Here is a 144,179-nt window from a genome sequence, read left to right on the forward strand (position 1 = left end):
TTATATTCATGTACAAGGCTGTCTTTCCATAAAGATAGTTCAAGATATCTGTGTTGTACATGGGTAAGAAAGGTTTTTATAGTTCAGGAGTAGAGGGTTTCAAAATGGGGGGGTTGGAAGGCAAATAGGTAGGGTTATAGAAACAGAACCTATAACAAGTTGGCCATAGCAACCTCTTAAAACAAAGATATGGTTGCAAGGTGATCATAACAAGGTAGTCATAACAATATGGTTACAACAAGGTAGTCATAACAATGGTCATAAGTCCAATTATACAGCTGCTAATTACCACCAAGATGTAAATGCCACCATTGCACCGTTGCAGGAGAGCCAGCTTGTTTGTCCTGGCTTCCCAGAACCAAAATAACCACACAGAAATTGTATTAATTAAATCATTGTTTGGCCCATTAGCTCTAGCTTCTTATTGGCTAACTCTTACATCTTAATTTAACCCATTTCTATTAATCTGTATATCACGACGAGGTGGTGCCTACCCACAAAGTTTCAGCATGTCTAGCTCTGATGGCGGCAGATCTATGGCATTCCTGGACTCTGCTTTCTTCCTCCCAGAATTTCGTTTAGTTTTCTCCACCTAGCTATGTTCCCCTACAGTTCTGCTATAGTCCCAAAGCAGTTCCTTTATTGACCAATGAAAACAACACATAGACAGAAGGACCTCCTACACCATTTTCCCTTTTCTGTTTAAACAAAAAGGAAGGCTTTAACTTTAACATAACTAAGGAAAACTGTAACTATAAATTTTTCAACTCCAGAAGGATATATTACCTAGATAAACAGGAAGTACATTGAAAGCAACTCTAGAATTGACAGAGACTTCAAGCTGCCTGGACAGTCACCCAAAGTTCTTCTGTACCATTGGGGCATCCATCTTCAGCCTACAGGCCCATAGTATTCAGCAGACTTTTCAATGAAGCAGGAAATTTCAAAGACAGTTCAGACACTTACTTCTGATTCCTGCAGAACGTCTCGCAGACTCCTTCATAAAGCAGGAACCCTGAAGGATCATCTTACCTTTAGGCAAGTTCAGCAGTTATTTCTCTGTGGATCCTACATGTCCAGTTCATCTAACAAACTCCATAAGGAGCCTCTTCAATGCCCATCTTCCTCTTGAAGTAGATTGGTGCTGCCAGGAGCATATGTGTCTCACTGTCATGAAAAGTCCTAAATTTTTTAAACATTTTTGATGCCATATTCTGAAGGTCTCTGAAATATTTGAAGAATACCTAACTAACTGAAATATATCTCTATATATCTAGAAAACTAACATGACTACAAACTTGACTATTACAGATGATTATCTATTCACCTATATTTTTAAATTATATATTACACTTTTCAATGAGCTACACAAACACAATACCTTAATCAAGGTCGGAAATACATATACATATAACAAAATTGACCTTAAATTCGTATCAATAAACCAAGATACATACCAATGCAAATTATCTATATTGCACCTTTAGGGATATCATAATGTGCTGGTCATTGTTAGCGTTCATAGGCATCGTAGCTGGGTATGACTATTGTTTTCTTTTTCCTCCTTATATAACACTTTCCTGTACTGTGAAAACTAATCTTCAAGGAACAGGCTGGCAAGTCAGATCCGACTCAGTTCCTCCAAGTCTTGCAACTGAAGTTCATAGTGTTCCATCAACAATCACTTTCAAATTCTGACAGTCTACAATTTACATGAACTTTGATGAACTTATGCTAAGTGAAATAGCTAATCATAAAAAGATAAATACTGTAAGATTTTACTTATAAGAGTATATAGTATAATTTATAGAAGCAGGCAGTAAAATGGAGGTTGCCAGTTTCTAAGGGGAGTAGCAATAAGGATCCAGCGTCTAGTGGGGCCAGTTTCCATTTAGAAAGACAAAATGTTCTGGAGGTGAAAGTGACATTAGCTGCAGCTAATGTCACTGAACTGTGTGGTTGAAATGATAGCTCAGATTAAATGTATTGACCCCGAAGTTAATAGGAAGGTTTAGAACGAGTCTGTCTCATGATTATGATCCCAGGCGCTTTCCAAGAGGAAGTTGAGACCATCCTCTCTTGCCAGCCTCCACTTTGAGCTGGCAATCAACTGGCCAGGAAGCACCTATGGCAGCCAGGAAGCAAAGGACCTACCTCTAGCAATTCTCCCCTACCTTAAATGCAGCTGCTTTTGTTGAAGAGTAAAGCACAGGAGAGGAGATAACATGCCCTTGTGCTCTCATTTGTCCCCAGGTGGCAGTGACAGAAGAGGAGACTCTTGCGGCTGAAGCTGCGGTGCTTGGGGCGGAGGAAGGAGTCTCCTAACTGGTGCCACATACATCAGGTCAAACCATTTCTTCATTTTTAGCCACACCAACCAAATCTTACTCCAAAGAAGGAGCCAGATGCAGATAGGACATTACAAATGACTAGCTCTGAAATTCTGACCTCCTGCCTGAGACCTCGGTCCCCATATCCTAGCATTAGGGATTTTTTCCTTCCCTTCCCACAGCCGTTAACACCCTGCCATAGCCAGCCAAATAAGGCCAGTGTGCCTTGCTCCAAAGATAAAAAATCTGCTCACTGAGAACTCCCATCCTCTGATTATCAGAGAAGGAGGAGCAAAAGGTATTCATCAACAACACCATGCAGTGTGTAAAATTAACCACGTACTTGATGGTATAAAATTGTTCAGTATCAGCCGGGTGGCTCATGCCTTTAATCCCAGCACTCGGTAGGCAGAGGCAGAGGCAGAGGCAGGCGGATCTCTGTGAGTTCGAGACCAGCCTGGTCTACAAGAGCTAATTCCAGGACAGGCTCCAAAGCTACAGAGAAACCCTGTCTCGAAAAACCAAAAAAAAAAAAAAAATTGTTCAGTATCTGTGCTGGCATCAGTGAACTTCCCTTAAAGGCCCACATGGTGATCACTGCAATTCTGTGGACTTCATGGTCTCTGCTACTCAACTCGTTCATATGCTGGTGACTGACTTCCAATAACATTTTATATATAAAACAAATAGAGGGCCGCATTTGACCAGTCATCTACATGATGCTAGATGCATCTATTTCTTATCACCCTTCACCAAGAATACAAGTGGCTCCGAAACTGGTTTCTCCAGGTGACAAACTCACCAGCTGTTTCAGGCACTCATCTTGTCCCTCGGCCTGCAGCTGTTCTATTCAGGACATCTGACATCCTGTGAATACAGTGGGGTTGTCACTGCGAAAGTGGAAACTCAGGGAGGCAGGAGATATTTTAGCAGTCATCATGAGTAAGTATGGAGTTCCAGTCAGCCAGAACTGAACTGGGAGTCTCTCTAATAGCCGATAGATTAGACTTGAGCATGTTGGAAGACACAGCACAGATCCCAGTGCTCCATCTCACAGTGCTGCAGAGGATTGATGCCTTAGGTTGGCTTTAATGATGTAACAGCTTGCGTATAAAGGAAGGGAAATATTCAAAAACAAATTCAGAACCTATAACGGAGGTGGTAGGGATTTCTTCTGACTTCTGGGACTCTGAGGGGTGTGTGTGTGTGTGTGTGTGTGTGTGTGTGTGCGCGCGCGTGCGCGCGCGCGCGCGCGCGCATGTACATTCCCTCTGGTCCATTGCATGGTGAGATGCCCTTCTCTTGTCTCCTGCAGATGGATGGTCTCTAGCCTGCTTCCAAACCCGCCCTCGGCTGAGTGCTGGGCAGCACTTCTACATGATCCTATGACGCTTGATATGGACGCAGTCCTGTCAGACTTTGTTCGGTCCACGGGGGCAGAACCTGGTCTGGCCAGAGACCTGCTGGAAGGTATGTGGACCTCATTGTTCCCAAAATACCCATTCAGGCTTGGACAGAAGATGAGGGGTCCTCACTGCCTGGCAATGGTGTCACCAAGACAGCATTTGGCCACTTTTGAAGTAAAACGGAGTGTTAATGTTGAGGATGGACTTCTTCTATTTGTCTTGTCATTATTTAGGATAGAACATGGGTCACCAACTGTAAATGCGCTCAGATGAGGAAGATGGCACGGGTGAATGCTTCCAGAGAGTGAGTCCAGCTGATCATTTTTTAAGGATAATATACTGCTACAATGAAGTGGAAATTTTAGAACATTCAAGAATGTACTTTCCGTGGAGATCTTCCCTTCATATCTTTGTCTTAACTGAGACACAAATATCTTAGGCCAAAGTTATCATTGAAGAAACCTTCTAATATAGCCAGGAAATCAAAATGCACCTTTGGGCTTTTCAGGTAGAACTCTTGAGACATGGAAAGCATGTGCCTGGTGTGTCTGGCCTATTTCTGGGGCTCTATTCAGCCATACTCATCCCAGACTGGAGTTAACCTTGGTGTTTCCTCCTGAGTGATGATGCTGATGAAGCAAGGAGAAGTGAAAAGCTGATCACTGCTGCTCAGACTTTTGGGAATGAGGAGGAACGGCTCGTGTTTCAGAACTGATGTGCCTCAGATCACTGTTTGTGGAGTTGGGAACTTTTGAGCATTACAAGCCACAGTGATTCTCAGGGTCAACTAGAGAAAACTGACTTACTAGGCATTTTCATAAGCAGGGGTAGTTCCTGAACGTTGGAAGCTCTTGTTGGGGGTGCCAAGGAAATCCTAGTGCATGGTCTGAACAGAAGATGGGAGCAGGGGAGCAGGGAAGGCTGTCATGGGTGAACTGGGGATGAGACTGGCGTGTGTGTGTGTGTGTGTGTGTGTGTGTGTGTGTGTGCATTTGTGAATTCTAATTATAGAAGAAGATGTCATAATATTTTTAGGGTTGGAGCATAGGAAGATGAGAAGTTTATACTCATGTATGAACCTCTCAATTTTTAAATGAAATCAAAACAAATGGAAACAGGGAACAGAGGGAGAAGAGAAAATATTTTTTCAAGAGGTATGTCTTGATTATATTGCCTGATTATATTGCCTCTGAATAGGGAGTTTTATTTCTTCTTTCCGAATCAGCTCACTATGACTTCCATAAAAGGTTGAATGGAGATATGTAAGGTGCCCCTAATTCAGGGAAGGTGGCCAGGCATTCACCCTTAAGCAGAGAATAGACTTCAGACTTTTGTATGTGCTCTTGGTCCAGCAGAGGACACACAGAATTTACAGAAAACTTTGTTCAGAATCGATGCTGGATTCTTTCCGATGGACTTTCTGTATCCATGAACAACATAGCAGTTTCTCCCCTTCACTGTTTGCCTTCGCGACTGCACCACCTGCCCTCTCGTGATACACAACCTTCCAGAAGTTACTCTGCCTGTTCTTCTGCAGCATGTCTCTCTCTTCTGCTTCTGGGACTTAGGTGATGTCCTGTTACAACCTTTGCTGCTGCCTGTGGGCTCCTCTGGTTCTGTTAATTGCCTTGCTCCAGCTTGTTTTCTGTACATTGTTTGAACTAAATCGCTGCTAATGCTATCTTTATATATTTAACAGTCCTTTCGTCCTTTGGTCAATTCCACACAGGTTGTAGTCATCTGAGAAGAGGAAGCCTCCTTAATAAATAGAGAGAGAGAGAGAGAGAGAGAGAGAGAGAGAGAGAGAGAATGTTGCCCTCAGATTGGCCTGTGGTGTGGAAGAGTCCAGACCACTGTGGGCAGTGCTGTCCCTGGGTAGGTAGTCCTGGTGCATATAAGAAAACAAGCTAAGCTGATGGAAACAGATGCAGACCCACAGCTAAACACTGGGCGGAGTTCAAGGAATCCTGCAAAAGAGGGGGAGAAAGGATTGTAGGAGCCAGAGGGGTCGAGGACACCACAAGAAAACCCACAGAATCATCTAACCTGGGCTCACAGGGGCTCACAGAGGCTGAGCTGACAACCAGGGAGCCTGAATGGAACTGCCCTAGGCACTCTGCATATTTGTTACAATCGCATACCTTGATCTTTTTGTGGGACTCCTAACAGAACAGTGGGAACAGGGGCTATCTCTGGCTTTTTTACTGGCTTTTGGACCCTACTCCTCATACCAGGTCCAGATTTAATACATGGGGAGGTGCTTAGTCTTACTACAACTTGAAATGCCTTGTTTTGTTGATATTCATAGGAGACTTGTTCTTTCCTAAACAGAGAGGGAGGAGGAGTGGATTGGGGATGGGAACAGAGGCAGGGTTGGGGAGAGGGACTCAAGAGGAGAGGAGGGAGGGCAAACTTCAGCAGGGATGTAAAATAACTAAACAAATTATTTTAAAAGAAGGGAGAAAAAGAAAGCTGAGCAAGTCATAAGGAGTAAGTCAGTAAGCAGCACTCCTCCATGGTCTCTGCTTGGGTTCCTGCCCTGACTTCCCTTGATGAACTGTTATGTGGAAGTCTATCACAAGCTGCCTTTCATCATGGTCTTTATCATGGGAAAGGAGGCTCTCCAAGCAGAGCTAGTGTTAATTCCTTGGTTTCCCTTTCCCTTGCTATGTAGAATGACTTGGGATTCGGGGCACAGAATAAGAAATTTGGGGGATAAAAAGGTGAGGTGTTTCCACATTTCTTAATACTGCAAAGACCTTTTCTGTGTCCAGAGGCAGAGGGCTTCCCAGCAAGGAATACTCATCTCTAGTTGAGACTGCACTGTGTTCTTATGAAGACCATTGAAGGAAAAGGACAAAGCTTCTGCCAGTTTTGTGGGAAATTGTAGTGTAGCCATCTCCTTCGTCTGCCTGGGCTCATTTGCTTTGACTTTTGGCTTTTTGTTTATATTTATTTAAAGACTGACAAATAAAGTTATATGTATTTATAATGTATAGCATAATGTTTGCAATACAAATAGGCATACATATATACACCATTCACACACACACACACACACACACAACGTGGCATCATGGCATGTCTAAATCTAAATCTGTACATCACTTATACAAGGATCATTTTGTGTTGATAACACTTAAGCATCCACTCAGCATTTTTTTACAGAATAAAATATGTCATCACTATCTCTACCCACTAAACTACACCGTGAATCTCCAAAATGTGGTCCCCTGCCTTACCATAACTGTGTCTTTTGCCCAGCACCTCCTCCCCAAAGATTTCATGAGCTTCCTTCTGATTGCCATATGACTACCCTTGTAAGTTCTACTTTTTTCCAGTTCTTTGAGTTTTTAGAGTCTCCTACAATGTTTTGATCATATTCACACACCCCTAGATCTTTCTAGACCCACCCTTACTTTATCAAATTAGTTTATCTTTTTAAAAGCAATTTAAGATGAACTCATGCAGTCCAAAATATTTTTGGATGTGTATCTTCCACTGGAGCATGGTCACCTTTGCAGGGACCACACTTCTAGAGAAAACTAACCCTTCATTTTCCAGCAGACAGTTTCCGGTCACTCTGTTTCTGTTGCTGTGAAGAGAGATCATGACCAAGACAGCTCTTATAAAGAAAAACATTTAATTGGTGCTGTCTTATAGTTCAGATGTTTAGTTCATTGTAATTATGGTGGATAGCATGGCAGCACACAGGCAAGCATGGTTCTGGAGAAGTAGCTTAGAGTTCTACATCTGTATCTTCAGGCAGCAGGAAGAGAAAGTCACTAGGCCTGCCTTGGACATTCGAACCCCTAAAGCTCACCCCCAGTGATACACTTCCTCCTTCAAGGCTACACCTACTCCAACAAGGTCACATGTCCTTATGCTTTCAAATAATGCCAGTCCCTATGAGCCTATGGGAACCATCTTCAAATCACCAGACTCTCCATGGCAAGGGGTAGGATTATGTGCCCAACTCCCCTCTCCATACTATGATTTGGTCTGACCAGGGTTTGCATGGGTTTTGTGAATGCTGTCACAACTGCTATGAGTTCATATGGGCAGCTGCCCTACTGGGTCCAGATGCTTCCACATAGTCATCCACTACCTCTGTTTTTTACACCCTTTCTGTGCCCTCTTCCACAGTGTTCCCTGAGCCTTGAGGGATTACATATAAATTCCATTCAAGGCTGGGCATTCTGCAATGTTATTTACACCTTGGCCAATTGTGGGTCTGTGGTAATCAGTATCTACTACAAATAAAAGCTTCTCAGATGATAGTTGAGAGGTGCCTTCTGAGAAGATGCCATTATATCTATGAATATAGTGATAAGTCATTAGGGATTGGTCTAATACTATGTCCACTTAGAGGCATATTAGTAGTAGGTTCTTTACTAGGGCCTATGAACTTGTCTAGCTTTGGGTTCTTAGCCCAGTAATGGTACCAAGTATGGGTTTCTTCTTGTAGAATAGAAATTAAATCTAAGCAGAAAGTGGATGTTTAGTCCTGTGATTTTTGTTCCACTCTTGCACCAGTGGGACTGTCTTGCCAAGCCAGTCATTGTAGTGTGTCACAGGGTTCACAGATAGGTGTGCCTGATGGCTATGTTTCTGTTCTGGTAGCATGTATAGCACGTTCCAGCACTAAGAAAGCTAGTCTGTATGGATGAAGCTTCCAGGTCCATACCAGCTTGATTTTTCTCACATTCTGTGACTTATTTGGTGTCATCAGAAATTGGGTTTTACTGTCAAGTTCTAGAGGGTAACCAAGAGCAATGGAATCAATGTTTGAGGGTCTGTGGTACCTCATTGTCAAATAACCCCAAAAGAAGAAACCTATTCCTGGCATTAAGCCTTTAATTTGTTAGTCTATGGTGCCTAGTAGGGACATTGTTGTTTGATATAGGGTAACTCCATTCTGTGTGTGTGTCTGTGTGTGTGTGTGCTTGTGTATTTTTGTCTATGTGTATTATTAGGAGCTTATATAATGTACATAATATGTGTTATATATATTTGCATTATTATATGTTATACATATATATGTTAGAAAGATTATACAATGGATTTTGGTATGTCTTTCAAAAATTCTTCAGTGTTATTTATTTCTCCCATACCCCTTCTCCTCCACTCTCCAGTTTAGTTCCTTCTATTCAGTTCTATTTTTATCCTTTATACCACTGAATTCTATCTTCCCTCCCTTGAATATCATTCCCCATGGTCACTAATTAATTTTCTTATCTCTATGGGTTTTCCAAATGAAACACACATGTATGAAGATTCAAAGCTAACATCCATAGATGAGCAAACATGCAGAATTTGTTTTCTGGGAGGTTACCTCACTTACGATTGGTTCCAGCCCTATTTACCTGCAAGTTTCATGATTTCAATAGCTGAATAATATTCCATTGTGTAACTATGCAGCATTTTTCTTATCCATTCATCGGTTGATAGACATCTAGGCTGTTTCCATTTCCAGGATATTTTGAGTAGATCAGTGATGAACATGGATGAGCCGCTATCTCTAGACTAGGATATGGAGTCTTTGGGTCCGGCTGAATTATATAGTAGGTCTACTTTTAACCTGATTGAAGTCCACACTGATTTCTATAGTCATTGCAATAGTTTTCATTCCCACCAGCAATGAGTAAATGCGTTCCCTTCCTACATATGTGCTAGCATTCATCATCATTTGTGGGATGGTAGTGGTGGTGTTAGCAATTCTGACTGGGGTAAGATGAAACCTCAAAGTAGTTTTATTTGCATTTTCCCAATGACTAAGGATGTTGAACATTGTTTCTCAGCTGTTTGTGTTCCATCTTTTGAGATTCCCATTTAGTTCTATGCCCCATTTTTTAATTGGGTTATTTCTAGGTGTAGTGTTTTTAGTTCTTTGTATATTCTAGATAGTAAACCTCTGTCAGATATACAGCTGGTAAAGAATTTTTTTCTTCAAGAGAAGAAAGCTGCCTCTTTACTTTAGCAATGGTGTCTGTGTCCTTTGGGAGTTGAGACTATTACTATTAAGAGCTATTGTTCAACAGTGTGTACTACTAATTCCTGTCATTTGATGGCTTTTGTAGAGTTTTATTAGGTCTCTCTTGATTCATTGTTCTGGACTTGATTTGTTCCTTGTCCATTCTTCTGTATGTTTAACATTCTCTTCAGACCTAAGTGTTCCTTCCAAAATCCTCCCTAAATACAGCTTAGCAATTATACATTCCTTAAATCTGGTTTTGTCCTTTCTTCTTTAATTCAGTTGTGCTAGACTGGTATCTGCGGTCTTTTATAATTTGTTGGACATTGGTCCAATTCTTTCTAGATTTTATGGGCTCTAATAAAAAGCCTGCCAAGATTCTAATGACCCTGTCATTGTATATGAGTTGGTCCTTCTTTCTTGTTGCTTTCAATATTTTTTGTCTATATGTTTAGTGTTTTGTTTATTATGTGACCTGTGGAGCTTCTTTCCTGGTTCCTGTCTTTTTGGTATGCCTCTTGGATCTTGATAATTATCTCTTTCCTTAGATTAGGGTAAGTTTTCTTCTGTGGTTGTTTGTTTGTTTGTTTGTTTGCTTGCTTGCTTGCTTGTTTGTTTGAGACAGGGTTTCTCTGTAGTTTTGGTGCCTGTCCTGGAACTAGCTCTTGTAGACCAGGCTGGCCTTGAACTCACAGAGATCTGCCTGGTTCTGCCTCCTGAGTGCTAGGATTAAAGGCATGTGCCAGCACCGTCCAGATCTTCTATGGCTTTTTAATTTCTTTTTAGTTAAAAATTATTATATAACATTGTGATCATTTTCTTTCCCTTCCTCCAATTCCTCCCAGATTTTCCCTCAACCTCCCACCCACACAACTTTTTCATGTCCCCTTTGAAAAAAAAATCTTAAAACACAGAAGCCAATAAGACAAAAATACAAAAACAAAATACAAACCCAATAAATAATAATAATGGTGTCCGATTTGTGTTGGCCAACTACTCCTGAACATGAGGCCTGCCCTATAGTATAGTTGATATATCCAGTGTCATTCCATTGGGGAAAAAAGAACAGAACTGGTTTTCCTTTTCCCAGCAGGTATCAATTGCAGTAAATAACTTCTTGGTTAGACTTTTGTGATCTCTTCCCCTTCTCAGTTCTGGGATTTCGTCTGGTTTGGAACTATGCAGGTCTTGTATGCTATCAAAGTGTCTGAATTCATGTGTGTGTGCCATTCCCATTGCATTTGGAAAATGCTGTTTCCTTGGAGTCATCCACTATCTCTGGCTCTTACGGGGTGTCTGCCTCCTCTTCCCCATAGACCCCTGAGCCTTGAGGAGAAGAGTTTGATGAAGGCATATGATTTAGGACTGAATGTTCCAGAGTCTCTCACTCTGTGCACCTTGTCTAGTTGTGTGTCTGTCTGTGTTAATTCCTGTTTACTGCAAAAAGAAGTTTCTCTGGTGAGGGTTGGGTGATTCACTGATCTTTCTATAGGTACAGCACTATGTCATTAGGAGTCATTTTTTTGCTATGTTCCTTGAGCAGAAAACTGGTATTATGTTTTCCTGTATAGCCCATGATATATCTAGTCTCAGGTTCTTGGCTATTTTAGCAGTGTCAGGTATGGGTTCCACCTCATGGGATGGGCCTTAAATACATTTTTAAAAGCCGGGTGGTGGTGGCGCACGCCTTTAATCCCAGCACTCGGGAGGCAGAGGCAGGTGGATCTCTGAGTTCGAGGCCAGCCTGGTCTACAAGAGCTAGCTCCAGGACAGGCTCTAGAAACTACAGGGAAACCCTGTCTCGAAAAACCAAAAAAAAAAAAATACATTTTTAAAGGAAAAAAATGATTGGTTACTTCCATAACGTTTGTACCACTATTGTACCAGTCTTTATTGCAGGTAGGTCAGTATTGTAGGTCTTAGGGTTTGTCTCTGGGCGATATTGCTGATTACTTTTGTCCTCCAATAGCATACAAATAAAGTGATTATATAATGGAGTAGCCAATACCCCAACTAGATGTCTTTTCCAACAAGTAAAACCTCTAGTACCAGAAATGGGTTAAAGTTTGTTGAGTCATTGGTCCCATCAACCTTTTCTCCCATAAGCTTTATGAGCTTTTGCCAAAGCAATTAGATATCTTCTGTAAGCTGTAAGACCCCATTGCTGAAAACACAGCTTACTTATGTTCAGTGGAACGTGGAGAAACCAAGTTGGTGCTCGGCTTGAAGCTTCATCCCTATTAGCTAGCATTCATGGTACTAGAAGTTACTTTTCTTTTCTTTTCTTTTTTGATTTTGTTGACAATATATTCTGTACCTTTGATTTGGGTCTTTTCTTTTTCTGTGCTTACTATTAGAAGGTTTGGTGTTTTTGTGGTGTCCCAGAGTTCCTTTCATGTTATGTTCATGAAGCTTTTTGGATTTGACATTTTCTTTGGCAGAGTGATCCAGTTCCTTTACCTTTTCCTCAAGATATGATATAATCTTTTCCATTTTATCCAGTCTGCTGTTGAAGCATTCCTCTGAACTTTTTGTTTGAATTCCTGAATTTTTTATTTCAAGTTTTGATTTTGACTTTTTTTCAGATATTCTATTTATTTAATTAAATTGTTTTCACACCTTGAATTGTTTAATTTTTTCATTCAACTGTTTGTGCCTTTGCATTCTGCAAAATTCCAGAATGCAGTATTCTATTCTGGCATTTCTTTATAGTCCCTTTAAGTTCTTTGATCATATTTATTATTGCTATTTCAAAATAATCTTCTTGTATGTCATCTGAGTCAATTTTCTCAGGTGATATTACTATGTGACTAAAATTTTTGTTTTGCTTATTCATATTTGGGATTTTTCAATGGGTCTTAAATATCTGAAATTAGGTAGTTAATGGTGTTTTTTTCGTAGAGAACTCTTGTCTCTCTTTTGTTGAGTGGGTATCAGATGTTCTCTTGTCTGTTATCCCAACTTGTCAGGTTGCCACATGAGGCTTAGGGTTCAGTCTTTGAAAAATTCTGTGTCAATGTTCAAATGAGGTTTCAGAAGTAGAGCCAGTTAAGTTTGAGCTGAGGTTTCTGAGCCCAGGAGCAGACTTTCTGTAGAGTTTGTGAATTCCCAGAGTCAGTCTTCAGGTATCTGAACACTTTTCCTCAGGTAATGGGCACTATCCAAATTGCCTATATGAATATGAGATTTTTTTTGACATAAAAGGCAAGTGTGGAACTCATGGTTCTCAGGTGTGTCACAGAGGTGGGTGGAGTTGCTGGGTTATACCCCAGGCTAGGGATGAGGGGAAGGATATTCCTCAAGTGGAAGTGGTTAGTGGCACAAGTGAGACCTCCCTACCAGAGGGATATATGTAGAGAGATACAGAAAGGCAAGAAGGACACAGGGTCATTAGGCAGTTTACAGAGATGGATGGAATTACTGGTTTGGGTCTAATGCCCCTCTCTGGAGAAGGTTCTTAGGTTGTGGAGGTAGGTATAGTTGGCATTGGGAATCTTGCATCTACCTAGAGAAAGGGCCAGGTGTGTGCAGTGAGAATGTGTGGGGTTGGTGGGGTAGCTGGAGTAGAGGAGTGTCCTGAGGGAAGCCTGGACTCCCCAGCTAGGGTTGTGGGTTAGAGAGGTCTGGCAGGTCTGGATGGGGTTAGTGACACAGGTTGGGCCTCCCTAATGGAGGGGTGTCTGCAGAAAATGGCACAGAAAGGAAGTGGAACATTTGGTCCTTACGTAGGTCATAAGGTTAGGCAGTTCAGCATTGTTTTAAACTAGAGCTGATAAGTAAGCTAATGAAGTATTTGTCTTTTTGTTCCTGCCCTATACCCCTACTATAATGTCTTCCATGTTCACCCATGCTGTCACAAAATACAGAATTTCATGTTTTATAGCCAAATAGTATTCCACATTTTCTCTATCTGCTAATCAATCAATGGCGGGTAATTAATTATATTGGTTCTAGTTCTTGCCTATTGTGAATAGTGCTACAGTGAATGTGGAGGTGCAGACAGCTCTTTGATATGTTGATTTTATTGCCTTTAAGTACAAACCCTGTGGTGGAATTGTTTTTAATTTGCTAAGAACCCTCCACGTTCTTCTCCATAGTGGCTATACTAATTTGCATTCCATTCCCCCAAAATACCATACTTTTTTTTAACTCACTTTCCTTTCTCTTAATAGCCATATAACGTAAGGAGGTGATAGCTCATTGGTCTTTGGCGGGGTCATTTCCTGAATCCTGAGGCATGCCCTGCACTGTGTAGTGTCCAGTTGCAGCCAACAGGGAAAAAAAATGTTTGCCGAAGTCACCCGGTCCCAGCTTCTTCTTCCTAAGTGAAGGGACTGCTGTTTTGTATGTAGAGGATTCTTAAGGTGTCAGGTTTGTTGGTGCTGTAAAGTTTTAAATGTTCTCATAGGCAGGCCTTGGGGACGTGTGTACTGGGAGGATGGAGATACTGCATCCTTCTAGGAATCCAGAAGGGGGCTAAAGGATCAGAAGATGGAGTGGTGTCCAAAACTGGACAGAAGAGACCTGGGACTTCTCATGCTATTTTAACTTTTATGAGCATAATTTATTTATGAGTATATTTTACTTGTTTATTTCAATATTAAAAGATTGAAAGGGGAAATCCTTCCATAAGAATCACAGTACAATGCAGGGAGAACAGGAAGAGTCTGATAATGATACGGACCCTAGCTACAAGACAGGATTGGGACAGCAAGGTAAAGAAATGGAGACAAGAAAGTGAACCAGGATCTGCCTCCAGATGGAACGTGTTCCTGCCTGCCACCTGTCTCCTTTCTGTCAGTTCTTTCACATTGCCAAGGACAGAGTCAGCACAAGAGACTTTCCCCCAAAGCTCTGCAACTCTGTGAAGTCCATTTTCTGCTGGTATGATAGGATACCTGTGGCTAGATAATTCCTAAGCAATAGCGGTTTTCTTCGGCTTATTCTGGAGTCCAGAAGTCCAAGAGCATGTCACTGTGGTCTGCCCATCCCCGGGCAGGGTATGAGATGTAGCATGACTGAAATGGGAAGGATACTAGGTGTACCAAAGAGGGGAGAACACTGAGGGCGTCCACACTTTAGACCACGTCCTGCTGGTAGCTAACCCTGTCCTTCCAGAGGACGAAGTCCTTCCCAAAGAAAGGCTCTAATCCCCTGTAAAGATCAGCTCTCAACACTGCCACAATGATGCTGAATTTAAATGTGAGTTTTGGAAGAGACGAGTCACTCACTTAAGTGCACCTTCTTATCTTGCAGAACAAGTTCCTCCCCTGGGTACTCAACTTTCTTCAGCAATCTCCTGAGACCCTTCCTTTTCCCTTCCTTCAGTCCCGCCACCCTCTGCTTCTGCTTCATCCCATTGTGACCCTCCCCTGTACACACTCACTCCTCTCAAGTCCCCCTCTGTCACTTTTCTTATTGCTGTGACCAATACTGAGGGGAAAGGATTTGTTTAGATAAATGATTTAGGGGGGGTGGTATAGCCTCATGTAGGGCATGGGAAGGCATGGCATTAGAAACAGATTTTTGACTGGAACACCAGGTGTCCAGGATGCTTTCTTGCATTGGGGTGGGTCAGGAAGCAGAAAGTGAACAGGAAATGGAGCAAGACTGTAAAACCTCAAGGCCACCGCTAGCAACCCATTTCCCCAGGAGGGATCCTCTTCTAAAGGCTCTACATTTTCTCACAACGTTGTCACTGGCTGGAGACCAAGTATTCAGGTACAGGAGTCTGTGGAGAGATGACTTTTCACAGCCAAACCATAGCACCTGCCAAGGTGGGTCAGAAACTCCAGGGACACTGGTAGACCAGGATTGAGCCAACAACCTGACTCAGAGTCAGCGATCTCCACCAGAACTGGAATAGGACTGATCCAGCTACATAGGACAGAGAGTGAACAAGCTCCACCAAGAACAGAAGCCAGGAGCAAATCAACCCCAGAAGCCAACCCATTCCTGGGACACTGGCAGATCAGGATTGAGCTAGCGACCAGATCCAGAGTCAGTGATCTCCACCAGAACATGTACAGGAGAGTAGAGGCTGAGCAAGTGAGCCAGAGCCAGAGACCACTGAGGGTCCATATGTAAATCTGGGACCTTAAAAGGAGTAGACCTACGCCAGGACCCCGGTGGGTCTGAGCATGAGTCTAGGACATCCCAGGAACTAGGCCTGAGCCAGGACATCTGCCGCTCTGGACGTGAGTAAACCTGGGACCTCTGAGGGAATAGGCAGGAAACAGAGATCTTGGTGAGGCCAGGCATGAGTCTGGATCCTCAAAGGGAGTAGGCCTGAGCCAGGACCTCTGTGGGTCCAGGCATTGGTCTGGGTCATTAAAGGGAATAGGCAGGAACCTGGAACCTCTGCAGGTCTGAGCTTGAGTCTGGGACTTCTGAGGGAGTAAGGAAGTCCTCTGTGATTCCGGGCACACCTGAGCCTGGAACCTTTGAGGCAGTAGACTGGAGCCAGAAACCATTCCAGGTCCAACTCCAACCCAGAGACCTCTGCAGGAGGGACTCCAGACCAGGATTTACAGAAACAAAGAAAACAATACAAAGAATCAGTGACACAAAGAGTTGGTTCTTTGAGAAATTCAACAAAATAGACAAACTTTTATCCAAACTAACCAAAAGGCAGAGAGAGAATATCCAAATTAACAAAATCAGAAATGAAACAGGGGACATAACAACAGACACAGAGGAAATACAGAGAATCATCAGGTCATATTTTGAAAACATATACTCCTCGATGTAGTAGGAGAGGAGGCCCCTTTTGTCCCATCGCGCCCAGCTAGCTTACACCCGAAATAATCACACAGAAATTGTATCACTTAAATCACTGCCTGGCCCATTATGTCTACCCTCTTATTGGCTAATTCTTACATCTTGATTTAACCCATTTCTAATAAATCTAATCCAAATCTAATAAATCTAAAAATAAATTTCTAATAAATCACCATGAGGTCATGGTTTATTGGGAAAGATTTTAACCAGCATCTGTCTCAGGCAGGAGATCCATGATGTCTGCCTGTCTCTGCTTTCTTCCTCCCAGAATTCTGTTCTGTCTTCCCTGCCTACATGAGTTCCGCCCTATCAACTAGGCCAAGGCAGTTTCTTTAATAACCAATGAAAGCAACATAAACACAGAAGGACCTCCTACACCACTCAAAATTGGAAAACTTAAAGAAAATGGACAACTGTCTGGTTAAATATCACTTACCAAAATTAAATCAAGACCAGATAAGCAAATTAAATAGTCCTATAACTGCTGAAGAAATAGAAAGAGTCATCAAAAGTCTCCCATCCAAAAAAAGCTCAGATGTTTTCAGCTCAGAATTCTACAAGACTCTCAAAGAAGAACTAATCCCAATACTCCTCAAATTATTCCACACAATAGAAACAGAAGGAACATTGCCAAACTATTTTTATGAGCTATAATTACCCTGATACCCAAACCATAGAAAGACATTACTAAGAAAAAGAATTACAGACCAATCTTACTCATGAACATTGATACAAAAATACTAAATAAAATACTGGCAAATCAAATCCAAGAACACATTATAACCATCATCTACCATGATCAAGTTGGCTTCATGCCAGAGATGCAGGGATGGTTCAACATACAAAAGTTTGTCAATGTAATCCACCATATAAACAAGCTGAAAAATAAAAACCACATGATCATCTCATTAGATGCCAAAAAAGTTTTTGACAAAATACAACATCCCTTCATGATCAAGGTCTTAGAGAGAGCAGGGATACAAGGAACATACATAAACATAATAAAAGCAATATACAGCAAGCCAACAGCCAACATCAAACTAGATGGAGAGAAACTCCCAGAAATTCCACTGAAATCAGGAAAAAGACGAGGTTGTCCACTCTCTCCGTATCTATTCAATATAATTCCTGAGGTCCTAGCTAGAGCAATAAGACACCAAAAGGAGATCAAGGAAATACAAATTGGAAAAGAAGAAGTCAAACTCTCACTGTTTGCTGATGATATGATAGTTTACATAAGTGATCCCAAAAATTCTACCAAGGAACTTCTACAACTCATCTACACTTTCAGTAATGTAGCAAGATACAAGATTAACTCAAAAAATCAGTAGCCCTCCTGTACACAGATGATAAAAGGACTGGGAAAGAAATCAGAGGATTAACACCCTTCACAATAGCCACAAATAGCATAAAATATATTGGAGTAACTCTAACAAAACAGGTGGAAGACTTGTATGACAAGAACTTTAAATCTTTGAAGAAAGAAATTGAAGAAGACATCAGAAAGTGGAAAGATCTCCCATGCTCCTGAATAGACAGAATTAACATAGTAAAAATGGCAATCTTACCAAAAGCAATCTACAGATTCATCGTAGTGGCCATCATAATCCCAGCCAAATTCTTCAAAGACCTCAAAAGAACTGTACTCAACTTCATATGGCGAAGCAAAAAAAAATAAAAATAAATAAAAAAAAAAACAGGATAGCCAAAACAATCCTGTACAATGAAAGAATTTCTGGAGGCATCACAATCCTGACTTCAAACTCTACTATAGAGCTACAGTACAGAATACAGCCTGGCATTGGCATAAGAACAGACAGGAGGACCAATGGAACCAAATAGAAGACCTAGATATTAATCCACACATCTTTGAACACCTGATTTTTGTCAAAGAAGAAAAATATCAAATGGAATAAAGAAAGCATACTTAACAAGTGGTACTGGCATAACTGGATATCAACATGTAGAAGAATGAAAATAGACCCATACTTATCACCATGCACAAAACTCAACTCCAAATGGATCAAAGACCTCAACATAAAGCCAGCCACACTGAACCTTATAGAAGAGAAAGTTGGAAATACACTTGAGCACATTGACACAGGAGACCACTTCCTAAATATAACCCTAGCAGCACAGACACTGGGAGAAACAATTAATAAATGGGACCTCCTGAAACTGAAAAGCTTTTGTAAAGCAAAGGACACAGTCAACCAGACAAAACGACAGCCTACAGAATGGGAAAAGATCTTCACTAACCCCACATCAGACAGATGTCTGATCTCCAAAATATACAAAGAACTCAAGAAATTGGTCATCAAAAGATCAAATAATTTAAAAAATGGAGTACAAACCTAAACAAAGAACTCTTAAAAGAGGAATCTAAAATGGCTGAAAGCCACATAAGGAAATGTTCGACATCCTTAATCATCGAGAAATGCAAATCAAAACAACTCTGAGAATCCATCTTATACCTGTAAGAATGGCCAAGATCAAAAACACTGATGACAACTTTTGCTGGAGAAGATGTGGGGTTAAGGGAAAACTCCTGCATTGCTGGTGTGCGTGCAAGCTGGTACAACTCCTTTGGATGTCAGTGTGGTGATATGTCAGAAAATTAGCAAACAACCTTCCTCAAGACCCAGTAATACCACTTTTGCGTATATATCCTAAGGATGCTTAATCGTGCCACAAGGACATGTGGCTAGCTATGTTCATAGCAGCTTTGTTTGTCATAGCCAGAACCTGGAAACAGCCTAAATGCCCCTCAACCGAAGAATGGATAAGGAAAATGTGGTACATTTACACAACAGAGTGCTAAACAGCAGAAAAAAAATAATGACATCTTGAATTTTGCAGGAAAATGGATGAAGCTAGAAAACATCATTTTGAGTGAGGTAACCCAGGCACAGAAAGAAAGAATCACATGTACTCACTCATAAGTAGTTTTTAAACATAAAGCAAAGAAAACCAGCCCACAAATCACAATCCCAGAGAACTTAGACAACAATGCGGACACTAAGAGAGACTTACATAGATCTAATCTACATGGGAAGTAGAAAGTAGAAAAAGACAAGATCTCCTGAGTCAATTGGAAGCATGGGGACCTTGGGGGAGGGCTGAAGAGGGGAGGGGAGAGACAGGGAGGGGAGCAGAGAAAAATGTAGAGCTCAATAAAAATCAATAAAATGAAAAAGAAAAGAAAATGAAGAATAAGTCCTGGAGAGGACTTATTTCCCCCATTTAATTAGAAGTTCTTTAAAACAAAGAAAATAACATTTTTAATGATGGTATCTAAAGGACAGCTTTTGAAAGATTTGATTAACTTAAAATTGTAGTGTTACTGGGGCATGGTGTGCCCTTCAGCATGCACACAGTGCGCCTCGTACAAATCGGGGTAATTAACCATCTTTTTCCTTATTTCTTTGTGTTTGGGCCTTTGAGTTCTTTTCTTCCAGTAAGTCTTCATAAAATATATAATAGGGATGTTGTTACATGCCAGACATTGGATTTTTCAAATATGCTCTCATGTCTTTTATCATAATGAATTAGCAATGGAAAGGTTAGATTTGCAATTGAGTAGCTGGGAAAGCTGAAGCCAAGAAAACTCTCTAGAGGTTCCACAGCCAGGACAGAGCAGAGCCCACTGCCACCTGTTCAGAACCAGCATCTGAACCTAGCTCAGACCCCCAAAGCCTCTGCTCCCTCTACAAAAGCTGTATCGCCCACCCAGGCTCTGTATGCACTACCTCTTGCAGCTTCACAGCACTCCCCCCACACACAGAAAGATGCCAGCATGTTTTCCATATTGCTGAAGGAATGGCTTAATAAATCCTTTAATGAGGTGCCTAATTAACCTTTATTTTTCCAATGAAGTCATCCATACTCTAATAGATTGCAAAACTTAAGAAAAAATAAAGAAAGAAAGCAAAGTAAAAAAGAATGTGGTGAACATCTATGTGCTAGACACTGTCTGGCCACTTTGCATACATCAGAAGTTAATTAGGAAGATTTCTGAAAGGGAGCCACACACAGGAGTTGCTCATGAAGCCTCCACCCCTACCTGAAGGGAAAGCAGCACTTCACTTCTGTAATAACTGTGAAAGCTAGGCCTCAAAGCTCCTCCAAGGTGTCCCAGCAACAAGCCCACGCCTTGCCTTCTTCACCATAGAAAACAACTCCTGACAGCAGCAAGAACTAGCTTAGGAAAACCAGTAATGTGAAATTAACATCTCATGGTCGTTGGTTTTATCTTGTTTGTTTTTGTGTGAGTCTCCAGAATCTTCGTGGAATTTGGAAAGCCAAAGAAAAAGAAGGTGAATAAATTAGATTATTTTCCTCGGAAAGAAGGGGCAAAGAAGAAGCCAGGGCATGGTATGCGCCTGCAGTTCCACCTTACTTTGTACTCTGAGACATGAGGAACACTTGAGCCTCATCATTCTGGGCTAGCCTGGGAGACATAGAATATTCCTGTCCCTTGTGTTAAGCTACCCAGCCAACTGCAGATGTGTGTATGGTAACTAGTTGAGCTGATCATTTGAAACTGAGAATTCTTCAGGCTGTTTCTGAGGAAGCATACCCTCTCTTCCCGGTCTCTTAGGCTTGAAAATTATGTAGTTTTGGAAACTGCTTCTAATATATTCTGTTGATCCAATTCACGCAGAAAGGCTGTTGCCAGTTGCTTGACAGTCACAGTGACAGGTCATTCACTGACATTTATGTTGGGCTCTTGAAATCATGCCATTGGTGTGGGGAGAGCAGCTGCTGACTGAGATGATTGTGAAAAATACTCCACAAAAAAAGGGGGGGAGGTGAAGGGAAGACCTTTTTTAGTAAAAGCCCCCACTGTCTACAAGTTGACCATTGGATCCCAGAACAGATCCACATTGCTGCCCAGAGAGCATCTTAAATGGCAACCACAGAGAGCCCAGATGGCTAGGCAGTGATAGCACAGTCGCCTGCCTGGGGACCCCTGATTTTGGAAGAGCCCTGTTATTCTGCTCCATTCCACTAAATCTTCTTTCATTTTTCTTGGGTGGCAGAGAATGAAACCAGAGCCTGGAGCATACTAAGTGTGGGCTCTACCCCTCGGCCCCATCTCCAGCCCCAACCTAAAATGACAAAGCAAAAATGACTTCCCCATGAACTTTTTTTCTAAGTAAATATTTTTTATTAAAATTTTTCACTTATTTTGAATACTAAACACAGTTTCCCCTCCCTCCTCTCCTCCCACTCCCTCCCCCTACCTCCCATCTACGCCTCCCCCAATCCACTTTCCTTCCTCTCCATTCAGAAAGGCAGAAAGGGGCCAGCCTACCATGGGAGTCAACAAAGCATGACACATCAAGTTGATGCAGGACCAAGCTTCTCCCCTCTGCATCAAGCCTGGGCAAGGCAAGCCATCTTGGGGAGTAGGTTCCTAAAAGCCAGCTCAAGTGCCAGGGGTGGGTCCTGATCCCACTCAAGGTGCCCCACAAACAGACCAAGCCACACAACTGTCACCCACATGCAGAGGGCCTAGGTCGGTCCCATGCAGGCTCCCTAGCTGTTGGTCCAGAGTTCAGGAGCTCCCACGAGCTCAAATGACCAAACTTTTAAGATACCTCCTCTGGCCTGGTCCCATTTAGGACACATTGATTGTTTGGATGAGGGAAAATATCCACATACTCTTAAAACCTGTCTGCCACCATTTGTGATAACTTCCCTTTTTGTGGCTGTGGTCAGTTACGTGGCTTTTATTTTCCTTATTTCCTGGCTGTTTGGGAAGGCTGTAACCCAGTACCATCACTGACCTGTGTTTTCATGTTAAGAGGGTCTGTCCCACTTGGCTACTTGAGGTTAAATGCTGACTTCATTAGCATTGCTTCCTGATGCACAGACTGCTTGGTAGTCATAGCCCTCTAGGTCTCCCGGGAAGACTTGGGGTCCCATGAGGTCTCGTAGGTAGACATGTACTCCATGCTTAATGGTCTCCAGAAGAGGTGCAGCCTCTTTGTCGGACATAACCTCCTAGGTACACATAGTCTCCTAAGTAGACAGTCTCCAGGTAGATCCAGCTTCTGTACTGGGCACACCTTCCCTGGTGGACGCAGCCACTTGGATAGACACAACTGGTGAATGTAGCCTCTCCAGTGGACACAGCCTCCTGAGTAGACACAGTGGGTGAATGTAGCCTCTCCAGTGGACACAGCCTCCTGAGTAGACACAGTGGGTGAATGTAGCCTCTCCAGTGGACACAGCCTCCTGAGTAGACACAGTGGGTGAATGTAGCCTCTTCAGTGGACACGGCCTCTTTAGTGGACATGGTCTCTTGGGAATAGGGTGCCCTCCATTCCATACACAACACAGCTCTTCCATCACCACACCTGGTTGGCAAAAGTCACAGCTCCCCCAGATCCCACTTGGTACATTAATATGCCTCCACTCTTTTATAGGCAGGATCTCAGCAGGATGTCTTTGATTCTGAGCAAGCAGAAAATATCCTTAGAGCCCATCAGCCTTTCTGTTGTGTGGATGGGCTGACACCCACGGACAGCTGCTAACTGTGCACTATGTTATGTGCTCATGGATTCCATGGAGGCTGGTCCTTCTCAAGGCGAGCCTTGGGCCCTGGTGTGAGACTTGGATCCCAGTGCCAGCAGCCTTCCTTGTCTACTTTACGGTACATGGACACTATAGACTTCCATAGTAGACTTCCAGGAAAAAATAAATGTATAGAAAGAGCTAGAAGACTTTTTTCTCCAAGTGGCATATGAAAACTCCTCTTGGGGGCCAGCTTGGCAAACATCCAAGAAACGTAAAGTGGTTTATTTCTCAGATCTGCAGGATTTAGTTTGATCTTATTGTAGTTTTTCAAGCCTGCCTAGGGAATTTTAACTAAAACAATTCAGCTGAAAGGAATGGGGCCTTAAATCCCATGCAGATGGACAGCACGGGAAACACAGGCAGAGTGGGCACTCCACACAATGAGTGCCCTTGGCAGGGAGCCCTCTAAGAAGGCCTCTGTGAGCCTCAGCGGAGCATACGTTCACTATCATATAAATCTAGACTCACATTAAGAGCTGATTTTATTTTCTCTCAAGCTTTGTAACAATTGGTGTCTGGCTTAGTCACGTTAGTCAGCTCACCATAGCAAAGATAGGAGATAATCTGGAAAGAAGGAAGGTGCACAGCTTGGGCGGTTCGGGTCAATAATTATTAGGTGCCTTTGTCGTAGGCCAGTGGTGAAGCAGCATCTGATGACCGCAGCATGTCTCAGAGCAAAAGTGCCCATCTTTCCCAGCCAGGATGCGGAACAGGAAGGAAGGAAGGAAGAAAAGTCTATAATTCCCTTGGAGTGCGCTTCCAGTAACCTAACTTCCTCCCATCAGCCCCACCTTACAAAGACATCACCACCTCCCAAATAGTCGAAGCTGGGATCAAGACTCTAGCATGCATGCACATGTGGGTACCCACACACTTCTGGGGGGCAGAAAGTATCCTAATTGTGCCTTGGGTTAACAAAGCTGCTGCTCCTTGCTGTTGCTGATTTCGGTACGTAGCTTCAGACTGGCTAAAGGGAGGAGGTTTCAGCTCAGTGAGGACTGAACCACAAGTTAATTACAGCTTTCTACTCCACGGCATGCTATTCCAAAAGCCCCCTCTCCTGACACCCCCACAGGGACAGTCGTAGTATGGCATTGCTGGACACGTGGGTGAATGGCAGAAGAATGTGACTGCAGGAGATAGTCATTCCCTGAACACACTCACTTGTCTTTGAAATCAAGTATTATTTGTTAATCCATATGAGACTTTAACATAAAGTTAAATGTTTTCTAAAACTCTTCCTAGGAGACTATGGTTTTGGTCCTATTGACCTTGTGTTATTTAAATAAGCCAGAGGTTGACTCTGTGACCCCTTGCTTGGCTATTTCTTTGTTGAAGTATGAGATGCATTAGTTCAAAAGTATGCCATCTTCAAACTCAGAAGTTGACACCCCTGATTTCTTTTGTGGTACTTGGAGTCAACAGCCTTACACAAACTAGGCAAAGGCTCTGATTCTGATCTATTCCCCCAGTTCTAAATATCCAGTCATCTTGAGTAAGTTTAAACAAGCAGAGTTTGTCTAGCAGTGGTTCTCAACTTCCCTAATATAATATAGTTCATATATATATATATATATATATATATATATATATATATATAATAGTTCCTAAAGTTGTGGTCATCCCCAACCATATATTTTTTTTTTCGAGACAGGGTTTCTCTGTGTAACAGCCCTAGCTGTCCTGGAGCTAGCTCTTATAGAACAGGATGGCCTCGAACTCACAGAGATCTGTCTGCCTCTTCCTCCCAAGTGCTGGGATTAAGGGTGTGTGCCCCTACCACCCAGCCCATAAAGTTATTTTGTTGCTACTTCCTAACTAATTTTACTACTATTATGAATAATAAGTATCTGATATGCAGGCTATCTGATATTTGATCCCTGTGGCGGTCATGACCCACAGGTTGAGAATCACTGATCTAGAATCTGCCTATTTTGCATAGCCTGTTCTCCACCCATCCCCACCCCCCACATCTCCAGGAACTGATAAGGCACAGCTTTGTGCTGATTTGACCCCAAGCTCTCTGAGCTGGAGACTGTCCATATCTACATATTTCCTGTGGGTTGACAAATATGTACATACAGAAGGGAAGAAAGAGGTGGGGATGAGTTAACTTATTACAAGGAATAAGCCAGGAGGGCTAATGGAGACAGCTGGCTCTCCCCTGTCAGCCGGGCTGCCTCCTTTGTGAGCCTTTTGTTCCACTCCGGTGACAACTGGTTGAAGCCCAACCACCCCTGGAAGGCTGCACAGCTTCCCTCAGCCTACAGATACAGATGTTCGGCTCATCTAGGGAGATCCTCATCCAGTGTGCCCAGAGAGCCACCGCAGCCCCTGGGTCCCTTCTCCAGTCTGTCTCTCCTGGGTATTGCCTTGTGCCCCTTCCATTCTGGATGAGCAGCCTCCCCCTCTCTTAGGCCCCTGCTATACTTGTACCTCCCCAGCAGTGGGCATCTTTCCAGAGACTACATGCCAGAACATCTCCAGGAAAGCTGTGTTCTGCTGCCACCTTGTGCCCATCTTTCTTTCCTGGTACAACCCCAATCTCCCCAGTGCTGTCACTTCTGTGCAATTCCCTGGGGAGGCTGTGCAAACCACTGGCCACTTGTCTGTGCTGTGCTCTGCACTGCCTTTCTCCTCCTCTGAGAGGGCTCCATTTCATTACACCCAGATGATAGGTGTGTAACCCCTGTGTAGATTCCTTGTCCCTACACACACACATACACACACACCTCAGCTACCACAGGTCACTGCAGCTGTTCCGTGCATGCTTAGATCCAGTTATTGGCTTTCTGCAAAGCACACAGTAGTTCTCATTCATTTTTCTGTCATTGACACTCACGAGTGTCTCCATGTACTCTGCCTGTGTACATCCTTACCTGTAGCTTTTGGCTCTTCAGTTTAACTATTTCTTCAGCTACTATGAAAATGCTTCTCCCTATGTTTGCACAGGTGCTTACATTAATTATTTTCTGAATGTAGAGAACACAAATATATGCAAAGACTTAAAAAAATCATGCTGTGTTTTTAAGCATGGGTGGGGTCCGTAAGTATACTTTCTCAAAATGTAAGTACATAAGTACGTATACATTCATATAACAATAAAGTGATTTCATTTGTGGACTGTGTCAACAGAAAGTGAGGACCTACTGTGTATACAATTTTTGACCTGCTTTCCTTTAATTTCTTTAAGATAAACAGTCAAGTTGAAATTTATATATTGAAATTGTTTCTTTAGTATAAAATATACCACTTAGAGGCTGGAGCATTGACTTGGTGGTTTAGAGCATGTACTGTTCTTGCAGGAAACCTGAATACAGTTCCTGACGCCTATATCAGGCTGCTTACAACTCCCTATACCCAGCTCCAGGGGAGCCAGTGTCCCTGACCTCTACACACACACACACACACACACACACACACACACACACACACACACACATTCATATCATAGATTCACACATAATGAAAATAAAGTAAATCCTTTTAATAAGCCAACAAATATATGGATATAAATAACTGCATTGTACTTCACATTGTTGTAAAATTGATCATTTCATTACTTTCCTTAAAGTATGAATGCCATCACTGTTACCATCCAGGGCTGAAATGTGTCTTTGGTTCCCTTTAACGAGCATTATCAAGTGACTGAGCCCACAGTCTATGGTAGTTTGGAGTTATATACATACTCACTAAAGATAAAGTCAAGCTGGACATGATAGCACAGGCCCAGTAATCCCAGCACTTGGGAGACTAGGGCAGAATTGCAGTTTAAGACCAGCCTGGGCTATATAGCAAGACCCTGTCTCAAGGCAAAATAAATAATGAAAAGGAACCAACTGTTACCCAGACAAACAAATCATTACCACACACATGAACTGAAGCCCTGTGGATATTCTTTCTTTATTAAATAAATGTGTTCATTTATTTTACATCCAGACCGCAGTTCCCTTCCCTTCCCCTCCACCTAACTTCCTTCTGCCACACCCCACATCCAATCTACTACTTTGTTTCAGTTCAGAAAGGGACAGGCCTCCCATGGGTGTCAACAAAGCGTGGCATATCAAATTGAGGTAGGACTAAGCTTCTCCCTTTGTATTAAGGCTGGACAAGGAAACCTGTATGAGAAGTAGGTTCCCAAAAGCCAGCCAAAACATTAGGAACAGGCCCTGCTTCCACAAGTGCAGAATGCTACACAACTGTCAAACATATGTAAATGACCTAGGGTGGTCCCATGCAGGCTCCCTAGTCGGTCCTCTGTGAGTTCCTAGAGTCTAGGTTAGTTGTTTTTGGGTTCCCTTATAATTTCCTTGAGGCCCTGACTCATACAGTCCTTCCTTCCTCTCTTCAACAGTATTTCCCGAGCTTGGCCCAATGTTTGGTTGTGGATCATTGCGTCTGTATCCATCAGTTACTGAATGAAGCCTCTCTGATAACAATTGGACTATAGGCACCAATCTATGGATATAGCAGAATATTGTTAGGCAGCATTACATTGACTTTTCTTCCTGATCCTATTTGGCTGTATCCTAGGTCTCTGGGTCCTCAGGCTCCAGGCAGCGTCAGGAGTAGGGTCCCTCTAACATGATAGGTCTGAAACTGGATCAGTCATAGTTGGCCACTTGCACAGTCTCCCAGCCACCTTTACTGCCTGGACAGTCACCCGAAGTTCTGTATCATTGGGGCATCCAGTCCTCAGCCCACAGGCCCATAGTATCCAGCAGACGTTTTCATGAAGCAGGAAATTTCAAAGACAGTTCCACCTATATTGGCAGTTTGTCAGTCACTTTCTTCTGTGTCCTGCAGAATATCTGGCAGACTCTTTCATGAAACAGGAACCCTGAAGGACTGTCTCACCTTCTTTAGGCAGCTTCAGCAGTCATTTCTCTGTGGATCCTGCATGTCCGGTTCATACAGCATAGCATGAAGCAGTCCAGGAAAGAGCAGTCTCTTGCCCAAATGGCTAGCAAACTCCATAAGGAGCCTCTTCAGTGTCCATCTTCCTCTTGAAGTAGATTGGTGCTGCCAGGAGCAGATGTGTATCATTGTCATGAAAAGTTCTAAGTTCTTAAAACATTTTAAATGCCATATTCTGTAGTCTTTAAAGGGTTTGAAGAATGCCTATCCATCTGAAATAGATCTCTGTAAATCTAGAAAACCTAACTAACATGACTGTTAACTTGACTATTATACATGACTATCTATTAACCTGTGTTTCTTAATTATACATTACATTTTCAAATGAGCTGCACAAACACAATACCTTAATCATGTGGAATAATAAAAACCAAGAGAGCTAATCCTGTACAATAAAAGAACTTACAAAGGTATCACCATCCTTGATTTCAAATGAGTTAAAGTAATCAAATAGAGTAATATAATAGAGTTAAAGTAATAAAAGCAGTATGATACTGGCATAAAAGCAGACAGGCAGATCAATGGAATCAAATAAAAAACCTAGATGTAAATCACATACCCATGGACACCTGATTTTTGACAAAGAAGCCAAATTTATACAATGAAAAAAAGCATATTCAACAAATGGTACCAGCATAACTGAATATTGATATGTAGAAAGTGCAAATAGATTCATATCTATCACCCTGAACAAAACTCAAGTCAAATGGATCAAAGACCTGAACATAAATTTAGTTACACTGAAGGTGATAGAAGAAAAAGTAGGAAGTAGCCTTGAGTGCATTGTCGCAGGAGACCATTGTCTAATAACACCAGTAGCACAGATACTGAGAGCAACAATTATTAAATTGGACCTCCTGAAACTGAAAAGCTTCTGTAAAGCAAGAACACTGTCAATCGGATAAAATGACAGCCTACACAATGGGAAAAGACCTTCATCAACCCCACATCAGACAGAGGACTGATCTCCGAAATAAGTATGTAAAGAAACTTGATATCAAAAAATACAATTTAAAAACGGGGTACAGATCTAAACAGAGAATTCTCAGCAGAAAATCTCAAATGGCTGAGATATACTTAAAGATAAAAATAGTCAATATTCTTAACCATCAAAGAAATGCAAATCAAAATGACTCTGAGATTCCATCTTACACCTGTCAGAATGGCAAAGGTCAAAAACACTGATGACAGCTTATTTTGGAGAGGATGTGGAGCAAGGGGAATACTCCTCAACTGCTGGTGGGAGTGTAATCTTGTACAGCCACTTTGGAAATCAATATGTGGTTTCTCAGAAAATTGGGAATCAAGAAACTTCAAGACCCACCTATACCACTTTGAAGGATATACCCAAAGGATGCTCAATCATACCACAAGTCATTTTCTCAACTATGTTCATAGCAGCTTTATTTATAACAGCCAGAACCTGGAATGCAACCTAGGTACCCCTCAACTGAAGCATGGATAAAGAAAATGTGTTACATTTATACAGTGGAGTATTACTCAGCTGTTAAAAACAATGACATCATGAAATTTGAAAGCAAATGGATGGAACTAGAAAAGATCATCCTGAGTAAAGTAACTCTGTAGGTATTCTTAATATAGGCATGAGTTTGTTGAAAAATAAAATGAAATAATGAGACACTCATCACTATGTGTAGTGATGGAGCTGCGGACAGGCCTGCTTTTTGTCCCGCCTGGCTCCCGGCCACTGGCTAGTTTATGCCCCGAAATAGCAACACACAAACTGTATTCATTTAACTGGCTGGTTCATTAGTTTCAGCCTCTTACTCACATCTTGCTTTAACCCATTTCTAATAATCTGTGTAGCACCACGGAGTGGTGTCTTACCGGAAAGATTCTAGCGTATGTCCATCTTGGGCTGGAGCTTCATCGCATCTGGCTTCTCTCTGAGGAGAGGCACGGTGGCCTGACTAACTTAGGAGAGGCGTAGCATCTGTCTGAGCCTTCTACCTCACTTCCTTTTTCCTGTTCTGTCTACTCCACCCACCTAAGGGCTGGCCAAGGCAGTTTCTTTATTAAAACAGAAGACCTTCCCACATCAATTATGGACTTTAGAGAGAATTCCAAGGATATTTTGTTATCTCTCATTGCAGTTTTTCATGCACAGAATATACATCCAGTATATCCAGATGTATGTATGTATGAATGTATTATATGTAGAAATTCAATATATGTACATACACAGGAATTTGTATGTGAGCATCATATATTTGAGTCCTTGCTCAGGTTGGTACATTCTAACTAATTTCCCACCTTCTGGTTGTCTAGGTACAAACAACTGTCTGTTGAACCACCCTTCCTTCTCCCTAAGCAGGTTCCTAGGCCTCATTTCCCAGGCTCCCTTGAACATCATGTGGGTATGTCAATGGGATAGCAGAAAGTGCAGCACAAACACTCCAGGCCTGGCCCATGGCAGCCTATCTGAGGAGACAAGGCATAGGAAAAAATTACAGTAACCTATAGAAGAAACTATGACCTCTGGGTTCTTCCTCTTCCTGACTGAGTGAGCTGGCACATTTTGAAGATGGCACCTATCACCTTGTGTATACATGCATGGACTTCTGGATGACTGTGTGGAACAGAGCCACTGCTAGCTTGGACTCCTGGACTTGCTGCCATATGCAGAAGGAATTGACCTTTGATCAGAAAGCTAATGACGAGGGGTGTGAGCTCTTCTGATTGCCACAGCTTAACTGACCCTAATTCATTATTTTATTAAATACTAAGAAAACACCAAGTTATATGTAGCATAATTAATTGTGGAAGCATTGCAGGATTGGCTTTTGTTCTGTGGGTTGGGGCAGTGTTGATGCTGTTGTTTGTAGTGGTGAGTATTAAACCCAGGGCCCTTCCCAAGCCAGGCCAATGCTGCACCTAGCTTCACCTTCCACCCCTAGCTCTGCAGTTTTGAACAACCCAGCTTCAGAAGGTTTAGTCATGAACACTGGGACCCTTATGCTTCTCTTCCTAACCACCATGTCACCCTCCATCCAGGGATCTGTGCTCCTGCAGTTTCTTTTTCTTCCCTTGCTTTCCTTCAGCATTTGATCATACATGTCTATGTCTGCAAATTGTGTGTTGTTTAGAATGACATGTTTGAAGTTCAGAAATGAAAGCTGATCACATAAGTGTCTAGGATCATTCTTCTCTCCTGTGACCACATGCTCCTGGGACCATCTGTGTTGTGTGAAATTTAAATGCCTTGACCTTACCTCATAGCAGTCTGCTATTTACACGGATGACTGTGCACTCGCTGGTTCACTCTACTTTTGATTGACATTGACCTTGTGCCTTTTTCTACATGAGCAAAGTTGCCATGCAGGTTTCAATAGGGTTTCTTCTGTGTGTCAAAGGTGCGGGCATTTCTTGAAGATTTCTGCCTAAAGATGCTGCTAGATGCCAGAGTATGTGACATTTTAGATTTTTTAAAAAAGTGATCCGGATTTCAGGACACCAGATCTCATTATAGATAGTTACGAGTCACCATGTGGTTGCTGGGAATTGGACTCAGGATTTCTGGAAGAGCAGCCAGCGCTCTTAACCGCTGAGCCATTACTTATTCTTAACCACTGACCCATCTATCCAGCCCCATAAAGTTTGTTTTTTAAACTTTATTCATTTTTTCTCCTTCTGTTCTTTACACATCTTGTTTTCAAGTTCTACTTATGGGGCTGTTTGTGTCTCTTTCTCTTTCACTTCCTTTCTTTCTACCTCAGAGAAACCGTTTGTCACATTATCTGCATTACTAACTCTTTAGCCATTCCTTTCTTTTTTGTTTAATTTTATCCCTTTATTTTCCATCTGTGGTTCTAACTCTGCTGCCTGTGGTCTGGTTGTCTTTCCCTCATATTGTAACTTCATTTCTAAGAGCCTTGATTTTTTTGTCTAGACTGTCATGGCTTGGTCACCTCATGCCCTGCCTTCCTGCATCCCTTCCTGCACACAACCATCAGGTAGAGAAGCCTGAGGATCTAAATAAATTAAGAGTTTAATCATAACATTTTCAGCTGTAAATTGCACTAGAGATTTTGAGGAAAGCAATGTAAATCAGACATGAACAAACACCTACACTGAATAGTGATAAACAATGAGGGAAACTCCAAGTTCTGTCAGATGAGTAGATATATACACTGACTGTGTCATCTATAGCTTCTTCTTCTATTTTTGTTCATGACCACCACCCACCCAAACCCACATCCAAAAAAATGGGTCCACATAACATCAGCACCCTCTCCTGGCATGTGCACAAAGTTTCACCAAGCTTTGTATTGATTTAACCCAGATGATTCAGACTAACTATTCTTACCAACTAACATGGCTATTACCTGGATTGATACCGCTTTCTGGATGCTTTCCATATATTGAGTGCTACAAACACTATCTCTGTGTTTCTGCTAACCTTCATATCAGTTCCCATCGGGTGGGTTTTACTAACTCAGCTATGAGGAGAGGGAATCTGAGGTTCTGTGTATGTAATGACATGTTCACTGTCATAGTCACTGAAGAGGGTCTCCAAAGCCTGTGTCCCTGCTACTCTAAGTAGCATCATTATGTATTAGCGTCCAGGCCTGGCCTGGCTGGGGTGTGCATCAGTTCTGTGTGCAGGTTGAGCAAGCTGTGGCACTCACGGGTCTGCAGCTGATGCCCTCAACAAGAGCAAACCTCCCAAGCTACACTTCATCTTTCCTATGTAAAGCTAAGTAAGTCCATAGAAACTGTAAGTTCTTTTTGCTCTTTTTGCGTTCTGGGATTTGTTCCTTGTGACCAAGATGAAATCACCCAGATTGAGGACAAAAAAACAGACACATTCACCTGGGGCCTAATGGGATTGTAGTCTGAAAGACACTGGAGCCAGGAAGCCTCGCAAGTATGTACGGAAGTTTTACCAGATGGTGGTTGCGTAGTAGCTTAAGCTGAAGGGTCCTGTTCCTTCCTTCACTTCTTTCCCAGGAGTTATGACTGGTAGGTAAGAGTGTGGAGAAAAGAATAGGACTGAATCCCTGGGAAGGATAGGTATCATGGGTGAGATCTCAGGAGATTCATTAACCCCTCAGAGGGTAATCAGTTTCATTCCAGAGTGGAAGTCTCCAAAGTCAACGTGTCCCAGAGTTGTGTGCCAACAGCTCAGAAGTTCAGTCATGCTGTTTCTGAAACCTGGTCTGTAAGGCTCTCCAGCTCTGTTTCAAATGTCTAAAGCCAGTGCTGTAAGGCCTAGCACAGCCTCACTAAGTGCTGCACTTTATGGGCATTAGAGACATAATGTTTACAGGCATGTATGTGTCTGTGAATGAAAGGTGATGAGAGGAGCTGTAATCATGTATTTCAGGTCATCGATTATGAGTGTCCAGTCTGCTTTCAGACACTGCCCAACAACATCTTTTTCTCCTGGAAAGCCAGGGTTCCTCCATACATGTTATAATCTCTTGTCATTTCTATTCACAGGCAAGAACTGGGACTTGACAGCTGCTCTAAGCGACTATGAACAACTCCGACAGGTGCACACAGCCAACCTGCCACACGTGTTCAATGAAGGGAGGTGTGCCAAGCAGCCCGAGCGAGAATTGCCCCAGCCAGGGCACAAAGTGGAGCGACCCTGCCTGCAGAGGCAGGACGATATTGCCCAAGGTACCAGCTGAGGGGCTTGCAGGTGTAGAGAACCGTGTGGTCAACATCACCAAACTGAACCAAACTGAACTCTCAGTGCCTTGCTGCTCACAGTAGGCTTAACGCAACATGAATCTGTGACTCCAGGTCTCCCATGGAAAGCAGGAGACTATGTCTGAAGCCTTTAGGGCCAGCCTATCCACTGGGGAGTCCTGCTTCGCCTGACAGATACCTCTGGTCCTCCAGTTACCTCTGGCAGCTTAGCCTCCGAGTCATTCAATGGCGTGTTCATTGTTCCATGTGTTTCTTCTTTACTGTTCTTTTTCATCTTCAGACTAAGGTATACTTGTGACAGTGATTATAAAAAGGAAGCTTGAAAGGTCTTTGTCCCACCTCCCAGCTCTCACTGTCTTAATAACCATTGATCAGCCAAGTCTACCTGCCTCTTTCTCCTGCTGAGTTTGTTAAAGATGCAAACAAGTAATAGTCAGGGAGACATGTGGCTGACAAATAGCTTTTATTATGGAGCAATAAGCGTCACTTCATTCTTTTGGTTGCTCCATTTTGTTACATGGTAATTTAGACCTTCTGTATCCATATACATGGCCATGCTGGGTTTTCTTACATTGTGTTGCCATTTGTTTGTTTTCCCCCCCTCCCACACCCATAATAAATGTTGTGATGAAGGTTTGAGAGGCTTGGTGAGTAAGAGCACTGGCTGCTCTTCCAAAGGACCCGAGTTCGATTCCCAGAACCCCCTGGCAACTAACAGCTATCTCTAACTCCAGGGGATCTGATGCACTATTCTAGCCTTGTAGAACACCAGGCTACAGGTTGTACACATACATACGTGCAGGCAAAACACTGCTACATAATAAAAATGAAAATAAAGAAAATACATTTCTTTAAAGAAATGCTCAGCCCTATAAATCTCCTGCTGATGCTTCTCTCCTTCAGGCTAGTGTCGTGCAGTGGACTTGCTGTGGCTTCATGCAATCATCTCCCTGACCACATTGCTGCTCACCGAGTGCAAACCCAGGGCTTTGCTCTGCTCCTGCCAGCTCTGCCTGGTCTTGCTATGACCTTGCCTTGCTGGTGTTTTGAGGGGTGTGAAGGGTGAAAACTGGAATCTTGTCTTAACTTTCACCTTGTGGTTTGCTTGTTAGTTGGCCTCCTCCTCTCTGCCTCATGCCTGTTTCTTCATTAGCTCATTTTTCCCATCAATCAATAGGCTTTGCTTTTTCAGATTATAGAATCATGCCCGTCTGTAAATCCCACTGTATCACTTGCCTTATGACTTTGTGTTCAGAGGACTCTGCCATACAGAAATGTTTATAGTATTAATGCCCCAGCCTATGAGCTAGTCTCTGGATTTGGAAATAAAATACAAGGTTAATAAACCTTTTTCGTATTGTTTGTCACTTTAGTTTTCTGGTGCTTTTATTTCTTCAGCAGTTATAGGTCTGTTTAATTTGCTTATCTGGTCTTGATTTAATTTTGGTAAGTGATATTTATCGAGAAAGTTATTCATTTCCTTTAAGTTTTCCAATTTTGTGGAGTACAGGTTTGAAATATGACCTGATGATTCTCTGGATTTCCTCCGCGTCTGTTGTTATGTCCCCTGTTTCATTTCTGATTTTGTTAATTTGGATATTCTCTCTCTGCCTTTGGTTAGTTTGGATAAAGGTTTGTCTATTTTGTTGATTTTTCTCAAAAAACCAACTCTTTGTGTCACTGATTCTTTGTATTGTTTTCTTTGTTCCTATTTTGTTGATTTCAGCTCTCAATTTGATTATTTCCTGCTGTTTAGTTCTTCTGGGTGAGTTTGCTTCTTTTTGTTCTAAAGTTTTCAAATGTTCTGTTAATTCACTAGTGTGGGATTTTTTTTCAACTTCTTTATGTAGGCATTTAATGCTATGAAATTTCCTCTTAACACTGCTCTCATTGTGTCCCATAAATTTGGGTATGTTGTGTGGTCATTTTCATTGAATTTTAGGAAATCTTTAATTTCTTCCTTTATTTCTTCCTTGACCCATTGATGATTCGGGTGAACATTGTTTAATTTTCATGTGTTTGTGGGTTTTCTGGAATTAGTATTGCTGGTGACTTCTAGTTTTAAACCATGGTGATCTGATAAGATACATGGGGTTATTCTAATTTTTTGTAATTGTTGAGGTGTGTTTTGTTACTGAGTATGTGGTCAGTTTTTGAGAAGGTTCCATGAGCTAATGAGAAGAAGATATATTCTTTTCTGTTTGGATGGAATATTCTATAAATGTCTGTTAAGTCCATTTGAGTCATAGCATCTGTTAGTTCTCTTATTTCTCTGTTCATTTTTTGTCTGACTGACCTGTCCAGTGGTGAGAGGGGAGTGTTGAAGTCTCCCACTACTAGTGTGTGGGGTTTAATGTATGATTTAAGCTTTAGAAGTGTTTCTTTTCCATATAAGGGTGCCCTTGTATTTGGGGCATAGATGTTCAGTATTGAGATTTCCTCCTGATGAATTTTTCCTGTGACTAATATGAAATGTCTCACTTTGTCCCTTTTGACTGATTTTAGCTTGAAGTCAATTTTGTTAGATATTAGGATAGCTAAACCTGCTTGTTTTTTAGGTCCATTTGATTGGAATATTTTTTCCCAACCCTTTACTCTGAAATGATATCTATCTTTGAGGTTGAGATGTGTTTCTTATATGCAGAAATATGGATTCTGTTTTCATATCCAATCTGTTAACTTGTGCCTTTTTATAGGTGAGTTGAGTCCATTTACATTAAGGGATATTAATGACCAGTGATTGCTATCTCCTGTTATTTTTATCATTGTTTGTGATGTTAATTTGTGCATTTTTCCCTTCTTTGGGATTTGCTGCTATGAGACCATCAATTGCCTGTGTTTTTGTTGGTGTAACCAACTTCCTTGGGTTGGAGTTTTCCTTCTAATATTTTGTGTAGGGCTGGGTTTGTGGCTAGAAATCTAGATTTGTCATGGAATATCTTGTTTTGTCCTTTTTTGGTGATTGAAAGTCTTGCTGGGTATAGTAGTCTGGGCTGGCATCCGTGGTCTCTTAATTTCTGCATAACGCTTGAACATGACCTTCTGGCTTTCATTGTCTCCAATGAGAAGTCAGGTGTAATTCTGAAAGGTCTGCCTTTAAATGTTACTTGGCCTTTTTCCTTTGAAGCTCTTAATATTCTTTCTTTACTTTGTATGTTTAGTGTTTTGATTATTATGTGGTGAGGTGACTTTTTTTGATCCAGTCTATTTGGTGTTCTGTAAGCTTCTTATATCTTCCTAGGTATATCTTCCTTTAGGTTGGGAAACTTTTCTTCTTTTATTTTGTTAAATAAATTTTCTGTACTTCTTCTTCTTTCTTCTATACCTATTATTTTTAGGTTTGGCCTTTTCAAGGGATTTGCTGATGTCTTCCAATTTTTTGTTTGTCTTTCCTCTATTTCTTTGAGGGAATTTCTCATTTCCTCTTTAAAAGTTTTAAACATTCTCTTGAAGTTATTTTTAGGCCATTTTCTTCTGCTTTGTCTTTATTTGGTTGCTCAAGTCTTGCTGTTGTAAGGTCTTTAAGTTTTAGTGGTGTTGTGTTGCTCTTTGTGGTGTTGCATGTGTTCTTACCTTTTCTTCACATCTTTTCCTCTAATAGGTGTGGTTGGGACTGTCTGTGATTCTGTTGATTAATTTTCTAGGTGCCAGTGAACCCAAGGCTCAGATGGTTGTTCCTCATGTTACAGTCAGTGCCATGGTTCTAGTTACCCTGTTGGTCACTCTGTGTTCCTGGAGGTCGTTCAGAGCTCCCGGGCTTTGCTCTGCTCCCTTGGAGTTTGCTGTCTCAGGCCTGCTCTAGCCTAAGTTATCATCTCAGACCTGTTTCTCTAAATGTCCCTGGTCTAGATCCATTCCTATGTAGTTCGCTAGCTGAAGGTAAGTCCTGCAAAGGTCTCTGGCTCCCATCTACTCCCTCAGAGTTCCCAGGCTTGGGTGCACCCAGATCTGAAGAGGACCTGGCTCAGGCTTACTTCCTCAGATGTCCCAGAGTCACTCTCGGACCAGCAGAGGTTTCTGGTTCCTGCCTATTCCCTTTGATGTCCCAGACCAACACCTGGCCCCACAGAGTTTCTGGCTCTGGCCTACTTCCTCTGAGGTCCCAGACTCATGCCTGGACCCACAGAGATCTCTGGTTCCTGCCTACTCCCTTGGAGGTTCCAGATTCATGCCCAGACTGCAGAGGTCCTGGGTCAGGCCTAGTTCCTGGGAGGTCCTAGACTCACACAGACCCACCGGGGTGTTGGCTTAGGTCTACTCCCTTGAAGGTCCCAGATTCACAACCAGACCCTCAGTGGTCTCTGGCTCACAACTCAGTGGTTACTCCTCTGTACCTGTTCCGCTGGAGTTGGCTGTCTCAGGTCTGCTCTGGACCAGGTCGCTGACTCAGTCCTGGTCCACCAGTGTCCCAGGACTCTTCACTGTCCTTTTAAAGTCCGTGTTTATGTTTTCCTTCTGAGATCTTAGAAGCACTCTGTGTTGCCCTGAAAAATGTGCCACGTGCTCCTAACTCCTCTACTACCATGCCCTCAATCACATGGATGCTCTCTGTGCTGCCTGTTTATTTAGGCAAAAGTCGGCTTCTTTACTTGTTCGTATTTAAAGCCCTGTGCTCGAAGCATTTTGGCAATGACAGGTCATAGCTACCACAGCAACACCATACAATCATAATGAAGCCAAAAGAATCTCACCTACTTCAGCGCCATGAAGCATGGCTCAGGAAGTGGCTGATGCTGGTGAGAATAGACACGCACTCTCAGTCATGTGACTCTCAGTCATGTGACTCTCAGTCATGTGACAGTACCACAAGTCACCTAGTATATTAAAGTACTGGCGATAAGTAATTGAGATCCAGCGTCAGTACCATCAACTATGTGTTTACATGGTTTCTATGCTATGCTTTTCATTGTTATTTTAGTGTAGACTTGTGACAAAATACTTTACTCTAAAAGAGTCTGCCAGGTCCTGCTGGCTGCAGCCTCACCATTTACCTTGCCTCTCAAGAGGTCACATTGAAGGCCCGGGCTGGGTCGCACGGGTCTTTGTGAGGCCACTGTGTGAAGTCACACAGGGACGTGTTTCTCAGAAGGCATCTCTCCGTTAAAAGACACGTGGCTGCATTCATTTCCTTCTTTCAAGAAGAATGTTTCCTCAAATACTGCCTTCAAATCGCATTTTTTTTCCTGAGAACCTCTTAAAGCTCAAGTGCCTGGAAAGGTTTGCGTGACTAAAATTCTGTCAGTGGAGCAGAACTCCCCAGTTCTCATTCATTTCCTTGAGTTCTTTGTAAGCGCCCTCAGCTGTCTTCTTGAAGCTCCTCTTCTCGTCTCCTAAGAGACATGCTTGCCCTGGCGTTCTAACCTACGTCTTTCTCCCGGGCATTCGTGTGCGTCAACACTTGGGTTTTCATTCCAAATTATTTCTTAGTATTGTTAGTATTTCACCATCTCCTCAGAATTTCTCTGAACATGTTTGCTAGGCTCATTTCTAAATTCAGTCTGTTCAGCCTGATTCCTGTGATGTAAGAACTTCATTTACATTCTTCTAGCTGCCTGCCTTCCTTGGATGTTTCCTCAGTTTCCCTGTGAGCACGTAGTGCTATGATTGTCAGCTCCTCAGACTGGAGTATATTAGGCCAAAAGCAGGCAGTGTGGGCTCTAATTGTTCCTCTAGTTGTGTGAGAGAGCTGCAAGGTGATCAGACTTGTTTTTAGTATTTGTGTTTTATATATATATATATATATATATATATATATATATATATATATATATATATATATGACCAATGTGTAATAACCCTCTGAGGGTTAGCATATCTGTCACCCCAGTTATTGTTTCTGCTGAAGACATTCAAAACATTTTCTTCTGGCAACTTGGAATACTACAGTAATTTGTGAACTGTGGTCACTGCTATGTTATGAAACATTAGGATTTATTCCCCGTATCCAACTGCAGTTTTATAGTCGATCACCAATCTCAGTTTCCTCTCTCCCTCCCATACCCACTCTTGCTTACCACTATCCTTCGGTAGCTCTGCATAATCAGAGCAAGATCTGTGGGGTCTGCCTGGATTTTTTCACTCGATGTAGGCCCCTTAGGTTCATCCATGTTATCATAAATAACACAATTTCATTACTTTTATAAATAGAACTATTATTATTATTCTTTATTAATTTATTAATAATGCTACTAATAAATACTACCCCCTTCTAGGTATGTGCTCTTTTCTCTTTTTCCATTCTGCTGACAGACTTGTATTACTTCTGTTTCTTCACTGTTAATACGCTGTAAAGTATGTAGGAGAGCAGCTACCTCACAGATTTTTTTTCTTTGGATTGGATCAAGGATTTGAGCTGAGTGCAGGAAGCAGCAGGGACATGTCCCAGTGACAGACAACCCAGACCTCCTGTTCCATCTCCCTTATTCATGGTGGCCTCTGCAGTCCCCCCCCCCCTTCCTTTCCTCAAAATGTAAGATAACCCAATAATACTGTCTCAGAATGAAATTGAAGTAAATTAAAACTATTTTTCTGAAATATGCAATCTCCATACCTTTCTGTCCATTCAGATGGGGAAAATGTATGAGGTCATCAAGGCAAACCTCTGCTTGGCAGTCTGCTTTGACAAAATTTCATTAATGCCATTTATGGCCACTGATATACAATGAGGCTGTAGGAAGTCTTGCTCTGAGGCAGGCAGTGGCTGTGATTTTCCTTGCAGAAGGGATGCTAGCCTAAAAGGAGGTGAGCAACCTTGGAACTCATGTGCATATACTCAGGAATCTGCCACAGGGTGTTGATCATAGCCACACTTAAACACCAAGGTCCCTCCTTCCCTCAGCTGAATAAGAGGATTTTTCTGCTGCGAGAAATCCCACACCACCAACACTGACTCTACAGTGACTATCCCTATATCATATGCTCCAGAATTGTTGTTTAGGGGCGATGCACCCGTTAGTTCCTGTACTTGGAGGATGAGACAAGAGGATATTAAATTCAAGGCCAGCCTTGGCTCCATATAAATAGACTTCTGGTTGACGTTAATGTCACCATCAAACACTAGGTCCTTTGTTAAAATATGTTTCACTGCAACAAGAAAACAAATGCATTTGCTTCAGATCATTCAAGTTCTCACACATTAACAGACCTTACTTGAGAGACATCCTCCCCTGCGTTTCTCTTTCTTTGGGCAGAGAGCCCACAAAGAATAAAACAGAGTAGGCCACAGCACCAGAGTGCTGGATCAAAAGGGCATAAGGCAGCCAGAAAGCATGCACATCCTCCATCCGTGTGTCCCCAAGATGCCCACATGGGAAATGCTCAGTAGAGAAGCTAGAATAAAGTAGCCCATGTCTGGAAAGCCTGGGCCACAACAGAGCAGCCTAAGCAGGATGCTTCTTGCTTTAAATCTGAAAGTGCCGGAAGAGGAAGGCTCTCTGAGGAGTGGAGTTAAACGCAAGCAAAAGCAAGCCCTGCTGCTCCTGTTAGTAGGCTGGCAGCACTGCTCTCGGTGGTTCGGTGGCTTGGCCGAGGCAGGCCACACACCAGGTTTACTCCAGTAGCAGGCAGACCTGCAAGGTGGAAGAATCTTGGCAGACAGAAAGGCTGATGTGGGAAGGATATGAGCTTGTGTCCATGAGTGTCGTGTGCATACATGTTCCTATATGTGTATAGTATAGTGAACATATATGTAGCTGTACCTGTGTGTGTACTGTGTCCTATGTATGCTCATGTTACATATGCACTGTATAAATATTATATAGTGTATGTAGCGTATGCATATACATCCATGTTCATATGTATATAACATGTACATAGTATATAAGTACATGTGCATGAGTATATGGAGATATATGTGTCCATATTTGTGGTATCTAGTACATTTTATACCTGTGTATGTGTGCATGTATGCATATATATGTGCATGTATATTTAAACTATATGGTGTGTGCCTGTGTATGTGTATATGTAGATAAATGTGTTGTCTCAAAGTCTCATTTTGGAGCTGTAGAGATGGCTCAGGAGTTAAGAGCACGTGTTGCTCTTGTAGAGGATCCAGGTTTGATTCCCAGCACACACATTGTGGTTCACAACCATCCATACTCCAGTTTCTTAGGCCCCAATGCACTTTTCTGGTATCTTCAGTCACCAAATATACACACAGTACACATACATATATTCAAAGAAAATACACATAAAATAAAATGAATAAATCTAATTTAAAAATTAAAAAATATTTAAAATGTCATGTGTATGTATATGTAGACATACTTATTGATAGTTACAACAGTTCTGTATACTGTGTGCATAAATGTCTGCAGTGTGTATTTACATGTGTGTTTGTACTGTACATGTGTTTATACATTTGCATCTGTCTATATGGGTGTTTGTACATATGTGTATTTATAATGTTATATAAGTGTATTTTGTGGGGAGATATATGTGTGTTGTATGTTCATAGTATACAGGTATGTATTTATCTAATCTGAGTACGCATGTGTGTGTTCATATATGCAGTATGTGTGCTGTGTGTGAGTGTTCAAGCATGGCTGCAGGCACCCTCAGAGCCACATCAACAGTGACGTGGTCCCTGTGTCTTTCCTTTCTTCTCTTCAGCAGAGAAACGCCTTTCCCGGGGGATTTCCCATGCCAGCTCAGCCATCGTCTCCCTGGCCCGATCCCACGTAGCCAATGAATGCAGCAATGAGCAGTTCCCACTGGAGATGCCCATCTATACATTCCAGCTGCCGGACCTGAGCGTGTACAGTGAGGACTTCAGGAGCTTCATCGAACGAGACCTGATTGAGCAAGCCACCATGGTAGCTCTGGAGCAGGCAGGTGAGTGTCTGCTACCCACAGGCTCCTGTTCCTCAGCACCCACTCCCGGTCACTCACCCCACCCCACCCCTACACGGCAGCCTGACTGCCTCTTTCCCTAGTGAGCAGTAGGACGATCTGGGTTCTTGGGATCTGCCATCAGAATTCTCCATTTGTACCAACCCTGCTCTAAGATTGTTGTACTCCATCACTGAGCTGGATAAGCAGTCATGCTGGTACCTCCCAGATCATTTCCCTTCTTCCTGAATTCCAGATCTTCCCTGACTATAAGCGCCATGCTGCTTGGCCTTGATCTCTCCCCATCCCTCATCCATCCCCATGGAAACTGAAGAAGGATAGGCAATATGATTGAGTTAGAAGAGAAACGGGAGACCCTGCCAATTCTATGCACATGGGCAAATCCTGTAGCTGGAACTTCAGCTTCCCATGAGCAAAGGTGATAACCCCGGTGGCCATGGGAACTCTGTGAAGACAGACATGTGTCTCTCTTCCCGACCGTCACAGTCTTTCTGGCCTCCCTGTGGAGGAAACAGAGAAGTGACTTGAGCCTTGTCTCTAGCATTACCTCATGACCCTGTGAGGAAAGCAGGGAGGAAGCCAGATGTGTCCTCTTTGACTTTTCAGTCAGTACAACCAATGACTCAAAGCAAATGTTTGAGCAGACGTAGGTTCCTCCTGAGATAAGGCAATACCTTTTCGGCTTCATCACTGTGTCATCAACAGCTGCAAAATTGAACACCAAAGGGCTCCTCGGATATCTGTGTGAAAGAGTTTGTTCTTCCCAGGCACCTCCCAGGGGGTGTCACTACCAGCATGCACCAAGGGCATGTCACCAGCAGTGGTTCCCGCTGCCCCCCCCGACAGAAGTGGAACACAAGGCCCTCTGCTTCTCACGTGGCATTCGGCCGGAGGCCTGACTGTTGGAGGGACCTCTAGGTAACCCGTCCCAGCAGAGCAGGGAGAGAGGGGCACCTCCTAGGTGTGACATCTTAGCAGACAGCAGAGGAAGTGCTCTGCTGAGAGCTTCATCAGCAACAATGCTGCTAGGAAGCGGAACTCAGTTCTTGGCCAAAACACAATAAACGTTGCTGGTACATCTATGCTTCAGAAAAAGATAAGAGTAAGATCTAGAGGGTGGACATTGGGAATCAAGATTCTGTCATGAAAGAAGTCTAAAGAGATGGTAGGAATCCATAAATGGGATATTTGCCAAGCAATGGGTGGAGGTTAAGGACACCCAGCAAGGCCATTGCTACCTTTGTGCCTTTCAAATAAGGGAAAGATGAGCAATTGTGTGGAGAGATCATAGCACTGGAGAGAGAAGAGGTTAGAGAAATAGACTCTAACCACATTCTTCCTCTACCATACAGACTGGCCAGAGCATCACACTAGCAGAAAGACAATGGTTGGGTGATCATTAACGTATCTGTTTAGCTTGCCCTTTGGGTATAGAGCTGTGGGCACAAGAGTAGCATGTGGGTCTTTGAGGCAAAGACAAAGCACCCAGGGGGTCAATATCTCTTGCATTTTGGTCTCCTAATACCTTCTAGGTGTACTGGTTTCATATCAAGGCTTGTCAGAATAATTCAGGTGTCATTCTCATCCACATGCTCCAGGTGAGGAGTAGAAGACACATGTAGATAAAGGAATGGATGGAGCCTTGTTTGTGCTGAAAAGCCCTGTGGTCAAGACTTATGTGGCTTCCCCAGTGGTATGCTTGGCTTTAGAACAGGGCTATGTCACTATACTGGAAGTCATGTTGTAACTGAGAACAAATTGTTATCTCGGCTGCTACACAGCCCTCAGAAACACCTGACTGGCTCTGCAGACCCCCTTTTCCTTCCCTCTGCACCGTTGACTAAGCCACAAGCAAAGCAATCCAGGGAATTGGTGGTAACTACACCAGCTGCAGGAGCCGCCAGCCCAACAGACCCGGATAGGTATTCAGACAAGGCCACTGACGCAAGCGACTCACTCTTCACCAAGAAGGAGCAAGTTGGCATGGGCTTTTAAAGAAAGAAGAAAGATGCTTAGTGAATTGAGTGTAGCAGCAGCTCAGAGTCTTGTGGAGTTCTAGGGACAACAGCACTGGTTTTGCCAAAGGCCACCGGGAAGACTGTCCTGTGCTGGTCCTTGCCATCTGGCTTTCTTCAAACTAGATAGATGATAGATATGAACACATCTATATGTGGACACTCACTGTTTTCTGTGCGAGGCCAGCCAGAGACTCCCTCCTGCCTCCCCTCCTTTGTATGATCTGCCCTGTACTGTCTTGCTCCAAAATCCTCTCCCTCTGCTTTGTCTGACCATTAAAGCCTCCTTGCAGAATTCACCCACTTAGGTCAAGATAAACCTAGACAACACTTTGATCAATGCAGAATCAAGAACTGACTTCCCCAGTTTCTTCACTTGGCCTTGGATTGAATCCTAATGATGTAGGCCCCATCTGCCCTCAAGGGTATAGGGTTTTACCGGGTACACCTGGAGCAGAAATCCTACGGCTACCTTAGAGGTCTACCTGCTACGTATGACGGGTTCTCATTTGTCGATAACTGTTGTCGGGGTTTCTGTCCTGCCTGATTCTCGCAATCATTAAGTCCCAAAGAAATCACACAGAGGTCTACATTAGGTTATAAACTGATTGGCCCATTAGCTCAGGCTTCTTATTAACGCTTATAACTTATATTAGCCCATTATTCTTGTCTATGTTAGCCACATGGCTCAGTACCTTATTCAGCTAGGCAGTCACATCTTACTTCTGTGGCTAGGTCAGAATTGCGTCCTCTTGCCAAATTCTCCTGTTCTCCTTACCCTGCCTCTTCTTCCTGTCTGGTTGTCCTGCCTATACTTCCTGCCTGGCTACTGCCCAATCAGCATTTATTTAAAATATAGTTGACAGAATACAGACCATTGTCCCACACCACTTCCCCCTCTTTTAAACCATTTTCCCACAGCAGATAATTATTCTACTGAGCTAAAAATCACAGTGAGATATTAAATCATATTGGATGTATTGGGATCAAAGGAATTTTCCCAGAATCCTCATTTTCCACTTTTGACCATTCTCCTTGAATTGGTGTAGGGCAGCATGCAATGGCTGCATACTCTACTCTCTTTCTAATGACTACAAACTTCCAACTTTCACTGTGCCCTCTGAGGAAATGGAACCCTTTGAGAGCTCTCATAACAACCAAAGCTGAGGCCATCTGGGTTGAGGAAGGCACAGTAACGGCTGTGATTTCCCCATCGCATATCTGAGCCCATGCAGCACTTCATGCTTATACGCAGTAAATTGACTGTCAGTTCTCACTTGGGCTGCACACCAGGTCTAAAGGTGACAGAAAGGAAAGACCTCCTGAGAGGCCAGGCCTCTACCTGTGCCTCCCTAACCTACCAAAAATGGCGGAGCTGAGGAGGGCCCAGCTCTGCATGCCCCCTGCCTTCTCCGGACTGTACCTTCTCAGAGTCTTCGAAACCACAACCCTCTCCACAAGGCTGTCTTTGAGCACTCCACTCCAAATATGAATTGCACGACTTCTTTCCCTAAAAGAATAAATCACCAGTGGCAGAGGAGTTCCCAAAGGACTATTTGGAGGGGCAGAAACAAAGTACTCAGTGAGGTGGAGATGTGCAGACAGGGCTGAGGGGGGGGTGGTCAGCAAAGGCACTGAATGGAGGGAACCCTTTGTTGGATTTCCCTTGCAAACTGTATTCTGTTTGGGCGTCACTCTGTGACATTATAGGGACACTTTTGTCACATAGCGGCTAACCGTGGAGGGTTCTGATTCTGAACTGTGTTCTGTTCCATTGGCTTATGGGACAGAATGGCTATAGGCTCATAAATCCAAGGCCGTATAGTCTGGGCTGAAGTTTAATGGGTCCTGATCTCTATGATTTTCCTCACTCGCCACTGAATTTATTACTGTTCATTTTCTAAGATCCTGAGATAGTTCCTTAGTTCATCAATCCTTATCCTATTGTGAGTGCTTATGTTACTTAGTGTAATTAGATTAGTAATTTCCTCATTGTATCTCCACTACCTCCCGTGAATGTAGTAATTATATGTATGTATGGTAATGAATGTAGTATTATATGTATATGTAGTATGGTAAATATAGTATTGCTGTTATATTCCAAAATATTGTATAATTTTCATTTTGATTTATTTTTTTGACCCATGGGTTATTTGTAAGTTGCCTGTAGGCTTGTCACTTAAACCCTTTCTCATGTTTTGAGATGTGTTCCTTCTACTTCTTGGTTTTTTGTGGCTTTTTAACATGAAGGATGTTGAATTTTATCAAAAGCCTTTTTTTACATCTGTCGAAATGATTGAATGATTTCTGTCCATTTGTGTGATGTAGTACATTTATTGGTTTGTGCAAGTTGAAATCTGCATCTCTGGAATGTGGTGGGTTGTGTGAGTGTATTTGTATGTTTGTGCATGTACACACACATATATGGATGTGTTCACACATGCAGTGTTCAAGCTTAGGTCATCTCAAGCACAGGTCATCTCAAGTGCAGGTCATCAAGCTTGCACAGCAAGTGCTTTTACCCTCTGAACCATTCTGCTGATCCATCACGATGGGTTTTGTTATTGATATGATAGTCCAAGAGGATTATCTGTATGATTTTTAAGTTGCTGGGATTTTCTTATTATCCAAATATGATTATTTTTGAATATTTTGTTTATTTGTGATTTTTATGTGCGTGAGCATTGTGCCTGTATATAGTCTGTGCATCGGGTGCATGCAGTTCCCACAAAGGCCAAAAGAGGACATCCCTTGGGACTGGAGCTACATATGGTTGTGAGCCACCGTAAGGGTTCTGGGAATTGAGCTCCAGTCCTTTGGAAGAGCAACCAGTACTCTCAATCACTAAGAAGAGAAAAAGTGAGGTCTGTTAGAATGAGCTAGGTTGCTGTGGTGTGTTTTGATTGGACATATTAATTAAGTGAACCAAAGCGGACTTCTGATTGCTGGACTTCAATACTTTGATATCTGGACCTTGGTAGTCAGCCTCAGAAATGAATCTGGCATAAGAAAGTGTCCAAATAAGGAAACAGACCTTGGTGGCTAGCTTTAGGTATATGATCTATGGTTTACAACGGAGAGGAAAGAGGCAAGGGCAAAGCCTACTGGTGCCATGTTTGCCAAGCCTGGGCCTGCTAGAGCCGTGAGGGCTGACCACTTGGGATTGCACCTCACACACACAGATATAAATGTAACTCTCACTGCTCATCAAAAAGCTTCTTTTTGCAGCTAATAGAGACTGTTACAGAGGTTCATGTGAGGTAGACAATAAGTAAAGATGTGGTGCCCAGCTCCTATTGATACATTTGCAGTTCAATCCTTATACCTTTGGCTCTGGAAAAAATTCAAGAGGGGAGGAAAGATTATAAGAGCCAGAGGACTAAGATGTCTGATGCTAGATAGCATCTTCTAGCTGTGACGGGGAGGCTGAACTCATGAAGTATCATCAATATGGTCATATAAGTAAGATTTACATAATTATGACACCCGTTGACATGCCAGTATGACTGGGGAAAATTCATGAGGTTCCACCCCTAGATGAAGAGTAGCAACAATCAGCAGCTGCTGAGGGAGGGAGAAGTTTTAATTCATTGCTTCTGTCTCAATGCTTGTTACAGAGCTGCTGAAGCTGTGTGTCTCTTCTTTGGTTTTGGTAGCCATATACATCTAGAAATGTGTCCGTTTCATTTCAGTTTTCTAATTTAGTGGATTATATATTTCAAGGTATGTCCTGATTTCCTGAATATCATTGATATTTGCTGCAATATCTTCCTTCTCATCTCTAACTCTATTAATTGGGTTTTCTCTCTTGCCTTTGGTTAATTTAAGGGTTTGTCTATCTTTTTATCTTTCAAAGAACCAACTCTATTTTTTTAGTTAAAACAGTTTTTAATGTTAAACATGTTTTTGATAATATTCTTCCCCTTCCCCAAGTCCTTCCAAATCCTCTTCCCCTCCCTACCCACCCAACTTTAAGTTATTCTCAAAGAACAAACAAAAACCCAAAACAACAATAAAACCCCCCAAGCTAAGAAAACAAGATTAAAATATCAACCCCCCCAAATAAAACAACACCAAACTGTAACCAAATAAAAGTATGCACACAGACATTCACAAAATATATGTTGGTCAACTATTCCTGAATATGTGACCCATCCTGGAGTGGTTGGTATCCCAGTGTCATTCCATTGAAGAAAGCTAATTGTCTCTCTCCCAGTAGGTATAAATGACAGTTATGTTGTTAACCTTTACCCTAGTGGTTAGCTTTTCATTCATTCATTCATTCATTTTTTAAAACATAACTTAATAAAATATAAGATAAAACAAAAATTATCACATTGGACAAAGACAAAGCAATAGAAAGAAAAGAGAGCAAAAGAAGGCACAAGAATCGAAGACCCACTCATTCACACACTCAGGAATCCCGTGCAAACATGAAACTGAAAGCCATAACTGTAGAAGGAGGGCCCACTTGTTTGTCCCAGCCGCCCAGCTAACTTAGCCCTGAAATAACCACACAGAAATTATATTAATTAAATCACTGCTTGGCCCATTAGCTCTAACTTCTTATTGGCTAATTCTTATATATTAATTTAACCCATTTCTATTAATCTATATCACCATGAGGTTGTGGCCTACCAGCAAAGTCTCACCATGTCTGTCTCTGGCTGAGGGTCTATGATGTCTCTCTCCTCCTCTGCCTTTCTTCCTCCCAGCATCCAGTTCTGTCTTCCCTGCCTACATAAGTTCTGCCCTATCAATTAGGCCAAAGCAGTCTTTTTTTAAGATTTTTTATATTTATTATATATAGTGTTCTGTCTGTCTGTATGCTTGCTGGCCAGAAAAGGGCACCAGATCTCATTACAGATGGTTGAGCCACCATGTGGTTGCTGGGAATTGAACTCAGAACCTCTGGAAGAGCAGTCAGTGCTCTAAACCTCTGAGCCATCTCTCCAGCCTGAAAGTTTCTTTATTAACCAATGAAAGCAACTCAAAAACAGAAGGACCTCCTACACCATTTCCCCTTTTCTGTTTAAACAAAAAGGAAGGCTTTACCTTTAACATAGTAAAATTACCAATAAAAAAACAGGTATCAAATAAGAATTACAGTTACAATATTTATACCTATTTATTATTTATACTTTATCTTTTATCATAACTAAGGAAAACTATATTATTGCTATCTATTCTTTAATTCCATCAAAGACTTCAGAAGGATATAATATTACCTAAGTTAACAGGAAGTGCATTGTAAGCAACTTCCAAAACTCTAGAAATGACAGAGACATCTTGTTGCCTGGACAGTCACCCAAAGTTCTTCTGTAACGTTGGGGCATCCATCTTCAGCCTATAGGCCCATAGTGTCCAGAAGACTTTTCCATGAAGCAGGAAATTTCAAAGACAGTTATATTGGAAGTTTTCCAGTCATTTTTTTTTTCTGTATCCTGCAGAATGTCTCACAGACTCTTTCATGAAGCAGAAACCCTGAAGGATCATCTTACCTTTAGGCAAGTTCATCAGTCATTTCTCTGTGGGTTCTGCATGTCCATTTTTACAGCATACCATGAAGCAGTCCAGGCAAGAGCAGTTTCTTGCCCAACTGGCTAACCAACTCCATAAGGAGTCTCTTCAATGCCCATCATTCTCTTGAAGTAGCTTGGTGCTGCCAGGAGCAGATGTGTCTCATTGTCATAAAAAGTCTTAAGTTCTTAAACATTTTAAATGTCATATTCTGAAGGTCTCTGAAAGATTTGAAGAATACCTATCTAACTGAAATATATCTCTATACATCTAGAAAATATAAAAAACATGACTACAAGCTTGACTATTATAGATGACTATCTATTAACCTACATTTATTAAATGAACTACATAATCACAACACCTTGATCAAGAGAAGAAATATACATATACATATACATATAACAAGATTAACCTTAAACTTGTATCAAAAAACCAAGATCCATACCAATGCAAAATTATTTATATCTATATCATATCCCCCTTTAAATATAAACAACCATTTAGAGACAATATTTGGGAATATGGGCGTAGTTTTGTCCATACTGCTTCCTGCTGGTTGGGGGTGCTGTTAATCAGGTCTCTCATGGTGTATCCTGTGTACTAGGTTCATCTCAGTCAGCAGTTGGGTGAAGAAATTTTTGAGGGTGTTTATAGCAACCTTTCAGGAGGCCTTGGTCCATGAAACCATATTCACCTAGAGGCAATCCACAGGTTCTCATCTTCTGTGAAAACAAAAGAAGAACCTCTTTTACCAAGCAACATGTTCTTAGACCCAAATTCTGAAGTCAAGATACCTTTATAATATACATGCTGGTTTAGCTTAGGAGCCCATACAATGAAACATCTCTCTTTATTTAGCTCCTTCACAGTCAAAAAAATTAAAGACAACACAATAATATACAGAATCCAGAGTCTGTGAATTTTTCATTCTTACATGGCTTATTTTTCTTTACTTCTTTTAATCTATGACTATCTGTATGTCTCTTTAAAGACTTTACCCTTTTTTTAAAGCATTAACTTTAATACTCTCTTACTCTTTTTCTTCTCTCTCCCAAGCCTACATACATTTATCCAACACTGTGACCCATTTAGAGGTCTTCTATGTCTGAATCTGTCCTATTGTGAATCTGTAATTTTTTACTTTAGTGTCCAGGAGCACTTCTTAATAAGCTAAGCACTTCTTAAAAATTTAAGTTGAACCATTAGTAGGGGTAATATGGTATCACCTGTTTGCCTGCCTAGTCTAGAACTTAAGCTGTGATGTTATTATGATAAATACAGTAGTTCCTGCTGGGCACTCTGCACAGTTCAGCATGGCGGAGCCACTTGTGCCTCTGAGCTGTGCACACCGCCCCACTTCCAGGCACACAGCAAGTCCACGTTGCCATCACACTTTACTCACAAACCCCATCCAAATGCTCTGTCTTCAGCAAGAGCCAGAGGTCATGCAGGCAGCATAGCCCAGAATGCCGGCATTTTAAAGCTGCGAGGCTTTCTTTTCTTTTGCTATGGCTGAATCAGGAAAACTTCTCTTAAAGGAGCTGTGGCATGCCACCATCAAACAGAAAAAAGCTGTATTAAACTCTGTAATTTTTTTAGAATTCCTTTTCAAGTATTCTCAGGTTTTATGTGGATTTAGCTAGCACACGTTGGAGCACCAATCTGTAGGAGGAGGACCCGCTTGTTTGTCCCAGCCGCCCAGCTAACTTAGCCCTGAAATAACCACACAGAAATTATATTAATTAAGTCACTGCTTGGCCCATTAGCTCTAACTTCTTATTGGCTAACTCTTATATATTAATTTAACCCATTTCTATTAATCTATATATCACCATGAGGTTGTAGCCTACCAGCAAAGTCTCCCATGTCTTTCTCCAGCTGTGGGTCTATGGTGTCTCTCCCCTCCACTGCCTTTCTTCCTTGCAGCATCCAGTTCTGTCTCCCCTGCCTACCTAAGTTCTGCTCTATCAACTAGGCCAAGGCAGTTTATTTATTAACCAATGAAAGCAACACAAAGACAGAAGGACCTCCTACACCACATAATATATATGCAGAGAATCTGGTGTAGACCTGTGTAGGCCCTGTGCATGCTGCTCCCATGTCTGTTAGTTCATATGAGCTTTGCTTGTGTTGATTTAGAGGGCCTTGTTTTCTTGGTTTATTTCTTCCTCTCTGGCTCTTAAACTTTTCCTGCCTTTTCCACCAGGTTCCCTGAGCAACCTCGGCAAGTGATTTAATGGAGACATCCTATTTAGGGCTGGGTGTTCCAAAGTCTCTCACTCTCTATATAATATATGTGGGTCTCTTTTTTTTTCCTTCAAGAGGTCAGTTTGATGCAACTGCAGAGGAAATATTGCTGATTTTCGTTGTTACTTCTGCTCAAACAATCCTTGATTACAATTTACTGTGCAATGATTGATCCAGCTTCTCACCTTTCTGCCTGTCCAATGTTGTCTTTCATTATCCAACTTAATGTCTATATCCCATCATTTATTTACTATTATCTTGGTTAGCTTTTTTTATTTTTATTGAGCTCTACATTTTTATCTGTTCCCTTCCCTGCCTCTCTCCTCCCCTGCAACCCTCTCCCAAGGTCCCCATGCTCCCAATTTACTCAGGATATCTTGTCTTTTTCTATTTCCCATGTAGATTAGATCTATGGATGTCAAGTATAATACAACTCTGTGTCCTCTAATGTTGAAGTTTTCTGAGTAGTTGGGGGCATTAACTAAAATTGACTCTTGTCTTTCTGGCCAGCTGAACCAGAGCCTAGTGTGGAGCAGTCCCATGTCACATGTGTGTCACACCTGTTTCTCCTTCAGGATTTCTTTTCCTTTATGTACCCAGAACCTCTGCTGGACACAGTTAGCTTTGCAGTCTGTGAGATAAGCTTGCTACCTTCCCACAATTCCTTAGGATGGCTGATATCCAAGCCAGAGCATGTCTCCCAAGGGTAAGGGAATGGAGGAAGCAAGCATAGCCCTGGGATCTGGACCATCTAGAGCACTGGTCTCCTTACTTTGAAACCCTACTCAGCATTAAACACCATCTAAGAAGCCTGCAGAAGTCAAATTTCTCCTCTGAAGCTTCAGAGTTCTCAGACACTCCAGGAAGGGCATCTGGCTGATTACCACAACAAGGCTATCAGATTCAATCGTTATCCCCAAGTAATGTACTCAACTACCAACTTACTAGAGTAAGGCTACCAATCCCATACCCATCACTGTTTCAGCCAAACCTCCTGCCATCTGAACTCTGTGTGCCTGTTCCTCTCCATAACTGCCTCCGACGGTTTTCATTCACCGGGGACTGTGACAGGGTGATCCCAGGCTCAATGTTCTTTCTTATCTGTGCCCCCAAGGTAGCTTAACCTTAAGTAATAGTTGCCCTCTCAAAATGTTACAAGGCCACAGCCCTCCAAGAGGGTGACAAAGTAGACCTCCCCTTGATACTGACACAGCACACAGCAGTCTCTGAGCTGTATGAGAGGAACAAGACATGGAGGGTGACAATATAGACCTCCCCTTGATGCTGACACAGCACACAGCAGTCTCTTGAGATGTATGACAGGAATAAGACTTGGAGGGTGACAAAGTAGACCTCCCCTTGATGCTGACACAACACACAGCAGTCTCTGTGTTAGTTGTGTGAGAGGAAAGCCTCCTTTGGGTTCATAGTTTCAGTCATCATGGCAGTGAGAACATGGGGCAGAAGTGCCTCATGCCTTTGCAGATCAATCAGCAGAACTCTTGGGCATCTCAGGTCACAATCAGAACTGCTGCTGTTCCCCAGAGACCCAGTTCCACTAGCTGGGTCACATGTCACAAAGTTTCCACAGTCTCTCGACACTAGCTGGGGACCAGATATTCAAAACACAGATTGTGGGGAACTTTTTCCCATTTAAGCCACAGTTCCTACCTGGGTTGAAGGCTTTCAAGAACTAAGGACTTGTGCTGGGCAGAGCTGCCTGTCTCTCTCCAGGGTGCCTGGCTGACTTTGTAAGGCTTCTGCTTCTGTCTCCATCCCTGCCAGGAAGTAGTGGAGCAAGAACCATGTGCAGGTTGCTCCTGCTCCCTGCACCTTCAGTCAAATGCTCTTCCCACCTTTCCCTCTTTGGAACAGAATCTGTTCTTTGTTGTCCCAGCTCTTCTTCACAGCATCCAACTGAGGCAGCTTCTAATCTGCATCTTACCCAAGAACTTCCAAGTCCCTGGACCTGATTAAAGAATGTATGGTTTTTGTTTGGGGTGTGTGTGTGTGTGTGTGTGTGTGTGTGTGTGTTTATAGTTTATGTATGGTGAATGTACCTGACTCTACAAGTCTCTGGGCCCATGCATGAACATGTAGAAGTCAGAGCATATCAGGTGTCTTCGGTCACTGTCCACCTTACTGACTTGATAAGAGGTCTCTCACTGACCCTGACACTTGACTTGGTGGCTAGCCAGCATGATCCCAGGATCTGCCTCTCTCTGTTCCTCAATGCTGGCATTATAGGAGTGCACAGAAATGTCTGACATTTTCATGGGTTCTGGGGGTTTCAAACTCAGATTCTCAAGCTTACAGAGCAAGTGCTTCCACGTAGAAAAAAACTATCGTTGGTCCAGATCTGATTCTGCTGGAATGAGCAGTGTCTCCTTTTAGAGTGTACAAGTTAATTTACCCTCTACTGTCTCAGTTTCATTCTCTGTAGAGAGACAGAGAGGATAGAGACACACTAATCTAGCCAGAACGTGTTTATCCCACTCTCTGCTCTATTAAAAAGAATGAGAGGAGAAAGCTGTTGTTTTGGACAAACTGGAGGCTTGTCCTCATGTATACAGGCCGCTTAATCATTAGCATACTGCCTGTCCCAGTTTGCTTTCTATTGCTGTGACAAAACACCATACCCAAAAACAACTGGGGGAGGAAGGGGTTTATTTAGCTTAAACTTCTGTTCACTGTCCATCACACTCAGGGCAGAAACTCAAGCAGAAGAGGCAGGAACTAAAAGAAATGCTGCTCACTAGCTTGTTCCCCCTTGGCTTGCTCAACCTGCTTTCTTATATACCCCAGTACCACCTTTCCAGTGTTGGCACCACACACAGTGGGCTGGGTTCTCCAACATCAGTCGTTAAGAAAATGTCCCCACAGACATGCCTAATCTGATGCAGACAGTTTCTCAGTTGAGTAGTTCTAGATGACTAGAACATGTGTCAAGTTGATGAAAACTAACTAGAATACTCCCTCTTCCCCTCCCCCCTTATCTTTCATTGTTCATGGACTGTTACAGGGAGCCATTGCACCTTAGATGCTATCAGGACATGGACCGGGATGCCTACATTCAAATTAAGTGTTTCAATTATTCTGTCATTGCTAAAACAAATCTTATCGCTTTCTTTTAATTTGTACTAACATAGCTTTAATATCTCCCAGCCTGGTACTTTATAAAGAGACGTTTAAAAGTCAAGTGAGATAGATTGCTGTTGCACAGCCAAGAGACGAAAAGTTGCTAAGTGATTGAACAGTATTCCCACTTGTGTCTCCAACAGGCCATCCACGGATACTGTTAATTAAGGCTCCTAATTGCATTTCTCATTCAGCTTCAATAAGATGATTTGCAGGTGGTAAGGATGTGCCCATTGTTAGCATAAGCATTAGCATCTTCATATTCATTTCATTGTGTAGCGTGCATTTTATTACATGTAATACGTATTCCATTTACAATTAAGGGCATAGTTAGTTTGTCCTATTAAAACACTTCCCATTAAAACAGAATTACTGAATTTTAGACAGGCAGCACTGGGGGGCGGGAAGATCACAGACTAGTGTGAACAAAATGCTGACAAGCTTATTATATCAAACTTTGTTAATGTGCTAGCTCTAAACTGTATACACTTTTGAGAACCTTGATTTACAACTGAGTTGGAGTCTTTCCCTTTGTATTTCATTGTTTTTACTTTGAAGCATTAAGAGCTTTTGTTACAGTCAGCTTCTTTTCATGAGCAAGAAGTGAAATCAAGACAAACAAGGCGGTGGCTTGCGGTTGTTCAACACCTGCTAGCATTAGTCTCTTTGTTTTTCTTTGGGTTTTTCTTTGGGGGGTTGTTTGCTTGCTTTTGTTTTTGCTTGTTTTGTTTTTGTTTTGAGGCAGAGTCTCAGGCTGGCCTGGAATGCATTGTGTAGCCCTGGCTAGGCTCAAACTCAAGGCAGTCCTCATGACACCCAAGTCCTGGAATTGCCTGCATGAGCCACCATGCATGGCTTAGTCCCCTAAAACATGTCAACTGAAATGATTTTTAACAACTTCTTGGAATATCTATAGTAAATGTTCTTTTTTTTTTTTTTTTTTTGATTTTTCGAGACAGGGTTTCTCTGTGGCTTTGGAGCCTGTCCTGGAACTAGCTCTTGTAGACCAGGCTGGTCTCGAACTCACAGAGATCTGCCTGCCTCTGCCTCCCGAGTGCTAGGATTAAAGGCGTGCGCCACCACCGCCCGGCTATAGTAAATGTTCTTATTCAAACTCACAAAGAGTTGAAATGGGTGACTAAGTACTGTACTTTATCCCACAAACAAAATATAATTAACATAATATATAATGGTATATATAAAGTATAGTAGTTTTACCTAATATTAGAAGTCATGTGTAAACAAAATTCAAATTCAGATACACACATACAAACATATATAAGCATGTAAAAGTATATATATAGATACATGAACATATGTCAACTTGGTTCATGAACTTGAACAATTTTAATATCCAAGAAGCAGTTTGTTTGTGTCACACACATGGCATATACATGTTTTTTGCAGACAATCCTGAGGCATTCTTTTGAAAAGCAGTTAGGTGCAAATGTACGCAGTCCAGATGGAATGGTAATCCATGGCGCTATCCTGCCCACAGTGTCTGCCTCCCTCCTGAGTAGTTCACCCCACCTCACAGCTTTCCTTTGGCACCCTCATTTGGGGAAGCTGTCTAGAAACCTATCGAGAAAGAATAGATCTGAACATCTTGACCCAGACCTTCATGTGAAGACAGGCCACAGCTCCTTCCATCTCTGACCTGTCAGTAAATGGTCTGTGGAGAAGGCAGGCTGCTGAAGGTACAAATCCCATTTTCATTTTTCTTGAGTAAATGAAGTGAATTGCTGAATTATATGGTGCTATGGCTTCAGTGTGTCTCTAAGAGTTCTCACGTTGGAAGCTTGATGCCCAGAATTGCTAGGTGGCAAGTGTACCTCCAAGTCATAGGTCTAACAGAAAGCAGTCTAGTCTTTTGAGGTACTGCTCTCAGAGGGGACTAATGTAGTTACTATGGGACTCTGGCTATTTCCCATGATAACAAATCATCATAAAAGAATGAGCCTGACTCCTGATTCCTTCCAGCTTCCTGTCTCAGTATGTGACTTCTCTGCTTCTCCCACATGATGCTATCCAGCCAGGAGGCCCTCAGATGCATCTGCCTGGTCCTGGACTTTCAACCTCAGAAATTTGTGTCCTGCAAGATTTGACCATCAACATTTCGTTATGGGTTAGGGAGAGACTCCTGGGGCCCCACTCCTCTCTGAGAAACAACTGACAGTTAAAGGTGACTGAGGCAACGAGATATCATTTGTCCAGTGGCCTAGCCACTGGGAAGTTGCCCATGCACCCGCAAATAACTGCTTGTCCATGCTTGTGCAAGCAACACTAGTTAAATTCACACACACACTCATCAAAGTTGGACAACTTTTGGGGAAGGAGAGGGATTTCAGTAGGAGAGGAAGAGGAATGAGGAAGGGAGATGGGGATAAAAATGGCCAAAATTCAGCATTATATATGTATACACGTATATACTCAAGAATATATATATATAGTCAAATATATATATGTGAAATTGTCAAGAATAAAAATATGTATGCTAAATAAATCCTTTTTTGTTTTCAGCTTCAGGTAACTTGTTACAGTAACAGAAAATAGACTAATGCAGAATCACTAAAGACATAGCCGAAGATCATCATTACTAAGTTCTGATCATGTCAGAAACAAAACCTCCAGTCTGTTAGCAACTGGATTTCAGAAGTAAGGTTACCTCGAGTAAGCTCGTGCATGCCTTCCATTTTCATTTCTCTTGGGTCAATACCCAAGGATAGAAGTTCTGGATCGTGTGGCATACATATACTTAGCTTTGTTAGCAATTACCAAAGGGTATTACAAAAATCATTCTGCCATTTCCCTTCCCAGCTGTGACATACAAGAGGTCTGGTTGCTGTGTGGCTCCAGCACTCACTGTGACAGACTGACCCTAAGGGCATGAAGAAGTGGCTTTCTATAGTTTGAATCTGTTGTTTGTTGGCTATTAATATTAAGGACCTTTTTTGTCTATTTTTTTATTTTTCAGTTTTTCAAGACAGGATTTCTCTTTGTAATACCCTGTCTGTTCTGGAACTCACTCTGTAGATCAGGCTGGCCTCAAATTCACAGTGATCTGCCTGCCTCTGCCTCCCGAGTGCTAGAATTAAAGGCGTGCGCCATCACTCCTGACTTCTTTTGTGTCCTTTTTAACTACCTGTAAATTCCTTTATGATCAAATTCTTGTCAAGTCGTGCGCCCATTGTTATTAGGCTGTTTGCTTTGCCCTCTGCCACTCCCTCTCAGATAAATGTCCCCTCACTTGTAGTGGTGTCTTTGAGTGTACAGAAAGTTTTTAATTTGATGAGGTAAGAGTGCTTGTTTTTTTAATCTGACTATCCAAATAGTGTTTTGTTCCCTTTTTTCTAGGACATATTAAGTTTTAGCTTTTTACTTGGGCCTCTGAATATTTATAACTTTAGTTTGATGGTTATAGCTATGATTTAGTTCTAATTAATTTGTGCTTATGATACAAAGTTGACATTGAGGGTCTTTTCCCATGTATCCACTAACCCTTGCACCACTTGCTTAAGGCTAATTTCATTCCTCCATTGATAGTCCACATAGGTTTGTAGCAAATTTCTTGGCTATAACCCTTGGTCTGTTTTGGCCTCCACATTTTTTCTATTTATTTGTCTTTTTCACATTAAGTTTACTTTATTGTGAATACTGTTTCTTCATTGTAAATTACATAATCAGGGACAGGAGCCTTCTGATTTTGTTTTTAAGATTTTTATTAGTTACATGCTTTTCTAAAATACAGTTATGAGCTGGAGAGATGGCTCAGAGGTTAAGAGCATTGCCTGCTCTTCCAAAGGTCCTGAGTTCAATTCCCAGCAACCACATGGTGGCTCACAGCCATCTGTAATGAGGTCAGGTGCCCTCTTCTGGCCTGCAGAAATACACACAGACAGAATATTGTATGCATAATAAATAGATAAATAAATAAAATATTTAAAAAATAAAATACAGGTATTTGTTTTTAAATTGCACACTTCATAAACATATACAATGTGTTTTGCTAGAGTTCACCCCCACTTCCTCCTCTCCAACATCTCTCACACCCAGGCCACCGTTTCTTCCTTCCGATTATATTTACTCTTTTCTTTAACCCCTGGATCTAATTAGTGTAGACAGTATGCACATGGTTGCACTGCTGTCCGCTACAGCATGGGGAGCCTATCGGTGACTCTTTTTCCCCCAGCAGCCATCAGTTGCCCAAAGCTCCTCAGCTAGTGGTCTGGTGACCTCCTCTATCCATACTGGAGTTTTGACTACCCTGATTCTATGCAAACTTCCACTTCCGGCATGTAGCCAAAGCCACTGTGAATTCTTATGTGCAGCAGACCTGCCATGTCAGGAAGACACCCTCCCAGCAGTCCTCCACGACTTCTGACTTTTATAATCTTTCTGCCGCCTTCATAATGATCCCTGAGCTTGGGGGACGGGTGTGCTATAGATTCCCATTTAGGGCTGAACACGCCACAGTTTCTTAGTCTCTTCATTTGGACCAGTTGTTAGTCCTTATATTAATACCCATCTATTGCGGGGGGCAGGGGGAAGGGAGGCTTCACTGATGAGGGTGAGACCTATACCAATGCATAGGTATAAAAATGAGTATTTAGAGAGCAGTTTAATACTGCGTTCATTGAGCAGAATAATAGCGAGCTCTTCCCAAACACAGGTTCTTATTCCAGTTAACAGTATCAGATACATGTCCCAGATCATGGAGTGCGTGGCTGGTTAGTCCCACAACACTCATGTCTCTGTTGCACCCATGGGCATGTCTTGGCAGGCAAGGCAGGCCGGTCCTTATGGTAGCTTATAGTCTTCAGAGCTCAGTGTGGCTGGTAATCGCTTTTCTCCCCATGCAGTCTGTATAGCACCTTCTGGCACTATGAAAGGTAGCCGGTATGGATGAAGCTTCAGATGGACACCAGCTTGCTTTCACCATTGTCCAGTAGCTCAAGTGTGTGGTGTCTTCAGCAGTAGTATCTCACTATCAAGTTCTTGTGGGTGACCAAGAGCGATGGCACTAGCCTGTATTGTGTGCGGGATCTGTGAGAACTCCCTGACAGATAGACACCTAAGTGCTTATGTTTTTAAGTTCATTGTTGTAATTGTTTTTGTTATTTTTTTGTAGCCTGAGCTTTGATAAACTTTGTTTATTGGGTCAAGAGATTTTTGTAGATTCCTAAGTATTTTCTATTTAAACCCTTTCTTCTCTTAATAAATTCTGCTTCAGTCTTTCCTTTCCCTTCCTTTGTCGTCTCTCACAGGACTGCACTGACTCAAGCCTTAGTCAGTGCTGAACATAGTTTCTTGTCTGGGTTGGGAGAGTCCAGGTGGCTCCCCTCACTCATGGCGGCCATCTGGGCTTCACAGGGGGCTTCTGTCCCACGGAGAAGAGTCCAGGTGGCTTCTCTCTCTTGATTCGTTTTGGTTAAGCTTTCTCTCTGGGTATTCGAGACATGGACGTAATTATTGAGGTCAGTTAAATCTCCGCATGCACAAGGTCCTTTCACTCATTGATTTCTCCACCCGTTGTGCTGCTGGCTGCACCTTGCTGACCCTATGGCTTCCCTTGCAAAGAGGGGACTTTTTACCCTTTAGTGACTCTTTGCAGGATGGTCACTGGTTAGGTTCCAATCTCTGGGGTCTCCTTGGTCGCCCTGATGAAAGGTCATGTGACTTACTGCAGTTGGAGGATTCTTGTATTTTAGAGAACCTCATTATTCCCTACATCCTACCCCTGGAGGGCAAGAGCCAAAGTATCGGCTTTCCGTCAAGCAATTTGTCCTTGCAGCTCTAGGCCTCCAGTTTTGCCAGGATTAAACAGGAAGCTATGAAATCAGTTTTCACTCAAGTATACCATTTACACAAAACTGTCGTGTGAGTTTCTGCCCAGCTCAGTGAACCAGTGTGTTGTGGTGACTTACAGAAGCAGTAGAAATTAGCTGTAAAAGTCATCATGGTGGCCAGAGGTGGCTGGTGGAACCAGAATTAGAGCTCTGCTTCCGGAAAAGGTCAGAACCAAGAGGCAGTGCCAAGAGCCCTGATCTACTGTCTGCTGGAAGGAGACCCTAGCCCTGCACCACACACACACACACACACACACACACACACACACACACCATGACAATGGTCAGATGTACGTGGCACACAGTGGCCACCTCCGCATAAGAACTATCTTTGTCCCCCACGATGGTGGGAATGCTGCTATGTATACCTGTAGAAGATGCAGGTAGCCATGGTAGCATCTGAGAGGTGCAGGCAATGGCAATGCAAGCCACTCAATACCAGCCTGTCTCCTCAGAACAAGTGTTGGGCATGCTCTTCAATGTGAGTGGCCCTGACATTAGATTAGCAGCTGAGATCTCCTGTCCTATTTAACCTACCAGGGTGTAGCTTTCTACATGGTGGATGAATTGCTATATCATTGGCAGCAGCAAAGAGGAGTATTTTCATCAAGGAAACATTAGCCAGACCTACAAGAGCATCCTTGAGCCCTGCTCAGAGATTGTGTGGATAGGCCCAATTTGGGTTCTATGAAATTAGTTTTGGATTAGAAGAGCCTTCCAAAGCCCAGTGGATAGCCTAGGTTTCAGCTCAGCGGAAGCATCTGTCAGTGAACCAATCCCAGCACTGAGGAGATTATATTGAGAGACTCACACAGTAAACAGTTCTATACTGGGCAGCAGCACGGGAAATGAAGTCTCCTTCAAAGAGATCAATCTCCACTTCTCATGTAATCTCAAGATGCCTCTGGAAGCTGGCTAGCAGTACTCTTGGGCGTTCCATTTCCATTTGACAAAGAGATAGGCCCAGGGGTGTCACTCATTAATAATTGTGGTATAGTTGTACACAAAATATTTAGCAAATTGAGCTCATCCATACAAATCAACAAGGTCAGATTTATTCCAGGGATGCAAATTGGATTACTACCAAAAATAAAGCACTGGCTGTCTCCTACTCCCAACATCAATAAAGAGGAGAAGAGAGACAGTCAGAATCTTAGTTTTGAAGTGACCAAAGCTGCAAATATGCTGAGAGTTAAAGTTTTCCCACAGGTAGACCTCAGAGAAGGAGGCCTGTCCACACCACCTGATCCCTGGAAGCATCCGGAAAATCTGGGTGGGAAAAGAAGTTTAACAAGCCATGATCTGTAAAGTGCTTTTCACTAAAGCCTTAGCTGTGCACATGGTAAGAGGCTGACAGCCTGAGCAGACAGACTTAGAAAGCAGAGCCAGGATTTAGAGCCACCATGGGGAGAGCTGTCAGCAGAGCAAGGCCTTACAAAGAGGGATGTGTCCTTGGGAGGATTTGTTCACTGTCCACCAAAAGACAGAAATATCTGTACTCTCCTCTCTTCCCCACCCTCTCTGTGTCTCTCTACTTTTCTTTGTGTGTGTATGTGTGTATATCATCTCTCTGTTTCTCTTTGTGTCTGTCTGTCTCTGTCTCTGTCTCTCTCTCAACAGAGTTTTTGCTGTTCATTATAAATGTAAAAACATGGGGTTTATAGAGCTTCAGTCTCTCAGCTGTAGCCAGACCAGTGAGAGAAGTGCCCGTCTGTGCCCATCTTCACATCACCCCTGTGAAATCTAGGGGACAAGAAGACCTGGCATTGGCAGGATGCTCCTACCTCTTGCTGTGCCATGAACACTAAAGTCGTTTGTCTGTGATCTAGGAGCCTTTACCTAGTGCCCAAGAAACTATGGCAGCTGGCTGTGTTTACAGTGTACAAGGTGATGCTTCATGTGCATACACATTGCGAAGAGACTACCATAGTTAAGTTCCTTAGACTGTCCACCGCCTAGGATAAGGCCATTGCCGTGTGAGCGTAAGACTTCTCTCACAGCAGATTTCAAGTGTACAGCATGGTTTCACTAACAAATGGGAACCAGGCTGTGCAGTAGATCTCCAGAACTTGCTCATCCCGAATCACTAATAGAGGGTTCAATTAATTCATGTTTAGTATAAGTGCCTATATATATATATATATATATATATATATATATATATATATTTGGTTTGAATGCATTCACGAATATGGATCTCATTGCCTATGACCTGTACAAAGTAATTACAGGATTTTACAATTTCCTTCTGATACTCTACATAAACCATCATGTCATCTGAAAATGAGGCTATCACCTCTTCCTTTCTAATCTGTAACTGAAAATAGTATTCTTAGCATCTCTCACTGGGAGGATGTGTGATAATGAGGTCCTCACAGTGGTTGAGTAGGCATCCTGGGTTTCCTGCATTTAGAAGAAAAGCATTTGTTCTTTTTTATTGTTTTTATTAAGCTTTAGATTTTTCTCCACTCCCCTTCCTTTCTTTCCCCCTCCTCTAAGGCCCTCTCTCATGGTCCCCATGCTCCCAATTACTCAGATCTTGTCTTTTTCTACTTCCATGTAGATTAGATCCATGTATGTCCCTCTTGGGGTCCTTTTTGTTGTCTAGGTTCTCTGGGATTGTGAATTGTATAGGGCTTTTTTTGTCTTTCTGGATCTGGGTTTCCTCACTCAATATGATGTTTTCTAGATCCATCCATTTGCCCACAAATTATAAGATGTCATTATTTTTTAAGATTTATTTATTTATTATATATACAACATTCTGCCTCGATGTATACCCGCACGCCAGAGGAGGGCGCCAGATCTCAGTACAGATGGTTGTGAGCCACCATGTGGTTGCTGGGAATTGAACTCAGGACCTCTGGAAGAGTAGCCAGTGCTCTTAACCTCTGAGCCATCTCTCCAGCCCCAAGATGTCATTATTTTTTTTCTGCTGTGTAGTGCTCCATTGTGTAAATTACTACATTTTCCTTATCCATTCTTTAGTTGAGAGGTATTTAGGGTGTTTCCAGGTTCTGACTATGACAAACAATGTTGCTATGAACATATTTGAGCACATGTCCTTGTACAATTGAGCATCCTTTGGGTATATACCCAAAAATGGTATTACTGGGTCTTGAGGTAGGTTGTTTCCTAATTTTCTGAGACATTGCCATACTGAAATACAAAGTGGCTGTACCAGCTTGCCCTCCCACCAGCAATGGAGGAGTGTTCCCTTTACCCCACATCCTCTCCAGCATAAGTTGTCATCAGTGGTTTTGATCTTGGCCATTTTTACAGGTGTAAGATAGAATCTCAGAGTTGTTTTGATTTGCATTTCTCTGATGGCTAAGGATATTGAACATTATTTCCTTATGTGTCTTTCAGCCATTTTAGGTTTCTCTGTTGAGAGTTCTCTGTTTAGGTCTGTACCCCATTTTTATTGGATTATTTGTTCTTTTGATGACCAATCTCTTGAGTTCTTCGTATATTTTGGAGATCAACCCTCTGTCTGATGTAGGAGTTAGTGAAGATTCTTTTCCATTCTGTAGGCTGTCATTTTGTCTTGTTGACTGTGTCCTTTGCTTTACAGAAGTTTCTCTGTTTCAAGAGGTCCCATTTATTAATTGTTGCTGTCAGTGTCTGTGCTACTGGGGTTATATTTAGGAAGTCGTCTCCTGTGCCAATGTGTTCAAGTGTACTTCCCACTTTCTCTTCTATAAGGTTCAGTGTGGCTGGCATTATATTGAGGTCTTTGATCCATTTGGACTTTTAAGTTTTGTGCATAGTGATAGATATGGATCTATTTTCATTTTTCTACATGTTGATGTCCAGTTATGCCAGCACCATTGCTAAATATGCTTTCTTTTTTCCATTTGATATTTTTTGCCTTTTTACTTTTTTTTTCTTTTTTTTGGTTTTTCGAGACAGGGTTCTCTGCAGCTTTTTTAGAGCCTGTCCTGGAACTAGCTCTTGTAGACCAGGCTGGCCTTGAACTCACAGAGATCCGCCTGCCTCTGCCTCCCGAGTGCTGGGATTAAAGGCGTGCGCCACCACCGCCCGGCTATTTTTTGCCTTTTTAAAAAATAATCAGATGTCCGTAGGTATGTGGATTGATATCTTTGATTCAGTTTCATTTGTACTCCTATCTGTTTTTATGCCAATGCCAGGCTGTTTTCAGTACTGTAGCTTTGTATTACAGTTTTAAATCAGGGATTGTGATGTCTCCAGAAGTTCCTGTATTGTTCAGGATTGTTTTGGCTGTCCTGGGTATTTTGTTTTTCCATATGAAGTTGAGAATTGTTCTTTTGAGATCTGTGAAGAATTTTGCTGGAATTTTGATGGGCATTGCATTGAATCTGCAGATTGCTTTTGGTAAGATTGCCATCTTTACTATGTTAATTCTGCCTACCCAAGAGCCTGGAAGATCTTTCCACTTTCTGGTGTCTTCTTCAATTTTTTTCTTAAAAGATTTAAAGTTCTTGTTATACAGGTCTTTCACTTATTTGGTTAGATTTACTCCAAGATATTTTATGCTATTTGTGGCTATTGTGAAGGGTGTTATTTCTCTGATTTCTTTCCCAGCCCTTTTATCATCTGTGTACAGGAAGGCTACTGATTTTTTTCAAGTTAATCTCGTATCCTGTTCCATTACTGAAGGTATTTATGAGTTGCAGAAGTTTCTCGGTAGAATTTTTGGAGTCATTTATGTAAACTATCATATCATCAGCAACAAGTAGGAGTTTTACCCCTTATTTTCTGATTTTTATCCCCTTGATCTCCTTTTGGTGTCTTATTGCTCTAGCTAGAACCTCAAGTTCTATATTGAATAGATATGGAGAGTGAACAGCCTTGTCTTGTTCCTGATTTCAGTGGGATCATTTTACGTTTCTGTCCATTTAGTTTGATGTTGGCTTACTGTATATTGCCTTTATTATGTTTAGGATAGCTACACCAGCTTGTTTCTTTGGTCCATTTGATTGAAAAATTTTTTCCCAACCCTTTACTCTGAGGCGATGTCTGTCTTTGAGGTTGAGGTGTGTTTCTTGTATGCAGAAGAAGGATGGATTCTGTTTTCATATCCAGTTTGTTAGCCTGTGTCATTTAATAGGTGAGTTGAATCCATTTGTATTAAGGGATATTCATGACCAGTGATTGCCAGCTCCTGTTATCTTAGTTTCCATTGTTGGTGATGTTATTGTGTATGTGTTTCCATTCTTTGAGATTTGCTGCTGTAAGATCATCTATTGTCTGTGGTTTTGTAGATGTAGCTAACTTACTCGGGTTAGAGTTTTTCTTCTAGTACTTTGTGTAGGGCTGGGTTTGTGGCTAGGTATTGGTTAAATCTGGTTTGTCATGGAATATCTTGTTTTGTCCAACTATGTTGATTGAAAGTTTTGCTGGGTATAGTAGTCTGGGCTGGCATCTGCATAATGTTTGACCAGGACTTTCTGGCTTTCATTGTTTCCATTGAAATGTCAGGTGTAATTCTGATAGGTCTGCCTTTATATGTTACTTGGCCTTTTTCCTTTGCAGCTCTTAATATTCTTTCTTTATTATGTATGTTTAGTGTTTTGATATTATGATCCAGTCTATTTGATGTTCTACAAGCTTTGTGTATCTTCATATGCATATCTTTCTTTAGGTTGGGAAAGTTTTCTTCTATGATTTTGTTGAATATATTTTCTGTGCTTTTGAGTTGGACTTCTCCTATCCTTTTTATTCTTAGGTTTGGTCTTTTCATGGTGTCCCATATTTCATGGATATTTTGTATTAAGCTTTTGTTAGATTTAATGTTTTCTTCGACCCATGAGAGTCTATTTCCACTTGAGATTCTCTCTTTCATCTCTTATATTCTGCTGTTTATGCTTGTATTTGTGGTTCCTGATCATTTTCTCATAATTTCTGTTTTACTGTATTTCCCTCAGTTTATGTTTTCTTTATTGTCTCTATTTTGGTTTTCAATTCTTGAATCATTTCTTTCATCCTTTTGATTGCTTTTTCTTTGTTTTTTTTAAAGGGGTTTGTTGATTCCTTCCAATTTTTTGTTTGCATTTTACTCTATTTCTTTGAGGGAATTTTTCATTTCCTTTTAAAGGGCCTCAAACATTCCCCTAAAGTTAATTTTTAGGTTGTTTTCTTCTGCTTCATCTATATTTGGGTGTTGCTGTTGTTGGTGTTGTGTTGCTCTTTTTGGTGTTGAGTATGTTCTTTTTGTTGTTGTTTTGTTTGTTTTGTTTTTTTGTTTTTTAAGACAGGGTTTCTCTGTAGCTTTTGGAGCCTGCCCTGGAACTAGCTCTTACAGACCAGGCTGGCCTTGAACTCACAGAGATCTGCCTGCCTCTGCCTCCCAAGTGGTGGGATTAAAGGCGTGCGCCACTACCGCCCAGCTTGAATATGTTCTTAACTTGTCTACCCATCTTTTCCTATGGTTGGTATAGTTGGGGCTGTCTCTCTAGTGATCAATCTTCCAGGTGCCAGTAGATCCAAGACTCAGATGGCTGCTCCTTGTGGTGCAGTCAGGGCCATGGTTCCAGTCACTCTGGAGGTCACTTGGTATTCCCAGAAGTTGCTCAGCACTCCCAGGGGTTGCTCTGCAATCCCTGGCATCTTCAGGACCTGCTCCCACAAAGGTTGTTTGCTTGGGGCTGTTCCCACTGAGGTCACTGCCTTGGACCTCCTCCAGCAGAGGTCACTGGCTCAGGACTGCTCCAACCAAGGTTGCTGGCTCAGGCCCGCTCCCTTGGAGGTTACTGATTTGTGCCCCGTCCCACCGAAGTCTCTTGCTCAAGCCTGCTTCCTCAATGGTGGCTCCCTTGTACCTGCTCCTGTGGAAGTCATTGCCTCAGGCCCTGCTCGTGTGGAGGTCACAGGCTCAAGCCTGCTCCAGCAGAGGTCATTGGCTCAGGCCTGCTCCTGTGGAGATTGCTGCCTTGTACCTGCTCCTGCTCTGGTGGAGGTCACTGGCTCAGGCCTGTTCCCACAGATGTTGCTGGCTTGGGCCTGTTCCTGTGGAGGTCCCTGGCTTGAGCCCAGTCCTGAAGAGGTCTCTGGCTCAGGCCAAGCGTTTGTTCTTTCACCATTTGTCATGCTGCATGGACTTATCAGTGCTCCTTGTCAAGTTCAGGAGTCCCTAGTTAATCACAATTAAGAGTATTGACTTTTGTTAAATGTTTTATCTCCGTTTATGTTATGATTATCTGAACTGCTTCTTCTGTAGTTTATTATGATGAATTATGTTAATTAATCAATATTCTAATATTGAGCCAACTTTTCACTCTTAGAATCAGTCTCACATTACACGTGGTGTAATTTTTTGGTGTCTATATCTGAGAGCTGTTTGTTTACATGCTGAAAATTTTGCTGCATATTCATGAAAGATTCCTGCCTGTATTTCTCGGTACCTTCTTCAGCTGGTTTTGGTGTCAAGGAGCATATTGTATAGTATTGGCTGGTTGGTCGATCAGTCAATCGGTCAGTCTTTGAAACAAGATCTCAATGGACAATTCAGACTGGCCCCCAAGCATGCAGTCCTCCTGCTTCAACCTCAGCACCTATTACAGGCACGTGTCAACCAAGCCCAACAAGGATTGGTTTGAGTGCAACTCAGTTCATTCTCTTTGATGCTTGTTCTGGGTGTTACAGTGCAAACACTGCCTTTTCAATGCTTACTGGTATTCAGATTTAACTACCTTTAAGAAAGCGTATACATCTTACAATCTGTGTTCCCTTCTTCTCCACCATTCATCTGGTTGTTTTAAAAACTCTGCAGACACTGAAACACACTTTTGGTCTCTGGAGAAGAAAAGCTTATTTTACCCTGCCCCACCCTATTTTTCCCTTTATAGTTTGAGAAAAGGAAATTTTTCATTGATATTTGGGAATGTGTAACACACACGCACACACACAGACACACACACACACACACACACACATCTGTTTCCTGCCTTTCCGAGCTTCTGTTCTAAAGTGAACTTCCTTTCCAGGTCGCCTGAACTGGTGGTCTACTGTGTGCACAAGCTGTAAAAGGCTTCTTCCTTTGGCCACGACAGGGGACGGGAACTGCCTCTTACATGCCGCCTCACTGGGTAAGCACGCCAGCACCAGCAAAGGCCAGCAAGGCTCTAGATCTAGCTGATGCCTGTGGCATCCTGGCCCTTCTGGTCAGGCTGGGTTGATGACCAGACAGAGCATTCTGGGGTAAACACCCATCTCTCTAAGAGACCTTGAGCAGGAGCTTCAAGGACAGCAGGTAGATAGGATACTCTGGAGCAATCTACGAGGAGAATGCTGGGTTGCTACTGAGACTTGAGAACTCGAAGGAATAGAAGACACTGTAGGCAGGAGTCAGCACAGACAAAGCAGAAAGGCTGAAATCACGGGGTGTTCAGAGTATGCTGGATGAGGCTCCACCAGAAAGACTTGGGAACAGTGTGTGGCACAGGGTAGTTTGCTGGCTGCCTGTGGACAGTCTGATGAGAAGACAGATGTAGGAATATTTAGGAATCACAGTTAGGTACAGAGTGCATGTATTCGCTATTTCCCCAGGGAACCACATCAGCTGCACAGCTGTGCATGGCAATATTAGATAACTCACAGTCTCCATGAACTTTCTAGAATCTCTGCCCTCCCAAGCACAGGGTTGATACCATGTGACAAGATTTGTACCAGAGCCCTGAACATCAGATCTACTGTCTCTGTCAAAGGAACAGAACTGTCTCCATCCAGGGAACAGGACTCCTGGATAAGAACATAGCTCTTAATAGGCAAGATATGTTCCTAGTTAAATGTGACCTGACCAAGGGCCAGGCCCACACCTTATTTAGACCAAAGTGGGGCCTTCTCAGTACAAGGCAAGCTGAGGATGCTGAAAAGACCTCTGAGCAAAGTGCTCAGAGAGGCCCTGAGACTAGAGGTGAGACTAGAGATGAGACTAGAGGTGAGAGAGACTAGAGGTGAGACTAGAGGTGAGACTAGAAACTAGTGTGTGTCATGGCAACAATAGGAAAGACAAAGGCAGCCGCTCCCTGCTTCCTCCCCACAACAGGGGCAGCACATTCTGCCACTCCCATTGGGCCTATGTGGTGATATGCCCCTTTAATATCAGCACTAGGAAGCAGATAGCTATGAGTTCAAACCCAGCCCGTTCTACATGGTGAGTTCTAGGATAGCCAGGGTTACACAGTGAGACCTGCCTCCAAAAACAAAGACTGCAGACTTGGTCTTCTCCAGGGATGAGCTTCCGAAAGATTATCCAATCCCAAACTGTCAGCCCTAGATATATATACATATAAACAAGACCAAGTGAACTCAGCAGGTGGTATCTATACATATCTATATGTATATGTAACAATAAAAAAGATAGCAGGCCATGAAACTGAGGAGGAGCTGGAGGGAGGAGACAGGAGAAAATGATGTAAATACAGTACTCATAAGAAATTCTCAAAAATGTTAAAAATCTCAAAATAAAAAATTATTTATTTTTTTAAATTAAAAATGAAAAAAAAAGTCTAGTCTGCTTCCCAGCAACTTCCTTGGTTAAGTCTCACTTCTCAAAAGTTCCACAGCTTCTCAAAACTGCTATCTGGGGACCAAACATCCAATCATCTGAACTTGTGGGGAAAATTCACATACATATTCCTGGCGGGAATTCCCATTTTGCCTGTTAAATCACTTGCAAGCTTCTACAGTCATTAAATATACTGAGACATGTGTTTTCCAATATGGCAGCTGATAGTGCCAAGGATTATGAAATACTTGAAATGTAGCTGCTACCAATAGAATCACTATGTAATTCTAAAATGCACCTAGACTTTGAAGGCATCATAAACAACATAAAATGTCATATTCTTAACGATTATATACTTAAAATGGTATTTTGATATGTTGAACTAAGTGAAATTTGTTATTAAAACTCAAAACAAAACATTAACAATGTAATTACTTTATTATAATGAGCTTACAATTAAAAATTTTTAGATTGGCTAGATTACTTTATTATAATGAGCTTACAATTAAAAATTTTTAGATTGGCTAGATTAAGGTAGCCAAATACTATACATCTCAAACTTTGTATCTCAGTAAACTTCTATATAAGATTTTACACTTTCACTATCAATTACATATTTATGGAGTTACTCGCCACAAAAAGAAGAAAAAAACTATGGCAAAGATGAAAACAGAAAGAAGAATGGAGGGCCAGAGACAGCTGACCTGAGCTTGTGGGTGCTCACAGACTCTGGACCAACAGCTAGGAAGTCGGCATGGGACCAACCTAGGCCCTCTGCATCTGGGTGACTGTTGTGTAGCTTGGTCTTCTGTAGGGTCCCTAGCAGTGGGAAGAGGCTCTTTGGAACCTATTCTCTATGGTGGGATGCCTTGTTCAGCCTTGATGCAGTGAGGAAGAGTGTGGTCCTACCTCAACTTGGTGTGCCATGCTTTGTTGGTTCTCATGGAAGGCCTTTCCTTATCCAAATGGAGACAGAGGAGAAGTAGATGGAGAGGGTGGGAAAGAAGGGAGATAGGGGAGGGAACGGGAGTAGAGGAGGGAGGGGAAACTAAGGTTGGTTTGTAAAATAAATTTAAAATGATGAATAAATAAAAAAGAAGGAAGGAGAGAATAAAGCAAGGAAAAGAGAGAATTCACTCTGTGGCTGGCATTACTCATAAGAAAATTAACATCACTGCACCCAACCCCACCCAGCCCCACCTGTACCCCACTCTTACCCAACCCTGAATTGAGGGTCACTATCAATACTGGCACATATTATCTCCCAGTATTATAGTCCTACCATGTTCACTTCCAAATCCAACATTTCCACTTACTTTTTTCAACGTGTCTCTTTATTTTTAATTGACAAATAATAGTTGTACATCTTTATGGAGGGTAGCCCCTTCTGGCCTCTGAGACAACTGCATGCGCATGCGTGTGTTCTGGATGCTTGCCTGCATGCCTGCGTGTACACAAAGATAAATAGTTTTTAAAAAAAATGGCAGTTGTGCTAGAGGCAGGTAGGCAAATATGCTTGAAACAAGGCAACCCTGTGTGAGAAAGACCTTCAAAGAGCCTGTCCAGGGAATGCCAGAAGGTGTGGGGGGGGACGTGTCTAAAGATGAGAAAGGAACAATAGTAGTCATTTGTCTCCATCCGTGCCCTAGAGAAAGACACAAACCTGAGATGGTGCTATGCCCATGCTAGTCTTTGGTTATTGCCTATCTAGAGATCGCAGACCACGGTCAACTGCAGTCATACTCTAGAAGCCCCTAGTTCGTTTGCAAGTTGGCCTGTTTCTTCTCTGCCTCATCCCCTCCAGCATGGGCCTCACCACCTTTACAAACACTTGCCTTTTCTCAAATGCGCCGATGCCCGGTAAGAACCTTCTTCTGCCTGGCATGGCAACTCAGCTCCCTCCTTCACCCACTGGAACCTTTTCTGGCTATCTTCATCCACTCACACCATCATGAATGCTCTTGCCTGCTTTGTCTCCCCTTGTGTTGTGAACATGGTACATTATGTGCTGTTTAATAGCTACCTGGCTTCTTACTTCTCTACAGTATATGTTCACAGATTGTAGGAACATTTTTCTGCCATGAATATCCCCAGCACTTGTGATGGATGAATGGATGGATGCATGCATGGATGCATGCATGCATGGATGGATGAAGGTGTGATTGGGCTAGGTGGTAAAGAGGTGAGTGGGTGAGTAGATGGATACAGAATGAAGAGATGGATAGATACATAGGTGAATGGGTGAGTGGGTAGGTAGGTAGGTGGATGGTAGGTATCTGGGTAGATGGTATAAGGTTGGGTGGGAGCATGGATGGATGGATGGATGGATGGATGGATGGATGGATGGATGGATGGTAGAAAGGAGTAAGAGTGTTTTGATAGCTTGATGAATTCTCCTTTTCCCCCTGCAGCCATGACTGTAGTTTACTGTTTCGATGCTCTTCTCATTGGTTAGGTCCCAGCCACCCACAGTGTGTACTCAGTGATAGATGGTTCTTCATTGTGGTCCCTCGGCACCTAGCTCAGTGGAGTCTTTCTCCCAGGAAACAAGGTCCCTGCAATGCCCCAGACATGTGCAGTGGTACCAAGTGACGCTGCTGCTCAGAGAGCTCAGAGAGCTAGAACTTCATGTATCATCTCTAGTGGGCCTTAGGGAAGCCAGAATCCTATTGGCCATGCAGATATGGGGCCCTCCATGAGGGTATGTCACCAACTTGTCCCCATCTCTCTCACCCAACACAAGACGTATGGTGAGCACTTGGCCTCCCCCGGAAAGCCTGCAGGAGATGGTAGGTAGCATTAGGTCCCAGAGAGAGGCAGTACTCACCCTTTACCTGCTGTTGTTGTGTTAGAACAAGAAGTACCGTTCCATTCACATATCTGATCTAAAGGGAAGCACACTTACAGCATGGGGGTGGGGGAGGGCTGCAAGTCTGTGAAGAGACACAGTTGCCTGGCATGGTAGTTCCCTCCCGTGTGCCCATGTGGGAGGCCAGCCTGCTGGGCTGGGACCCTTTGAGTTTCCTTAGGCTCATCTCTTCCTCACCTCCCTTCCCTCTCTGTCCCTCATGGCCTTCTGACTGCAGGAATGTGGGGCTTTCACGACCGGGACCTGGTTTTGCGGAAAGCTCTCTATACCATGATGAGGACAGGTGCTGAGCGAGAGGCCCTGAAGCGGAGGTGGAGGTGGCAGCAGACACAGCAGAACAAGGAGGTTTGTACCTACCCCTGCTGGAGACAGGATCCACATCAGGAGCAGCCTCTGACTGTGCTATATAGTCCAGGGGACCCTTGTTGCAACAACGCAGCCCAGGGGCAACCACAGCACATTCCTACTTACACCCGCCATGCTGGTGTGCTTAGGAAAGAGCCTCCCTTCACTGTAACAGTGCCCCAGCACCAATCATAAATTATATAGTCATGCACTGATCCGAGAAGCTCTTGGCCCCTCGATCCAAAGGGAATCTCAGCAGCCCCTGGCCATGGAGACGTTACCACTTTTCTCCACAAGAAGAATCTGCCTATATTGGGGGTAAAATGGCTTGATGGCCCTTTAAACTGTGCCTTGGTCAGCCCCAGTCAGGTTCTCTCATTCTAACATGCACTCAGGAGTGGCCTTGGTGATTAGAAGCCTCCCAACAGCTTTGAAATCAAGGGCTGGGATTTCTTAAAATACATAAGAGTAACCATCAGGGGACACTAACAGATGTGTCCAGCTGGGTCCTAGTGGGGCTCAGGTCAAGCTGGGTGGATCGGTACTGCTGCCTTGGTGGGATGAGGGGGTGAAGGCAGGCAACAGCGGCTGCCTCCTGAACCAGCTTCCCTTCGCGCCAGTCAGGGCTGGTGTACACTGAGGAGGAATGGGAGCGAGAGTGGACAGAGCTGCTAAAACTGGCCTCCAGCGAGCCTCGCACACACTTCAGCAAGAATGGCAGCGGCACGGGTGGTGGGTGAGTGCTGCCCTGCTCTCCACGGGTCTTCCAGGGCTCCTGGCCACTCAGGGCTTCAGAGAGCTTGGGGAGGAGGGTAAATGACCCTGCATGCTAGCTAGATAGCAGAAGACAGAAAGTGTATGTTATAAATGAGGTAACATGGGAGGGGAGGGGAGGCTGGACACATGCACCCAAGCTCTCCACACATGAGTTCATGAGAACTGCTCAGCCCTGTCTCCCTCAGGCTCCTCATACAATGCAAACAGTAGTAACTAGGGGATTCAGGGCATAGTCAGACCTGGAGGTGGTCTGTGACAGTGGCCATGGCCACAGCTGCCATTGCATACATGGGGCTGTGAGAACACCAGCTGCCGTTTATAGAGGTTTTCTTTAATCAACTTAGTGTGGGGTTTCAAGTCACACTGAAAGTAAGAAATCATCAAACCGCCCAGTGCTTCCCCAAGGGACTCCATGACCATTGTGTGTGTTCTTAGTACAGAGGCCTTGCACGCTGTGTGCACTCGAGGAAAGCTTGCTCCTGCAGGTCAGCTCCAGCTCCACTGTGGAATGAAGAGCAGTCTGGACCAACAGGCACATTTGGCCATGAAATTTCAGAAGATGCATTCTTTGATTTTTGCTCTTTTGTCCTGAAGTAAAAGGTCCCAGCCCAGAAAAGTTCTCTGCCAAATCATGAAGAATGAATATTGACACCAAGAACACAGATCTGCTTGCCTCCTGGCCAGTCTCGGGTTGGCAGGCCAGGAAAGCCTCTGGGCTCTCAACACCTCACCACAGTGAGCCTGCTGCCCACTGGGCCAGCCCTCTCAAGCTAGAGGATGCATTCCAACATAGCCAGCATAGCCATTCCACGTCAGCCCTGATAATCCAGCCTGTGGCCAGGCAGACGTATGTTTGTACAGTTGAAGATTTGTTCCTGAAAACTTAGCTTTTACCTGTTCCATGCCCTCCAAGTCCCAGGTGTTCCTTCCAGTCCAGTGTTCCTTTCACTGTTGAACTTCCCACACTTGCCAAGGAGAAATCCAAATCTCTTCTGGGGAAGCACGGGTGGGAGAAAAGAGAATAATAGCGATCAGCATGCTAGTCTGTTTTCCATTGCTATCACAAGTGACCTGACACTCGGCGCTTCCGAAGGGAAGAGAGTGCATGATGTTGTTTAGGGAATAAGAAAGAAATGCATACGGTTCGTTTAGTGCTTCTTATCTCAGAGGTGGAGACTACAGATACAGAGATCTGTATGTTTTCGTGGGGAAGGTGTAAATATATGTGCATTTTCATGTGGACAGGCACATGGATGCATGTAGAAACCCAAAATTAGTGCCTGGTGTCTTCCTCAGTCGCCCACTTTCTCCGCTGCACCTGGAGCTTACAAACTTGGCTAGCCTTAGCTAGCCAGCTGGCCCTGGGAATCCCACATCTGTATCATAAGTGCGAGGATTACAGCAACCACCATACCTGCCTGCTTTCATGCCTGGATTCTGAGGATCCTAACTCCAGCCCTCACAAGCACAATCACCACACCCACCTGCCCAGTCAGAGCTATTTGGTTAAAGCAAAACACGTTTTAGACAATCTACCACTCTCTTTTCAAATAAATAAATAAATAAATAAATAAATAAATAAATAAGAAATCCTCTACCTTTAAGCCATTCGGTGGACAAAGCAGGGTAAGGTGTGTCTGCAGTGGGTGGGGAATGGGAGGGCAGAAAGGACTGTAGCAAGTGCCAAGGCCAGACAGGGTGGAGAGGGAAAAATGAGGGTTGGCACTATTGGGGATGGCAGCCAAAATGGGAGACTGCTTACAGGCCAGGAGACAGCTTCAAATGAGTAAGAACGGTGGAATCATTCCGGGCAGTTTCCCACTGAATAGGAGGAAGTTATAAGAAAGATGAATTTCATAAGGATTAGACTGGAAGCGAGAGTCCTAGCGAACTTAGCATGTCCCGTGGCCGCTGTGGCAGATGACTCACAGGCACACAGAGGGGGTGGTAATGTGTGAATATGGTCCATCTTCTTGTGCCAGGGAACAAGGAAGTAACCCAAAAGAATGACAAGGAGATATGAGAAAAACACAGACCAAGCTGAAATAAGTGAAGAAGACCGAATTAAAGCATATTTGAGCGTCATAATATCACAAATGGATTATAAGTCATTTAATAAAAGTATCCAACCAGAACTCCACAGTGCAATCAACAAGCTTGTGAAATAACAGAGATATGCAAGGGTTCCGAGTTCCCCTGTGGATTGTGTGTTAGTTACAGACGTGACCTAAGCAGCTCTGTGAGGGTGTGGCTGGAAGAAGAGCCAGTGACCTAGGCCCCACCAGTGGGAGGTCCACCTCCATATCCCACCACTTGAGAGAGAGGACACTCAAGGATGACTTGGCAAGCCCTAGTCTAACGTCATAGAGACCCAGGCTGAGAAAGTTCCACAAGCCACCTGCCCTCTACTCCTCAGCATCTCAGAAGTGCCATGGTTGTGGAAACACCAAGCAGCATTGCAGGATAAAGGAGATTGAAGAGACCTAAGAGAAAGCATCTCACGACACTGAGCTGGGCCCTACATCTTAAAGGTGTTGCCAGGACCACTGTGAGCAGGCCTGGTGACTGGATGGTAGCTCTTCATTTTGATGGCTGTGTCCTGATGTGTCAAAGATGACCGTGTAAACAAGAAGCACTCTGACCCCTCTCAGAAAAAAGACGTGGAAGGCTAGAGAATAACTTGCAGATGTTTCTGTGTGATGTTTTATGACTTCTGACTGCTGCCACATCTTCAAGTATTAAATAAAGTTTGTTGGCCACCAAAGAAAAAGGCAAGAGAAAGGCAGGAAGGGGGGAGGGAAAGAAGGAAGAGAGAGAGAAAGAGAAATCAAGAAAGGAAAGAAAGGAAGGAAGGAAGAAGGAAGGAAGGAAGAAAGGAAGGAAGAAGGAAGGAAGGACAAAGAGAAAAATAAAAAAAAAAGACTGAACCATAATGTAACATGGGATCTCCCCAAAGGCCTGGTGCATTTCTTAGGATCTGTAGCCTTTGTTCTAGGAGTGATGGAGAGAGTTGGTCCAGCACTCTGCACATGGAACTCATTCCCAGCCATCCCTGCTCCCTTGCTGTCTTTGGGGAACTGATTCCAGGAGCCCTAGGATACTGAAAACCATAGAGTCTGTGGCCTCCTGCTATACACTGTCATTACATCTAGGAGACTCACACAAGGTCCTACCATCTAAGAGCTCTGGCTCTCTTCCCTTGGAGCCCTGTTGTTGAGGGACATCTAGGTCACAGTCTTCTGCCCCAGTGTCTCACAGTCTGGATGGCAGCGATTCTTGGGATCTACTCTACCCACAAGGCAAGGCAGGAGCTTGGACCCAGGCTGCAGAGGCTTAGTGTGCGGCTGTGAGTTCAGCCTCCTCCTCCCCTCAGGGTAGGATTCAGGCAGCTTCTTCATGACCTCTTCCCAGGAACTGTTCCTGGAAGGTTCCTCAGATCCTCGTAGATAGGGTCCAGTGTTTGGGGGTGCTCAGTCCCTACTCCGAGTCCCTGCCTTTTGTGTTCCCCACTCCAGTCTAGTCTCATGACAAGATCGCTGTTTTATTTCCTAGTGTGGACAACTCTGAGGATCCTGTGTATGAAAGCCTGGAGGAGTTCCATGTCTTCGTCCTCGCCCACATACTGCGGAGACCCATTGTGGTGGTGGCAGACACCATGCTAAGAGACTCCGGTGGTGAAGGTAGGATCCTCGAGGAGCTGTATTTAGGGGTGGTCCAGAAAGGGTGACATCTACCTGTACATAGGCAGAGTCATCACGTCACTTTAAGACATACACAAAGATAGCATTTCATGCATTTCTTCTTCCTCCAGCACAGCACTGATCACCTGCCCTGCCTGACACCAGCAGGAGACTATGAGAAATCTGGCCAAGCACCACAGACAGCACAGATCCCTACGAAAGCCCCAGGCTCTGTTCCAGGAGTTCTGCAGGATAGCGTACTAGAAAGGAAAGAAAGGAGGGCGGAGTGTGGAGGCTCTGAAGGGTGGTGAAGAGTCAGGAACTGCAGGGGTAGCCAAGCTGCTGTTGTCTGGCCACTGAGAACCTCGCCCATGCATGACCTCTTGGATGAACCCTCCCTCAGCACTTGATACAGTCTCCCCCAGATAGATAAGTGCACTGAAGCCCCCAATGAGGCTGGACAATATCCCCACCCAGGCTGAGCCAGAGACAGGGCATAGACCCTCACATGTCATCCCTAAGCCTGAAGCTCCTGCGAGTTCAAGGAGCTGTAGTAAGGATGTCTGAAACTCCACAGAGCTAGCCATGCTCTGAAAAGGCAGAAAAGAGGGAGAACCAGGAGAGCTATCACCAGGCCCCTGCCCCCCTCAGCAGACCCCACTCCCAGCTTTTTCCCCAGTGTGGTTCATTTTCCGTTTTCTCTGGTGGCACCAGTACAATCCAGTTCACTCTTGCTGCGTGTTTGTCACTTCTAAAGACGGCATTGTCCACAACATCCCTTCACTGCATTGTGCCAGTGAAGTGACCCTGTGACATTCCACTCAGCTTCACTTACATGTCAATCCACCCCACAGTAGAAGTCATGAGTGTCCTGGAGCCCTGATGGCCAGGCATCAGTCTGCATGCCAGAGAAAGGCCAACATGGCCGTGGCTGCTCAGAGGGCAAGGGCTAGCAGAAGTGCATCCATGCATCCTGCCCAGCTCTCTTTGCCTGCTGCCAAGCACCAGAGCCAGCCGCCCTCTGGTCCATGTCCCTTCTTTATTACAGCCCTCAAAACAGGATGCTTATGTGGACAGAATCATCCTGCCCAGTACAGACTGAGTGAAGGTGGGGGCGGGGGGGATGACTGAGAGATCCTCAGAGACCACTCTAACGGCCCCTGTGCTCTGCACTAAGGAGGGTGCAATTTCCACTCGGAGGCCAAAGGCAATGTTTTTCATGATCAAACCCTAGCTGCTAGGCTCGGGGGTTGGCCCAGTGGGTAGACTGCTTGCCTGGCATGCATGAAGCCCTGGTTCCATTTCAGCAGTGCATAAAATGGGCATGGTGGTAAATACCTATAATCCCAGCACTCAGGGAATCAAGGGAATTGGAAGTTCAAGGTCATCCTCAGCTACATAGTAAGTCAGGTCTACATGAGACCCTATTTCGGGGGGGAGACAAGAATCAGCTACTGCTTGGGGCTGGTGTTCAAAGAAGTGGCTTTCAGGCTTCTCTTCCCTTGTTCTTCATAAGAACATGAACAGGATGGTATCTCATCACACAAAGATAGCGTCTCTACTTCTCATATTCCACCTGATCTGCAGCTCAGTACCAGAGCTCTCTGACTGCTCCCTTCTGTTCTGTAGAAGTTGTTTTTAATATGCACCAATCACAATCAGGAAATGTAGGTCCTGCCTGTGTGTGAACATTTCAATGACACCAGAAGAGAAAGGACAGCACAGATTTCTAGACAAGCTAGTGGGTGATATTTCTGACCGTCTTGGGCAATGGTCTTCGCCCTGACCCTGCCGCTCTTCCATCTATGGTGTGGCCCTCAGGAGCAGGCTACCCAGGCAGATCACCATGGAAACCTTCAGTCCCGGCCCTGAGCACTAATTCTGTTCCCCTCTTCCCTCTCCCTGCGTCAACCCACTCCCCCCTTTCCCACTCTTGCCCTCCAACTCTACCGTGTCTGTGTCCACAGCATTTGCACCCATCCCATTCGGAGGGATCTACCTGCCCTTGGAGGTGCCTCCCAACAGGTGCCACTGTTCGCCCCTGGTTCTGGCTTATGATCAAGCGCACTTCTCGGCCCTTGTGTCCATGGAACAGAGAGACCAGCAGAGAGAACAAGGTTTGTCCAGCTCCTGAGACACAAAGGGGTAAGGTGGGGTGGAGGGGTGGAGGGAGGTATGTGTGGACAACCATCTAGAGCCCAGCACACACAAAAAGCAGCCATGCTCAGTAGGTACGCATATGTGTTGACTGGCAGTAGTGGCATTAGAGATAATGGCCACCCAAACCACTCTGGAAATAAGAGATGATGCCACTGCCTGTACTTAGCTGTTGGCCTCCATCACGGGCATATGTAAACTTTCTATATTTTAATTAATTTTAACTGACCCATGTGTGTATTTCAGAGTACATACTGTGTGGTGCACTAGTCAGGGAAAATGTACCTATGTCCTCCAACATTTAGTATAAGTGATTATGTATTACTTCAGATGTTGAAAATGTTCAAAATCCTCACTTCTTCTAGCCTTTTGAAATACATGTTGTCTGTGTCCATAGAGGGATTTTTAACTATATAACTAATTATTGTGGATTTATAGATGGATGCAATCCACCTTAGATGGGGTTGGAAAACAAAATCCCTTCAGGGCAAGTATTGGCAAGCTGTGGCCCACCACTTAGTTTGCAGATAGTTTTAGTGGCACACAGCCAGACTCATTGCCTGACATTTTCCCTGTGGCTGCTTTGCAGTGGGGCAGCAGAGTGCGTGTGTGTGTGTGTGTGTGTGTGTGTGTGTGTGTGTGTGTGTGTGGCCTGCTGGCCTCTGACATTAATTTGTTGGTACTGTTCATGAAAGGCTTGCCCACTCCTGCTGTACGCTAGTAAGCTTTTGAACCAAAAGGTCAACACTTTATCTGTAGATCCCTATAGCCAGGTTTCCTGCAAGAAGCCATCTCAGGGCTGATGGATTGATGGGACCAGCGCCACCTGCTGCACGGTGCACAGTTGCAGCTAGCAGTAAGACGGGTGGGCCTGATTCACGGATGGCGAAGAGGACTTCGTTGCGCTCTGAGTTAGCTGTGATGGATATGTGAGCGTCTGGGTAGAAAGGACAAGGTTTTGGTATTGCCACTGTTGTTTTCAGTGCAGAATGAGATTTTCCTCAGGAGACTGAAGGCCAAGGAAATAGCATGTGTTCTAGGCTTTTGGCCCTTGAATGTGGTTCTAGGAAACCCCAAGTGGTTGGTTCAGGGCCCCCACAAGCCAGAAGCTCGGGGTAACCGTCCTGACTCTTTACACTGAGTGTATCAGTGCCTCCCCATCCTGCCCCCTCCTGTGGACAGCTGGCAAGGGAGGACACGGACAGAGCCCTACCTTCTCCAGCCTCTACAAAGCACCCCTTCCACATGTGCTCCTGGCCTGATGGCCAGTCAGAGAGTCGGCAGGTCTGTGGGATGGAATCTGAATGATGCAGGGTGTAGAAAGATCCCGGCCCCCTTCCCAAAAGCCAAATCAAAGTGCAGCTCACACGCTGATGTAACTAGGAGTGGGTCCTGCAGCCAAGGTAACAGACTGCTGTTTCTCATCCTTCCTCATAACTCACTCACTACCTCTGACCACCAGAAGAGGCTCTCCAGCATCAAAGCCTGGGGTGAGCATGCTTTTCCCTTATCTCTCTGCTTCCAGCGGTGCCTGCCTCCTTCCCTAGGGTTTTGTTTGGCTTCTGTTTTTGGCATGGTCTGAAATGAGGCCTTCCTGTGTTGTCCATAATGGCCTCCAAAGTCCTGAACTCAAGGGGTCTTCCTGCTTCAGCTTTCCAAGTTACGGAAACCATATGCGCATGAAGGCCACCACCTTTAATACTGTAGCACTTGCTACAGGCTGTGACTTGGGCCAAGGCTGGGACTCTTGACAAGAGTCCCAAAAGCCCCTGAGATCAACATCGAGTTCACAGTCTCAGGTCCCCCAGAGGTCTTCCAGAAGTCTCTGCGGTAACTGTAAAGCTCTCCCTGGTGAAACTATGGCTGTGGAAGGCATCACATCCCTCTAGGGGACACGGCAGAATACAGGTTTCACCCTGGGGGACAAGCTTCTTCCAAAGTCTGGCTCTGGCCCCCAGAGCACAGTACAGTTAACTCTTGGCTTCTGTGGGTGTTGGGTCCCTCCATGGTCTCTGTGGGTCCTGCCTCCACAGCCACTATGTCCCACTACCAGTCCTTACAAGCTGGGCTAGAGCCCTAGAGGGGGTGCAGGCTCTATAGAGGATATACCTCTATATACCAACAGTGGCTCTGCCATCACCCAAGGGAGACACTGAAGAGATGCCTGTGGGTCGTACATCCTGGGTGGCCCAAAGCCTGGCTACATTGTCCCTGTGTGTGTCCTTCCCCACCATAGGCACTCACCAGTGCTATGGGTAGGACTTCGGCAGCTTCAGACACAGCAGACAAACTAGGGCTGGTATCACTGTCCTTCTCCGTGACTTCACGCATAGATTCACTGTGCTGTGGACCTTAGCAACAGGCATGCGATTCATTGTCTTTCCTTATTAAGTTGAACACCTTCCCCCTTTCTGCTTCAAGGAAGTACTTCCTGGCTTCTCCTTGTGGGTCTCAATTCCATCATTGCCACCTTGTGCTTTGGGGCCCTTGGATAAGGGGTGGTGTGCAAAAGTACAGAGATCCCTGAGCTTCAGCCTGACAGCCCAGGCAGCTGCGGACAGCAGACAGCTAAAGATAGCATCTCCTGTGAGGGCTCGGTGCACAGAGGGACGCTGCACCTGCGTGAAAGCCGTGACCTTCTCCACACGGCTCAGAACAGTGCTCAGCTTCATCTTGTGAAGCGCTGATTTCTAGAATTTTTTCTATGTACTATTTTAAGTCATGGTCAGCTATAGTGGAACTACAGACGCTTCAGATGAAGGAGTTCCTGCCTCACTGCTCCATGCCACCCACACCCTGACCTGGGGCAGCAGCTGCTGAGCTGTGAAGAACTACCAGAAGGGCCTCTATTCCCCGCTGCCCATGTTACCCCTAGGTCCCACATCCCGTGATGGAGTCCGAGAGTCGGTCCCACAGCATGGACTGAGCAACATCCCAGCATCCTCAATAAACGTCTCTCTGCTTTCAGGGAAAGGAAGACGTGCGACAAGCATTCAGGACAGTAGTCTAATGGGAGGAGCAGGTAGACAAAGTGGGGTTGTGTGGGAGAGGAGGCAATCAGAACTGGTCCTGGGAGTCATGATGCAGGGTCAACAGCAGCCTGGACAGGAGTGATAGGCTGCTGTAGAATGCTAATGACCTATCAGAGCACGCTCGTGTGTTGAGTGCAGTGCAGAGTACAGCGTGGCCCAGTGCTGTCCAGAGCAGCGCAGAATGAGCCTGTGCAGTCCAGAGCAGGGCTTGGGACAGCCTCATGCTGTGTGCGCAACCAAACGCCTTTCCTTTTTACACCTGCCTTTTCATGGGGCAGAAACACTGCCCCTCCTCAAGGGTTTGTGCTGACATCTCACCCCACTAAGCTGAGCTCCCCACTTGGCTCCCCTGGTTATGAAGCAGGCTGGGAAGTAAGTACAGTGGAGGAGAAAGGAGGTGCTGTGTTCCCAGGCAGCCTGACTGGGAATTGATTTCTCTCACTAGCGTGTCCACTCATGCCAGGAAAAGCCCAAATGCAGAAACTGCATCTTGTCTGGAAACACTAAGCTGGCTGCTAGGCTCTCAGACAGACGAGTGGCTCGTTCCCCTAGTAATCAAGAATGTCAGAGGTTCATGACTGTTGTCTATGGGTACAAGCTCTACTTAATGGTCACTCATACATTCTCCAGTTCAAGAGGCAAGAGTAGGGTATGCTTGTCTGGCAGTGGCCCCAGCATCTGACTCAGTAGCACGGTCCTCGGCTTCCCACCCTCCTATGGACACACCTTTCTCTCCCGAAGCAAGAGCCTTCCAGGCAACTTCAGAGCCTGGGGTCACCTGGCCTTCCAAACTAAGAGCTTAGGCAGCAGCTCTGTGCCCTGGCTGTGCTGGTCTCTACCATAGAGCCACCTAGCTAGAACGAAGTGTGACATTTCCTGAAAATACCTGTCAACCCTCAAAGATGAGTTTCTGGGGCTGGAGAGATGACTTGGTGCTTAAGAACACTTGCTGCTCTTGCAGGGAACCCAGGTTCATTTCCCAGTTCTGTGTAGCTCACAGCCACCTGTAACTCCACTTCCAGGGAAACTCACCCTTGCGGGGAAACACCCTCTTCTGACCATTGAGAGCACCAGGCAATCATAAGTTACACAACCATACATGCAGGCATTTACAACATGCACATGAAATAAAAATAAATCTCTAAAAATGAAAAAGGAGGTCTCCTGGAGTCGCCATACCAGTCCCAACCCTGAGGCCAGTCAACTTTCTCGTCCTGGTCTCTTTCCCTCACAGCACACCCAACCACTAACTGGACAACTTTGCAGGAAATAAAGCCCAGCTCATAGTGGCCATGACTGGAAGTATTTGCCTTTGTAATGCCTTTGAGCCCAGAAGCATGCAGCCCTCCACTTGGGGTTTCTAGAGTACCCCAGGACCAATCTCCAGGTTTGCCTTGTTTGACCATGTGATTAGGTCTAGGGTGAGAAGTCGGGACAGAGATCCAGTATCGTCAAGTCTTTCCAGAAAGTAAGATGCTGAGTGAGATAACTGTGTGTTGTCAGATGTGTGTGCAGATGAAGAGGTGTATGATGGGTAAGCAGGGACAGCAATGATGAACGTGAGGGGCCCAGGCCTCTCAACAATGGGGACATGCTGGGGATTTCCTCATGATGTGGCACGATGCTCTGGGCCATTGGGTCCTGTGGGAACGAGTCATTGGAGGGAGTATAGGCCAGATCCTGTGTCCCTGTGAAGTGCAGAGGATGCCTGTGAACCGAGTCCTGTGTCCCTGTGAACCAGTGTGTCAGAATGAGACTGTATTTACCAATAACATCTTTAAAGAGATTAAAATTCTAGTGGCCCCTTGCCCAGCACCTCTGGGTAACAATTTCTACAGAGAGGAAATTGTTGGTGTCATGATGTACACCTTAATCCCCAGCACATGGGAGCTGAGCAGGAAGTTAGAAAAGCCTGGGTTTCATAGAGAACTCTCTCAGAGAGGAGAGAGAGAGAGAGAGAGAGAGAGAGAGAGAGAGAGAGAGAGAGAGAGAGAGAGAGAGAGAGAGAGATTTAGGTTTCACTAACCATGTGAGAATACAGAGGTAAGGGGCATTCCCAAGCCAAGGGAGAAAGTCAGAAGAATGTGCCCCGATGAAGATTAGATCCCAAAGTGTAGAGTTTACACCTCTGCTGTTTGAGCCCCAGGCTGTGGTGGTGTTGAAATGGCCATGGACTTTAATAAGACCAGTTCTTCAAGCAAATAAGAGTGGATGAGTTTAGCCAAAACTTCACAAAACTATAAAGCCAAACCACTCTTTACCTCCTCATCTTCTTTCTCTAAAGACCTTGACCTACAGTGGTCCTGGTGCCTCTGGAGGACCTTCCTCACAGAGGGTGGATCCAGGCTCCAATCCTCTCCTCCCCTGGTCACACCAAGCAACAGCATTGTAAGGACCATGAGTGGCTTCTACAAGAGCTTCCAAGGAAGCCAGAAGGCATTGTGGTGGTTTGAATGGGAACCCCGCCCCAATAGACTTGTATGCTTGAATACTTGGTCCTCGGTTAGTGGAACTGTTTGAGAGGGTTTAAGAGATGGGGACCTGGGTGAGATGTCAGGGTCCAGCCTCAACCAGTTTGTACCTTCCAGGGTAGGGGCATGTGGATTAGAAATGTTAGGCGGAATAGACAGAGGTACCAAAGAAATAGAGGAACAGAGGATAGTACTGGGAGAGCAACTCCCAGGATTCAGTGAGTACTGAATACTGAGTCTGCCTGCATTACTTTCCAGATGCTTATATACCCCAATCCAAAAAGGGAGTAGAAGGCAAAAGACTGCTATAATACGATACAAAAAAACAATCAGAACAATATTAGAATCCAGTACTTGAGACATCAAGCCACTATTTCCTGAGCTAAGCATTCTGATGTTTTGGACAGGATATGTAACATATACACCCTAGACCAACTATCCTGTAGGCAGACACTCCCTGGGTCAAACCTCCTGTTTTAAAATGAAGGAGCAGGAATAAGCTTAAATTCTCTGACCTTTGGTCAAGGTGAAGCAGATCCACCTCTACGGGGCCATCTTAATGTCCAAAACACCAAATAACCACACCCTAGGTCAGGATATCTTGTTTGTAGCCACACCTGTTGTCAGCAACTTCTTAGGAAGAGTAAAAATAAGGTCAGACTCTCTGACCTTTAGTCAAGGTGGAACAGGCTCACATCTGTGGGCCCACACAGTGAGATTTCCAATACTCTTGATCTGTCTCATGGCTGTGAATCACGATTTGAGCTTCCTGCATTATAGACTCTAACACTCTGAAATAGTAAGCCAAATTACTCACTTTCTTGTCTAAGTTGTATTGGCCACGGGGTTTTACCACGGCAACAGAAAAGTAACTAAGTCAGGCACCTCCACTGAGGACCAGCCAGAGCCCCTTGAAAGTAAGAGCCATTTCAAATTCATGGAGTGCTTGAATGCCTTAAAAGGAGGAACTTCTGGGCTCTAATCATATCCAGAGGTTTCTGACTCAGTTCAGTACAGGAACTTCCTTGGCCAGTGTGAGCTGTCTTCTGATGATCTGCACCTGCTGAATGTGTGTGCTTCCTGGTGCCCCTTCACCAAATGCTGCGCCTGCCACCTGTTACAGCTGGAAGCCATTTTTTTAAAAGTGATACTTGGCAGATTCTTAAGACCCAAGCCCCCAAGTCACTCCAAGTCACCCTATGATAAAAGCCACTAAATGTAGTAACTGAGGGACACTCCAGTAGCCTCAAAATGGGATAAAATGTGTTCTAGGCTGTAAGTGGAGGCCCCTCTTCCTTTCCCTCAGCAGTGTACCTGCATGCATCCAATCTCTTGGTGCTTAGCAATATATACAGCTTTCCTTTACCTCCCCAGACAAGGGGCTCCCCTGTGCTCAGTCCTGTGAAAGAGTTCTCTGCTTCCTTCCAGCTGCTGCAGCCACCTCCAACATTCGAGAACCCGCCTGTCTTCCCCAGGCCAGGCACGTGACAAAGGAGAAAGAAAATTGAGGCAAAGATGTAGCTGGTAGAATAATCCAGTTATAGCAAGGCTGAGTGGGAAAGCCTTTAGCAATTCCTTTAGGGCCTTTTAAATAGAACACACATATTTTCTTAACAGTTCACAAAAAATGGTGGTCACCTACTTTCTCCAAGAGAATATATTCTGGATCCTTTGGCCTCATAATGCTCTAGTTCCTGGTTCTTCATCAGGCTACAGGAAGCAGGCTGCTGTACCCATAGGCAATCTCTAATGGGATTCCCTGTTACCTTCAAATGGTCCCTAAGGGGAACTCTCTGAGAGCCTAGCACAGGGCACTTCATTCTGACTCAGAGTAAGTGGGTGAGTTATAGAAACACACAATCAACTGACAAGAGAGCAGAGGGGCCATGTAGTTCACTAAACACAGGACTCAGAACAAAGTTTGGGAATGATCACCAACGGGCCCCACTCACAACGCTTCAACTCAGAGTTTTCTACTCTACAACAATGTAGAGACACATTCAGTAGGAACCACATCTGAGATTTTGACTTTGGTCTTTTCTTGACCTAAAATGCACAGTGTGCCTCTCTCACGATGCTGGGGTGGCATCCAGCATAGCTCCCTGTCAACCTTGCAATCAGGTAGAGCTCTGTCTGCACTGTGTAGTGTGCTGTGTTATTAAGTCAGGGTGCACAGCAGGGTAGAGGTATCACAGAGATTCCTTTATGGATTTTCCAGCTAGTAATGGACTTACGAAGGTACAGCCCCATCCTAAGTCAGGAATCATGTACACAGTAGACAACTGTTTTTGAAATGAAATTACTCAGTGTTACTTGCTGTTCTGGAGTAAAGTTTATGCATTGCCCTAATGTAAGGAAAAATAAAAGGCAACTAATTGTCAATGTGCTTCCCGTCACTAGAACAACATCCTTGTGATAATATACAAAGAGAAGAACTTTGTTGGACTTAAGGGTTTACACATTCCACTTGACAGTCCATTGCTTTGGTTCTTTCTGAGCAGCCATTGTGGCAGGAGTACGTGGTGGTGCAAACCATTCATATCACAAGCCACAGAGCAACAGAGAGGAGTAAAGGCCATGGTTCCATAATCTCCTTCAAAGGAACATACCCAGTGGCCAAAAAACTAGGCCAAATCTTCTCACAATGCTTCAACTCAGAGTTTCCAACCACAACTTTCAATGTAAACTTAGGATTTTGAGTTTTGATCCCACTAGGCCCACCTCCCTCAGTCTCTACTCTCTCCCTCAAAAGCCACCACCTCCTACAGCATTACCCTGGAGTTCAAGCCATCAACACCTCAGGGGCCATGTCCTAGTTCAGTTTCTTATTGCTGGGATAAATACCATGACCAAAAGCAAGCAACTGTGGGGGCAGGAAGTATTCTGTTATTCACCTTATATCTGTTCATCATGAAAGGAAGTTAGGACAGAAACTCAGGGCAGGAACCTGGAGGCAGGAACTGAAGCAAAGACCATGAAGGAATGCTGCTTACTAGCTTGTTCCCCATGACCTTCTCAGCTTGCTTTCTTATACCATCCAGGAATATTTGCCAGGGGTGATAGCACCACCTGTGGGTTGAGCCCTCCCACATCAACCACAATCAAGACAACGTCCCATAGGCTCACATACCTGTAAATCTGCTAGGGGCATTTTCTCAACTGAGGTTCCCTCTCCACAGATTATCCTAGCCTATGTCAAGTTAAACAAAAAAGACAAATCAGCACAACTGATCCTTTCTCAACTTCACACACAAAAACCCACATCACTATTAAACCATAACCTCTCCTTTCTTGTTTGCCCCCCAAAATTATGTTACCAATGATATAAAGGATAATTTTTAAAATCCTATAGTCCTTAAACATTCAAACACTTTAAAATTCCAAGTTTTCTTTTACAATATCCAAAGTCTCTCAACTGTGGACTCCTATAAAATAAAAAAATAAGTTACATACTTTCTTATTGCAAGAGGGAAGAACTAGGGCACAGTCACAATCAAATAGAAACCAAATTTCAACAGTCTTTAAAAAAAACTTAGTTCTAACATTTGGGATTCACTAATGAGTGTCTCAGCTCCCATATGCTTGGGAGCTCCAGCTTCTCCACCTTTGCATCCACCAGAGCACACGCTTGTCTCATAGGTACTGGCCAGTTTATATTCCACACCTGCTGCTGTACTTGGCGGTCATCTCTGGTATGCTGGTATCTCCACTGCAGTTAATCGTATCTGCACCATGGTCTCTCTTTAGGAAGCTCTGACCCTGCCACTTGGTGCCAAACCTTGGCTGTTCTCCGTGATGCAACTTTCATACCACCAAAGTCAGAAACGTTCAAGACTCTTACATATTACCAAGTTTCAACTTCCAGCTTGAGATGCAGCCTTGGCCCACTCTGGTCTACAGAGTGAGTTCCAGGACAGCCAAAAACAACAAGAACAAAAGATACTTAATTCAATCACATCGTATGAATGACCTTTACAAAGTCTTGGCTTCCCTCGAAACTTCATAAGTCAGAACCCCATCATCTGCATTTCTTTCCCAACATTCTTCTCTTCCAAATTCCCATAGAGCCACCCATTAAGTTCTGAGTTCCAAACACTTCCATAGTACTCCCCAGAATAGCATGATCAGGATCCTGGTACCAATTTCTGCCCTTGTTTGTTTTCTGTTGCCGTAAAAAATACCAAAACCAAATGGTGGAGGGCAGGGCTTTTTTTGTTTGCTTGGGTTTAGCATTGGTTTGGTTTTCTGCTGTTGTTATTTGTTCGTTTGTTTTGACCTACACATTGTGGTAACAATCCATCATTGAAGGAAGTCACAGCAGAACTCAAGGCAAGAGCCTGGAGGTAGAAACTAAAACAGAGACCATATAGGAATGCTGCTTACTGGCATGCCTGCCATGACTTTCTCAGCTTTCTTTTTTAACTTATTTTTATCTTATGTGCATTGGTGTTTGTAGTGGGTGTTGGGTCCCCTGGAACTGGAATTACAGATAGTTGTAAGTTGTCACGTGGGTGCTGGGAATTGAACCCAGGTCCTTTGGAAGAACAATTGGCACTCTAACCACTGCGTAATCTCTCCAGCACCCTCAATTTGCTTTCTTATACTACCCGGGAACATTCACCAGGGGTAGTATGGTCTGTGGACTGGGGCCTCCAGTCTTCCCACATCAATTAGTAATCAAGACAGTGCATCACAGACTAATTGACAGGCCAATGTAATGGGGCATTTTCTCAACTGAGAAATCTCTTCCCACATGACCCTAGCTTGTGCCAAGTTAACAAAAAGCTAACCAACATGGGTTACTTATCCAAATAGCACTGATGTGTAATAGGCCAATGTGCAGTGCAGTCTGTGGGTGCTCAAACCGTGTGTGGCACTGGCACATCAGAGTGCCTCCATCACTGATGGAGGGTTGCATGTGTCGATGGTCTCTAATATCTAACAGGGTCTGCATTTGATGGCACGATTTCCCAAAATTCCAATCAATTGCAGGCAGAGTGCCCAACAAGACACCTGCAGCCTTATCCTGTCTCACTGCAGCCTCTATGGGTGCAGAGAGTGCAGGCATTCTCTGTCCTCACAAGATGATTCTGAGCAGGTTCCTCCACACAGGGCTTGATGCACAGACTCTGGTGCATTCATTGAATGTACTTTCCATATAGAGGTGGGGTTCTGAGGCCTTTCCAGGGGTGACTGCCTAGCCTTTGCCATTTCCATCCCCCGCTTCACGGAGGAAAGTGAGGAAGGAGAGCCCATCTCCAGGGAACGGCCAGTCACAAAGCGAGGTGGTGGCAGATGAGTAGGCGGATGCTATGCCTTCTGAAAGGGGGTAGCTGGCCTGCAAAGGCAGCTGTCCAGTGATTGTGTGGTGTGCAAGCACTAGACAGAGACCATAGAAGTGGTGTCTCAGGTCAGCACTTGTATGGACTCACACAGCACTTTGACCTGGTGATGAAGGAGCCTTCAATGTTAGGGAAGGAGAGCCCGGTCTGCACTGCCTCACAAGGGCTACTGCCGGCAGTATGTGAGGTGATTGCCAAGATAGAGCTCTTGAATAAAAACAGCACTGAAGTCAAGACACCCTGGAGTGTCCTCATGCCTTTCCCAGGGGGAGGGGGAGGCAGTCAGGTCAGTGATGGTGTGGGGGGAGCTAAGGGCAGCAAGAGCAGCTTCAGAGTCTGGGAGAAGGAAGGCCTGCACACAGTCAGGTTTACAATTCGTTTATTGCAACAGAAAGTCAACACAAACAACTGAAAAGGAATTTCACCAAAAGTAACCGGCAACCTTGTCTCTTAGACAATACACATTTATAAAAATGAGGCATCCAGAGATCTGGGGGAGCCACTAAGTACGTAAGCAGCCTGTCAGCTACAGTTGATATGTAACCCACAGTAAAAACAAACATTAATGTGTATCAGTATTCCCCAGGCCAAATAAATTAGGAAGTTTTTATGATAGTGGGACCCAAACTCAGGCCCTAGTGTCCTGCTACTGAGCTATTCCTCCAGCCCTGATCATACGGTGTGACTTCCGGTACCTTTACCAATAAGTGCTTTGTCCTACAGGAGTGGTTACCAATCAATAAAACCAATTCTTTTCCAGTAGCTATTTGTCTCCACATATGAGAATTAGTATATATTTGTTTAAATGAAATTTTATAATATGATATTGTTAATGCAATCTCTAAACAAAGTTATTTTCACTCAGATTCCTTTCTTTATCGTATACCAGTCAGACTGGCCTGTGGGCACAGCAGTGCATCCAATACCTAAGAGCACATTTGTGGGGCGAGGGTCTGTGATGGCAAAGAGGCTTTAGAAGCCAGGATGTACCTAAGACATGTGGCCAGTGCTGTCCCTGCATTTAGTGTCCCTTTCTTTAGTAGCATCCTTAGTTTACCAGTTGCCATGGAGAGTCTCGGGAGGAGGAGGTGGGCTGCCAGGCCTCCCGAGACACCTCTCCCTGCTGCTACTCTTTGGATCTCAGAACATGCACACTGAGCAGTGCCAAGTCTTCCAGGCACACCACCACCATACCTGCATGGCTTGCCATTTTAACCCAACTAGGGGCAGCAAGGAAAAGACAGGCACTTAAGAAATGACAGACGCATACACAGAAAAGTTGGGATCAGGTTGGCTGTATGCGCGTTTGATGAAGAGCATACCAATCACACTGTCAATTGAAACCTAAACCTCCCTGTTATTGTTATGTACAGAATGGGCTGGGACACCACAGGAAGTGGCCGTAGGCCCAGCAGGATCAGCGCTATAAGCAATCAGGGAGGAGGGAAGCTGTAGCTGCTTGTAAACATTGTGACTTGCATACACTGGCCCAGGCCAACATTTGTAAAAGATTAGTACTTGGAATAAAACGAGAGGTGTTGCCATTCCAGACCTGACCTAAGAAATGGTCTTGTTAATTAATCATGGGTCTGATGGCATTGTCCTTGACATTGCTGTGCCAAGTCATTAGGAACTTTATCTGATCTTTATACATTTACTCGTGGACTTCCTCACCTCCCCACACTCCGCCACACCTGATGGAGGAAGAGGAGGAAAAGCCAGGCTGAGGGCACCTGGACTTTTAGTTTATAGCCCAGACTGTCACATTTGGTACACTTGACTCTTGACTCTTGTGACACTTCATAAGAGATTAAAAGGAAGCCAGGGGTTATGGACAAACTTAATGGCTATAGGGCCCTATACTAGGTTGCATATGAGGAACAAGCCCTTGAGCCCTTGACTGATACTGTCTGCCTACATCTTGACCCTGGATTCTAGCCCCCAGGACGGAGAGGAAAAACATCAGTTGCTAACTGACCACCTAGACTATGGTTTTCCTGTCCAATAGCTCAAGTTAGTAGCACTGGGAACCATACAGGAATGAAAGAACCTGTGTTGCTGAAGATTCCCTCAGGTGAAGGGGGCAGGCAGCCCTAAAGACAGTCTCCTGGCTCAGGTAAAAGCAGGTAGCGCCACTCGTACCTGCATATGCACATGCTCAGTGCTGCCTCAGTTGATATGGTAGCTAAAGGTTCTTCCCATCCTCCAGGCTGCAGGTTGGGCTTCTGGACCAGGGAGGATTAGGGTAGGGCGCCAACCAATAGATAGGTAGACACTCTGTAAGCTACTGAGACAGGGTGGCTGAGTGACAGCAAGAACGGGTTTGCCCTTTCTCCTTTCATGTTTGATAGCAGGGCAGAACACTCCCCCATCCCTGCCTCACTTTCTGCTGGTCCCATCACATCCAGCTACAGTCTGAAAATATTAAATGGAAAATTCCAGAAATCAACAGAGACCACATTCCCATTTTTTTTATATTTCAGTGTATTTTATGCTGTTCCGTTTCATTAGTTATTGCTGTGGAATTCCTTACTGTGCTTAATTTACAAATTAAACTCCACCATTGGTATGTTCATATAGGAAAAAGTACAGTATGTGAGAGTGTGAGAACCACTGTCCAGACATCCACTGGGGCCATAAGATGTGGGTAATGTGTCTAGCGCATTTGCTGTGTGCACCTGGAAACAATTTAGAAGTTTGCTTATGTCTGTGTTTGGAGAGCTGGTCTCTTTATCATTATGTAAATAGTCCTCTTCTTTGTAACCATTTTTTCTGAACTCTCCTTTGTCTGATATTAGGTGGCTCCCCCCTAGCTCTTTGTTTCAGAGAGTGTCTTTTACCTATGTCTTTAGCTTCATAATTATTGTAGGGAGTGCAGACTTGAGGCTTGTTCTGCTTTAAACCCAATCTAATAGCTTTATCTTTTGGCAGTGTTGACTGTTTGCATGTAATTATATGAATGGTATGGATGGGTGAAAATCTGCCATCTCTGCTAGTCTTTTCTCCTTGTTCCATCTGTTTTTTGTTTCTCACCTGTCGTCCTATCCTGAATTGATGCTGGTACTTAATGACTCTGTTTGCCCAGATTATTTACCTGCTAGTGTTTACAGACAGAATCGTGACGAAGAGCCTCACACTCTCTGCGCCCCTTACTTCCCCTCACCGTGGACAAGGTACAGCACTGCTCTCTTGGCTGTCCAGATCTGGTTATCTCAGAAGTGCTAAAAAGGAGAGAAAAGGGAATCTAATCTTCACCTTCATTTATTCCATTTCCATCACTCTGGGTAAATTCAAGTCACTGCTGGTGTCCCCTTCCACCTCCTTTCAAGATTTTGACACTCTCCAGTATAGATCAGCAGGCAGTGAACGGCTCCTTTGGGTTTGAGAAAGCCTTTGAATCGCCTTTGCGTCTCAGAGCTCTGTTAGAGGCAGAATTAGCAGCTTTTTCTCATCCCTTTAAATGATGCCGCCTGCTGTCTTCTGCTTTCTCCGTTTACCCTGATCTGTGTGCTGCAATCGTACTTCCTTTCTCTGTATCTAGCTTGTCTTTCTTCTTTGCCTTTGCTTTCAGAAGCTACGGGTGCTGTGGGAAGGGATGGTTTTGTTGTTGCGTTACTTTTATTCATTTTCCCTAGTGATATTCTCATGGTTTTCCTGATCTGTGGTGGCTTCGTTTGTTTGCTCCGTGTGTGTATGCGTGTGTATGTGTGCATGTGTGTGTATCTGTGTGTGCGTGTGTGTATCTGTGTGTGCGTGTATCTGTGTGTGTGCATGTGTGTATATGTGTATCTGTGTGTGTATCTGTGTGTGTATCTGTGTGTGCGCATGTGTGTATCTGTGTGTATGTGCATGTGCGTGTATCTGTGTGCGTGTGTGCGTGTGTGTGTGTGTGATATTTCCTCTGCCTCTCTCTCATCCCTCTGGAGTGAAACTGACACACCTTCCTTTTGAAACTTTATTTCTTCTCTCCTCTAAAATCAGATACCAAACCCTTTCTTTTCTATCAGTTTATATCATCAATCAGTAATTTTACTCTTAATGCCCAATAGTTTCAACACCTCCATTGTATCTAAGTTGGTGCTTTTTATGGTTTCAGGCACGCACTGGGGATCTTGGGGTGCAGATAAAGGAGAGTGAGCTGAGCCGGGCGGCGGTGGCGCACGCCTTTAATCCCAGCACTCGGGAGGCAGAGGCAGGCGGATCTCTGTGAGTTCGAGACCAGCCTGGTCTACAAGAGCTAGTTCCAGGACAGGCTACAAAGCTACAGAGAAACCCTGTCTCAAAAAACCAAAAAAAAAAAAAAAGGAGAGTGAGCTGCACTTGCTTTAATGCTGTGAAGTAATGTAAGAAGCATGCATACATGTAGTGGTGCTGTCTGTTTATAGAGAAATAGCCCCGTGATCATTGTCTCGAGTATCATGGCTTTCATAAAAACAGGTCAGGCAAAAGATAACAAAGTGATGTCTTTAAAGACTGAAAGAAAGTCTGCCAGTCTCAAATTCTGTATCTACTACAAAAGCCCCACAACGTGCAGGAAAAATACAGACTTGTCGAACAAAACAAAATAGCTTCATGATGCACACCCATGTTAGTCCTGTTCTTTCGGCTCTGTGCCTTGTCAACACATGCAAGTGCCCGTGACTTCTCTCCGGTGCAGGTTTTCCTGCTGAAAGGCAGACATTGTTCTTCTAAGACAAGAAAGACTTGGGAAATCACTTCATTCCCAGAAACGGGCACATTCTGTTTTGTCTTTAGTGCGCATGCTGGAATCTGTCAGGACACATGAGGGAGGTCACCCCCTCCCAGGAAACAGGCATGGTGCTTGAATAAGACACCTGTTTAAGCATGGTACCAGAGAACACTGTCCTCATCACACCCCACCTTTGTGAACCTGAGCCCTGCACCTTCACTCCTGCTCCTCAGTGGAGAGAAGAGAGCAGAGAACACTTTCAGGGCATGTATTTCCATCATATTCAGGGGTTGGCTTAGGGTGCACCTGTGTACTCAGGCTTGCAAGCGCCAAAGGTCTCAGTCACTCAGCACCTTGGTTTTGGAGACATGGTCTATTGCAGAACCTGGAGCTTGTTGATTTGGTTCAGTTACCATCCAGCAAGCCCCAGGGATATCCTCCTGTCTGTCTCCCCAACACTAGGATTACAGACGTATATGTCTGTACCCAACCTTTACATAGGTGCTGGGTATTAATCCCCATGTTGGCATGGCCATTCCTCCAGCCCCTCACACAGCTTTTTTGTGAACACCATGCTCACTCGGTCCTGTAGACAGGAGCTTATTGGTTCCCTTCTCTTCCCTGGAGGAAGGGTCTGCATAGCTTCAGTGGATTGCATTCTTTTTTCATAAGTGCAACCCTTTTAGCTAAGTTCTTCCTACTTGGGTCTGAGTCAACCCCTCCTAGCTGTCTCCATCTTCCCTTGGAAGCCTTTTTCTTTCCTTAGAATTTGAGTCACTTACATCCGCTGTGGTGTCAGTTCAGGGGTTGGTTAAAGACAAACTGTGAATTTGCAGCTTTATCATTGTAATAGCAAATATCTCAAACAGAAATACCCATTGTGTTCCATAAAATAAATATTCCAAATCTTCATTGGCTAGTTGGAAATACTGACAGTAGGTTTACAGACTAAAAGTCAGGGAGAACTCTTTCCAAAACAAACAGAAAAGTAAATCCTCTTGGACCTATTTTGAAAGCCTTTGCTATTCTCGACATCTGCCACCAGGTGGTGCTCTGCCTCACGGCCAAGTGTCTTCCTGGGTAAAGCAGGTGTTCAATAACAATTTTCCATGTACATGTGACAGGAATGACGTGCAATGGACGCTCGTGCAGAGGATCTGCTTTTGAGGCGTCCCTGTATGTACCTTCCCTCAGCCCTCAAACAGGCTGAGCCGTAGATTCCCAGCCCCTCACTCAGGTTGACAGACTGTCAGGCTCTTTCCAGTGGATAGGCTGGGGAACCTAGTCCAGCCCATCTGCCCAGGGTAAGAATGCCCAGGCACCCTGTAACGGGGGGGTATAAGAATAGTGGGGTGTCCTAGTTAGGTAATTTACCAGAAACAAAACAAAACCATAGTGACTTACAACAGACAGGGTGGGCTCCCAAGTAAACAATCCGATAACAGAGGTTCTGATTAGCAGGCAGTTCTTCCTGGGGTTCAAGAGTCTGCACCAGCAGCCTCATAGTTCTGTCTTTACAGGAGACATGGGCATAGAGGGAGAAGCCCCTAGTCCTGGCCGTAGTCCCCAGAACTTACCACGGTACTCTACTCACAGCCTATGTATTCAGTATGCAAACACTAAGTGGATAGAAAGTACAGTCCCAGCTGGCAGACGGTTCTCCATGAAAGGGATAGCCAGACGAACCCAGAATGCCCAAGTTATACCCACAGGAACTGATTCTGATAGCTTATTATTGTCCAGAGCAATCTTTCCCAAAATCCCTTGATTTCAAGATCCATGAGGAGGCATATTTACAATGTAGTCCTCCATCCTCACTCAGGACCCATGGGTTGGCTGGCCCTCTGCATGGCAGGAGTGCAGAGCCCTAGGAGTCTGGGAAGCAGTGTTGATAAGGAGCGCCTCTGTTGCCCCTAGACACTGGTGAGAAGCCAGGCTAAGGCCTCAATGTTTGTGAGCCAACGGAGACCTGTTCCTGAGCTAGCCCAGAAGCCCACTTTGCAGCAGAAGTTGAGATGCCACCGCCTCCTCCTCCATCAGACCCTGTCTGCACTGCCCCATCCCTGGCCACACACAGTGAAACCCCCTAAGCCGGCCCATAATCAGCAAACCTGTCTTTCATTTAAGGTAGAGATTGCGCTGACAATCTCCTTTAGCAACACTAGAGGGTAGCATTGAGTCCAATTTCAAACTTCCCAGTATTGGCTTCTGGATTTTCTGTTTTGTTTGCCTTTTTGTTCCTGCCATGGCACTGCATGGTATGACTCATGGGCTATGGCAAGCAAAGGAACAAAGCAGCTGCCAGATGCCCTGGGCTGGGCTTCTTGGCTGTGGTTGAGACCCCAGAAGGGTGGGGCATTCTAAGTGGAGTGATACAGAAGAGACTGGTACTCATTTGGAAGGTGAAATTGGGAAACCATCTCCCTACTTCTTCCTGTTCAAGATTCTTGGCAACACCCTTAGGAGAAGGCAGATGTGACACTAAGGATTCCATTTTCTGGGTACCCGGAACCCCTCGGGAACTCATACCAGATTTCAGTACATCTGTAGATACCCACTCCCAGCCCACCTGATCTCTGAAGCTAGTATGTATGCTTCTGTCCATATGCTGTGGGGTGAACCAACTCCTGAGAAATAGCAGGCCAGAGCCCCACCTAATCACCACCTCCACAGAGGGCTCCCTCTCCACTCACCGTTTAAACAGGCAGTAGCCCAGCACTGCCTTCTGTGGGGTTGCCTGCCTCTGTGTCCTGCGTAGGTAAGCTCCCTGTGAGCAGGCTCAGGGGCTCTGCAGCCCCCACCCCACCCCAGTCTTGCTGCAGTAGAACTCAGCACACACCTCTCCTGACTTACAAACTCTGCCGTTCCCCGAGATGAAATGGAGGCAAGAAGCAGGCCAATAGCAAAGTGGCCGCCTCTGGTACACCTCAACAGCCTGGGTCTTTGCTGGGAAGTAACAGAAGCAGTCGTGGGGTTTTTGTGTTTGTTTTTGTTTGTTTGTTTGTTGTTCATCCTGACATGCAGAGGGGTCCCTGTCCTATTAACAGAAAAAGACCCAGACAGTCCAGGTGATGCCTCCACCGGCTCTTCATCTACATAATGAGAGATTGTTAATGTGGTCGACTTTGAAACCTATGCTCTTAACACTCCTGCTATAAAAGTTCTGTGTCTACTTTTTATCTCCACGGGGTTGCCTGTCACCGGGACAGCTAGCCTTGATTTTTCCCTTACAGAGCTCTGAGTTCTGATGAGGCTCCCAGCCTCCTGGCAGGCGGGTGAGCTGCCACCATTCCGCTCTCTCTCTCTTCTGTTTCAGCCGTCATCCCCCTGACGGATTCGGAGCACAAGCTGCTGCCCTTGCACTTTGCGGTGGACCCCGGAAAGGACTGGGAGTGGGGGAAAGACGATAACGACAATGCCCGGCTAGCCCAGTAAGACGTGCTCCACAGTCCGGTCCCTAACCCAGCGGCCCGTGGGAGAGCCGTAGCGTAGCGGGGCTCCTGTTGGGGGTGGGGGTTGCGTGGCAGACGAGGGAGTCATGCCACTCCGGAGCTTTTCACTCAGTCTTCTTTTGTCAGCCTCATCCTGTCTCTAGAAGCCAAGCTGAACCTTCTACACAGCTACATGAATGTGACATGGATCCGCATCCCCTCCGAGACCCGGGTGAGCCTTGTGATCCGGGGGAGGGGAGTAGGGTGGCCGCTCTACGCTGTGTGCGATATGACGCACTCCCTTCCAGAATGTCCATAGGGGGGGGCGGGGGGTCGCGGACACGCTGGCCACCCGCAGCTACGGCCCAGAGGCCCCACCCCCTCATGTGCCAGGTTCCCAGTCCAACCAAAGACTTCCTGTTGGTGCAAGTGGGGGCGTGTGTGTGTGTGTGTGTGTGTGTGTGTGTGTACATGCAAATGTGCGCCCCAGTTAGGTTTTTCCCCCTCTTATTTTGTACAGCAGGAGAGGAATAACACGCCCACTCACAAAACAAACCGTAGGCAAGTCATAACACAAAACTATCTCTGCTGAGATCGGAACAAGATGTGCCGCGGCAGAGCGGAATTAATTATAACTGTGTGTGGATCCTTAGAAGAGCTGGGGAACCGACAGCGCTAGTCCTCAGCGTGCCCCCTCCCCTCCCGGAGGCGGAGGTGGCCGCAGGTGAAGCTGGCAGAAGGCAGAGAGCCGCCCACCCAACGCCTGCCTTAGGGGAACTATTGGGCGGCCCCTGTTTGCAGATGCTTAGAGATTCGTTTTAAGTCTGTGACTGATGTTTTCATAATCTCGGGAGGGAACTCCCAGGGAAAGGATTTGTGAAAATTGCGTGTAAATAATTGGTCCTCCCTGACATCCGTTTACTTAAGCATCCAGCAGGCTCTAAGAACTGAAAGGAGGGACCCTGCTGAGTGGTGTCTTCCCCACTGCTCTGAGTGCTCACTTCCCCTTCACCGGCACATCATCCGAGTAGGGCGCCCCCGCGTGGCTCTGATTCGCCGTGTTTCTGAGGGCACAAGGGACAACCAGGCAGTGGCAATTCCTGCCTCTCCCGTTGCTGGAAGATGTCACTGTCCCCAGGGTGTTGCTCTTTAGAATCCACATGTTATGTAACGGCAGCAGTAGCTGAGAACCATCAGAACCTTGCAGCTGGACACATCTCTGCCCTACAATGAACAGTGTGTTTGGCCAGGCCTGGGGTGCCGGGTGGGGTTGCGGGTCCTGTTCTGCCAGCCATTTCTTCAGTGACCTAACCAAAAAGGGTCATCCCTCTGGGACCTGTTTGATGAAGGGACACAAATAAAGTGAGGAGCAACGGCTTTTCCGGTCTCCTCTGGAGACTTGTAACTTGCCATGGCTGGATAAAAGGAATAATGGGGCCAAGACCAAGAATAGGGTTTGGCGCAAGGTGTCTCGCCCCTGCTTAGAGTAAGTAGGTGAACATCTGTGTGGGAGAGACGTTGTCTCACCTGGTGGCCTCTACCACTACACAGAGATCTGGAACCTGCTTCTAGTGGTGCCAATAGCCTGGCCAGGAAAGAAGGCCATAGTGTGGACCTGGTGTCTCTCTATAAAATATTCTGAGGATCTGGAACTCCACTCCAGGGTGCTTATGGGCACTCTGACTCTACCCATCCACTTGGGATTCTAGTCTAGTTATCTATGAATTCCAAGATAAAGTTTGTGCACGCTCCCTAAAAGGATGGCACCGAAGGTATGAGGTCTCTTCCAGATAACTTTGCCAACACCAGAGCCTGCCTTCCACCCTTGCAAAGATCGGGGGTCTGTGTAAGATAAACACCTCCTTCCCTCTCTAGTAGACCCCACTGCCCCCCAAACTCACACCACAAAAAAAACCACCAGTGTCCTGGTCTCAGCTCCACCTGTGTTCTTGGAGCCTACACGGTGACACCTCTTTTATAACGGCCTTCCTTCCCTGCCTTGCTTCTCCACAGGCTCCCCTTGCACAGCCAGAGTCCCCAACAGCCTCAGCAGGGGAGGATGTGCAGTCCCTGGCCGAATCACTGGACTCGGACCGCGATTCTGTGTGCAGCAATTCCAACAGCAATAATGGCAAAAACGGTAAGGACAAGGAGAAGGAGAAACAGCGCAAGGACAAGGACAAGACGCGCGCAGACTCCGTGGCCAACAAGCTGGGCAGCTTCAGCAAGACGTTGGGCATCAAGCTGAAGAAAAACATGGGAGGGCTGGGCGGCCTGGTGCACGGTAAGATGGGTCGCGCCAACTCTGCCAATGGCAAGAACGGCGACAGCGCCGAGCGCAGCAAGGAGAAGAAGTCCAAGTCGCGCAAGGGCAGTAAAGAGGAATCGGGAGCGTCGGCTAGCACCTCGCCCTCGGAGAAGACCACGCCGTCGCCCACGGACAAAGCGGCGGGAACGTCGCCGGCCGACAAGGGCAGCGGGCCAAGGAGCGACGCCTGGAAGTACAGCACGGACGTGAAGCTGAGCCTCAACATCCTGCGCGCCGCCATGCAGGGCGAGCGCAAGTTCATCTTCGCTGGCCTGCTGCTCACAAGCCACCGGCACCAGTTCCACGAGGAGATGATCGGCTACTACCTGACCAGCGCGCAGGAGCGCTTTAGCGCGGAGCAGGAGCAGCGGCGCCGGGACGCTGCGGCGGCAGCCAGCACCACGGCCACGGCCACGGCCACGGCCACAACCAAGCGACCGGCGCGCAGGCCCGAGACTGAAGGGACGCCAGGCCCGGAGCGCGCCTCGCCGGGCCCGCCAGCCGCGCCGCCCACGCAGCTGGTGCTCAAGCTCAAGGAGCGGCCGAGTCCGGGGTCTGGCGCGAACGCGCGGGCGACGCGGGCGGCGGGTGGCGCGGCGTCCCCGGGCCCGGGCGGTGGCGCGCGTCGCGCGGGAACCGGCACGGCTGGCCCGGCCCCAGGCCGCAGCCCACCCGCGCCCGCGCGCCAAAGCGTCATTCACGTACAGGCGGCCCGGGACGAGGCATGCGCGCCGGCCGTGGGCGCGCTGCGACCGTGCGCCACCTACCCGCAGCAGAACCGCTCGCTCTGGTCCCAGAGCTACAGCCCAGCGCGCGGCGCCTTGCGTACGGTCAACACGGTGGAGTCGCTGGCGCCCGGCGGAGCGGACTCCCCGGGGCCCGCGGAGCACAAGTCGCAGACCTACAGCAACGGCTTCGGCGCGGCCCGCGACGGTCTGGAGTTCGCCGATGCCGACGCGCCGGCCACGCGCTCGAACGCAGAGTGTGGCCGCGGTGGCCCCGGGCCCGCTCAGCGGCGCTGCCAGCGAGAGAACTGCGCGTTCTACGGGCGCGCCGAGACCGAGCACTTCTGCTCCTACTGCTACCGCGAGGAGCTGCGGCGGCGGCGCGAGGCACGCGCTGCGCGGCCCTGAGCCGCCCGAGACTGCTTTTCCATCCTGTGGGTCTTTTTTTTTAACTTGCTCTGGTCAGCCGAAGGGCCGGCGCCTCCTCCTCGGTCAGTGCCGTGTACGTGTTTGGTCAAACGTTCCTAATGGTGCCTGAACCTACACTGATGCCACTCAGGTAGTAGACGGATAGGAAACAAGTCATACTGTTGGAAGTGGGTGTGCTAGCCTAGCATCTGCCTCGTACCTGTGGAAACTCAATAGCCATTGCAAGAGTATTTTTGTTCCTCTATACGAGAAATAAAGAAAATCGCAGCCCTTTGTTTTTTAGAAGGGAGTGTTTTACATGCTTCCCCCCCCCCCCCCGCCCCAACCTAGGGACTGACCTCTTCCAAGTAGCGGTCACATGCGTGCAGTTGGTAGCACGCAGGGTTTAGAAACAAACGCGCAGCCAGGCCTGATGGGAGCCACCTCTGCGGCTCTCATGTCCTTCCCACCTGGGTCCCTGAAGACCTCCAGCAGGCACTTTGCTACCCGCTGACGCTGGCCCCTTAGGACTCCCCAGCTCCATCTCATAAGCAAATCCTCCCACAACCCCCGGCTCGAGCAACATTCACACTGCCATCCTAGCCGCGGGCGACCACACAATGGGCACCGGACAACCTACCTCTCAGGGCACGGTGAGGTGTAGCGATCGCTCCAATGCAGAGCAGCTCCGGTGACAGGAGCTTCCCAGAGACACTTGGGGGTGCAAAAAAGCAGGGTCCCGAACTCATGCTCGTATTGGCCCACCTATGAGCCAGAGTGACAGGCTGCTCATGTCTCCTTTGAAGACATATGTACAGTGGACTGTCGCTGGAGGGTCCCTTAGGAGGTGATATCACACCCGTGCCCCAGAGGAGGGGACAGAATTGACCCCTTGGTCACTGTGTCGGCCCCAAAGTGGGCTGCTTTGAACCCAGCCTGGCCTCCTTCCGTAAGGTAGGGGCTGAGAGAGGGCCGGGAGGAAACTACCCCTACTCCACCTGCATCTGTCAGGGTTCAGCCAGGTTAAAGGGCTCTCTGCTGGTGGAGACCCTTCACGGGGCAGGTGGCCCTGCTCCTGGCTCCATGCCACATTGAGGGAGCAGCCCAATCTCTGAGCAGTCTCCTTTCTGGTGCCTCCTACATTTCTTGAGGAAAATTAAAAAAAATAATAATGTGTCCTTAGCTACCCTATTTTGAGCAGCAATATGCAGCCTCTTCCTTCAAGATTACCTCTGCAGACCACTGTTCTTGACCAAGGACACCGAGGAGCTAGCCTGCCTCACTAAAGAGCAAGCTTGCTTCCAGGAAATACGGAGAAGATGGGTAAAATCCTCGCTAACGAAACAATACTTTCATACCTGTGAGAGCTTTAGACCAGCCCCCTATAACCCTAAAACAGGAGAAAGCACCTGCTTCCCCCTCAGAGAGTGCAGGAGATGGGTCCCACCTTCCCTGGAGCCAGCCTCTCCTCCTGAAAGCATGTTTCATCCCGTGACATCCAGAGCAGCAAGAGCAAAAAAGGAAAAATAAAAAGTTTTCAAAAAATGGGGAGGGAACTTTTTTTACCTGTTTGGAAAATGATAATAAAATTACTGAGTATCTCCTGTGAGTAATTCCTTTTTGTTTTGAATTATTCCACAGCCTGTGGAGTTTTCAGTAATGTATTCAAGTTTTGCATAAAGTGGTTCCTTAAATCAAAATTATTTATTAAATAGACTCTTTAAGAAGTTTTTCCTAAGTTTTATTTTCGTGTTGAACAAGATGCTTTAAGTGTGTGGTAATAACTAATATTCATGACCCTGATCGTACTGGGGTTTCTTTTGTTACTCAGAAAAAAAAATATTCTCAGAAAAGTCTCTCACTGAGAGGGTTTGTGGCAGCTTTTGGGGGGCAGTTGGGCTGGTTTCTTTTGAACACATCACCTGAACAGCTCTTTCATCCTCCAACGCTGTAGGTCACAGAAGCCTCTGCTTCCAGCAAAGTGGGCTGCTCTAGCTCATGCCTCATCCCTCAGAACACCCGCCTAATGTTTCAGTGTGTATTCAGAAGCCCAGTGCGTAGACACAGGAGGCAGATATTCATGTTTGCCTTTCTCGTACTGTGATGTTAAAACAACCAACAAGAAATTTCCAAAACTGGCTATGCAAATCCTTCGTCTTCCTCATGCACTCTGCCAGAAAAAATAATAATAATAACAAATAGGACAGAGAATTGAAGTAGTTTGTTGTAATAAACCCTCCCAAACAGGGTAATTATTGTATACTCTTGAAGTATGACAGCAGATCCTATCTTCTTCATTGCCAAGTTACTTCTCCTTCCCCATCTAATGATGAATGTGCCATACAGAAGAGCCTGGGGCATAGACCCAGACTGCAGACTTGCTATCCTGTCCAAATAAAAAGCCCCAGCCTCTCATCTTGGTCTCATTGGGCTAGACAAGGTGGAGCAGCGGTTGGGGTCTGCTCCAAACATGGTTAAGAGTAGCCATTGCCTTCTGAGAGAAGAGCAGCTTCTGTGTGATATTAAAAGTGAGAGAGGCCAGTGTAATGTGAACATATTGTTTCTGTGTGCCTGCAGCCTGCCTCATGATCTTAAAAGAGGTGACTGCTGTGCTCCCTGGCCATGCTTAGTGGCTGGAGACAGAAACATATAGACCAAATTCCCGAAGATCTCTCTTTGACCGGGCCGCCCTTTGTGGACCAAAGAAAGGGATGAAGATAGGGAGTCCCAACTGATGTGTTGAGAGACACCGCCCAAGCCAGTAGTGAGCAGTGTTCTCCATCTGATCTGGCCAGACTTTCCGAGAGATGGGTGTCTCTAAGCAACAGTAAATGTCCAGAAGAACTGATATTTCTAAGCCCTGTGGAGATTCTTTCAGAAGTTCACATTTCCTTCCCAGGCATCGCCTAGGGATGGTTTTATTACTTTGGCAAGGGAAGTAGTTTTTCAGTGTATTCTGTTTATAGACTTTATGCACTGTTGCGTTCAAGTTTTATAGGCCAACTTGAAACGGTACTATACGAGTTATTTTTATACGACTCTCAGACGTGACACAGAGCAATGCCTTGCACCCTTCTTTTCACGGGGTTGTCCCTTGGAAGAGTGAATCGGGGTGGGCGGGGCTGCACTGTGGGATAGTGGAGTCTCAGCGCCTTTGTGCAGACCCTCTGACACTGGGACTGTATTAATGTCTTCTCCATCTCGACTGAGCTCTTTGTTTTTTTCTGTGTACGGGTTCCTGGTGCTGCATCTTCCTTATCAATGAAAAAATTTGTCCCTAAGTTACAGTGTCCCCTTCCTTACCTGTTAGTACCCAGTGCCATTTGAACCTATTGTTTTCCAAATTTAATGGTATCCAAAATAACTTACAAATTCTGCTAGCTTATTGTCATAAGTATCTCACTATAACAGAAGATGGAAGAGCCACCCCAGTGCAGGCCTCAGGGTGTGGAGTCCCCCATGAAGTCAGTACATGCCCCAAGGCTCTGGGCAGAGCCAGCTGTAGCAAGGCCCTCCCTTTGCATCTGTAAGTTTATTTTGCAAAACTCTCCTAACTGTAAAACCAGACCTTTCCCATCAAAATATGTTCCAAATTGATTGGGGGAAAAAAACAAGGAGGTGAGCAGGGTTGTAGATATTGGTGCTGGGAAATTTGTGAGAGACAGAAAAAGGAGAGAGGGACATTTGCACTGTGTGGGTCTTCATTGTTTATATCAAGGCTTGGAGTAAAGCTAAGGGCCCCTTCCTCCTGTTTGAGGTTTCTTTGTGACATGCTATTTGCCCCTGGTCATAGGAAGGATTTTGCATATCAGTTCCTCCCATCTTCTTTGCTTCTAAGGCTTCTAATAAGTGAGAAAGTATTTTGGTGACTGAGTGAGCTAGCTCTAGCCTTAACCCACGTGAGATAGAAGAGTGGCCCAGGTTCCAGCTCTTGGAGGCTCCTGCTCTTGTCCTTTGAAGAGAAGCACTTGTGAGAAATCTGGAGGTGGCCAGTACTCCTGGCCCCAGGAAACGGGCAGTTCCTTCCCAAAAGCCTTACATGGCAGCTCTCCAGGCCTCTGAGTACCCCGCCTCTCTTTGCTAATCCATGTGGATGTCGGTCTTCACGGCAGAGACCCCCCACTTCCTTCTTGCTGCCTTCAGATCCTCCCTATTGCCCAGGCCTATGGAGCAGCACTGGTTCTGTTGGCCTAAAGCCTGGTTCTGAAGTGTTAACCTTGCTCTCACAGGGATGGGGCCAGGTAGTTCATACTAGAGGCTCTGTACTCTACAGGGATGCTGGGAGTGGCCCACACCAGACATCCTCTGTGAAGAATGTCTCTAAGGAAGACCAGGATTCGCGGGACAACTCCCAACAGCAGACAAGATCATCTGAGAGTTTCCAGCGTGGGGTGAGGTATATCCGCAGCACACAGGCTGGTGCTTTCCCTCAAAGAGCCAGCCCTCCTCCTGCTCCACTGCCATGTAGAGAAAAGTGAGGGAGTCACCCTACAGAGATGCCTGAAGATCTGCAGGAGTGCATGGTCTGTATGGGTGTGTAAAATGTAATTACAGGACACACACAGAAGCCATCATCCCCAAACATGCTAGCAACATGGCCCTTTCTAATAATGCAGAATAATTCGTTAAAATTTGGATTTTTACTATTTTAGTTTTTAAAAAATTTTAAATAGTTCACAAACCCTAACTATGTATAAATGAAACGATGCACACTGCTATATATTATTCCTCCAGAGAATATCTCAAAGATGTGTGTGTGTGCATATACATGCATGTATATGTATATACATGTATATTCTGTTTAACATAAGGTGAGGAATATCAGTTGGTTTTAATGGAATCTGCTCAAAACCAAAGCAGTGAAATCAGCCATTTCAGAATCTGTCTCCACATTCTGGAGGATAGCTTTCCATGAGAACACAGTTTCTATGACATAGTAAGAGCCCAGATTTTACAAAGCCTGCCCTGAACCAGTATGTTCTTGACCAGAGACGGGGCCATCTAGTGACCAGGCAGCCTCTGGCTGGCCTCGGGGCCTTTGTATATGTTGTTCCTTCTGTTCTTCTCTACCTGCTCATTTTCACTTCACCGCCGCCCCTCCAACTTGGTTATGTAAGAAGCTGCTCTGTCCCACCCTCCCTACTGTGTTCAGCTTCCTCTCACGGCCCCTGAACAACTACGCATTCATTCAGAATGCCACAGCCCCCAGGTTCCCATAGAATGTAAGCTCCATGCGGGCAGGACTTCCCATAGGTCTTGTTCGCTGCTGTGTCCTGGTGCCTACAGGAGTGCCTGGCACACACCGGGCACTGGATAAATACTGGTTGAAGAAAAGAAATGAGATCACTCATTTGATACGACACCACAAAATGTCAGTTCCTTCATCAAGTCCTGATTTTTCTGCTACCCTTACATATAAAAACTGTGAGCTGGTTGGGTGGTCGGGTTCATCAGGACTAGAGGTATCAAGTGACTAGATATGACAGTTTATCACTGATAACAGCAGTGGTCACCATCGGTCTCAGAATGGACCCTGTAGCCAAGCCTTTCCTCATAGTGGGGCTCTGCTCTCTGCAGGGGGCATTTTGAGTCAAGCAGAGGTAAAAATGGTCCATAGCGGGTAGCTCCTAGAATGAGAAGCGCTATGGAGAGTCTCATCATACTGGCTACAATGTCACTGGAGACGCCAACCATTCCAAAGGAGCCTTTCCAATTGGTCCCTAGGTATCCATCTGTCCTTCCTGTACCAGACACGGTACGATGTCCCAGCCCAGATGAAGGGTTCATTCTCCAGTTACCAAAATGCGGGGCAGTGAAAGCAAAAGGAACTGATCACTCTGGTGACTTGGGACGGTGGTGGGATTCGCTGGGTTTGACCCTGGGTGTGCACTGGAATGACAGAAAGCCACACACACCTCCATGGGCCTAGGACACTAATGGAGACACCCTGCCCTCGACCTCACCCACCAAAGGGACTGTTGCTCCAAAGCCTATTCCCTCTGCCAGGTATTTTCACAGCTACCTAACCACACTGTTTACTTCCTGGTCCTTTGGCCGAATTCATTTTCCTCTAAGAATCACTGGCAAAACACTGTTACAAGCTGTTCATTGGACCTTTATCCTCCTGTGGCCTGTTGTAAAGGCTGTGCCCTCTTTTATCCTCTTCCGTGGTTCCTGCTCTCATCTCTCTGGATGCTATACTGTAGGGTTCCTCTCAGGTGTGATATCCCTCATAAATCCCCTCTGCATCTGTCCAGCTGTGCAAATGGGCACTTGCTTGTGTGTCCCCATACTTGAATTGCCAAATATGTGATACTCCTTTCACTGCTGCCCAAGCAACTTGGGCCCCTGCTCCTGCCAGGACTCAGAGGGGACATAACTTCCCGGAGGGCACTGCTCACCTTGGCAAGTGCCCAGGGGCGGCCCAGCTCTCAGCCTCCATGTGAGCACATCACATGCACTCACCCATGACCCAAGCTGTTGCACAGGCATGAGCACACCATACAGACCAGCCGTGTCTAGGAGTCCAGTGCACAGAGACCAACCTGCCTCCCACAGAGCCAGGATCCAGCCCATGGAGCTCAGCTCTGCCACAACCCCAGGTAGCAGACACTGGGCCCCCAGTGACACAAAGAAAGGAACACTTAGGCGCAGAAAGCAGGCTCAACTGAGTCCAAGCAGGGACTAAGCTTGGTGACCCATCACTGCCTCGTCGACAGAGCCTGCACTCCATCCCCCTCATTTTTGACAAACTGGCCTCCGTGTAACTGGAAGCATTGACGCTGATTATAACAAAGGATTCCTTAGCCTGTGCTTGCCTAGTTCCTTTAAATGGGCATTTAGCCTCACACAATCATGAATTTCCCCCCCCCCTCTCTGGACTGATTTGGGGATGAAATAGATTGCTTTGCTTTCTATTTATTTTTTTTATTGTGAACAAAGGAAAATGCTGAGGCGAAAATGGGTCATAGGTCACCATGCTTCAACCAAGTTGTTCAAAATCCTTTCTGCCCACACGTGAGTGTTCATGCTAATTCCATACAAATCTTCTCTTCCATCTGGTCCATTGTCGGTGAAGAAACCCATTGTAAGAGCTGTCTAAAGTGATGAGGTCGTTCCTTTGTGAAGCATTAAAGCACTGAACCGATTTTTGCAATATGTAGTAAATCTTGCTTTCATTTTGGAAAACTTCCAGTAATGACTACTGCACTTTTTATAGAAGAACAGTATTTCATTCCTTTCTTTTATGAAAGATTATTTTAAGTAAAAATAGCTCTGTAACCCGTGTGACATGGCTTCTCCATTACTTGATACAGAGGAGCTTTGATGCCTACTCAATAAAACTACCATGTTTGTACAGCACGAGTTGATCCAGTTATTTACTCACCCTAAGTCCTATGTACTCAGTAAGATGCCATCAGAGGGGATCATTATGAAGCCAGCAAGATGACTCAGCAGATACAAGTACTTCACAACATAATTACCTGAATTTGAACCTACATAAAGGCAGGAGAGAACCAACTCCAAAGAGTTGTCCTCTGAGCTCCATGTGCATGCCAGTGTGCACACATCAACAACAACAATAGTGATCATAATTTCAAAAGTCTTTATGGCCTAAGAGAAGGAGGATTGAAGTGGGCATGTGTGCGCCCCTGTTTAAAGCGGAATGTGTTTTTCCCTTTGGATGGGATGTGAACCCGATGATCCCAGGATTTCCTTTTGTTAACGCTCAGGACACTTCCTGCATGGATGAAAACTGACGAGTCCCTAGGCATGTAATCACCAGGGGTGGTGACGGTGAGCAAGAAGATACAGCTGCCCGTGTGACAGATTTCGATTTATGCTTTCCTGATTTCCTAAAATGTAGAACTAAGGAAATGTCTTCCCCTCCCTGGGAAGAGTCCAGAGTCCTGGGTCTCTCTCTCGGGCACAGCACTGTGCCAGGACTGATAGAGCCGTGCATCCAGTGCCCACTGCATGCTGTGCCCTGCTCTCCATATGGGGACAGTGGTAGAGGTGACCTGTCTCCTGCACTGAATGGCTCCACAGGGCATGGCTCATTCCTCTCATGTGGAGTTCAGTTTATACAACAGCCTGGAATGGAAAAATCAAAAGCATGAGGACTGAGTTGTCGAGTCAGGATCTGGACCCAGATGGGCCTGGCATAAAGTGTGTGCTCTTAAACTCTCTGCAGGATACCGGTTCACAGGAGGCAGGACCCTGCCTGGCAGGGATGCCCAGTCCAGGGAAGCTGGCACACAAATGCTCATCCTACTCCTAGGAGCCAAGCATTAGCACAAATGGGAGAATCTTAGAAAGATCTAGACTGGCCTGTGGGGTTTGCTGGGACAAAAGCCTATAGACCCCCAGGGGTCCAGCTGAGGCCAATAAGTTCCCATTGTGTCTGACTCTAGTGGTCTCCCATAGGAGATCTTGGGACTGGCTAGGGGGTTGAAGGCTCGTCTTAGTTCTTCAGGTTGAATGCTGACTTTTCATGGGAAGTTTGGAAAGGTGCTTAAAAGACCACAGGATGAGGGTAGGGCACTAGCTAACCAACCCTGGCTCTCGACATATATATATCAGGGAGTTCAAGAGAAGGCTGAGTGGGTAAGAGGTTAAAAGAGTGCTCTCCCAAAGGACTTAGTTCAGTTCCCAGCACCTGTGTCGGGTACATCATAATTGCCTGTAACTCCAAAGCCGGGAGATTGGATGCCCTCTCCTGGCCGACACATGTGTGCCCACACGCACACACCTTCCCCCTCCCCCACGAACACACTGATAAATAAAAATAAAACGTTAAAGAAAAGGATGTCTCCGTTAGTTTTAAAATGGAGAACTAGACAAGCTAATACGGGAAGACAAAAAACACAAACAGGGAACAGAGATCAGAGAAAACAGCCTGCAGGAGGCAGCTGCCTCCCACAGCTGCAGCTCAGTGATAAAGTGCTTGCCTCGCGGCGTGTGCAAACCCCTCAGTTCAGTCCCCAGCACACACAAGCTAAGAGGAGGGGGCTCTCCTGAGTGGGGTCCAGGCCTGTAGAGAGGGCAGAGGGAGCCCTGCTCAGCTGGGGCTCTGGCGTAAGAGGCCCAGAGGACACAGAGCTGGGCTCTGGTGTCTGAGCACAAGTGGATGACAATCTCTGAAAGGTTCTTCTATATGGAGGGAACGAACTGGAACAAATTGCAGCTGGTAAGGGAAGAAGCGTTGCTAGGACAACGGTGACAGAAAGTGAAGCAAGCCCTCTGTGTGTGTCCCCGCCACACCCTCACAGTGTGCACAGTGTACAGTTGTCCCCGTGTCAGAAGGACTCGTCCCAGCTCCCCCACAAATATCACAAGCCACAGATGCTCCCAGCCTTTCTTAAAGTGACAGTGTCTGCAGAGAGCCTCTCTCTGTACGTCTCCTGAAGACTTTAACTCGTTAGACACAAGAGGCCTAATACTAAGGAATGTTAGTTGTCAGTGTTATACTTGCCAGGTTCAGAGACTAGCCTCTCAAGAAAATGCCTGGTCATAGGGATATTTCTTCTCCAGTATATTTGCTCTGTGTATACTTGAATTTTCAGCCTGCAGATATGGAGCCATAGATTTGTAGACATGTGTGCATGCGTGTGCATGTGCATACGCACACACACACACACATACATACACAGGAAGAAAATATGCCTCTTCTACAACTCCTTGGGTCCTGGCAATCATTCCTAAGTCCCTACTCTGTGGCTGACCCATGTTTTCTCTGCTCTTCTTGGGCACTTTCCTGATACGAATCCAGACTTTTGTTCCTGAAGACCGAGCATCCTCAAAGGCCATTTATTGGATGCTAGTTTGCTATTAACTTTTATGTGGTGACATGGACTTCACTGGAGCCTCCCAAAAGAGGGCCCTGGGTTCCACACATGATGCCCCTGGTGACACATTATGCCCTATTCGCTAAAGCAAAGAAACAAAACAAAAAAAAAAAAAACCTTTTCTTTAGTAAAGACTCAGTTCTCCAGAGCATGGCTCTAGGAAGTTGCCCTGGTTATATAATCACTGAGGTGGGAAGACCCATCACGGTGAGCAGAACAAGTCCCTGACTGGAAACCTGGACTCTATGAATGGGGGGAGAGAACTAAGTGTCAACTTGCCTCCACAGTCCTCTATGCTTTATTGCGGATACAGTGTCATTAGGTGGTTCAAGCCCCTACTGCCTTGGCTTTTCTGCCACGACAGACTGTACCTTCGAGCTGTGAGGCAGAATAACTCTTTTCTTCCTGTCTGTCAGGGTGTTTACACAGCATCAGGGAAACAAAATGAAGACACTATTGTAGATTGTCCAGGTTCTATATGGCAAGGACATTAAGAATAATGGAGTCAATTAAAGTTCATAGAACAATTTAATTAAAAAAAAAGATTCAGTTCCTTAGTCGGTGGAGTAATGAATGGTTTTGTGTTGACTCAGTGGCTTGCAAAGTCCCCAAGAATCTCAGCTTCCGGCTTGGTAAGACCCCAGAGCCTCCTGCTTGAAGATTCCAGGAGGGACCTGAGGAAAGCACAGTCTCTCATTTATGCAGCACAACAGCAATGAGATCTACTCACCAGGCCACCCTCTCTCGTCCCAGACCATGGTGGTCACGTTCATGTCATGGGAGGGAAGTGATGACTGATTCCAGCCCTGACTTGTATCCTTCAGGGCAACCTTACCCTTCAGGCGACTGTCTTCCCGCTGGAATCACGACTGCATAGCAGACAGGCAACCAAACTCACCAGGCCAGCTGCATCTGTATGACATCTGTATGACTGGAATGGAGTTAGATTAATGACAAGGGGTACAGTGACAGATGTAAATATAGGAAAGTAAAGCGATGGATCTCTCAAGCACCCCGAGATGTTTGGAGGAGTCCCTTGAGACGCAGAGGGATGGGTAGCCTGTTCTGTGATGTCACTAGCCATCCTTGTTACTCAATGGGCTTGTATAGAAAGAGTCCATGCTTGCATGGGCAGAGGCTTTGACTTACAAGTCACCACAGAGATCTCCGTAACATGAGGGCCGGCTTGTTGGGGTTTCTGTCCCGCCCAGTACCCCACAGCCGGCAAGTCCCAAAGAAAATCACACACAGGTCTACATAAGTTATAAACTGATTGGCCCATTAGCTCAGGTTACTTACTAGCTCTTGTAGCTTATATTAACCTATTATTCTTATCTATGCTAGCCACACGGCTTGGTACCTTTCTCAGCCAGGCAGGTCACATGTTGCCTCTTCGGTGGTCTGGGCTGGACTGGGAGGAATGGGCTTCCTCCTTCCCAGAATTCTGTTCTTATCGCCCTACCTCTACTTCCTGTCTGATTGACCCACCTATACTTCCTGCCTGGCCAATCAGCATTTATTTAAAACATGATTGACAGAATACAGACAATTCTCCCACACCAGATCTCCTTTCCATGACTACCATGCTTATGTCACTGTCTCACAGCTGAGGCCTCTGTGGTATCCAGGGGATTACAGGCGACCCCTTCCAAAATGGAGGGTACAGAAATTTGGACCTGGAATGTCTCCCAGAATGTCTGCAAGTTAAGGGTTTCATCCACAACTTGCTCTGTCACAATGGGCAAGACGTTAGATTCCTAGAGGTGCCATCAGAAAGGATAACAATCTCTTCCCGTCACCTATCTTTCCAACCATGAGGTGAGCAACTGTCCCAACCACACAGTCCCACCACACAGTCCCACCATGATACTTCTCTCCACACTCCAGAGAGACCGTGGCCTCCAAAGATCCAAATATTCTCTTCTCTTTTATTTCTTTGTTTCTTTATTTGACAGCTCTGGAGATTGAGCCTGGGTCCTAATGCATGCTAAGCAAGTGCTCTTGCCACTGAACTACAGCCTCAACCAAAACCTCCCTTCTCTTTGTAAGCCAATCACCTGGGGAGATCAGAAGTGAACTGGAAAGCAGTTTCGTGACCTGGGCAGATGTACTCTGGATTCAGGCTACCTACCTGCCTTGCTTCTTCCATAAACTACCATCGTGGGCTTCCTTCTGGATTATGTGTTTCTGTTTTGTAGTAGCAGGGAGATGCACAGTCCCAAATGTCCCTGAGCAAGGAGCAGGACTGTAGGCTGAAAATAGAAGGTACAGGTTCGTTCTGATGGATGCTTTCCAGTCCATGAAATAGCAGTCAGTTGTTTTATAAATGGTGCAGTGAGACCTCCTCCCTTCCCAGATGGCTTTCCAGGACACTGCATCATGGATTTACAATGTTCTCCAGTCTTTTTTCAACTGGTGCCCACATGTCACAGGGAACCATTTAAAGTCGGCCTCCCCAACATCTGCCTGTCAGGACTGCCAAGGCTGTGAGCATAGACTGGGGGAGATGAAATACCATAATTCGGTGAGCATAGACTGAGGGAGATGAAATACCATAATTCTGCCACAGGGTCTGGGCCACCTGCTCACACACACTAGCTGGGACCTGAGGTAGATTTATTCCCCATTTTCTGAGAAACCACCATACTATAGCATGAATAATAAAAAACCAGAGATAGATATTGGGGTTCAACCCAAAAAACAGAAAAAGAAAGCAGTCAAGCCACTAGAGAAGTCTTATCTCTACCTAGGCTGGGTGACCTCAGACTAAGCAGACTAAGTCTCTCTCTCCTCCCATTTTATATTCCCTCTAGTGCTGGGATTAAAGGCACATTAATTTTTAATTGAATTATTTGGTATTTTGATGTCTAATTTCTTGAGTTTTTAAAATATTTTAAAGATCAACCTTCTATCAGATGTGGAGTTGATGAAGATCTTTTTCCATTCTTTAGGCTACCATTTTGTCTTATTGACAGTATCCTTTGCTTTGCAGAAACTTTTTAGTTTTAGGAGGTCCCATATATTAATTGTTGCTCTCACTGTCTGTGCTGTTGGTGTTATATTGAGGACGTTGTCTACTATGCCAGTGGGTTCGAGGCTATTTCCCACTTTCTCTTCTATCAGCTTCAGGGTAACGGGATTTATGTTGAGGTCTTTGGTCCACTTGGACTTGAGTTTTGTGCAGGGCAATAAATATGGATCCATTTGCTCTCTTCTACATGATGATATCCAGTTATGCCAGCACCACTTGTCAAATATGCTTTCTTTTTTCTACCATATAATTTTGGTTTCTTTGTCAAAAATAATTTGTTCATAGATGTGTGGATTTATGTCAGTGTCTTTTTTGATTCCACTGATCCACCTTTCTGTTTTTGTGCCAGTACCATGATGTTTTTATTACTATAGCTCTAAAGTAGAGCTTGAAGTCAGGGGTAGTGATATCTCCAGAATTTCCTTTATTATACAGGATTGTTTTGGCTTTCCTAGGTTTTTTGTTTTTCCATATAAAGTTTAATATTATCCTTTTGAGGTCTGTGAAGGATTGTGTTGGGATTTTGATGGGAATTGCTTTGAATCTGTAGATTGCTTTTGGTAAGATTGGTTAGCCATTTTTCCTATATTAATCCTACCAATCCATGAGCATGAGAGATATTTGCATTTTCTGATATCTTCTCTAATGTTTTTCTTCAAAAACTTAAAGCTCCTGTCATATAGGTCTTTCACTTGTTTGGCTAGAGTTACCCCCAAGATATTTTATATTATTTGTGGCTATTGTAAAGGATGTTATTTCTCTGATTTCTTTCTCAGCTCACTTATCATTTGTAAATAGGAGGGCTATTTTTTTAGTTAATCTTGTATCCAGCCATATTACTAAAGGTATTTATCAGTCATAGGAGTTCCCTAGTAGAATTTTTGAGGTCACTTATGTATATTATCATATCATCTGCAATTAGTGAATGTTTGATAATGGAGGAGGGTCATTGTCTATGTGTTACTTTCATTGGTTAATAAAGAAACTGCCTTGGCCCTTTAATAGGACAGAAAATTAGGTAGGCGGAGTAGACAGAACAGAATTGTGGGAGAAAGAAAGCAGAGTCAGGCAGATGCCTCAGGCAGACGCCATGATTCTTCGACCCAAGACGAATGTAGGCTAGGATCTTCCGGGTAAGCCACCACCTCATGGTGTTACACAGATTATTAGAAATGGGTTAATCAAGATGTGAGAGTTAGCCAGTAAGAGGCTAGAGCTAATGGGCTAAGCAGTGTTTAAATGAATATAGTTTCCATGTAATTATTTTGGGTAAAGCTAGCCGGCGGCTGGGAGCCGGGTGGCAGGAAGCGGCCCGCAGCTCCTTCTACACTTTGACTTCTTCCTTCCCAATTAGTATCCCCTTGATCTCCTTTTGTTGCCTTATTGTTTTAACTAGAACTTCCAGTACTATACTGAATAGATTTGAAGAGTGTGGACAGCTTTGTATTGTTCCTGATTTAAATGAAATTGCTTTGAGTTTCTCACCATTTAATTTGATGTTGGCTGTTGGCTTGCTGCATATTGCTTTTATTATGCTTAGGTATGTTTCTTGTATCCCTGATCTCTTCAGAACTTTTACTATGAAAATGTGTTAGATTTTGTCAAGGCTTTTTCAGCATCTAATGAGAGGATCATGTGGTTCTTATCTTTCTATTTGTTTATACGGTGGATTATATTGAGATAGTTCCATATGTTGAACCATCCTTGCATTTCTGGGATGAAACTGACTTGATCATGGTAGATGATATTTTTTATCTGTTTTTGGATTCAGTTTGCCAGTATTTTATTGAATATTTTTGCACCAATGTTCATGAGGAGGTTGGTCTGAAATTCTCTTTGCCTGTTGCATCTTCATGTGGTTTACATATCAGGATAACTGTGGCCCTATAAGAAGAATTTGGCAATTTCCTCCTGTTTCTATTGTGTATAACAATTTGAGGAGTGTTGGTATTAGCCCTTCTTTGAAATTCTGATAGAATTCTGCTCTGAAACCATCTGGTCCTGGGCTTTTTTTTTTAGTTAGGAGACTTTTAATGATTATTTCTAGTTCCTTAGGAGTTGTAGGTCTATTTAAATTATTTATCTGGTCTTGACTGAATTTTGGTATGTGGTACCTATCCAGAAAATTACCCATTTCTTTTAGATTTTCTAATTTTGTGGAGTACAGGTTTTTGAAGTATAACCTAATGAGTCTCTGGATTTCCTCGGTGCCTATTGTTATCTTCCCCTCTTTATTCCTGATTTTGTTAGTTTGGATAGTCTCTCTCTACCTTTTGGTTCCTTTAGATAAGGGTTTGTCCATCTTGCTAACTTTTTTCTGAAGACCCAATTCTTTATTTCATTGATTATTTGTATTGTTCTCTTTGTTTCTATTTTTTATTGATTTCAGCCCGGAGTTGCCATCTACTCCTCCTGGGTGAGTTTGCAGAAACAACTTCTTTTTTTCTGATTGATTTTTATTTAGCTCTACATTTTTCTCTGCTCCCCTCCCTGCCTCTGTCCTCCTCTTCAACCCTCTCCCAAGGTCCCTATGCTCCCAATTTGCTCAGGAGATCTTGTATTTTTCTACTTCCCATGTATGTCTCTCTTAGTGTCCTCATTGTTGTCTAGGTTCTCTGGGGGTGTGAATTATAGTCTGGTTGTCTATGCTTTATGTTCAAAAACCACTTATTAGTGAGTATATGTGGTAATTGTGTGTCTGTGTGTCTGGGTTACCTCACTCAAAATGATGTTTTCTAGCTCCATCCATTTTCCTGCAAAGTTCAAGATGTCCTTATTTTTTTTCTGCTGTGTAGTACTCCATTGTGTAAATGTACCACGTTTTCCTTATCCATTCTTTGGTCTAGGGGCATTTAGGTTGTTCCCAGGTTCTGGCTATAACAAACAATGCTGCTATGAACATAGTTGAGCACATGTCCTTGTGGCACGGTTGAGCATCCTTTAGATATATACCCAAAAGTGGTATTACTGGGTTTTGAGGAAGGTTGTTTCCTAATTTTCTGAGAAATTGCCACACTGATATCCACAGGGGTTGCACCAGCTTGCACTCCCACCAGCAATGTAGAAGTGTTCCCTTTACCCCACATCCTCTCCAGCATAAGCTGTCATCAGTGATTTTGATCTTGGCCAATCTTACAGGTGTAAGATGAAATCTCAGAGTTCTTTTCTCTGATGGCTAAGAATGTTGAGCCTTTCCTTAAGCGTCTTTCAGCCATTTTAGATTCCTCTGTTGAGGGTTCTCTGTTTATGTCTGTGCCCCACTTTTTTATTAGATTATTTGTTCTTTTGATGACCAATTTCATGAGTTCTTTTTAAGATATTTTGGAGATCAGACCTCTGTCTGATGTGGGGTTAGTGAAGATCTTCCTGTTCTGTAAGCTGTCGTTTTGTCTTGTTGACCATGTCCTTTGCTTTACAGAAGCTTTTCAGTTTCAGGAGATCCCATTTATTAGTTTTTCTCAGTGTCTGTGCTACTTAGGTTATATTTAGGAAGTTGTCTCCTGTGCCAATGCATTCAGGTGTACTACCCAATTTCTCTTCTGTGAGGTTCAGTGTGGCTGACTTTATGTTGAGGTCTTTGATCCATTTGGACTTGAGTTTTGTGCATGGTGATAGATATGGATCTATTTTCATTCTTCTACATGTTGATATCCAGTTATGTCAGCACCATTTGTTAAATATTATTTCTTTCTTTCATTTGATATGTTTTGCTTCGTCAAAAATCAGGTATTCAAAAGTGTGTTGATTAATATCCAGTTCTTTGATTAGGTTCCATTGGTCCTCCTGTCTGTTTTTATACCAGTACCAGGCTGTTTTCAGTACAGTAGCTCTGTAGTAGAGTTTGAAGTCAGGGATTGTGATGTCTCCAGAAATTCTTTTATTGAACAGGATTATTTTGGCTATCCTTTTTTTTTTATTTTCCATATGGAGTTAAGTACTGTTCAAGGTCTGTGAAGAGTTTTGCTGGGAATTTGCTGGGAATTGCATTGAATTTGTAGACTGCTTTGGGTAAGACTGCCATTTTTACTATATTAATTCCACCTACCCAAGAGCATGGGTGATCTTTCCACTTTCTGGTGTCTTCTTCAATTTCTTTCTTCAAAGATTTAAAGTTCTTGTCATACAGGTCTTTCATTTGTTTGGTTAGAGTTACTCAGAGATATTTTATGCTATTTGTGGCTATTATGAAGGGTGGTGTTTCTCAGATTTCTTTCTCAGCCGATTTATCATCTGTGTAAAGGAGGGCTACTGATTTTTTTTTGAGTTAGTCTTGTATCTTCCTACATTACTGAAAGTATTTATGAGTTGTAGAAGTTCCTTGGTAGAATTTTTGGGGTCGCTTATGTAAACTATCATATCATCAACAAATAGTGAGAGTTTGACTTATTTTCTGATTTGTATCCTCCTGATCTCCTTTTGGTGTCTTATTGCTCTAGCTAGGACCTCAAGAACTATATTGAATAGATATGGAGAGAGTAGACAACCTTATCCTGTTCCTGATTTCAGTGGGATTGCTGTTTCTCTCCATTTAGTTTATGTTGGTTGTTGGCTTACTATATATTGCCTTTCTTATGTTTAGGTATATTCTTTGTATCCCTGCCCTTTCCGAGACCTTTATCATGAAGGTATGTTGTATTTCATTGAAAGTTTTTTTCAGCATCTAATAATATGATCATGTGGTTTTTATTTTTCAATTTGTTTATATGGTGGATTACATTGACAGATTTTCACATGTTGAACCATTCCTGCATCTCTGGAATGAAGCCGACTTGATCATGGTGGATGATGGTTCTGATGTGTTCTTGAATTCTATTTTCCAGTATTTTATTGAATATTTTACATCAATATTCATGAGTGAGACTGGTCTGTAATTCTCTTTCTTATTAATGTCTTTATGTGGTTTGGTTATCAGGATAATTGTAGCCTCATAAAAAGAGTTTGGCAATGTTCCTTCTGTTTCTATTGAGGAGTATTGGGTATTGGTATTAGTTCTTCGTTGAAAATCTTGTAGAATTCTGAGCTAAAGCCATCTGGTCCTGGGCTTTTTTGGGGGGGTTGGGAGACTTTTGATGACTGCAGAAACAACTTCTTTAACAACAATTAACTCCCTTGCAAATTTTTAGGCTTGTTGCTATTTGTTTTTGTTTGGTGTCAGAGCATTAAAGGGTTTTTTTCTAAAGTCAGGTTTAATGGCTTCTACCTCCACTCACAGCACCTGGGAGACTGAGGAAGGAATATTCTGAATTTGAGTCTAACCTGTACTACACAGCCAACTCCATATCAGCATGGACTAAGAGACTCTCATCTATAGAAAGGAAAAGTAAAAGATTTCTTTCCTAGGTACCTCACCACTGCCATCAGAACAGGAACATTCCAGAACTAGAGGGAAAGAGGGAAGGAGGGAGGGAAGGAGAGAGAGAGAGAGAGTCCCATTATGAATAAATATCTACCTACCCAGGGAAAGAGGATGTGACAGTGGTTCTCATGCCGCACGGTGACAGCTGATTCATGTTTTTTATTGCACCTTTTTTCTTCCCTCTCAAAAAGTAAAAAAGTTTGAGCCCTTTCTTGTGTGGCTATTGCTTGCAGCTCGGGCCAGTAGTGCAGGGTTTCACACAGGTGAGGATCACAGCACACCTGCCTGCATCGTGGTGGCCTTGGTCTGCACACCCTGAAGGAAGGCAACAAAGTCAGCGAGTGCCAAGACAAAGCAGAACATTGCTGTCACTGCAGACACTTTTGCTAGTAGTTATATTGCTCTTCCAAGGATTTAAGAGATGACTTGGAACTCAGGAGATGGCACCCCACAGAACATTCACATTTTGTGGAGGATAAAAGTGGAAATACTTCTTCTTTTCCATTCAGACCTTCAAGAAATATTAATGCATTTTCTGGAAATGGGAGCAAGACATCCAGCTTCTGGTCAGGAACATGCACCATGTCAGTGACAGAGGAGCAGTGGGGAGGCCTGGAAGCCAATGCAGAATGAACAATGAGCAAGGGAGGGATAGGCGAGAAGACTTTACTGTGCATCCATACCACACCATGAGAAAGGGGGCAAGTGTAGGCCTGGCCTAAGCGTGGTCGTCTGTTTGGGCTTAAGACAGGTCAGGCACTGGATTCACTCATGCACCTCCCACATTCAACAGGCATGTGGGCCTTGAGAACATGCTGAGGGAGGATTTGAGGAGTCCCAACAGTGCTGCCTGCGACAGAAACAGAATGACCTTTGCTGGCATTGGGGAAAATAAAGACAGGGCCGCTTGGTACACAGGAATCGCTGTTTGTTAAAACCTGCAGAACTATTCTTCTTAACTCTGTCTCTCTCAGACTCTCTGCATCCATGCAGGCCTATGTGTTGCACATGTCTGTGTACACGGGGCAGTTTTCTTCCTTCGGTCCCTTGAGGTCATTCACTCAGAGGCTAAGGAGTAAGTATGAAGAGTTCACTTCCATGTCTTGTTGTTGCAGGCACAGATCCTGCTAGCTCCCTTCTCTGGCCCACCAGAAAGCAGCTTATGAGTGCTTCCTGGGACTCAGCTTCTGCAGCTCTGCAGTGACATATAGGCAGGGTCCATTCCAGATGAGTCAGTCTTGGCTCCATCCCAGGCCAAAGCTGCTGCTGGCTAAGTTGAGAGAATCAGGAGACTCTGTTTGTCCTAGACAGACAGTAAATAAACAAGAAATTCCCTCAATGTCCCATGAAAATGACTTACAAGAAGTCAGGTGAAGTGAACACTTCCTAAGCTCTTTTTCCCAGAGAGCTGTTATACAGAGGATATTGACAGCTGTCTCTGAAGGGATGGAGTCCTGATTTTGTTAAATAATGCAAGGAAATGGGGCCTGACACCCACACCCAAGACACCATAGAGACGTGCTGTGTGGTCCTGGGTGCCCCAGCATTTCTGGGAATGTGTGAGGATGTTTATAAAGTGCTCAGACACAGGGAATCTTATCCTGACTATAACTGGAGTTACAGACAGTTGTGAGCTGCCCTGTGAAAGTAAAGAGAGCTTCTAGATACAAAATTATTATGAAAATTTCAATGTTATTTCTGTGAATTAAGAACAAATGGGAAAATGCAACAATGTTATTTACAAAGCAGCAAGATGACTATACACATCAGAAAGACCAGAGTGAAACCAGCCTTGTAGAGGTGAGGATGCTCGAAGAGGTTGTTGGGGATACTGTGTCTCTCACAATGGCTATCAGGCTTTTAAAACAACAGACCTCAAGAAACTACAACTCCCAAGAGTCTCGGGTGCAAGAAGAGAAAACCTAAAACCCACATTGAATGGGATAGTGGCGCGGTGGGGGAGGCGTGCTTTTATCCAGGAACTAGATTTATAATTTGTCAGACCATCTTTCAGAAGAGCCAGTAATTGATGGGTACACAGTAGGTCTGACAACACTCTCGCAGAACTGCCTGACTGTGCACACTGCAGCCTTCTATGGGCCTCAGCCTTACATCAGGACCCTGCAGATGGACTTGAGGTGATTGGATGCCTCACCTCAGTGTGATCACTATTCATCTGGCTGTTTTCATTGGCTTATCAAGGACAGGGGACCAATCCTGGCTGAGTGTGGCCCAGGATGGGACCCTGTAGTCTCAATCACAATAAAGAGAAAAAAAAAGTTTTCAAAGAAATGGAAATGTTGGAATTTGAGAGTGCCGTGATGGAAGTAAAATGGCCTCAGCAGAACTCTCCACATGCCAAATGCATGTGAAGGCTTGAAAATGGATGAACAGAAACTGCATAGTCAAAGAATACAGGAAAAAATAAGTGAAGAAAAGTCTGCATAGCCACAGAGATTCGAGTGCATCCAAAAGACACCCCGGCAAACACATCCTGAAAACAGAAGGAGAAAGAGGAAAAAAACTTGAAGAAATGAAAACTGGAAGTTTCTAAAGTTGATTCAAGACCAAACCCATAGAGGAAGCTCAGCAAACTGGAAACATGTGATTTCTAAGATTCACAGACAGTAAAGCACGCTATCTACAAGAAGCAAAAACACTGACAGCCAAGGGTGAGTGGAAAAGCCCCAAAACAGCTGGAAAAGCAAGCTGTAGTTTCTAAAGAAACCAAATGGGATTAACAGCTGACTTCTCTGGGGGATAATAGTAGCCAGAAGACAGTGGGGCCCTTGCACTGCTCAGAGAAACGGTTAGTCTTGAACTTTACATACAAAGTCCACCTTTCAAAATGGAAGATGAAATAAAGGCACCACCACAGAAGCAAAAATTGGTCAGATGGTGTTGCTAGCAGAAAATATTTCCTCCCTTATAACAAAAACTAGTGGAAGACTCTCTTCCAGTGACCCTGTAAGATGATTAGAACAGAAAAAGAGACACACACAGCATCAATGTTAGTAATTTTTTAGTTATCTTGCATAATTATAAACATTAGAAATTCATTTTCTCATAGCTGATTTAAGAAGGGTCTGTGTAAGGCAATGCACACACTGTGTAGCTCAGCATAGAGCACAGAGACATAGTGTGTTTGTATGTGGCATCACAGCAAGGTAGGAGGCAGTGAAGTTGAACTTGGGTGTGTAAATTATCCCAGAGTGGACCTAGCATCTGCGGGAACAAAGGGAGGGAGCTACACACAGTAGAACACCTAGAGCAGAAACCGCAAATACATACCCACTTTCCTTCCTTGGCTCTCAACTTCTTTAAAAGTGGAAAAACTACAGTCCTGTTCTGTGATCACTCTAGACAATGATGAGCCATACAATGGTGATCCTCTACGACAGTAATGGAGCTGACAGCGTCCTATAGCTCCCTGAGGTCAGAGCCATCAGGATGTGTGGCAAGGCTGGTGTAAGCAGGAACACTGCACTTGGAATCAGAGAAGGCAGCCACTGCATTGGGCACAGGCTGTCACACTCAGTGACAACACACGGCTGGCTGTAGTTTAGGGAGTCAGCTGCTATATTTGATATCATTACTCTAGAGAGTTTTCCTTCAGCTTTATTAAAAACCAAGTAGACAGCCTTGGACTCAGGAGATGGACCAGGCAGCACTGAAACACAGTCATCAGAGAAGGGGACAGATCTGTGCATGCTACTGTCCCTCAGTACCTAGAGAGGACTGAATATGTGATGAGGAAGACAACGGAAGAACTAGACGTGTGTGTGTGTGTGTGAGTGTGTGTATGAGCGCGTGTATGTGTCTGTGAGAGAAAGTGTGTGAGTGAGTGTGTGTGAGAGAGTGTGTCTGTGTGAGTGTGTGTGCGTGTGTCTGTGAGAGAGTGTTGTGTGAGTGTGAGTGTGTACATGTGTGTGTCTGTGAAAGAGTGTATGTGAGCACGTGTGTGTGTCTGAGAGAATGTGTTTATGAGAAAGAGTGTGTGCATGTGTGTGAAAGTATGTGGGTGAGTGTGTGTGAGTGTGTGCATGTGTGTGTGAGAGTGTGTGTGTCTGAGAGAATGTATGTGAGTGTGTGTGTGTGAGTGAGAGTGTGTGTAGGGGTGGTGTTCACCCACACATGCATGTGTGTGGGTGCACACGTGCATTTTAGTTCCTAGCAGCAAAGTTTTAAAATTAGAAACAGTTTAAAAACAGGAAAGGTTTGCAGAATAAGGACGTAAAGCAGCGAATGTTTGTGCAGCTGTACAGCGAGTTTTGTGTTCTAAGCTAATATTTATTATTAGAAATGAGTCAAAACTCTTTCATTCAATTTTTAAAGTTTATAAAATCAAAAAGTTCCAGAAGAGAAAATCTTATTGTTGAAGACTGTTTTCAAATCTCACGTGGCCTAAGCATCCAGCACGAGCAGCCGTGTTCCAGGCCTTTGAATTTCTTTTCGGAGCCACCCACCCCTGCAGGCATCTAGCAGTGTGTGCCATGTGTGGGTGGCTCCCTGCTTATTCTTTCTTTTTGGTTTTTAAATTACATTTACTTCTCTGTGTGTCTGTAAGGGTGTGGGCATGCATGGACACAGGGTAGGGCATGTGTGGAGGTCAGCGGACACCTTGTGGGAGCCGGGTCCTACCTCCCAGCGTGTGAGCCTGCACCATCAATCTCTTGTGAGGATTAGCAGTGTGCTCCTTTATCCACTAAGCCCTTCACTGCCTGAGTTTATCGTTAACAGAGTATTTCTACTACACCCTTCTCCGTTCATGCACATAAATGCTCACTCTTGTGTACAGTGGCCTACAGTATTCCGTACAATAACACACTGTGTGAATTTGAAGCTGAGAGGCAATGGGCTATCCCAGGCCAGCCAGTTCTGGGCAAGTACAATAGAATGTTTGCAGAACTACAAAATCTCTTAGAATATATATATTTTTTTCTGAACTCTTCCCATCACTAAAGCATGACTATACACTGAATGAAGAAAGGAGGACTGCTCTAAGATATGCGGGAGGAGAAGGTTTATTGTAGATGTGAGGGAGACAACAGCCAAAGGCATCTGGAAGCGTCCCCACTGAACTGGGCCATGAGAGAAGGGGTGGGGTGAGGGTGGGGCTTAGTGGGAATGAGAGAGGAAGATAAAAACAGAGAAAGCAAGAGGCCAAGAGGGGAACCAAGAGCCCAAGAGACTGCATGCTTAAAATGAGTGCAGTTACACAGGCATCAGAGGCTGGGGAAGGGAATCCCAGACCATGGGCTGGAGGGGTTGAGGCTAGGGAGGGCAGGGTATGCCAGTCAACGTGACTCTGTAATGGGTACTTGTGAGTAAGGACTGGTGGCCAGAGGCAGCTTTGATATGTTTTTTTAAAAAAAAATAAAATAAAAGGCACCTCAGTTAGCCATTTGTCCTGGATTTCTCTGAGATCTAACATTCCAGACTTTGGTTGATGATAAATGGTGACATAATATTTTCTATTACTACTTCCTCCTGAAATTGGGCCATCTGTGTTGGGGCCCAGGATGGCTAGAATGATGGTCAAAGAATGAAGAGAGGGGCACGCAGGCTGGGGGGATGTCTGCTTGTCTGTTTGTCTCTGCTGGGGTTCTGTGGGACCATCTGGGGCTAGGGAAGGGTGGACCGCTTTGGAGGGGTCTGAGATGTTGAAGCACCTAAGCACTTAGGAGCAGTCTGGGATGCAGAGGCTCTGGCTGGTTAAAAATTCCATTAGAAGCATCTAGGGCTGATCCATGATCCGTTGGGAGCAATTCTAGAGCAGTCCAGGACAGATGCAGACTAGAGACAGAAGATAAAAGTAAGGAGTTTAAGGGAAAGTTTTTATCTTCTGTGCACATTTGAAATTTCCAAGCCCGGAGAGAGAAGATAAAAATAAGGAGTTTAAGGGAAAGTTTTTATCTTCTGTGCACATTTAAAATTTCCAAGTCCATGGTCCTGGTAGCTGGGTGAAAGGGAGGAGTCCCAAGACCAGGGGAGAGAAAAAGATGCCACCCTCAGGAATAGGCAGAGAAATCGTAGAGATGAGAGGTTTTGTTTTGTTTTAAGTGGAAAGTAGAGAAAGCTTACAGATAAGAAACCTATGGAAGTATAGGACAGAGAAAATTTAGAAATAAGACACTGGGGAATCATCTGTGCAGTGGCACAGGTTGTATCTTTGAATTCAGAAATCAAATGTGACATCTTTGGCCATTGAACTATACTCAGACCAAACTGTTTGTGGTAAGACATAGAGGCGCTAATAAAATCTGAGTGCAAGGGGGAAGAGAGAGAGAGTGGAGAAATGAACTCTGCCTGAGGGAGGCTTCCTATAGGCTCCAGTAGGAACTGAAAGACAGAGAAGTCCAGGAGGGCATCAGAAAGCTGTGAGAATTTCAGGAAGCAACTGAGAGAGAACAAGGTTATAGGCAACAAAGAATAGAGGCTCTGGCTGAGAGAGGCCTCCAGGAGGCCCAGGAGGGCTTAAGGAAGCCTTAGATCCAGCAGCTCTGAAAAGGGGGAGAGGAACCTCCAGGAGGAAATTGCAAATACGCCTGAGGGGATGGCCAGGGAAGGGTCACAGTTTAGGTTTAGGAGGGTGTTGTAAAGAAGATGTGGGACTTGCAGAAGGGATACAGAAGGAGCAGGGTCATGGCATCCCAGAAGGGCTTAGGAAGCTGCCAGACTTAGTGGGGCAGCTCCTAGAGGGAAGTGTATAAGTTCCAGGAAGGAGTAGAGAGCGCCGAGAACAGTTGAGTGTCATGGTAACAAGAATCTCAGTCCGAAGCCTCACCAAGTGGCACGGAGATTTGTCAAGGAGAAATGTCCCAAACTGCAGAGGAGGTATTCCTTTCCACGTGACAGGGGCCCAGTGGGGGAAAGGAGCATCCTAGCACACAGGTGTGGCTCTTGTGCTAATAACAGAGAAAGCGGGCAGCTCCAGCATAACACCTATCCAGAAGAAGAGAGGGCAGCTGAAGAGGTGACCTGGGAGAGGCTTTTGGGAAAAGGGACAGGGTACGTGCCTTTGGTAGAGAGATGCTCTCGTAGCAGACCGGAGGGAGGAAAAAATGTTCCCAGGTAGATCATGGGAGGCTCCAGTAGGCTCCAAGAGTCAGAGGGTGAATGCCCAGAAGGTGTACTAGACTGACTGCAGGAGCCAGAGAGACATGGAGTGGAGAAGCAGCTGAAGAGGTGGACTCTGGAATTTGGAGTCAACTTTGGAGGGTGACAGAAGCCAGCAGAACAAATGATCCACACATACATTAGGAGAGTCAGATCAGCAGCTTGGGACAGAGGCCTAGTTCCTTGGAACAGAACTCATATGTGCCAATCCCGGGTTTCAGGACCAGGTGAATAACAAAATGAAGACATGACTGCTCCCAGGTATGGTTGAGGGTAGAAGGTGGAGTAAGAAGCCAGCTACTTCTGAATAGGGGCTGAGAATGGCTAGAATCAATTTTGGTATGTCAGATAGGCACCTCAGCCATTTGTCCCGGGTTTCTTTGGGACCTAACATATACAATGTGTGTGTGTGTGTGTGTGTGTGTGTGTGTGTGTGTGTGTGTGTATACAGTTCAATAAAACTGTGTCATTGTGATGTGCATAACAGCAGTGGCACAAAAGGGCAGTGAAGAGGTACTGTTTCTGGAGGTTGAGGGATCAAAGTAGAAGTCAGAATTAGCACTGCAGAGCCCACCCTGACGAACTGCAGGGCATACATATGAAGGATTCCTTGTGGAATTCACAAAGGGGAACAAGAGTGAGCACAAATGACCCAAGTAGATGGTAAGAAGCAGTGAAAAAAGCAGATGTCACTGGAGAGAGAGAGAGAGAGAGAGAGAGAGAGAGAGAGAGAGAGAGAGAGAGAGACAGAGAGAGACAGAGAGAGACAGAGAGAGAGAAAGAGAGAGAGAGACAGAGAGAGAGACAGAGAGAGAGAGAAAGAGAGAGAGAGAGAGAGAGAGAGAGGGTGAGGAGGAGGAGGAGAAGAAGGAGGAGGAGGAGGAGGAGGAGGAGGAGGAGGAATAGAATCCAAACAAAAATCATTGAAATAAGACACACAAAAAGGATTGTCAAGATTGCTCAGCAGTTAAGAGCACTGGCTGTTCTCCCAGAGGACACAGATCTGAATTCCAGCATTCACATGCTGGCTCATAACCATCTACAGTTCCAGGGCGATCTGACACTCTTCTTCTGGCCTCCTCTGTCACACGGTACACATGTGATAGACAGACACACACACAGGCAAAATACCCATACACATTAAATAAATTAATTAGAAAACGTGGCAAGAGATGCCGCTGTAGTCCATGCTCCTTCCATTCCAGCTTCCTCAGACGCTGCAGCCACGGTGATGCTGAACCTGTAAAGAACTAGATTGACTGCCATCTATGAACTTCTTTTTAAAAAAGGAGTGATGGTTACCAAGAAAGATGTCCATATGCCCACGCTGGCAAACGAGAATGTGCCCAGCCTTCATGTCATGAAGTCTATGCAGTCTCTCATGTCAAGTTAGATGAAGGAGTAGTTTGCCTGGAGACATTTCTATTGGAACTTTACGAATGAAGGCATCCAGTAGCTAGATCCAAGATTACCTCTGGAGATTTCGCCTGCCACCCTGTGCCACAGTTGTCCTGAGACTCGCAGGCCTCAGTCCAAAGGTCCAGAGGGTGAGTAACCTGCAAGATTCACAAGAGGGGAGGCAGACAGAGACTCCTCCAGAAGGAGCAGTGAGCCCCGATGGTGACAAGAAAGCTGGCTCAGCAACCAAATGACAGCTTATGTTACAGGAAGGGACACTTGTTTGTCCTGCCTGCCCAAAATGTGAACTTAACCCCGAAATGACCACACGGAAACTGTATTAATTAAATCACTGTTTGGCCCATTAGCTCTAGTTTCTTTCTTTTTTAAAAAAAAATATTTATATATTATGTATATAATATTCTGTCTGTGTGTATGCCTGCTGGCCAGAAGAGGGCACCAGACCCCATTACAGATGGTTGTGAGCCACCATGTGGTTGCTGGGAATTGAACTCAGGACCTTTGGAAGAGCAGGCAATGCTCTTAACCTCTGAGCCATCTCTCCAGCCCCTAGCTCTAGTTTCTTATTGGCAAACTCTTATATTAATTTAACCCATTTCTATTCATCTGTGTATCGCCAGATACTGGGTAAAATTCCCAGCGTCTCCGGTGGATCCATGGTCTCTCTCTCTCTGACTCCACCCTTCTTTCTCCCAGCATTCAGTCCAGTCCCTCTGCCTACCTACGTTCTGCCCTATCAACAGGCCAAGGCAGTTTCTTTATTCATTAACCAAGAAAAGCAACACACAAAGGGGACTCCCACATCAAGTTTAGAGGTAGCATTGGTCAGGGGACATGGTCAGCTGGCTACCTCAGTGAAATTGGAGATTGTGTTAGGTTGAGTAAACTTAAAAGAATAACATGGAAAAAAAATAACAAAAGATATTTTATTTTTCTAAAAGACATAATTCACAAAAAATTCCCATGATCCGTTAAAATGTACAAAATAAAAGGGTTTATGATACAAGGAGAAACTGCCACAAATGTGGTTGCAGTGGGTTGTTTTCCACTCTCCCGAGGAAGGCGGAGGCCATGGTTAGCATCCTAACCATTTTCTCACCAACTTGACACAAAAGTTAGAGTTATCTGGAAAAAGGAACCTCCAGTGAGAAAGAAAATGCCTCCACCAGGTTGCCTGTAGGCAAGTCTATGGGGCATTTTCTTGACTAATGATTGATGTGGGAGGACCCAGCCTACTAAGGACAGTGCCACCCCTAGGGGAGCACCAGTGGCAGGCTGAGCAAGCCACAGGTCACAAACCAGTAGACAATGTTCCTCCATGGTCTCTGCTTCAGTTCCTGCCTCCAGGTTCCTCCCTTGAGTGCCTGCCTTGGCTTCCCCTGAGAATGGGCTTATTACAATAACAGAAACCTAGCTAACCCAGTGCAGGAAATATCCCCCAAAGGCCATGTGCTAAAGCCAGTGCAAGTTGTGGTGCTATTGGGTGGAAGTTTTTGCACCCCGATAAACCTCTCCACGGACGCAATAATCCAAATCAGACCAAACCAAATCGAATTAGAAAAATCCCAGGTTTAATGGATACCAATGCTCCTGGGTGGCCTTCCAGCCAGAGAGGAGACTGGGAAGGAAGACCAAGAAAATACATGTTGGTTCTCCGGGGGGCAGTTTAAATACCCCGTGGGAGTGATGTTGAGCATCTCTGGGGAGGGGGTCATCATTTGGTGGAGGTGGAGTCTGGACTGAGGCAACTTCCATGGGAGGGGGCCTTGGGATGTAACTTCTACCCAAATATTACAGATTCTTTGGATATATGGATGCCAGAGACTAGGGTGATGCTTTCAACTAAACAGTCCAGACTCTTTGGATATATGGATGCCAGGGGCTGAGGCGAAGCTTCCACCTAAACACTGGGGAGTAGTAAAACCCTTCTGAAGAGGGACCCAGGAGAAGGACACGAGGTCATGAGAGATATGGCCCTTTAAAGGGACAGGGGCACCCTGGCCCCTTGCGCTCTGTTTAGCATGTGTCAAGAAGTGAGCAGCTCTGTCTCCAAGCATATATCCCACCATGATGCTGAACCTTGCCTCAGGTCCAAAGCGACAGAGACCTGAAGCCGTGGGCTAAGACCTCTGAGCAAAAATAAACCATACAGCTTTGTCGTCACAGTAATGGGAAGTCAACTCACAAAGCATAAAAAACAGAAGCTCATCAGGAATATCTAAGCCCTGACTAAAGCGATAAATGCCACCTCTGCTCGCAGTCCAGGACAACAATTGTTGAGATAGGTCAGCTGTCGTGTGAGATTATTTTTTTTTTCTTTTAAGAGAAGAACCTTTGGAGGGAGCAGTTGCAGGTTGGGTAGGGTTGAGAGCCACCGCATGATACAGTTGTATCATGTTTGCGCCCCTCAGTTGAGAGTAAGAACCTGTGGTGGTTTAAATGAGAAGTGTCCTGTATTGGCTCCCGTATTTAAATGCTTGCCCCCTGTAGGTGGCGCTGTTTGGTGAAACTGTTGAATTATTATTGAGAGAAAATGGCCCTCAAAGGGAGTGGCACTGTTAGGGGTGTGGCTTTGTGGGAGAAGGTGGGACCTTGTCAGAGGAAGTGTGGCACCGTGGAGATGGACTTTGAGGTCTCTTGTGTAGGCTCCACTCGGCATCACAGTCAGTTTCCTGTTAGCTGCATATTTAGGCTCTCAGCTACTTCTCCTCCAGGACCATGTGTGCCTACACGCCACCATGACGATAATGCATTGACCCTCTGAGACTGTATGCAAACCCCCTCAGTTAAATGTTTTCCTTCTAAGAGTTGCCACAGTCATGGTGTCTTTTCACAATAATAGAAGCCTTAACTAAGACACATTAGTGTAATTATTCAGCCACAGATAAGGCTGCACTTCCGGGTTTGTGCGGTCAGGCCCATGGGCACAAAAGGCCCCGCGTGACCCATGTGCACGCACGCATGCGTGGTTACATCCACGTATGACTCAGCTAAACCCTTGCGTGCATGCGTGAGTCACCCGTCATCAGTGTGACATAGTCACACCAACCCCCTGTGCGCATGTGTGGGGCAGCCTTTAAAAGCTGGACTTGGCATCTTTCGCGCGCGCTCTCTCTCTCTCTCTGCACCTCGATCTCCAGGCCTGTGCACACTCCCCTCTAATAAACTCCTAAGCGGGTTTGTTGGCGTTCCATGTCTCCTTCTCACTCACGCCAGGTAATTTCAATTAGGAGGTGGAATCTTACTGAAGGAAGTAGTCACTGGGGTTTTGAGACTTCATAGCCTCATTCACTTCCAGTTCTAGCTTTCTGGGTGTAGTTAAAGATGTGATCTCTCAGCCTCTTGTTCCAGCCATCTACTGCCACGCCTCCCCTTTCATTATGGGCTCTCCCTCTGGAACCCCACGCCAACATCAACTCCCCTTCCCATGAGTCACTGTTGATCATGGGGTTTCATCATAGCAACAAAAGGTGACTAACCAGAGCTCGAAGTTAAGGGATAATGTTTTCTTGCACAACACAGTGGATTTCTGGGTGTGATGATCTGAGATCACCTGACCGCTGAAGAAACTTTAGACACTAGCTTGTGGCCAAAAGGCTACTCTGTGTGGCTCAAGTGACAAAGTGTGGCTTAAAGCTGGCTACAGGTCTCTTCAGCATTCCAACACTCTAGGGAGTAGGGCATATCCTATGGAGGACCATGCCTTCAGCGGAGGGGGAGGGGACCTTGCTGTGTCTTCATTATTGAAGTGTAATAACAACACATACGTAACTGTGTGGCCATGGTCTTAAGACCTACAAGCATACCTACATCAAACTTTACGTAAAACCTGAGAACTTTCCAGCATTCAAGCAATATTCATAGACATTTATGACAAAGAAGGCATCAGATTCCCTAGAACTGGGAGTTATAGGTGGTCATGAGCCACCAGGTGATCATTAGGAATGAACCTGGGTCCTCTGAAGAGTAGCCATATGTCCCTCAACCATATCTGCAAACCCTGAAGTTTTCATTTCCTTAAGATTTATTTTTATCGTTTTTAATTTGGGCATGTGTATATGTATAACACATATGTGTAGGCGCCTGTGGATGCCGGAAGAGGTAATGTGTTCCCTGAAGCTAGAGTTGCATTTCAGATGGCTGTGAGTGCCCAGCGTGGGTGCAGGGAACTGAACTCAAGCTCTTTGGAAAAGCACTGACTGGGTCTTAAACCGCTGAGTCATCTCTCTGACCCCTAAAGTTTAACTTTCGGGAGACGATGTTTGCAAACGATCCGACTCTGTTTACCCGATGACCCTCTTCAAACTTAAACATGAGAGCATTCACCTAAGCAAGTGAGTGGCAGGAAACATGGGAACTCCCAATCCACAAACAGAGATGGGGAGGGCACTGTCCAGACCTTCCAGGGAGCCTGTCACTCAGCAGGAAGGAGGGACATAAAAGCCAGGAGATGAGATGCCAGCCGTGTGTTTAAAAGATACACCTACCAGACTAAAAACAAAATCTGAATTACTGGGAGAAAACTGTGGGTCGGGGTGTAGCTCAGGGGCTAAGCATTGCTAAGCTTGTGTAAGACCCTGGGCTGCATCCCTGAGCACCAAATAAGTAACAATCTGGTCTGGATACAAAAATTTCAGGCCTGCCTCAGAAAGAAACTTATCCCACTGCAGGCTATGGATGCCTCTCTTCCCAGCTGTTGACATCCTGAGGGGGTCGATGCTGTAGAGTCAAGTGTACGGTATGAGAGATGCTCCGGGGAAAGGGGGGAAGACTTCCATCTGTCGGGGTTCACAAGTGCTTGTCTGAGGGAGACAGCATAAATCAGGATGTCATAGGCCCTGTCCTGTGAGCCAGGCTGAACAATGGACTTGAGATTCCTGTTGCTAGGAAGCTTCTGCCATCAATATGTCCAAGTCCAGCCTTCTAATTTAACTGCTTGGTAATTTTGGATAGCTTGGATCAGATGACTTGATCTTTGTGGGTCTCAGTTTCCCCATCTTTTTCCTGCATTGGAGCACAGGGTTACCCAACACAAGTGTGGCTCCTCATCCCATACTGCTATTCCCTTTCTCACCAAGCCCCAACACTTCATTCAGCTAGACCTGGGGGAAAAAAACGGAAGCAAGTACTGTCTTTAAAAGCCCTGGGCCCTTAGGCATTTAAAAGACAGCAAGGATGTGACCAAGAACTCAATCTGTGCTAATTAATGTCCTTTGCTTTTTCTTACATTTATGTAACTTTTTTTGAAAAACATATTTATCGTTTTATTTTACTTCACACTATTAGGGGTTCTTTGCAACCTTCTGTCCAACGCCCGGGTTTTAGAATAAATTCTCGCTCGTGCTGAAGTCAGGGGCACTGACTCATTCTCGGGTGTAGAGAGTTGCTCCGAAGCCAGGGCAACCGCCCACAGCTGGCCCCCGGTAGGTCACCGCGACCTTGAAGCCGGGTTGACAACCGCTTTTTCCGCTGGCTCGCGGCGGCTAAGGACGTCACGCGGTCTCCGCGGGCCGCACCCGTTGCGAGCCAGACGGCCACGTGGGCGGCCGCCGGGGGGGGGGGGGGGGGGGGGGGAGGGAACTCCAGGCTTCCGAGTGTCCCGGCCGCCGTCGGCCCCTCCCACAGCCTGGGCGGGGCGTCCTTGTCACCTGACGTGCCGGTGACGTTCCGGGCTGTGAGCTAGGGTCGGGGTGAGGCTGGGATGCGGACAACCCGCGTGTGCAGAAGCCACACTGGCTGAAGCTGTGAAGCCTCAAGGAATCAGGAGCTTGACCTTCGTCCGCCGTCCGGAATTGGCCTGGGCTGGAACTGAGTCTTGAAAGCCAGGCTTCTCCAGGACCCAAAAATGAGGAGGCACTGGGAGGGAACCAAGGAAGCCCGGGCTGGCAAGGCCTGAGGAAAAGGCTGATTGGTGAAGTGTGGGCACCAGTGTGTAAGATGAATCCCTACCCATGGTGAGGCCTTGGAGGTGGGGATGGATGGAGAGGGGCTGAAGAGATGAGAATGACAGGTTACAAAATGCCGTGGACTTTCCCGTCCTCTTTAGCATGTCTGGCAGTGTTTTCCTTGTTCACCTCGGGTTTAGGCAGTCATGTTGGGAGACTATGGGTCTGTAACATTCCTAGCTGACACAATCTCACAGCAAACTCCCTGATCCTCTATATATGTGATAACAATTAATGGAAAGGAGACCATACATTTGAAAGAAAGCAAAGAGGGGTGGGGGGGGGGGGTGGAGAAATGCTTTTGCATTATAATCTCAAAAAATAAAAGAAATAAGTTTTTAGAGGATACGAAATACGTGGTCGTGGTGCACACTTCTTTAATTCCATTACTGGGAGGCAGAGGCAGGATCTCTGTGGGTTCAGAGTCAGCCTGGTCTAAACAGGGAGCTACAGGATAGACTCCACTACATAGGGAGACTCTTGTTTCAAAAATTAAACAAAAACAAAAGGAGAAACAGATACAAAATGTCAAGAGTAAGTTTGCAGCTATAGCCTGAGATACACACTGTAGGGCGATGAGTATGCCAATTATCTTGATTTAACATTTTTGTGATGCCTCCAGACCTCAAAACTTCATGCTAGCTGCCTGAAAATTATAGTTGTTTTTGTTTTTGGGTTTTTTTTTATTTTTTTGGTTTTTCGAGACAGGGTTTCCCTGTAGTTTCTAGAGCCTGTCCTGGAACTAGCTCTTGTAGACCAGGCTGGCCTCGAACTCAGAGATCTGCCTGCCTCTGCCTCCCGAGTGCTGGGATTAAAGGCGTGCGCCACCACCACCCAGCGAAAATTATAGTTTTTATTTATCAACTGAAAATAAATTATCAGGACAACTTGACTTCAATCAGCATCCAGGAATATCTAACAAAAAAAAAAGGCAAATCTAAGCAAGACGCAGGAGCCTGGTACGGTAAGTAGACAGAAGCCAACCTGGTCAGATGGGGTTCACACTAGCCAAACAACTCCTAAGGCCTCAGAGAGGCCACAAAACCTGCAACCACAAACCATGCCAAGCCTCCATGTGTGAGCATAAGGAAGGCCCTGCTCCCCTACTGGCCTGGTGGCAGGCAGCAAACCAAGTTGTGTCCATTCTGTGGCTTGATTGCCAAGGACACATTCCACATGGTCCCTACAGCAAGGAAGAGGGAAACTTTTCCCCCTGAAAGTGACAGGACAGCCCGGTGTGCTGCCCCAATGTCATAGACTCCCACAGTCTGTTAGAGACCCGGAGGCATCATCTCCCAGGGACCTAGAAGGAAAGGGCAAACAAATGAGCAAACAAATCTAGAAGTATCTATCATTAAAGGACTGCTTTTGCGGCGCAAGAAACTGGCTGGCTGCTCAAGACTATGCCAGTGTCGTCTGTCTGCTGAATAATTATACTACTTTATGATTGGCTTGTTAGAGTCATATGCATGCTCCTAGGTTGGGAATATAGAAAGAGGACTTGCATGAGGCCCTTAAGCTAGCCAGTAAGTAGCCACCGTCAGACATCACCTCCTGAGGCCCCATGGATGGACTTGTTCTTGGACCAATGGAGAAGCAGCAGCGTGCAGAGTTTCCCCTCCTTGGTATACAGCGCTTTGCCTGCACAGGGGCGTGGGTCGCCGATGGCCTGAACTCTGCTTCCCTAGTCTAGGCGTATGTCCAGGGCCAGGTTCAAGTGGCACCACTTAGACCACAGGCACTTGACTTTGATGCTCTGCACTCTCTAGTTCTCTAATCCCAAAGCTACTGGGCACCTTGTGGAAGGGCTAACCTGAGATAGAAGCCAAAATGTATGGGACAAGGAAAAGAATTGTGAAGAGGGTGAATGGCAGAACCCGGGATGCATCCGGAGCTCCTGGTTTCAAATCCACAAAGCCGCTACATTCCTGCTTTGTAACAGCGCTGTCAAACGATTAGAAAAGACAAGTACCAGTGCATGGAATGGCCAACTGATTTGGCTTGCAGAGCTCAGCACAGATCTCTCCTGAGTTGGGCTGTGTTGCTAGGATCCTTCCCTAGAATTCCAGACGCCATCCTTTACCAGAAGACCAACCTGCTAGTGAAAAAACTCAAGTTCCTTGACCTTGGTGTGGCTGCAGGAAGCACAAAGCCCCCTCTGCTGGGGTGCGTCTGCCACAGCATGCCCCCCCTCCAGTACCCTATCTTCTCCTGCCCTCTCGGTCTTAGGTCTTTTAGGTGGAGGGGTCAAGATAGGCAGAAACTCCTCTGTTATCTGGTGGTCCATGGATCAGCTGATTTAGAGCCCTCAGCATCCCAAGAGGAGACAGTGAGCCATGTCCCAACATACAGTCAGGGTCCTGGTGAGCATGAAGAATCAGAGGTCTTCTCAAGTACACATGAGTAAGGCAGGATTTACTAGGCTGCAGGAGACCCTAGGCCACCCAATGTGGGTCCCTGTGAAAACACACGGCTTCTCTCCACTTCCCGCAGGGTCTGGCTTCTACGGAGGTTCTTCAGACTTCTGCTCTGCCTAGGGCCCTGTGGCTTCCTGGCAGCTCGGGCTAACTTGGGACCAGCAGCCTCAGAGCTCAGGTTCACAGGCCCAACCATGGAGGTCCTGAAGGTAGAGCTGCAAAATGAACACAAAAACACCTCCCCAAGCCTTCAGGGCATGTTTCTACTGTTTCATTGCAATTTTGTTTTGTTTTTCAAATTCAAATACAACTTCGTATACAACTATTTATTTGCTAAACCCTGGCAGCAATAGCTAGAGAAGGCCCAGTGCGGAGAATGATTAGTGTGGGAAGTGAGATCCTGGACTTGCCTCTTGCCTGGTGTTTTCTAAAGTCACCCCTTCACGTACCTACCCCACAGATGCCACTAAAGCAAGCCCAGCAGCACCCCAGGAAGCTACAGAAGTTACAGAAACACCCAAGCAAGTCCTAATATGGAGTAAGACATAGAAAAGGCAACAAGCTGGCCCACTGTGTCCCCTGTCTGGGCACAGCTACCGATGACAGCATACCAAGGTCCTTTCCCTTTGCAGGTGACTGCTCCCAGCCATAACTGAATCCACAAAAGTAGCCTTGGTGCTTGTTGTGAAACCAGAACAAACCTGGAAAGTGGTCCAGGACCTTCCACGTTAAGTGTCCAGGGGACTCGTTCAGACCCTTGGAGGTAGGGCTGGTGGCTCATACATCAAGAGGTATCCTGAGGGAGGTGAGGCCTCTGGGCAGCCTGCACTCTACACTCTTGGCCCCAATGGTTGCCTGAGTGATCTAAAGACTGGCAGTAGTATTTAAAGCTGCCCAGACTGGTGTAACTGAGCCCCTTCTACATACTGGAAGCTTGTTCTCTGGTACAGTGGGCTGGACAGAGACTCGGGTCCTCCTCTCTGGGGAGACCTGCCAGGCTAGCTGTTATTAAAAAATAATCGAGCCAAGCCAGGGAGATGGAAAAGGCATTTTGTCATCGAACCTAATGGCCATAGTTTGAGCCCCAGAACCCACATGATACACAGAAACCAACAATTCCTGCAAGTTATCCTCAGACCTCCACATGGACGTAACTGCACACACAAAAAATGCTAGAAAATATAGTTTTTCATTAATTTATTTATTCTATGTGTTTTTCACATCATGTATCTTGATCCCATTCATTCCCTGTCCCTTCACGTTCACACTCCACCCTGCACCCCTTTCCCCCAAATAAACCAAAATCGAAGAGAAAAATGAAGAAAATAAAATGAGAAAAATAAAAATAAGGGAAGAAATTAAAACTCTCATCATGCACGCTGCAATGAGACACAGCAGGTCACGCCATATACCCCTTTGCCCTGTGTCCAGTCTCCTCTACTGCCAGCATTCACTACAGAGTCACTAGTCTGGTTCAAGGCCCCCGGACTCCACTACACGTTCAGTGCTGGGTTCCCACTAGGACTCTTTCTGGACATCCCACTTGTACCTTATGGAGATCCTGCAGCTTTGGGTCTGTGGGTCAGGTCAATTCACATGCTCCAGCCAATCACAGACGGTAGATGTTGGGGCAGGCCAAGTCATAACCCTGGGTCTGAGCCTGGACAGCTGTAGGGTTGGTCCGCCAGGTGGGAAACAAGGACAGCTCACAATTTCGTTGTTGGCTCACCCACACCTGCACTATTGTTGACTCTATTGTGCTGCATTGGCGAGGTGCAGGGCCTGCTCTCCCAAATGTTGCAGCTGGTGGGGGGTCAGGGATGGCTCTACCACACTTATGACTACAGGGTCAGCTCTCTTACCTGTCCCAGGCGTTGATGGGCAGGAGAGGGGCGGAGGGCAACCTTCCCCTCGCCCTGCCCATGCCGCCTCATAACAGATGAGTAATGGAGACAACTCTCCTTGTTCACTACTTTGGGGCTGGCTCGCTCACACCTCCACCAACAGGCTTGGCTCTATTTGCTGTCCAAAGAAGGTGCATCTCTGTGTGCTGTAGCTGATGGAAGCTCTTGTGACCACAGAGTCACGCTCTCCCACCCGCCCCAGGCATGGATGGGTGGGGGTGCCTCTCTCCCCAGTCCATGCTGCTATGTGGCAGATGACGGGGTGGGCCTACGACTCCCATGCTCCGTTTCCTCAGGTTGGCTCACCTGTGCCAATGAGGTCATTTCTGTTGTGTTGCCCAGACAAAGTGCAGGGCTCACTGTCCCATGTGTTGCCACTGGTCCAGGGGTCAGTTCCCTCACCATCTCAGTCCATTGCCTTCCTCTGTCATCTCTTCAGATTTGCCCCTGTCCACAGGACCTGAACCATCTGTCTGTGTCTGTCTCTGCGCCTGAGTCTCTCTCACCCTGTCTGTTTCTCTCTTCCATGAGACACCATACGGTACCTCTGCTCACTCTCTTTAAAGCCTGAGCTGGGCAGCCCCAGGTCTGCATGTGGGTCTCCCTGTTTCGGGTCACGATGACACAGGGCTGGGCCATGCTTTCTCATTACAAGGAGATCATTTTGGTGCCCAACCACTGGACATCTATGATGCTAGGGGGTTACTGGTTCATGATTTTGAGCACTTTCTATCCACCCCTGATGCATGGCGTGGGGTTGGGGCTTGACTGCAGTTCTGCAGCAGGCCAGGGTTAGAATCTCATGCCCCTGCTTGGCTCCGTTGCAACTGTTGCTGATTCAGGCCCACCTTGAGCCAACAGCTCCTGCTTGAATGGGGCACTTTCTCAGACCCTGAAAATGTATAGTTTTAAAAGTGCTTAGAACTCAGGTTCTTTTCTGACAGGCAACACTGTTTCATGGCATGGTGTGAGGGGACTCCACAGTCACAGGGTAAATGTCACAAGCCCAGGCTGTCCTCTCCAGACAGGCCTCTTAGTTTGTGGTTCCTTCCTGGAGAAGTGAATAGGATTTGAGGTCAGTGATGTCTTCTGCATTCCCCTCCCCCACCTGCACCCAGATGTGCTATGCCTGGAGGTTAAAGCAGCCTGCAGGCCAGAGTGCTTCATGCATTACCAACTCCCTGCACTCCTACCATGTGAAGCCTTGGCAGGCAGATGCTCCCAGATGTGAGCCTGGTGTCAGCTGCCCATGGGATTTCAACCCCACCCAACATTCAGAGAAAACAGGCTCAGAGGGGCTGCAGGAGCAGTTAACCACCGCACAGACCCAAATTCTAGAGGTGCAATTTCTAGCTGTTCCTGAGACTCCAGGAACGCTTCATCCATCAAGAAACCGCAACATGCCAAGTGGTGGTAGCACACGCTTTCAATCCCAGCACTTGAGAGGCAGAGGCAGGCTGACCTCTATGAGTTTGAAGCAAGCATGGTCTACAGAGCAAGTACCAGGAAAACCAAGAATATATAGACCAACCCTGTCTCAAAAAGCTGAAATAGATAGATAGATAGATAGATAGATAGATAGATAGATAGATAGATAGAGAAAATTTAAAAAAAAAGAATTTCCAATCTATGCAGGGGGTAAGGGGCTGACCCCCAAGGCTCATCTCATATGGGTGTGGCTTAGAGGCAAGGGGCTCCTCCTTCCCTGCCCGCCTGTTCTAGACTGGGTGGAGCATAGGCACACAGGGCTAAGGACTGGGACCCCTTGAGACCCCACAAGAACAATTCATGGTTGTACTTGATGGACATCAGACTGAGACCCAATCAGACCGGAGCACTGGCTCAGTGGGTGGCTATCAGTAAGAAAGGGGAGTACGTGAGACAGTGTGTAGCTCTATGGGATGGAGGCTGCTTCATGACGGTGATGCCAAGTATGCATGTATATGTATCCACAGATGTATACAGATGCTCCACCATTCCATAAGCACCCTCTAAGGCACAATCACCACACACGGAAGATGCATGGACTACGATCAATCTGCTCAACACCTACGTTAAGTTGAGCCACACACACTGCACGGGGCGGCTCTTTTCCTTACTGATTTCTGATTCTTGGGAGCTTGGGCTCAAAGTTGGATGAGGTTCAAAATCATGGAAAGGGCTTATAGCAGATACTGCTAGCCTGGGCAAAGTTCCAAACCTGCTATTCAGAGTATAGTTTCTACTGAACATATGTTGTAGTCACACAAAGAAATCCTGTCAAGACCTCTGATATCTGTATGTACAGACATCCACAGAGACAGACAAACATGCAAGCCATGCCAAGGGAAATTCATCACCTGTAGACTGAATGCAGGTTTTTCATGAAAACTGCATCATCTGTAGCCACCATGTATATACATGTATGTGTTTATATTTGTGCATTTTGTGTGTGGGTTTTCCAGGTAGCTTGCACTACTTCGAGTATGTCAGCTTTTGAGCAACTCCATTCACTCCAAGAGAAAGAAAATGTAATAAGCCAAAGGCTTCCCGGCTTCTCAGGAAACAAGCTGGCAGAATTTCTAGCTAGGGCTGGCAGGATCTGAGCTAGTACTGAAGGGCCTATGAGCTGCCTTCCGGAAGGGCTGGGTGTGGGAGGCAGGAAGTCAGTCTCGCCTCCCTGCCTTTGGCCTCCTAAGCAGTTTGTTACCTGTAAACGAATCAGAGTCAGCAGTCAGCTCATGGAACCTGCTGGAGGTGAAAGAGCTTCATGTGGCGGGGGGGGGGGGGGGGGGGGGGGGGGGGGGGGGGGGGTGTCCCAGAGTGATGCCGGGACTCTTGCTCCTCATTCTCACAGCCAGTCCAAGTTGTTCCCAGAATCCTCTGACAAAGTCCCTTTAGGAGCGGGCACGCCCTTGTGGCCAACAACACACCAAAGGAACACGACAGACCAAGAAAAAAAAACTTGAAAGAAATGAAAACACTTGGGCCGAGCCCACCCCCTTAGCTTGGGGTGTAAGATACACACAGGAAGGAAGTGGCTGGCTGATTCCAGGAGGCAGAACTGCAATGTCTCCAGGAAGGAATAGTTTCCGACCAGCTCTCCCTGCCTGTGGTTTTAAACAAGATTTCAGACATAGCTGTAGCCAGTCCCCTGCCCCCTGCTGCGTCCTTCCTGGACCCTCCACCCAACATGGGCAGCAGCTGCTGTCTAGACACAGCAGGGAGGATGGGTGACCATGCAGGAAACAGTCCAGAAGACTGCTCTGCTTGATGCTTTAGAGTTGGAAGCAAGCAGAAGAGGTGCATGCTGCTTGTGGTAGGAACAGGAAGGGGCAAGCAAGCCCAACGTGGTGGGCAGGGAATCGCCCCCTGCCTCTCGCTGGGTACTCCCAGAGACTGACTCATCAGCGAAACCTGGTTTTGATTTCTGCTCCTAACTAGCTTCAGGCCTCAGCAGATCCAGCCCTGACATCCAGGGTCTTTCCCTTCCATGAATCAGACATTTCTTCTGTGCTTCTGTGCTGAGGAGGGCTTGGAGTTAGGATCCAAATCTGAGCCTTTCCATTCCCCAACCCTCCTGTGTCCACAGCCTCCCCTCTGCCGAAGCTCCTGCTCCAGGGTAGGCAAGCTCATTGATAACTTGCCCACTCTGCCAGGGATACCCGTGCTCTGTCTCTCCTCCCTGTTCTCTGCTCAAGTCCTGTCCCTCCTGATGTCTAGCTCAGCGTCGGCATTAGCAACGTTCTGGCCTCTCCCTATGGAAAGTCCCTTTGCCTTGCTGCCACCCGTCTGACTCTATAACCCAAGGCGACTGTGTGTCCAGCCATGTGAATCCGAATGAGTCACTACAACTCACTCAGCCTCAGTTCCACATCTGGAGGACGGACATGCTGAGGGGTGCCAACTGAGATGACGCAATGGTTGTAGAGCAAGAAGCCTGGTGCACGGGGCTGGTCCAGGACCAGTGTAGGACCAACTGACACCACTGGGGTTTGGACTCACCTAGCCTGCCCGACACAAGCTATGCTGCTTCCGGGTTCACAGTTGTCACAGCAGATCAGGACACTAGCTGGAAGCCTCTCCTTGTACCAGAGGCCTCTGCTCATTTTCTGAGAATGGCTGGTCCCTGTTGGGTAGAGT

The 144,179-nt window shown here is 45.1% G+C and overlaps 1 protein-coding gene across 2 annotated transcripts; it reads left to right on the forward strand.

The window, feature by feature from the left end:
* Positions 1-3,649: 3,649 nt before the first annotated feature.
* Positions 3,650-103,018, forward strand: Otud7a (OTU deubiquitinase 7A). 2 transcript variants are annotated; one of them, XM_038314231.1, is made up of 11 exons: positions 3,650-3,800; positions 33,456-33,638; positions 42,288-42,506; positions 69,261-69,362; positions 73,870-73,997; positions 74,618-74,733; positions 78,327-78,454; positions 80,422-80,571; positions 99,463-99,577; positions 99,725-99,809; positions 101,591-103,018. In XM_038314231.1, exons 1-11 carry the CDS (start codon positions 3,650-3,652, stop codon positions 103,016-103,018), a joined length of 2,805 nt encoding a protein of 934 aa, XP_038170159.1. The 2 variants fall into 2 exon arrangements, with proteins under 2 accessions (XP_038170159.1, XP_038170160.1); XM_038314232.1 differs by having other exon boundaries at positions 74,639-74,733.
* The last annotated feature ends 41,161 nt before the right edge of the window (positions 103,019-144,179 follow it).

The sequence above is a fragment of the Arvicola amphibius genome, chromosome 12 (assembly GCF_903992535.2).
Source record: "Arvicola amphibius chromosome 12, mArvAmp1.2, whole genome shotgun sequence".
NCBI classification, from domain to species: Eukaryota; Metazoa; Chordata; class Mammalia; order Rodentia; family Cricetidae; genus Arvicola; species Arvicola amphibius.

Bases quoted from the DNA above. Each gene is read 5' to 3' on its own strand.
- Otud7a (XM_038314231.1), top strand. From the start codon at position 3,650: ATGGTCTCTAGCCTGCTTCCAAACCCGCCCTCGGCTGAGTGCTGGGCA. The intron at 33,639-42,287 runs GTACCAGCTGAG...TCTCTTCAGCAG, and splicing joins GCAGGACGATATTGCCCAAG to AGAAACGCCTTTCCCGGGGG. The intron at 99,578-99,724 runs GTAAGACGTGCT...TTCTTTTGTCAG, and splicing joins GACAATGCCCGGCTAGCCCA to CCTCATCCTGTCTCTAGAAG.